General features: G+C 40.9%; 1 protein-coding gene and 2 long non-coding RNA genes across 12 annotated transcripts; 2 read left to right on the top strand and 1 right to left on the bottom strand.

Moving 5' to 3' along the window:
* Window positions 1-36,550: 36,550 nt before the first annotated feature.
* On the top strand, window positions 36,551-40,245 carry Gm36628. Of its 3 annotated transcripts, none has more exons than XR_380910.2 (4): window positions 36,551-36,583; window positions 37,652-37,795; window positions 38,227-38,391; window positions 38,894-40,245. It is a non-coding gene; the product is annotated as a predicted gene, 36628 (long non-coding RNA). The 3 variants fall into 3 exon arrangements; XR_380909.2 differs by lacking the exon at window positions 38,894-40,245 and adding an exon at window positions 38,742-38,869; XR_001779701.1 differs by lacking the exon at window positions 38,894-40,245 and having other exon boundaries at window positions 38,227-38,869.
* An 8,364-nt stretch (window positions 40,246-48,609) lies between these two features.
* On the bottom strand, window positions 48,610-66,266 carry Gm4129. Of its 2 annotated transcripts, none has more exons than XR_003949043.1 (3): window positions 49,343-51,123; window positions 49,067-49,169; window positions 48,610-48,982 (listed from the first exon to the last, which is right to left on the bottom strand). It is a non-coding gene; the product is annotated as a predicted gene 4129 (long non-coding RNA). The 2 variants fall into 2 exon arrangements; XR_003949042.1 differs by lacking the exon at window positions 49,343-51,123 and adding an exon at window positions 51,185-66,266 and having other exon boundaries at window positions 48,631-48,982.
* Window positions 50,914-143,189, top strand: Usp15 (ubiquitin specific peptidase 15). Of its 7 annotated transcripts, NM_027604.4 has the most exons (22): window positions 51,176-51,368; window positions 66,395-66,522; window positions 72,222-72,352; window positions 76,969-77,095; window positions 79,823-79,968; window positions 84,541-84,602; window positions 95,068-95,154; window positions 101,257-101,401; window positions 115,066-115,239; window positions 116,785-116,943; window positions 117,030-117,254; window positions 119,963-120,046; window positions 120,137-120,231; window positions 120,326-120,517; window positions 122,268-122,383; window positions 122,510-122,782; window positions 123,161-123,231; window positions 123,566-123,681; window positions 124,110-124,259; window positions 126,520-126,623; window positions 128,998-129,086; window positions 134,508-143,189. In NM_027604.4, exons 1-22 carry the CDS (start codon window positions 51,280-51,282, stop codon window positions 134,688-134,690), a joined length of 2,946 nt encoding a protein of 981 aa, NP_081880.2. In that variant the 5' UTR covers window positions 51,176-51,279; the 3' UTR covers window positions 134,691-143,189. The 7 variants fall into 7 exon arrangements, 6 of the variants coding, with proteins under 6 accessions (XP_006513291.1, NP_081880.2, NP_001288557.1 ...); NM_001301628.1 differs by lacking the exon at window positions 95,068-95,154; XM_006513227.4 differs by lacking the exons at window positions 51,176-51,368; window positions 66,395-66,522; window positions 72,222-72,352; ... (2 more) ...; window positions 84,541-84,602; window positions 95,068-95,154 and adding an exon at window positions 97,070-97,233 and having other exon boundaries at window positions 134,508-135,481.
* Window positions 143,190-144,179: the final 990 nt, after the last annotated feature.

The following is a 144,179-nucleotide window of genomic DNA, read 5'->3' as shown; positions in this document are numbered from 1 at the left end:
AGTGTTTTAAGGGAACAGAGTAATATGGGGAAAGGTTAGAGAATATTTACATACAGCAGTCACAAATTTTTAAATCTAATCTATTTAGAGGAAATCAGCATGAACTTGAACTTCTGCCCGCCAAGGGCAGGGAGCTATCCTGTCATGCTCAAGGGTAATTTCCATAGTAAAGTTCCGAGGACTGTTGAGGTGGCGCTCTCAGGCACTCTCAGGTCACGCATTTGTTTTCGGAGGTATTTCCTAAAGGAAATGTTGTTCATCCGAGACCGGAAGTAAATATTTGAATCTGTTCAATGAACTTAAAATGATTCAATGAAACTATAACCTAATTGGTTTTGATTCCAGATAATGTACCCATCACCCAAACGGTGCCCTTGTTTAGCACAGCATCTGCAACTTCGTTGCATAGGTTAGCGCAATAAACAGACCTTTAAAGCATGACTGGGAATCGTCCTCTTCTATGGGGAGGGCTTTCACAGGGTAAGCTACAGGCCTGGGATCTGCTTTAAGTCCAGTGGCCACTGGATGAGACACAGTGTGATATGAAACTGAAAGTATTTAGGAAGTTTTGCAAAGAGAAAAATCTAGGGCAGAATTATTGTATAGTTGTTAACCAGATAAACTGTTGGGATATTACCAATATTACCAAAAAGAAAATCATTTCCTAGAATTCTTTTACTGAAGGGAAGCTCTGAGGAGTCAGAAATGGTTGGTGGGCCAGAATAGAACCTAGAGACCTGAACAAGAAGGAAGTCATGCAACACAAATAATGAACTTACAGCAAGAATAAGTGCAAACTAACACTTTGAAAGTAAATGTGCAGAGGAGAGGTGGCCGCCTGGGAGGGCTCTGACCACCACAGCAGGTGAGAGAGCCATCCTATGTCCCAGGTCCCTCTGAGACCAGTCTGTGCAGGTGAGCAAGTGGACTGCAGAAGTGACACCGCTTCTGGGAAAGGCAGAAGTGACACAGCTTCTAGGACAGACCCCATTTCGGGCTCAGTTATTAAAAACAATGAATTTATGAAATTCTTGGGCAAATGGATATATCTGGAGGATATCATCTTGAGTGAGGTAACCCAATCACAAAAGAAGTCACTTGATATGCACTCACTGATAAGTGGATATTAGCCCAGAAACTTAGAACACCCAAGATACAATTTGTAAAACAAAAGAAAATCAAGAAGAAGGAAGACCAGCATGTGGATACTTCATTCCTCCTAAGAATAGGGAACAAAATACCTATGGAAGGAGTTATAGAGACAAAGTTTGGAGCTAAGATGAAAGGATGGACCATCCAGAGACTGCCCCACCGGGGATCCATCCCATAATCATCCACCAAACCCAGACACTATTGCATATGCCAGCAAGATTTCGCTGAAAGGACCCTGATATAGCTGTCTTGTGTGAAGCTATGCCAGTGCCTGGCAAATACAGAAGTGGATGCTCACAGCCGTCTATTAGATGGAACACAGGGCCCCCAATGGAGGAGCTAGAAAATGTACCCAAGGAGCTGAAGGGTTCTGCAACCCAATAGGTGGAACAACAATATGAACTAACCAGTACCCCCAGAGCTCATATCTCTAGCTGCATATGTAGCAGAAGATGGTCTAGTCAGCCATCATTGGGAAGAGAGGCCCCTTGGTCTTGCAAACTTTATATGCCCCAGTACAAGGGAACTCCGGGGCCAAGAAGTGGGAGTGGGTGGGTAGGGGAGCAGGGCAGGGGGAGGGTACAGGGAACTTTCAGGATAGCATTTGAAATGTAAATGAAGAAAATATCTAATAAACAAAAAAGTAAATTTGAAAAATTAAGCCAACTTATTGACAAAAACACTAAAATAATATAACAGATGAAATAGAAAAATGAAGATAAAGTACTTTTGGAAATTTTTTCATTAAAATAATGAATAACAAACCTGACAACAGGCAACATCAAATTTTGCTAAAAACAGAGAATGCAGTGAGCTCTCAGACATTACTAGTGACCGTGTAAAATGGTACAGCCATTTTGGGAGCTTAAAACTTTCCTACAAAGTGAATACTCTCTTATGGTACAACTCGGCAGCAATAGCCCTGGGCATTCACCAAAATAACTTGGAAATTTGTGTTAACATGAAAACCTGCACACAAAGGTTTATAATAGCTTTTACTCAAAATTGCCAAAACTTGAAAGCAGCCAAGATATCCTTCAGTAGGTCACTGGATAAACTGTTACATACACATAATGGAATATGGTTTCACACAAATACAAAATATAAGGTTTCAGGCTACAAAGATATGGAAGAAACCAGAGAGCAACTTGCTGAGTGACCAGATGTCATCAATGTGGGATGTATAATTCTAATTCTGTAACATTCTAGGGAAGGCATGAGAACAGGCACAGTACAAAGATCAGCAATGGTTAGACACTAGGGAAAGGGGAAGACAAGTAAGTAGGAAGGACACAGGAAACAACTTGGGTAATACTATAGTAATGGACACACACTGTACTGGCTGGTTTTGCGTCAACTAGTCACAAGCCAGAGTCATCAGAGAGGAATGAGCCTCAGTTGAGGAAATGCCTCCTTGAGATCCAGGTGTAGGGATTTTCTCAACTAGTGATTGATGGGGGAGAGCCCAGCCCTTTGTGGGTGGGGCCATCCCTAGGCTGGTGGTCCTAGATTCTATAAAAAAGCAGTCTGAGCAAGCCATGAGGAATAGCCCAGCAAGGAGCACCCTTCCATGGCCTCTGCATCAGCTCCTGCCTCCAGGTTCCTGCTCTGTGAAGTGTTGTTGAAGTGCAAGCCAAATAAAAACTTTTCTCTCCCCAACTTGCTTTTTGATCATGGTGTTTCATCTCAGCAATAGAAACCCTAACTAAGACATACATAGGGATAACTCTATCAAAACTCATCGACATAAAACACCAAAAGTGAGCCCCACTGTGCATGATGGGATTTTTATTGCTATATATCAATGTAGGCTCATAGATTGTAACAAACCTACACATGGTGAAGGAAGATGCTGCCAAAGAGAGAGACTACCCCTGTATGGGGCGGTAGAAACATGCTGACACTGTATGCTTTCCACTCAATCTTGCTATTTACCTAAAGCTACGTAAAGAAAGCAAAGGAAGGTAGCCTGTGCCTGAAATCACAGCTACACCGGAAGCTAAGACAGGAAGATCGTTTGGGGCAAAGAATTTTAAGAGCAGCTTGTGTAAGAGCAATACTCGGTCTCAAGAGCGAAGAAAAAGAACGAGGGCTGAGAAAGTGGTTCCGTCCATAAAATGTTTGCTATGCAAGCATGAAGGCCTGAGTTTGAGTCGCAGTGGGTAGATGTCCAACCACAGCGGTACGCAACCGTAATTCCAGCACTGGGGAGGTTGAGACAGGAGAATCCCTAGCAGTAGCTCTCAACCTTCCTAAGACAGTTCCTCATGATGTGGTGACCCCCCCCCCCAACCATAAAATCATTCCATGGCTACTTCATAACTGTAATTTTGCTACTGTTACAGATCGTAATAGAAATAGCTGATATTTGACTCCCGGTGGGGTCGCGACCCACAGATTGAGAACCACTGCCTAGGGTTTCCTGGCCAGCCAATTCAACCAAATTGACAAGTTTCAAGTTCATACCCAAAATAATGTGAAGTGCTACCAAGGAGCTATGCAACACCAACTTCTGGCATTCATGTGCACCCATACCTACACACACACACACACACACACACACACACACACACACACACACAGAGAGAGAGAGAGAAAAATGAAAATACTACCCAATATATTTTACTAGGCATCTAATTAACAAATACCAAATTCTATTATTATTGAGATGTGATCATATAGTCTGGTACTAAGGCATTGTGACAGGGGTCTGTAATGTCCCCAACAGGCTTGTGATTTGGCCAGTTTGTGACTCTATTTTGGGAGGCTCCAGACACTGAGCAGTGACAGCTGGTAGGAATATTTAGGTAGCTGGGGGTAACCATTACCCCTCCCTGTCAGTTTTTAATACTTTTCTGCTTCCTAGCCTGCCCTTGTGTGTACTGAATTGCAAATAAATCCCTCCTACATTTTAGTTGTTCCTGCAAGTTGGTTGTTTTGGTTGGTTGGTTGGTTGGTTGGTTGGTTGGTTGGTTGGTTGTTTTGGTTGGTTGGTTGATTGGTTGTTTTGGTTGGTTGGTTGATTGTTTGTTTTGGTTGGTTGGTTGATTGGTTGTTTTGGTTGGTTGGTTGATTGGTTGTTTTGGTTGGTTGGTTGGTTGGTTGTTTTGGTTGGTTGGTTGATTGGTTGTTTTGGTTGGTTGGTTGGTTGGTTTTGTTTGTCTCAGTGATATGAAAATAACCAACCCAGAAAATCCATACAAGTGAACTGGGTAGGTTTTCTGACTAAAATTGTCAATGCGATTCTTAGGCCCTTGACACTGGTTCAAAGGAGGAATTTGGAGCTAGGCTAGAGAAATGTCATCATGCTGTAAGCAGACCTTAATAGGCCACCCTGGGGCTCTCTCAGAAGACCAGAGCACTGATACAAAGGCAGACAGCTAAAGACTGTGCTCATGGGATTTCAGGTAGCAACAGGATTCAATTAGGAACTGGACTAGAGGCCCTTTACGTCCCATTTTAACAAAGAATCATCTACCATGGGGCCATGTGCTGAAAATTTGAAAGAGATTGGATTCAAAAGCAATAGACTGTTTAATTCAGTACATAAACTTCATAGCATAGAATTCCAACTATGACATAGTCATTGCTGGCTGCTTGTAGTTATATTTACGGTGAGACTCAGAAGCAAAATGTAAGACACAAAGTCTCGAAAATGTGCTATTTGGGACAAACAAGGAACAATTTTAAGGTTATAAACAGAGTTCATAGTTATTAAAGATATTAGTGACATTAAAGAAGTCAGGCACACTGCACTGAAAAATATGAAGCCAGGCAGTGGTGACACACACCTTTAATCCCAGGACTCAGGAAGGAGAGGCAGGCAGATCTCTTAGTTCAAGGCCAACCTGGCCTACAAAGTGAGTTCCAGGATAGCCAGGGCCACAGAGAAATTCTGTCGTCGAAAAAAAAGACAAAAATACAGAAAGACAGACAGAAAGACATAGAGAAAGAAACAAAAAACAAAGACAGACAGAGAGAGAGACAGAGACAGAGACAGAGAGAAGGAAGGAACGAAGGAAGGAAGGAAGGAAAGGGAAGGAGGGAGGGAGGAAGGAAAGAGAGAGAGAGAGAGAGAGAGAGAAAGACAATAAGAAGAATGTATTAGAGGCATTTCTTTTTATTTATTTATTTTAATTAGATATTTTCTTTATTTACATTTCAAATGTTATCCCCTCTCCTGGCTTCCCCTCTGAAAATCCCCTGTCCTCTCCCCACTCCCCTTGCTCACCAACCCACCCACACCTGCTTCCTGGTCCTGGCATTCCCCTACAATGGGCATCAAGCCTTCACAGGACCAAGGGCCTCTCCTCCCATGATGACCAACTAGGCCATCCTCTGCTACATATGCAGCTGGAGCCATGAGTCCCACAGAGCTCCCAGGGACTAAACCACCAACCAAAATCTATCGGAGGCATTTCAGCAAATAAAGATATCCTAAACCATCACACTCTAGGGTAACGGTAAAACTAAAAATATAATTTTCTATGATGAGATCGTACCTCCAGGGCAACAGACACCCAGGCACTCGGAAGCTGCTGCTGCTGCTGCTGCTGCTATCAAGACCACCATGACAGCAGGACTTCTGAACCACCTAGTGCTGGCTTTGCAGATGCAACACATATGGGATCAAGGTGACGTTCACTGACACTCCAAGCAAAAGCCCCTAAGGTAGGACAATGTTCATTACGGTCATATTCCCAGTACAGAATGTGAATATGTGAGGCTGAAACCTAAGCTGCAGCCGGAGTCCCCAGGATGCTTAACATGCCAGGACATGGAAACACATAAGGAAGCGGTAAGAAACGAGGATAGAAGAGCTAAGCAAGAAGCCGTGCATGCTGCAAACAACCAGGACTCACACCACTGCATTACATACCCCAGGTGCCAGACAAGGAACTACAGTATATAAAGTTTGCTCTGCCCGATTTCAGCCTCTCTTTGATGTTGTCTCTCTTGTCTGTGGCACTAGGCATCATTCTTTGGACTTTGAATATTTTAATGTTATGGTTAAATAAACCCTTCCTGGCTTTCCAGGCATGATAGATGTAAGAGTAAAGGGGTCCTGGAGGCTTGTACTGGTGATCTAGAAGGCTGTTGAGGCCATGTAATGTGAGGTAGGATTAGAGTCCCTACAGGGAAGTCCTGAGAAGCTACTATGTGAAGCTGTGAAGGTGTAACATAAATCACAGTGGAAACCCAAGGATGTTAGAGATGCCAGGATCATAAGACATCCAGTGAGGAGGACAATAGGCACTGATATGGACCTGGCCCAAGAGGGCACTGTGTATCCTATAAACAGCAGTGATGGAGTAACAAGCCTTTCGGGACATGATTGTATCCAAAGCCCCAGGTAGCCAATACAGAATTGCACCATTTTCTCTGATTTCTCAGAATTGCACAAGTTTCACTCTTGATTTTACCTGATAGTCTTTTGCTAATCTCTCATTCCTCTCTTTGAGAGAGGGGAAGTTCACTCTGTGCCAATGTCTTTTGGAAGTAGGGAACTTGCTTCTTATTGGTTGGGGCTCACAGCTAAAAGATTGTCTGAGTCTCAGAAGACAATCTGCATTAAAACTCTTGAGCAGTGTGGTCATTGTTAAAGACTTTTGAAGCTGGAGAAGGAGTGTAAGATAATGGGTTAAAAGTAATATGTTTGAGTATCAGGTCGACAAGGGATGGACTAGTAATGGCTAATACAGTTAATAAGCCAGAATCTATAGCAATCCATTTGACGAAGATCTGGGGATATCTGTGGTGTGAAATTATTTAATTGTTACAGAGAATCGGTTTCTCTGTAACATAGAAGTAGTGGTTGCCCAACAATGTGAGTGTTCTTTATGCCACTGTAGTTAAAGTAGTATATTTTGTGTAATGTGTATTTAATCACAATTTCAAAACATAAATTTTTTAAATATGAACCAGCAAGATGACTCAGTGGGTAAGGGACCTGCTGTTTAACCTGACAACCTGACTTTGATCCCAGAAACCTACGTGATGGAAGGAGAGACCTTTGAGAAACCACCCACCCACCTACACCAAAATAGAATAGGCAGAATCTACAACTCTCACAACAAATGTTGGAGATGATGTGGGGGAAGAGTGATGTCACTGGTGGGAGCGCAAGTTAATGAAAACCATTTGAAATTTTCCTTAAAAAATAAAAATAAAAAATAGACACAACGGAATGTTACTCCTCTGTAAGAGCAACTCTTATCTGACTACAGGTTATGTCACCTTGAGGGGACAATGTTTCACCCATCCACTTAAAAATACAAGACAAGCCTTGGGAGATGGCTTAGCAGTTAAGAGCACATGTTTTTACACATACTGTTCCTGACTTCTGTTCCCAACACTCACGTAAGTTAGCTTACAACTGCCTCTAACTCCAGCTACAAGAGATCTGGTACCCCTTTCTGGCCTCTGTGGACACTGAATTCAGGTGCACAAGCCTATACATACACACACACACACACACACACACACACACACACACATACATACACACACACACACATACACACACACACACACACATACACACACACACACACACACACACACACACATGAACACACACAATTACAAACAAAAGTTAGCCCTTCTGTACTAACTTCCCCATCCAGAGAAACTCCCACTCCTTCTGCAGGGTCTAGCTCATGAGTATTCGTTCTTTCCTTCCTTCCCATGTCTTCTTCCCAATCCATCATATGCAGCCCGGGTTCCATATCCAGTTCCCACTGAGTTTGACGTCCCCTGACTATACTGGAACCAATTTCTAGGCCTCTGCCAGGGCCCTCCTTACCAGTCCTAAAAACCACAGCCCCCTCCCTTGCCAAATCTAACCTTCCCACCCAACCAGATCTACCTCCACTCTTCCGGCTTGGACCTGAAGGCACCTGCCCACTGACCCATCTTACCCTCCTGCCCAGTCCCCTCTTTCCACCTGACTTCATTCTACACAAGCCATCCCCAGTCTCTAGACACAATCTACATGTGCATCCTCTCTCTGACTTCGCCTACTTTGCCCATATCACACTTAAAACTAACCAAAGAAGTCCACAAGCCAAAATCTTATCAGAAAAATAATATCACTATGAAAGATCAAGCCAGTATCTTCTCTCCAAAACCTACCAATCCTATAGAAATATTTTCCAGTGAGAAATACCTAGATGAACTCCCAAGAACATAGAATTTAAAAGAACAATTGTAGACTTCATCAAAGAATTCAAAGAGTTTAAGGAAGACTTGTAAAAAAAAAAAAAAAACACCTCAGTGAAGTTATGAAGAAAGAACTTAAGGATCAGGAATGTGTGATGCCCCAGAGAATAAAATCATTAAGCTGGTGGAATCGATGAAGACAATCTAGGACTTGAGAATAGAATTCAATAAAAAGAGAGACACATTGAAGAGGACTCAGGTAAAATGAAGATGGAACTGAAAACCCAAAAACTCAACAAGAAAACTGAAGGGAAACCTTACAAGTAGAATAAATCAAGCAGAAGGTAGAATTTCGGGATTCAAAGATAAAGTAGAGAATACATAATTTTTTAAGAGAAATATTAAAAAAGACTTTGAACACAGGAAAGAAACATAAAGAAAATGTGGGACACTATGAGAATAAGAAACCTTGGAATTATAGGTATAGTTGAGAAAGGAGAATCCCAAATTAATTGCAAAAGCCAGATCTTCAACAGGATCACAGAAGAAAACTTCCTAGTACAGACTCAGACCAATACAAGAATCACACAGAACACCAAATAGACAAGACCAGAAAAGGAGCGCTCCACTTTTGTCTTCATCACATCCCTCCGCTCAGAGCACAGGGAACTATGCAGAAGAGGAGACAGATTGTAAGTGCCAGAAGAGATAGAGATCACCAAGGAGCCAGTGTCTTCCAGACACAACAGGAATGACACACGTATGAACTCAAAGAGACTGTGGCAGCATGCACAGGGCCTGCACAGGTCCACACCTGATGGAATCCAAACGCTGATAGAGAAGAATAAAGTGCTCCCGTGCCTAACCAAGAAGCTAGCTCAAGTTTATAACCCACTTGCAGAGGAAAGAAATGGTTTCTCCAATGGAGTCTCACTGTGTATATACAGCAGACTTAAGAGTAGGCCCCATGCCCTTAGTAGACATACACACACACACACACACACACACACACACACACACACACACACACACAAGCTCAGTGATATTGGGGGGATTTTTTTGTCTCATATTGCTTTATTTTAATTTTTTACCTTATTGGTCTTCTATAGTTTCTGATTTGGGGGGGGGGGGGTGTTGCTTTTTGTTTGTTTTTGTTTTTCTACATTTTTTGTTTTATTTACCTTTTTGTTTTCTGAAAGAGAGAGAGAGAAAGAGAGAGAGAGAGAGAGAGAGAGAGAGAGAGAGAGAGAATGGAACTGGTTGGGTGCTATGGTGGTTTGTGTAGGAATAGCCCCCATAGGCTCATAGATCTGAATACTTGGTCACCAGAGAGTAGCACTACTAGAAGGTGTGGCTTTATTGGAGTAGGTGTGGCCTTGTTGGAGAAAGTCACTCGGGATACTGTTGACCTGCGTTCAATCCTAGCAACCCACATAGTGGAAAAGAGAGAACCCACATAGTGGAAAGGTAAAAGCTACAAGCTATCCTCTGACCTCTACACCTGCACCATTGTGTCTTTGCCCCCTCCTCTAACAATAAATACCACTGTAAAAAGAAAAAAATCCTTTAAAAAGATATGCACACAGCAAAGAAAATAGTATTGAAAAGTACAAGAAAAAAAAACACAGATCACATATAAAAGAACAATCATTAGAATAATAGGTGATTTCTCAATGGAAACAGGCAGAACTGCAAGGAATATCTTCCAAGACTATGGCTAGACTAACATACCCAGAAAAACTATTGTCTTAGTCAGGGTTTCTATTCCTGCACAAACATCATGACCAAGAAGCAGTTGAGAAGGAAATGATCTATTCAGCTTAGACCTCCACACTGCTGTTCATCACCAAAGGAAGTCAGGACTGGAATTCCATTTCAGGTAAGGAAACAGGAGCTGATACAGAGGCCATGAAGGAATGTTACTTACTGGCTTGTTACACCTGGCTTGCTCAGCCTGCTTTCTTATAGAACCCAAGACTACCAGCCCAGGGATGGTCTCACCCACAAGGGGCCCTTCCCCGTTGATCACTAATTGAGAAAATGCCCCACAGCTGGATCTCATGGAGGCATTTCCCCAACTGAAGCTCCTTTCTCTGTGATAACTCCAGCTTGTGTCAAGTTGACACACAAAACCAGCCAGTACAACTACCCACCATAATTGAAGATGAAAGAAAAAATTTCCATGATACCAGCAGTCTGAAACAAATTATATCCAACCACCAAGCCAAAAGAATATGTAGGAAGCAGTATTTCAGGTTGAAGAAAGGAATGAGCATAGCAAAAAGATTTGGAAAGAAAATAACACGATTACTAAAACACAGAATAACAATAAGAACACAAACAAATCAACATCATAATGACCACAAATATCACATACATTTCAATAATTTGTCAGTGGCTTCAATTATCCAAGTAAATGACACAGGCTCACTGACTGGATCAAGAAACAAAGTCCATGTAACTGTTGCCCCCAAGAATGAAGTCATATCTTTAAACAGATGTACTGCCTTAGCACAGAAAGATGGACAATTAATCAAATAGGACCAGGAAACAAATGAGCATCACTACCCAAATAGCTGACAAAACAGACTTCAAGCTACAAGTAATCAGAACACATAAAAAGGGATACTTCAGTGTAACCAAAGGACATTTAACCAAGAAGATATTACTATCCTAAACGTATATGCACCAAACTTTGAGACACCCAACTTCATTTTTTAAAAAAAAAGTCACTACTGAAATTAAGATACAGACTAAGAACAATCCATTAATAGTAGTTGATTTCAATATTCCACTTTCTCCAATAGATAAGTCATCTGGACAGAAGATATGCAGTCGCACTAGAATTCATTGGCACCATATATCAAATGAACGTGACAGATATCTACAGAACATTCCACCAAACACCAAAGAATGTGCATTCTGCTCAGCAGCATGTGGAAGCTTCTCTAAAATAGAGCAATCCTGGGACACAAAACAAACCTTTACAAACCTGAAAAGGTTGAAATAACTCTTTGTATCCTATCTGGCTACAGTGCATTAAAGCTTAATATTGCCAGCAAAGAAATATACACTAACTCATGAAACTTGAACAACTCATGACTGAATGGTGAAGGGATCAAAGATAAAATCAAGGAAGAAATAAAAACTTTCCTGGAACTAGCTGAAAATGAAAACACAACAAAACTCCCTGGAGACATTATAGAAGAAATGCAGGGCTCCAAGGGCCAACATTAAAACACTGGTCAGAGAGTAAATCAGTGATACAATGGTGTAACTAAAACCTTCTGGAAAAACAAGGACAAACGGATCCAGATTCCTCTGGTAGCAAGAATAACAATAACCAAAGCAGAAGTAATTGAAGTAGAAGCAAAGAACACAAAGTTGTAAGCATCGACCAATCTAAGAGCTGGATCTGAGAAGGTAAACAAGACTGGCAGACCCTGAGTCCAACTAACAGAAGCAAAAGGGGGAAGCAGGGAGGAGGGAGAGGAGAAGGATGAGAAGAGAGAAGGAAGGAAGAGAGGGATGGAGGGACAGAGGGAAGGAGGGAATGAACAGGGAACCATTATAACAGACGCCAAAGAAATTTAGGATATTATAGGCGAATATTTTTTTAAACTGTACTTTATTTAAGCAAGAAAACCTAAAAGAAATGAATGAACTTCTAAATTCAGCCAAACCACCTAAATGAAGGCAAAAAGTTAAGAACCTAATTAGACCTATAACAAGAAGAGAAGTTTAAGTAGAAATAGCAACACGGATTTTGTTCCTTGATCCATTGAGTGAGCCCATGTCATTTGGTTGGATGATTGAAACCACTGATATTTAAAGATATTATTGAAATGTATATGTTGTTTAAAGGGTCAGGACCCAGAGAGTGAGTAGCACAGAGATCTATGATAGAACCAAATACAAATGGGGAAAAAAAGGCAATGAAATAACTTTTAATGGTATTCTGCTAAACTTGTAGATTGATGTATAGCTCAACTGCCATCAGAGAGGTCATTTCCATTAACTGATGGAAACAGATGCAGAGAACCACAGCCAAACATTACGTGGAGCTTCAGAAATCCTGCTGAGTAGGAGGGGGAAGGATTGTAGGAGCCAGAGGGGTCAAGAATACCACAAGAAAACCCACAGAATCAATTAATCTCAGGCCATAAAGGTGGGGCAGTGAACCGTGCCACCAGACAGAAAACCTGGTAAGGTTCAGCAGGTTCAGGAACCCTGGCAATTCTCATAATTGAGAATGGTGAGCATTTAAATCTACTTTCAACCAGGTTTCTGTCCTGGACCATGTGACCATGACACCCCATTGAGAGGACTGTGACAAGCAGTCAAGTAGGGACAACACCTGAGGTCTTTCCTCATGCAGATGAGGCATTCCTAACATCTCAGACCAAGCCAATAGAAAGAAACCAGCTGACTTTAGATACCAATGCACCCCCAAATGTTTATAAGGTCCTGTCCACAAGGAATAAAGTGTACGAGGTATTTCACCAAGGATCATCTGAGAGTGCCTGTCTTATTGAGCTGTAACACTCCAGGGGAGACTTTTCTCTCCCAAAGCTTTCATCCCTGGATCTCAAAACAGCCCAAGACCCAGCCAGCCAGGTGCACAGCAGTCACTTCCTGCTTAGTGGCCCATAACTTGGTCCCTAACTGTCCGCTGTGCCTCACCACCTGCCACCAGCTCCAGGAGAGCAGTGGTCATGGAGGAGGCCCTGCGGTCTGCCTTATTCTGGCTTTCCCTTGGAGAGCTGCAATTCTTTGTTCCCTTTGACTGGGCCAGAGCCCTACAGACAGCACCCTGTATGCAGATAAGGACATAAGTCTCACAGAGACTGAATCGCCAAGTAGGGAGCTACATGGAACTAACTAGGTCTTCCATACATATGTTACATCCCGGTCTCCTAACATTGAGAGCAGGAGCTGTCTCTGATTCTCTTGCCTGCCTTTGGAACCCTCTCCCCTCCTGGGTTGCCTCACCCAGCCTCAATAGAAGAGGAGGTGCCTAGTCTTGCTGCAGCTTGACACGCCAAAGCTAATTGATATCCATGGAAGAAGGCCTGTCCATTTCTGAAGAGAAATAAAGGAGTGGGTGAAGGTGGGGGAAGAAAAGATGTGGTGAGGGGGGACTTTAGGGAGAGAAGGAGGGAATATAAAAATAAATTCATAAATAAATAGCCTCCCAGATAGAGGGAAAAAGTTCATGGCCAGATGGATCCATAGCTGAATTCTACCAGAAATATAAAGAAGACCTACAACCAATTCTTCTAAAAGTGTTCAAAAAATAGAAACAGAAAGAGCATTCCAAATGCAGTCTGCAAAGCCAGTGACTCTACAGGATGAACATAGACACAAAAATGCTCAGTAAAATTCTTGAAAAGAGAATAGACAAGCTTCAAAAAGATTATTCACCATGGGCCAAGTTGGCCTTATCCCTAAAATGCAAGGATGGTTCAGCATACACAGTTACTAGGCATATGAATGATCTTAAAGACAAAAAAAATCACAGGATCATCTCAGTAGACGCCAAGAAAGCCTTTGACAAAATCCAACATGCCTTCATGATAAAAGTCACAGAGAATGTAGACATAGAGGGGAAATGATGTCACTGTAATCTCAAAAATAAAAGAAATAATCAAAAATAAATACATAAAACACATCCAAGGAACAGAGGATCTCCACAGCCAGGCCTTTTCCCTGGGGCCCAGAGTGCCCACCTGGTCTTATGAGATACACCTTGAAGATCTCTGTGGGTCTCTTCCTGTCTTCTTCCCTCAGCTGAGTAGATCCCGGCTCGCCAGCCTTGTCTTGTTTCCTGGCTGACTTCTATAAATCATCCCTGAGTTCCACTCTGAGTTTGTAAATGTTCATCAAGACAAAAACCTACGACTAAGACAACTCAGAAGAAATGAGCTAGAATGTCCAGATATGGTTCCAACATAATGAGAAGGTTGAAGTTTCAAGTTACTAGACAAAAATAAGCTGTTTAATAAGTAGCCTTTAGCACCTAACCCTCGAGAGGCCCCAGGGAGGGAGGGCAGTTTGGGGCGGGGACCTCCTCTTGGAGACAGGGGAGGAGGAATGGGATGAGGAACTGTCAGAGGGTGGATCAACAGGGGAATAATGACTAGACTGTAAAATAAGATATAATAATTATTATTATTTTAAATTTTAAAAAGTTTTATTATTTCAGAAAAATAATAAAATTGGGCACACTTACTTCCTACCTTAAAACAATTCAAGATTTATCAAAAAGCCACATATAAATAAATTAGAAGAAGTTGTATATGAATAATTTTATAACCTCCAGAGAAGAAAAGCCTTTATTTCCAAAAAAGGAAACATTGCCTAAATCTGGCTATACTTATGCTGTTTAAAATCATTTAAAAAAATTTTTAAATGGAGGGCTGGAGAGACCGTGCACTATGTAAGAGCATTTGTTCTGAAAACACGGGGGTCTGAGTTTGAGTCTCAAGGGTCACATAAAAATCCAGGCATGGATGTGCATGCCGGAAATTTCTCCATGGTGGAGCCCAAGCAGATCCCAAGAGCTCACTGACTCACCGTGACAGTGAAAAACTTCTGGGTCAGCAAGCCAGAAGATAATAAAGAAAAGCACCAGGTATCCTGGTCTGGACCCTGTAGTGTATATGAGTGCTCGCACACACACAAACACACACACACACACACATCAGTGTACATGAAAACACCCACCACACTGTTTTTTAAAATAGAACAAAGTTTTATAACTTAAAAATGGCTCATCTGCTTAGGGATGAAAAGAAAAATGGAAGATCTACAGACATTTCATCAAACATGACACTCAAACAGCATTTAGTCATAAAAGAATACATAAACTTGTTATAGGAAAGGCATACATAGAAAGATCCACCAAAACCTATCTGTCAGCTTGTCTAATATCAGGACGGCTAGCTACATAGTAGTTCATAAGCTGTGGACAGTAATTTTCCACTCTTCATCAAACTACCCATGGTGCAGTCATGTCTCGTGGCTTATCTTACAGATGATGTCATATAGCATGGACTCTGTGATGACAGGCATTGACTCAATGTGACTGACAGAATCCAGAATGGCCCTGGAGAAGGGCCTCTGGGTATGACTGTAGGGAATTATCATGATTGTGTTAATGGCTGAAAAGACTTCCTGGGTGGGATCCTCAAGTATATGTTTGTACAAAGTCATCTTAGTGAGAAACATGCATCCATTGCTTTCTGCTTCTTAAGTATGGGTACAGTGTGACCAGGTACCCCAAGATACTGTCTCTCTCTGTCTCTGTCTCTCTCTATCTGTCTGTGTGTGTGTGTGTCTGTGTGTCTATATCTGTGCCTGTGTCTGTCTGTGTCTGTGTCTCTCTGTCTCTTTGTGTGACTCTGACTCTCCCGCTCCTATGTTTTTGAGACAATATCTCTTCTATGTAGCCTTGGCTGTCCTGGAACTCACTCTGTAGACCAGGCTGGCCTGAAACTCACAGAGAACTGCCTGCCTCTGCCCCTGGAGATCTGGGATTAAAGGTGTGTGCCACCATGCCCAGCCAACCTTTTCTCTCTAAAGTTGCTTTTGCTAGAGTACTTATCACAGCAACAGGAAAAGACACTAAGACATACTCCGTTCCCCCAAAGTATTTAGGTCTACTCTCCCCAATAATATATTGCCTTGAAGAAGTTTACTGCAGGCATGTTCTAGGCCACGTGCTATCTCAGCTTTTTCTTGTAAATATTCTCTCCTCACTTGTAAAGTTTTGTCAGCAGCCACCGCCGTGTGAACTGGATGGAGCTCTTGTCTCTGACAGTTCTGCTGTTGCCTTCTGCTTTAGGTGACTTTTAGGAAAAGGACAATGCTCGTTACTTGGGTGAGCATCTTCAAGTTCTCCTGACTCCTTGGATTCTCTGGTTTCTTAGCTTCTGAAACGCAGCCCCTCCCTGCTTCCTCTTCTCCCATATGCCTGTTCTCTCTCCCTCCCATTCTGTGCTTATCCCTCAAATGCTGTCGCAGGCTGGAGAAGTGACTCAGAAGTTAAGAGTGCTGCCTGCTCTTCCAGAAGACCCACGTGATCGTTCACAACTATCTATACGTCCAGTTTCAGGGAATATGTTAGATAGAATACAAGGACTCCAGGCATACCTGTGGTATGTAGACATACATTCAGGCAAACACCCATAGAAATAATTAAAAATACTGTTGCATCTTAGGACTCCAATATTGTTTTGCTTATCACAGATTTTAATATTTTTTTAATTTTCTTTATTTTATGTGTCTGGATGTTTGGCTCACATGTATGTATGTGCACCACCTATGTGCCTGGTGCCCATAATGTTCAGAAAAGGGCAACAGATACCCCTTGGAATAGCATGGATTATGGTGGTTGTGAGCCACCATGTGGGTGCTGGGAACCGAACCTGGGTCCTCTGCAAGATCAGCCAGTGCTCTTAACCACTCGGCTACTTCTCCAGCCTCTTCAATATCCTTTTAATTGAAATGGGATATATAATTTCCCCGTCTTTCTGCCTTATAGCCCCTCCCAACTACTCTTTCTAAAATTCTTCTCATGTTCCCCCAAGTACATAGCCTTTTTTATTATTTTTTGCTGTATGTATGTATGTATGTATGTATGTATGTATGTATGCATGTATTATGTGTATGCACACACACAAACCCTGCTGAACCCATTTTTGTTGTTTGTGGATATATGGTTTCAGGGCAAAGGGGTAGAGGTTGGTTCCTTTTTTCTCCAGTTTCCAAGACCAATTTGGTCAGAGCCTCCTTTAGAGTTCTATTTATTCTTTCTCCCTGAGCTGAGCTCTGTGGTCTGTAGTAACAAAGTAACCTCCAATTGATATTTAATACCTTTGTCAGATTTGGAGACACTTTGGCCATGAAGCCGGAACCATTGTTGGACACCCAAAGCTAGGGGCAGTCCAAACCTTGGAATTATTTCCTGAAGAGGTTTCTTTGTAACTCTTGGGGCAGTCTTTGCTGGGATCAGTAGGCTCCTACCCATCCTGCGAAAGTATCTACAAACACTAGCAAATATTTATAACATTAACAGTAATATATATAAACAGTAGTCCCGATTTCATTAAAGTCCGGCTCCCAATGTTCCCAGGCTTGTTTTCTTGAGCCCAGGCCCTTTGTGGGATCCTCCTTCCTTCTTTGGGGTACCTGAGTACAGGTGGCACACCTAAAAGTTATGTCTTTAATTGGGCTTTCCAAGTTAGGAATTACCACCCGGCTCTGAGGAGCTCAGCAGCTTTGTGGCTTCTGAAGGGGGACAGCAAGTTGTCTTCCCAGATCCCCAGCATTCTGAATTCATTCTGTTCTTACTCCCTCACTCGGTCTCGCCCCAGAGTGCATTCCTGGTGGTCAGGACAGGTCTAGTAAGTGGGTCTCCAGCAGGGATACGAAGACTTGGAGAGATCCCACAAGTACTAGGACCACTTCCTGGGTGGCCACATCAGCCATTCTGTTGTCTCTGGCTTCTGGGGAATCCCCTCTCGGGTGTCCTTTGCTCTAGACAGTGGTTTCCCTCTTGGGTACTAGATTGCTTCCAATAGGGCTAATATTTCTTCTCTATTTTTCTTCCTCTTTTCCTGATGAGGTTAGTAATCCTCCTTCTCTGTACAGAGTCCCAAGGATATGGGCTCCGCCAAAGCAAGTCTGCTCTCACTGTATATGGTCTTTCCCGAGCAGAGTGCGTGAATCAGAGCAGAAAGCTCAGCTGAGGTTCCTCTGCTTGGAGATTTTGGCCTTATCTTGAGTCGCCACTTCTGCCCCTGCACATCTGATACCATCTTGAACTAAACTGCCCGCCTTCTGGGAACAATATCACTTTTGGGATTACCAATGGGCATCAGTCAGGTTGGGCCTGCAGACTGGATCAGGTCACCTCAAGACAGTCACGCAGGGGACCCTGCTGAGAATTCATCAATGGGCCCAGGAGCCATCAGCTTAGAGCCCAGGCTACTTGATATGACACTAGGCCTCCATAATCCTTTCCCCTTTCCTTACCTTCACCCAACTTTTCCTCATTCCATAATCTGAATTTTCTTCTCTGCCACTACAGACTTTCTGTTTTTCCCATCATACACCACGATGTTTCTTATGCTCTGAACTTATTATTTCTGCCTTTTCGCTTTTGTGGTAAATCTTATCTTTCAAGACACAACTCATTTGTCATACTCTCCAAAGATGCCTGTTCAAAATGGGAGAGATGGCCCATCCTACCCTATGTAGCCATACCGTCTGTGTGCTAGATGATAGGACCAGCTGGGACAACCTACTCTCTGGCAGAGTGATCATCATTTTATAAATGTAACAAAGGTGCCTAAGTATAACTGAATTAATCAGATCATATATCCAGTGTAATAACCAACCTATTAATGTTTAATTCGTAGGAATATCGTGACAAGAGCACCAAGTTTTTACCTTGCACTGATCCAACATGTGGACTGGTTAAGACCTGTTGTCAAGTCCCCAATGGAGGAGTTAGAGAAAGGACTGAAGGAGCTGAAGAGTTTGCAACCCCATAGGAAGAACAACAATATCAACCAACCAGACTCCCCAGAGCTCCCAGGGACTAAACCACCAACCAAAGAGAACACATGGAGAGACTCATGGCTCCAGCTGCATATGTAGCAAAGGGTGGCCTTGTCGGGCATCAATGGGAGGAGAAGCCCTTGGTCCTGTGAAGACTCGGTTTCCCAGTGTAGTGGAATGCCAGGGCAGGGAAGCAGGGAGTGTGTGGGTGGATGGGGGAACATCCTCACTGAAGCAGGGGGAAGGGGGATGGGACAGGAGGTTTCCAGAGGGGAAACCAGGAAAAGGGACAACAAGTGAAAGGTAAATATATAAAATATCCAATAATAAATAAACAAATAAATAAATACCCCATTGTCTGCGACCTCATGGAATCCTGTGCATTTTCAAAACTTTGTATTTACCATTTTATTCATATTCCATAACCACTACTCAATTTGTGAACTTTCCATGTGTCCAAGCACTAAATTGAACGTATTACTCATATGTTCTCACTTACTCTTCCCAACAGCTCTCTGATATAGAAACTAATTTGCCCATGGCTGGATATTTTGAGTCCACAATCCAAACCCTTAAGCCCGAAACATTTTCATTGGAACATACAATTTTTAGATCTGGCCATTTCGCTAAATTCATAGCAATAATTTATTTTATTCTTCATCATAACCCTGACAACTGATGTCTAAAATATTTTATGTACTTCTTAAGTGACTGTCAAACTAAACCTAATCTATGCTGAGCTGTATTTGGAAGTTGTCAGTGAACTGTAGGATGCTGTAGTAATGATGTTATATTTGGATATTGTATGGTATAGGTATCTATGTAGGAGTATTTGTTATGAATGTGACTAAATAATATTGATGCTCTTCAAGCTTCCTTTAAGATAACTAGAATGTGTCGCTGTAACCTCTCAAAACCCCAATCTCAGTGGCAACAATAAATAATAGAGCAAAAAAAGCAAATCTTCTCAGTTCTTAGAAGACCTTGGGTATTTTCTATTTTTTTCTAATTGCTGTTTTGGCTATTATTATTATTATTATTATTAATTGTGTTTTTTATTCATGTGCACACATGCTCATGTGGAGGTGTTGTATGACCCTCACCCCATTTAGAGAACTGAAGACAGACCAAAGTACAGATACCACCAAAGTTCAACTTAGTGAGTTTTACCAGAGCTACTTACAGGAATATGGGCGAGAGGTAACTTACGGGAGTAGAAGTGACTCAGAGTCAGATGCTTCACCAAAAGCCAACCGCACCGCGGTGATAAATCACAAAATCTAACTGCTTGGAGCACACAGTGCACAGCCTGCAGGCAGCTCTGCTCTCTAGGCTGTTTGGCTGGTCTCTGCTTCTTTTCAGCTGCTTGGCTGCCTTGTGCTTCTTCCAAGAAACTCAGTGTATCTTCTCTGTCTTGTCTGAGAAGGACTCTTGGATACCCTCGGGGATTGACAGACCCAGAGAATCTGCCCATTCTCTGGAACTTCCTGAAGTCCTAGAGTTCCAAGATTACATAACCTGTTTTTTTTTTTTTATGGGATGTGGGTGTTTCACCTTCCCTTAGACCACTGGCTCTAAACCTTCCTAATGCTGCAACTCCTTAATTCAGTTGTTCATATGATGGTGACCCGTCACCCCGACCATAAGATTATTTCTGTTGCTACTCCATACCTGTAACTATGCTGTTATGAAGAATAATGTAAACATCTGTGTTTTCAAATGGTCTTAAGCAACCCCTGTGAAAGGGTTGATCAACTCCCAGAGGGGTCTCGACCCACAGGTTGAGATCCATCACCCTGGAGCATCCTGCTGTTTGACCTCCTTATAAACTTCCTGTTCTAAAATATCCTGCCGTTTCACTTTTCTTTACATCCTGTGCGTTAAGGAGCTTCCATCAAGACCAAGAGTCCCAGTGAAGGCCCCAGGAAACATCTGGCATTAGCTATCTGATACGTAAGGATGTCTTTATGTGACACCTTCAGTGTGTCACCTGAGGTACTCCTCCTGATGCCACTTGGAGCAAAAATAAACAGTCCTTACTGGGCACACTCAAGGTACAGATTTGTGGATAAAATATATTATCGCTATTGCTTGAAGTTATTGAATTTGGGGTGAGTTGTTACATAGAAAAGATGGCTGAAGCACCTATACAATGAATGATGGCCGTTCTTGGATATATTTAGAATCAACTAAAATGAAACTGGCCAGGCACACCTGTGAGGTATTTTTCTTAATTAAATTATTTGAAGTGGGAAGATCCATTTTTATTTTGGATCTTTTGAGGTGAGATGCTCTATCTTTATCTGGGCCACACCAGGTGCCAGCCTATATAGAGGACATGGAGGAAAGAAATGTTTGCTCTTTGCCTGCTTGCTCTCCATCTTGCTGGCAGGTCCATTCCTTCACTGGCATTAAAGCCTGCTTCTTCAGGATGCTGAAGACTGGCTGAGCCATCCAGCTTCTTAATAATCACTGTCTCCTTGGACTTTCTGTGAGTAGACAGCCATTGCTGAACTAGCAACTAGTCACCAGTTGTACTACAGCCTGTAAGCCACTCTGATAAGACCCCTTCTAGCCATAAGAGGTTTATTGGGAGAGAGAGGGACATGGTGGCAGCAGAAAAAGAAGGGAGAGAGAGAGAGAGAGAGACAGAGAGAGAGAGAGAGACCACGGGCCTTTCTTTATATATATGGGTAATGATGTAACACAGGTAAAGGTGGGAGGTGAGCCAAGTGGATTCTGGGAATATGGTGGCTGTTGCCTTGGCAATGGATCTGTGGGTCCCACATATGTAATGTCACAAGTTTTAGAGGTTGATGCCAACAACTGGCATAGGTGAAGATAGCAGAAGGACTGATGCTAAGCAGTGGGACATTTTTCCTCTCTTTCTCCATTCAGCTTCAGAAAAAAAAAATCAGAGAGATCTAAAAGATGCCCAAAAGTAGTAAGAGAAGCTCAAAGATTACAGTAACGCTCAAGGCAGAGAATGTATCGGTTCATATAGGTAGCCTTCCTGTAGACATACTATGTTAGTATGTAGTGCTTTAAATGAGAATTCTCCCATATGCTCATAGATTTGGATGCTTGTTTGGCAGTTATAAAAACTCTTTGGGAAGGATTAAGAGGTGTGGCCTTGTGGGAGGAGGTGTGTTTAAAGTTTGAAAAGCCCACACCATTTCCAGTTAATTCTCTGCCTCATGATTGTTGTCTCAATATGTACATTCCTGCCTTCTGCTCTAGGACCATGCCTCTCTGTCTGCTACCAAGCTTCCCACCATGATGGCCATGGACTCAACTTGCCCTCTGAAACGATAAGCAAGCCTGAAATCAAATGTTTCCTTCTATAAGTGGCCATGATCATGGGTCTCTTCATGTTCATAGAAGAGTAACTAAGACAGAAGTTGGTGTCAGGAGTGGGGTGTTGCTGTGTTTTTATTTGACCTAGAACAGGCCTCGTCATGCTAGTGTTTTTATTTGTTGATTTATTGTGTTTATGTCTACTTTTATTTTGTTTTTGAGGTATGTAGAAAATGTTGGAACTTTTGATAAGAGAAGGATTAGATGCTGTCAGAGAGGCTTAATGAGCCATCCTAGTAGGAGCTTGGAAGATAATAGTTCTGAGAGCAATGTAGACTATGGAGGTCGTCCAGAAGAGGTTTCAGAAGAGAACTGGGTTAGAAACCATTCTTGTGATTCAGCAAAGAATGTGACTACTTTTTGTTCTTGTCCTAAGAATCTGCCTGAAGCTAAACTGAAGAGTTTAGTACTAATTTCTTTACAGAGGCTATTTCAAGACAGTCTAATGTTGACTCTGTTGCATGGTTACAAGTGATCACTCTTATTTAGATCTACAATAAGATAGAGCAAGCAGGGCAAAAGAAATTAATATACATACACACAGAGATAGATAGATAGATAGATAGATAGATAGATAGATAGATAGATAGATAGATAGATAGATAGATATTCAGTTTGAGGGGACAAGAACATTGGAAAATTTAATGTTGAAGCCTTGGTTAGTGTAATGCCTTCAGTGTGAGATCCACACCCCCTCCAGTTAATTCCACAATCTGTGAAAAGAAAAGGCCTAAGGAATTATCTGTTCCCAAAGAGCATCAAGGAGTCAAAACTTATGCAAATGTTATTCAAGGAAAGGGCAAGATTCCATCCCAAGCAGAGCAGACATCTGAATTAGGCATCAGCAAAGTGGTTCTGGTTTTACAACAATGATTCCCAACCTTCCTAAAGCTCTGACCTTTTAATTCAGTTCCCTGTATTGTGGTGACCCCCAACCATAAAATTATTTCATTGATGCTTCATAACTTTACTTTTACTACTGTTTTGAGGAATAATGTAAATATCTGATATGGAGGATTTCAGATATGTGACGCCTATGGAAGGGTCATTTAACCCATAAAGAGATCATGACCCACAGGTTGAAAACCACTGCTTTAGAGTTATGAAGTAGTAAAGGGAGGCATTGTGGAATTTTCCTCTGTGGTTAAGAAAAGCCAGCAAGGTCAGGTATGTAACAGGGGAGTCACTATATAGAGGCAAAGATAAACCATTGCATGAAGCTGTGAAGGTGAAACCTGAATTGCATTGGAGACCCCAAGATATTGGAGATAGCAGAGCTGTGGAATGTCTGCCAGTGAGTACTACATACAGGCAGTTAAGCCAGCTCAAGAGAGAGAAGTCTATAGCAGTCATCAAAGCTGGAAGATGGAGTCATCTAAGTCCCTTGATGCCCTACTGGGCTTTGCTCTTTCCTTGGTCCAGTATTTCCTCGCTGTGTCTCTATTCCTCCTTTTTGGAACGGTAATGTATATTTTGTGCCATTATATGGTGAAAGTAGGTAACTGGCTTTTTGGCTTCATAGAAGGCTACAGTTAAGATTGTCTTGAGACTCAGAAGAGACTTGGACTTGGACTTGAACTTGTATTGAGACCGTGAAAGACCATGGGGACTTTTGAAGTTGGACAGAATAAATTTCTGAATTATGTTATGACCATAAGCTTATGGAGGCTAGAGAATGGAATGTGATAGTTTGAAAAAGAATGGCCCCCATAAACTCATATATCGGCATGCTTAGTCCCAATTGGTAGAACACTTCGGACAGGATTAGGTGTGGCCTTGTTGAAGAAGATATGTCACTGTGAGTTGTCTTTGAGATTTCAAAAGCCCACCCCATTACCAGTTTTCAACTTTGTGGATCTTGTCTCAGTATGTAAACTCTTGTCTATTACTGAAGCACCATGTCTGTTGCCATGCTCCCTGCCACGAGGGTCATGGGCTCAAACCCTCTGAAACCGTAAGGAATCCCAAAATTAAATGCTTTCTTCTATAAGTTGCCGAGGTAATGGTGTCTCTTCACAGAAACCAAAAAGAAAATGAGACACAGTATCAGTGTTTCCATGAGAAAAAAGAAGAAGAAGAACTAATAAATTAACTTCGGTTTAAGTCAAATAACAAATTACATTGAGTTATAGTTTATGGAAGTTTGGAAGCCATGAGATAATTTTAACCAATTTTAAAAATATCATAATGAATAAAATGCTAAGACCCAACAATGGTTGACTTAAAATTAATAAGTAAGAAATAAAATCATGCATGTACTGTGTAACTCAGTATTTCAACTTCCAGATACAAACTAGAGAAACTCCCACATTATATGAGAAGGCAGATCGCTAGCTTTGGTATTGTTTGTAGGAGCAAAATATTGGCCAAAAATGTCCATCAAAAGAAGAGTAAATATATAAATAAATTTTGATATGTTTAAATGATAAAATATTATATAGCAGATGGAAGTAATACACTAGTACTATATACATATAAATGTATATATGTGTGTGTGCATATGTGATGTGTGTGTAAAATCAATATATAAAATCAACTGTATAGATTGACTTGTAGAGCAGGAGAAGCAGTTACAAGACCACTTGTACAGACTGAACGACCACAGTGAGTAATGTTAATGAAATAACCGGTTCTTTTCCTATTTCTCACTCAGTTTTGTTTGTAATTGTATTCAGTGGCCACTGAGTATTGAAGAGGAGCCCAGACTTCAAAGGCTTCTTCTTACCAAACAGATCTAGAGTCTGGCCCTCACTCGGGCGGAGTTGCGAGGAGGCACACAGGATGTGTGCTAACACGAAGCTCATCTTAGGAAGGAGAAGACTTTTCCAGGGATCTGGATGTGAGTTCTCTTCTCCCATACTTTGGGCATGTTCAGATACGGTACATGTGATTGTCTACAATGTGGACATGGTGCTCAGACTGAATCCAGCCAGCCTGACACCCCATCTGCTTTTCATCCTACAAATGGAACTATGTGATAACTTGATCGCTGGATGATGGCAGCTGTGAGCGTGTGGTTATCAGCACCGAGCCCTTCACTTTTTTTTTTTCCAAATAATCAGAAAAACTGCCAGAACAAGAAGCTATCAGAAATTTGGGGGTTCAGTCTTGTGACAGTAATACTATTAATTTTGTCTGGATATATGTTTATATATCCAAGAAATACATTTTGAGTAGGAGTCGGAAGGATACGCATTAAATTTATAGGTGGGGAGGAAAACGGAATTGAGTATATAAAGACCCTGGGTTATTCTGGTTATTTCATTTTCCATATTAGAGATAAATATAACCAAATCGTAACTGTCAAGAACTCTTGATGGCTATTATATGGGTGTGTGTTTTGTAACACCATGTGGTTTCATGTTCTTAACATGGATTTTCAGAGTTTGTTTCAAGTCCACCCGGTTTTGTGCATCCATCCAGTCTGTGTATATAGGATTAAAAAGTGAAGCTTCTTAGACTGAGAATATTCTGTATTTTGTAGTAAAATGAATACAGATTGAATTGTATGTACTGATGTGAATACAATTTATAAGTAACGAGGAAGTAATCATAAGATTGCCAATAGAAACTCTTTTAAGGGTCTGGGCAGATGGCTCAGCAGTTAAGAACCTGGTGCACAAACAGAAGTATTGGAGTTTGGGTCCCCATGACCTGTGTAAGTGCCAGGTGGGTATGGTGACCCTCCTATAATCCCAACCTTGGCAAGTGGAGGTAGAGGACGCCTGGAACAGTATGGCTAGTGGGATGTGATCTGGCCAAGAGACTTTGCCTCGAAAGAGTAAGGTAGACAAGGAACTGAGGAAGATTTTCAGCATCCCCCATGGCCCTGCACACATGCACACACACCCTTGTGAGCACGCATGCACACCACAGACATACAGGTGAAAGGAGGAAGAAAGAACCTTAACAAAATACCGCCTTTGTTCTTAAAATCCAGATTCGCATAAGCCCCGTGAATGATCCAATGGCCTGAGCCATCAGCAATAGCCATTAGCAATGCCTAACACAGTCCTGCTGAAACTGTGGGGGAAACCATCAGCTGTGCGTTAGGGTTTTTAAGTATTAGCAAAAGTAAGATACTAATGAAAATTCCTTTAATCCTGAAAGCATCTGGAGGTCATTTAGCGCTAGAAAAGTATGATAGAAAAAATGTTATACAGTGTAGCTGATGGACCCAAAACATAACTCTGGCATTTTCTGACTCTAAAAGCTTCCTAAGTACATATTTGTAAATGCATATCGTGTATCTTGTAGGGTAGAAAGAAGCCCTATAGCAGTTTCAGTTTATCGAATAAATGAAGTAATTTCTGAAAAGCGCTACACAGTTAATTAAACCAAGCAGCAACATAAACTCATAGTTATTGTAAAGGCTACACTTACAGACTAATTTTCTGTTTTATTGTGTGCTTAAACGCCAGGGACTTGAACCAGCAAAAATAAGCACACTGTGTAAACACAGAACGCTAAGATGACAGCCTTGAAGAAACCTTCTCTAATTATTACAGCTATTATTCATCAATCATTACACAGAGGCAGCATCCTAATCCCTTCCCAATGGATTTACAGTTAGCATCAAAAATAAGATATTAACATCTCTGAGCCATTAGAGTATCTGCTTTTTATTACACTTTCAAAGTCCCCACCATTCTTTCTGCTTGTTTGTTTTCCTTTTATTAGTAATGTTCTTTAGGAAAACTAACAAAAGCAAAGAAAACTCTAGAAAACAGAAAAGAAATATCAATAGTATGTCACTCAAACTCATCTCTGAAAGGATTCTCCTGACCCTATGGGTAAATTATATTTGGGTGATGGAGATAAAAATACAGACAGATGTATAATCATACAGCATAGTGTGTGTGTGTGTGTGTGTGTGTGTGTGTGCCAGTGTGTGCATGTGTGTGTATATGTGTGTGCATCTGTGTGTGCATGTGTGTATGTGCATCTGAGTGTGCGTGTGTGCATAGTGTGTGCCTGTATGTGTGTGTGTGCATATGTACATGTGTGTGTGTGTGTGTACATTTTGAGTACTTCCTATTCAAATTGTTACTAGAACTAAGCCTAGGTCTGGAAGTGTCAACAGACCAGGTCAGGCCATCTGTCCCAAATGTCTGTGGTAGTAAAGGGTCTGACGGAGATTACATTGCATAGGCAGACTGCTATGGGAATACAAACAATTTTTTTTTTACCATATTGATTACGCCATTCTATGACCATGAAGTATTTTCACCCTCTAGCATCCCCTTCAAGGCCAACATTCAGTTTCAAGTCTAGGTTTTACACATGAGCTAAAATGAAGAGTATTTGAATTTCAGAGCCTGGCTCTTTTTGCTTGTTGGATTGTGTAACAGAATGACTTCCCGGCTCTCACCAGTTACCTGCAAATGTCATCACTTCACCTTTCTTTATGTCTGCACAAAACTCCCCTGTGTATATGCACGAAATTTCTTCACTCATCTATCTACTGATGGCAGGCTCTGTTTCCTGGCTATTGTGAGCAGTGCAGCATCCAACGCAGATGAGCGTGTATCTCTGGGGAGTCTCGATGCAGAATACTTTAGGTGTCACCCAAAAGTGACATAGCTGTGTCTATTTTCAGATTTTGAGGACTGACTTCCACAGTGTCTGCACAAGTTTAACTTCTGACCAACAGCAAATAAATGTTCCTCTTTCTCTACATCCTTACCAGAATTTGTTGACGTTCCCTTTCTGGTTTTTTTTTGGGGGGGGGGGGTTGTTTGTTTGTTTGTTTGTTTTTGCTTTGTTTTAATGGCAACCATTCTGACTGGAGTGAGATGGAATCTCAAAGCAGTTTTCACTTGCATGCCCTCGGTTGCTAAAAATGTTGAAAACATTTTCCAGTATTTACTAGTCATTTATATTTGTTTAACAACTGTTACTCAGCTCATTGACCCATTTATTGATTGCATGCTTTAGAGAAGTTGGTGCTTAATATATCGGAATCATTAGCCGTCTGTCTGATGTGAAGTTGGCAATGATGGTTTTCCAGTGGCATAGGCCGTCTCTTCCCTTGAGTAACTGTTTCTTTTACTTGGCCAAAGCTTAACTTCACATAATCCTCTTAGTCAACTCTGGAAATTATTTGCTATACAAATAAAGTGCATTCAAAATTTTTTGCCTGTATGTATATCTTTAAGGCTTTTAGATTTTCCTTTCACGGTTTCCAAGTTTTGGGCTTTGCATTGGGGTTCTTTGATACATTTTTACTTTTTTTTTTTTTTTTTTTTTTTTTGAGCAGAGTTAGATTTATGGATGTAGTTTCAGCTCTCTAAATGTAGAAATCCAATTTTCCCAGTAGCCTTTGTCAAAGATTTTTTTCATTTCTCAAATTTATGTCTACTTTCCACAACTTTGTCAAAATTCACGTTGTAGTAAGTGTGTGGATTTATTTCTGGGTCTTTCTGCTACTCAATTGGTCTTTGTTTCTGTCTTGTGGCAGTAACATGTTTTTTGTTGCTGCTATATAGTATTACATTCTAAGAACGGGTATATGATACCTTTGGCATTTTTTTTCAGCTTATGATTGCCTTGGTTATTTGAGATCTTTTCTGCTTCCATATGAATTTTGGAATCATTTTCTCTATTTCCAAAAGATAGTCATTGGAGTTTGACAGGGGGGTACAATGCATAGATCGATTGCATTGCATAGATAGATTGTGTTTGGTAATATAGTCATTTTACCATCTTGATTCAGTCAGTCTGGGTATGGAGCCTTTCTATTGTTTAGTGTTGCTCAATGTCTTTCTTAAATGTCTTAAATATGGCATCGTATAACCCTTCCAACTTCTTGATTGGCTTATTTCCAGATATTTTCTCTCTTTCTTTTCCTTAAAAAAAAAAAACAAAAAAACAAAAAACAAAAACAAAAAAAAAAAAACAAAAAAAAAACTCTTGTCAGTAGTTTTTCTTTTCTGGAGATTTCTGTCTCAGCAAGTCACTTATTGGCATATAAGAAAACTACTGATTTTTTGTATGTTGGTTTGTTTCCTACTACTTTACCGAATACATTGATCTGTTCTTAGAGGTTGGAGTGGAGTCTGTATTATCTTTTATATATAGGATCAAGTTGTCTATGGGTAGGAAATTTTTCTAAAATCTCTCCTCTTTGTCTCTCCTTTACTTTTTTCTCTTGTCTTGTTGCTCTTGCTAAGACTTCGGATAATGTATCAAATAACATAGACTAAGCACCCTGTTTTGTTACAGATTTGAGGAGTGTTTCCTCGATTGTTAGGTATGTTGTATATATCCTTACTATATGGAGGTAAGTTCTCTTTTCCTCTAATTTCTCTGAGGTTTTTCCTCACAAATAGATGTTAAGCTTAGTTGAAAGTTTATCTTCCCTGATTGAGATGATCATATGATTTCTGTCCCTTAAGTCTATTTATGTGCTGAGTGACACTTGTTGTGATGGATTGAATATGGTTGGGCAAGAGAATAGCACTTTTAGGAGGTGTGGCCTTGTTGGAGTAGATGTGGCCTTGTTGCAGAAAGTACGTCATTGTGGGCATGGGTTTTTAAAACTCTAATCCTAGCTCCCTGGGAGCCAGTCTTCTCCTGTTGGCCTTCAGATGAAGATGTAGAACTCTCAGCTCCTCCTGCACCATGCCTGCCTGGATGCTGCCATGCTCCTACCTTGATGATAATATACTGAACCTCTGAACCTGTAAGCTAGCCCCAATTAAATGTCATCCTTATAAGAATTGCCTTGATGGGAATGTGTGAGTGGGTGGAGGAGCACCTTCATAGAAGCAAAGGGGAATGGGGAGAGAGGGATGGGATGAAGGGTTTGTGGAGGGGTAACCAGGAAGGAGGATATGATTTGAAATGTAAACAAATAAAATGATTTAAAAAAAAAAAAAAAGAGTTGCCATGGTCATGGTGTCTGTTCACAGCAGTAAAACCCTAAGACACTTGTGTATGCTGAACAAACTTGCATGCTTGAGGTGAAGTCAATTTGAACATGCTGTTTGCTCTTAATATGTTCTTCAATTCAGTTTGACAGAATTTTAAAAAGAATCCTTGCATATGTATTCATCTAGAATCTATAGTTGTTGTTGTTGCTGCTGCTGTATCCTTATCCAATTTTGGTGGTAAGATGACACAGACTTCATAGATGAGTATGGTAGTATTGCTTCCTTTCTGTTTGTGTAAGCGTATGAATTTATGTGTTTGTATGTGCACGTGTGGGTGCATACACATATATTCATGTGAAAGGAGAGAGAATAGGTTGACCCTGGGTTTCTTGCTCCACTACTTTCTAATTTAATTTTTGAAAGAATATCTCACTAAACCTACACTTCATCTGCCAGGTAGACTAGGTGGACATTGAACCCTAGGAATCAGCCCATCTCCACTTCTCTGGTCTAGGAGGCATGTGGGTGCTTGTTCTCACAGGTAAGCACTAGGGCAGGCAGGAATGTTAAACACACAGGGTTGTCTCTTCAAAGAGAGAGACATGTAACCTGTCTTCTGTCCAGAGTGGATGCAGTGAAGAAGAGGCTGATGATCTTTGCGTTAGCTGTGTGTCCAAGCTACACTGGTTCCTCCCCCACTTATCACGAGCTTATTTATCTTAAGCCTGTTTTCTCAGTTAATCTGTAGAACCTGTTTTATAGCTGATGTCACTTTTATATTACAAAGAGTTTCAAGGTAACCGTGTCATAAGCTTTGTTGTGCACATAGGATTGAGTTCATTATCACCGGGAAAGGTTTGTCCAAATAGTGCTGTGCTTATATGTACCTAAAATAAACTACTCAAGGTCAGAGCCTCAAAGTTTGAACCAATGCGGGCTACTGAGTCACATTGAACAGAACTACCTTGCTAGCTCTTGCAGATCCTGACTCTGCTGGCCCTGGTGGTTGGGGAGAGCCTCCCACTCCGTGGTGGGTCTCTCCATGGCACACACCTGGCTTTCTAACATGAGCACTAGGGATCAAAATCCAGTCCCCATACTTGGACAGCATGAACTTGACCAGCTGAGCCATCTTCCCAGTCTTCCTCTTTCTATTTTTATGAGCACTCGATGAGAATTTACGGGGGCTCTTCTTCAAGGGTTTGGTAGAATGTGGTCCTTGATTCTTTTAACCACAGTTGTTTTGGGAAGATGTAAAGTTCACAGATGTGCCTTCACACAATGTAGAACTAGCTCTTCCAACCATTTCCCCCACATCAGGAACTTTTTCTGTATGGTGCTATAAAAAGATAATATCCAAAAAAAATTGAGTCAGCACAGTAGTCAAGAGGTAGCACTGTGCACAACTGTACTTCTCATTCATTTTCACCTAAGAGACATGATTGTGACAGAATATTGTAAAATAGACATCGATATTTGCCTTTGTTGCATCTCATAGAAAATTTCATTGGGTTCTCCTATATTATTGCGCACTAGAAATCAAGTGTCAGGGTTGTATCATTCCAATTTTAGTATATGTGCCGCCGAAGTGAGCACAAGTGTCATAAGGTATGAAACCACATTTGTCCTCCTTTGGGGATAAAATAAACAGGGGATTTTCAGTCATACCTTTGACTATAATATGGTAATTTAAAAGGAAATTCTAACATAGTCATTATGTTGGATGTGATTCAACACTAATGTTATAAGTTCAAATAGTTTTATGAAAGAACCCATAAAACCCATGCCTTCTAAGAACCAAGATAACATTTTGGATGCATCCCCAGGTACTCTGATCAAGCAAAGAGCACCGTCATTTTAAGTTTGATACTCAACGATGAGCCATGTTTGCAAGTCTCTTCCATGACTCTTTTTTGTATGCTAGAATTTGAGGGCTGGGGATGACAGCATCTTACCAAATAAAATCATTGCCCTTTCAGCATTTGCAAAGTGTAACCAACTTTCAGTAGTAGTGTTTTCTGTTGTAGTGGTCCTTACATCCAATGTGATCATTAACACGGATTGTCAACTTGACACAATTTAAATCACCTAGGAGACAAGCTGCGAAGTATGTGTCATGGTTTGAATATGCTTGGTCCAGGGAGTGACACTATTTGGAGGTGTGGACCTGTTGGAATAAGTGTGTCACTGTGGGTGTGGACTCTAAGACCTTTATCCTAGCTGCCTGGAAGTCAGTCTTCCACTTGCAGCCTTCAGATGAAGATGTAGAACACTCAGCTCCTCCTGCACCATGCCTGCCAGGATGCTGCTATGCTCTTGCCTTGATGATAATAGACTGAACCTCTAAACAAGTAAGCCAGCCCCGATTAAATGTTGTCCTTAAAAGACTTGCCTTGGTCATGGTGTCTGCTCACAGCAGTAAAACCCTAACTAAGACAAAATGGCTGTGAGGGGGTGTCTAGATCAAGGCTCATTAAGGGGACAAGGCCCTCCTTAAATGTGAGCAGCATCATTCCACAGAAGGGTAAAAACCAGCCGAGCATCCTGAGACCTTGTTCTTTCTACCTCCTGACTGTGGGAGCGATGTGACCAGCTGGCCCACATGCCTGCCACTGTGACCTGCCCGTCATTGTTAGCATTCTGCCTAAACTCCTCCCCACAGTTACCTGGCAACTGTCATGCATGCTCCTCCCCACAGTTACCTGGCAACAGCCAGGTAGACCTGACCCACTATAAAAGGGGCTGCTTGCCCCCTCCTCCCCTCTTGCTTCTTGTTCTCTTGTTCTCCTACTCCTCTCTTGCCTTCTTGGGCTCTTCCCTTTCCCAGTCCCTTCCCCCTCTCTCCATATGTTCATGGCCGGCATCTACTTCTCTACTCTCTCCCTCTCTCTGCCTTTCTCTGCCTCTCCTACCCTCTGAACTCCCCTCCCCATGCCCTGAATAAACTCTATTCTATACTATACCGTCATGTGGCTGGTCCCTCAGGGGGAAGGGGTGCCTCAGGATGGGCCCTCTGAGACACCCCTTCCCCCACACCTCACCACATACCCATAGAACATATCTTATATATCTCCTTATCTTTTTATAAACAGACCAGTCATGATGGTCCATACCCTTGAATTATGAAACACAGTGAAGCTTGGCATCCTTCTTTCAGCTGCTTTTATCTAGTAATTCTCCTCACCTAAGTATAAAGTAATCACCTATAGCAACTGTCCTGGTTATTTTCTTTTATTAAAAACTTGACACAATATAGAGTCTCTTGAGAAGAGGGAGCCTTAACTAAGGAACTGCCTAGATCCGTTGGCCTGGGGTCATGTCTGTGAGGGATTGTCTTGATCTGTGATTGACGTAGGAGGACTCAGTCCCACTGCGGACAACACCATCCATGGACAGTTGGGTATTGGTATATAAAGAAACTAGTTAAATGAGCTAGAGTAGGATCCAGCAAACAGAATTCCTCCATGGTTTCTGCTTGAAATGTCTGCCTTGAGTTCTAGCCTTGACTTCATTCAGTGATGAATTGTGACCAGGAAGTAAAATAAATTCTTTCTTCTCCACATTGCCTTAGGTCAGAATGTTTTAGCATAGCAACAGAAAGCAAAATAAGATAGTAAATAGGCCTATGATCCTAAAAGGCTTTCGTACTTACAAGATTTTGCAATCTGTGACATATTTACATCAAAGGCAGATTAAAGTAGATACTATACAAGTATCTTATTCTTCCCATATGAATATTACCCATTGTTATAGATTACTGTGTGTTTCATCTGACATGAGTCCAGGGATTGATCTAACTGAGGCAGTTAGGGAATGGAGAAAGGACAGACACATGGACACAGACAACCTGGGGTGGGGGTGGACTGGGCTCTTAAAGGGCAAACTGCACATCCAGCTGTACATATGTTTCTTATGTTCATATGTTTACTATGTACAGTTGAGCAGGGTGGCTGGGTTGTTGCACACATCTGAACAAGGATGCAGTCATTCGTTATATACAACTAAACAAAGATGCGGGTGTAGCTAGCGTCAGTAGGAGCAGTCTCTGTAGAGGACCAGTCTTCGGGCTGTAAACATCTGGAGGGAGAAAACTGTGATGGACATTTCTGCACACACTGTCACTATTCACTATCAGACTAGCAAGGCTCACCTAAGAGGAAGGTTTTGCCATGTCAATGAGGATGAGGTACTGGGGTCTTTGACATGGCTGTGTCCATACAACAATGTGCATTCACTCAGGAGTTCACTAGCTCCCTATACTTGTGTGCTATACAAAATTCTTTGCATATCTTTGTGTAACATTCATATTTAGTTATTATTAGCAAGCTCTAAATTAGATATTTTATACAAAATACATCCCTTTCAACAAAATATTACCTTCACACATCGTTTACTAAAAAAATATTTACCATCACACAATTCTTAGCAATTAACTGTGTCTCAACACAAATAGCTACTGGTGCTGGACAGATGGCTCAGGGGGTAAAGTTGGCAAAGTGCCTACTGTGGAAACATGGAGACCCCAGGACTCACATAAAGACCAGGGATAATAGTATGTACCTGTAATCCCAACACTGGGGGCAGAGAAAGGCTGGTTTCCAGCGTTTGGTGGACAAGCAGTCTAGCCAATCAGTGAGCTCCAGGTTCAGTGAGTGACCCAGTCTCAACAAGTAAGATTAGTGTACAATAGAGGAAGACACTCAGCATCAATGTCTGGCCTCTTCACACAAACATACAGTTGAAGAGACAGAGACAGAGACAGACAGAGACTGAGTTACAAAGAAAAGTTACTAGAAGGATGTTTAGCATGGATTTGTTTTTTCTTCCAAGTAGCAGGAATGAGGACCTAGTTGAGGAGACCAAGGGTTGCTGGTGTAGATAATGCTAGCCCATCAGGAACGGCTGTTTAGAAGAGATGCTTTCTTGGAACCAATGAAGCACAGGTGTCCAGTATTAAAGGAGCTTGCAGTAGTGTTCAGATGAGCTTGTTTTGGGTGTTTCTCACCTGCTCCCAGAGTCAGTGTCATTGGCTCCGCATTACCACACCTCCAACCCCCAAGGGCAGGTAGGGTAGGTCAGTGAGTAGACCAGGCACAGGCAGCACCTCCAGACATGACATGATTGTCCAGTTGTCATCTCGAAATAGACACAACCATAGCCTGGTAACAACAATGATCGCTATGTACGTGTAAATGTAACGGAGCATGAGGGCGGAGAGAGAGGGTCAGTGGTTAAAGGTGCACACAGTTCTTGCAGAAGACCTGAGCTTATTTCCCAGAATCCTTGTAGGGTATTTCACAACCACCTTTAATTCTGGCTCCAAGGAATCTCATGGTTTCTTCTGTGGGCACCTGAACAAATGAACCCCACCCACCCACAGATACACACATATACAAAACTAAGAATAAAGTGAATACTTTTTAAGGTGACAAAGATGTTAATACTCCATAGTGGAAGGGGTAGGAGAGGGTTACTGAGCTCTCATTTGGAATTCCAACTCTTATGTCTTCCTACCTTACCTACTTGCCAGCTGCACATGATTTGTGGATATGTTGAGGAGACAGGAAGTAGAAGTTTATCTAAAAGCTGGACTCCAGGATGTAGCTTCTATGTCATCATTTACTAGGGGATAGGACTTTGTAATCATGTAGCTATTTGGGGGTAGGGGGGTCATGTTATATGGACTGACCTAAGTTGTATTATACTTAGAAATATAAAATGGAGCCATGAATTTGAGGTGGGTGGTATAATTATTTTCTAATTTAAAAGGTTTTAATATAATAACAATATAGAGGAGGAGGGGGAGGAGGAGGAAGAAGAAGACGACGAAGAAGGAGGAGGAGGAGAAGGAGGAGGAGGAGAAGAAGACGAAGACGAAGGAGGAGGGGGGGGAAGAAGGAGGGGGAGAGGAGGGGGAGGGGAAAGGGGAAGGAGAAGGAGAAGAATTGTTTTCACTTCTTAGGTGCCTTTCTTCCTGATCTAAGGACTTTTGTTTTTCTCTTGAGGGACTCCAAAGTTTAGTTTGTATCCAGGTATATTCGTCAATAGAGACACCATTTTTATAACCTTTAAAAGAAACACCTACACAGTCACTTGATTTTTACTTCATATAAATTTTCTTTTACATCATGATAATAAATATGTAATAAAAGCCTCGTTAGTGAAGGTTTGCTGTCTAAAAACTTGTAAGTTCCCTTAAATGAATCTTTCTGTGCTTTAAGCTTATATACTTTCTTAAACAGAGTTCTGCTGCTCTCTTCATAATCTCCAAAACTTGGAGTCATCCAAGACATCTCTCAACAGAAGAGTGGATAAAGAAAATGTGGTACATTTATACAACGGAGCATTATCCAGCCATTTTACAGTGGAGCATTATCCAGCTGTTAAAAAAAATAAATTGTGAAATCCTCAGCTAGATGGATGGAACTAGGGAAAATTTATCCTGAGTGAGGTATACCAGAAAGACAAATACGGTATGTGTTCACGTACACATAGATATTGGCTGGAAAGTCAATGATAACCAAGTTACAATTCACAGATCCACAGAGGTTCTATATAGAGTATGAAGGTGGAGGGGGGGTGCAGATCTTATTAGAAAAAGGAAACAGAATAGTTATGGATGGATATGGGGGGGTTAAGTGAAGAGGTGGAGGGAAGAGGGGAATGAGGAATGGAACATGGGGAGAAACGCTAAAATTAAATCTAATTAAATTGAAGGGAAGTATAAAAACCTAACAGTAGAAACTTCCTAAAATATATACACAGGGGTGATCTAATTGAAATTATCAAATAATGGGAGAAACAGAGCCCCCAACTGCCCATCTCTTGTCATCAAATGAAGCTTCTAGTCCCAGAATTGAGTTGCTTGCCTAGTGGGTCCCCTAGGAATCCCCAAATAACCCAAGCTATTGCCAAGACTATAGGTTGCTCTCCACAAACTGTCAGCAAGGCCCCGTTGCGGAAAACAACGGCCATAAAACTCACTGAAAACAGCGGGGTCAAGCTGGTGCCTACACAAAGCCTTTACCTTTCTGTTCTAGAGTCTTTGGTACAGGAAGGTACACTACCAAAAGAGATGTGTAAACCATAAAACCCAGCCACAGAGCCTTTGCTCTCCAGTGCTCTCCTGCCTGAAAGAGATTCCAGAGCATTGGTGGCACAAAGCTCGTGGGAGCGACCAACCAATACCTGATCTGACTTAAAGTTCATCATGGAGATGGAACCCATGCCTGTCACCGTTTGGGTGATCCAGAGCCTGAGACTAAGTAGCCCAGGGAGCTAGGATAAAACCAAAGACTACCTATTCTTAGAAACAAAAACAAATAAGATCTTAGAAACAAAAACAAATAAAAGGTGGCTATAAAATGACTCTTAATGACGTCCTGCTGTTCTGGTAGATCGGTGCCTTTCTTAGCCACCACCATCAGACACGCTTCCCATGGGAACAAGTACGGAGACCCACAGCCAGACGTTAGGCAAAGTATGAGAGACGTTAGAAAACTCAGCCCTAAAACAGTGTCTTATCAAATTCCCCTCTTCAGAGCACAGTGCAGAAGACGATGTGGAAGGAGTGTAAAAGCCCAAGGCGGTGGAGGACACCAAGGAATCCAGGCCCTCTAAACCAACAGGATCAAAGCTCTCAGGAGCGCTCAGAGACTGGAGCATCGTGCACAGGGCTTGCGCTGGTCTGTACCCGGGTCCTCTGTGTAACTGTTGTGGCTTTCCGTTTACTGTTTGTATGGGATTCCTGAGTGTGAGGATAAACTAGTCTTTGTTTCTCGTGCCTTCTCTCAGGCTCTTTTCCTTTGGTTTGTCTTGTCCAATCCCAGTGTGTTAATTTGTATTATATTATACTATTATATTATTATTTTAGTCCCCTCGGATCCTACTTGTTTTCTAACGAGAGACAGATAAGATCCAGGCAGGAGGCTAGATGGGAGGAACTGGGGGAGAAGAAGAGGGACTGGTCGTCAGGCTACATGATGTGAGGAGATGGGACGATTTTCAATAAAAAGAAAAACTAAACAAAAGAGTGTTAAACTTTTTTCAAACCTGAAAGGCAAATGTGTTTTTATTTACTGATTTTACTGTATCTGTGTCTGCACCCGTTCACCAGAGCCCAGCTCCACACTTATGCAGAGAGTTGCATCAGAAGCCACCTGAGGCTTCTGACTCCTCGAGGAAGAGAACTATGGAAGACTCTCCCAGCTCCAGCCTCCAGGACTCCCCGGAAGCAGCAGGCAGGGGGACTCCTTCCCACTGCACTGCCAAGCCCCTCCAGGTACTCCAAAGCCTGCTCAGGGCTATAAAGCTCACAACTTCTCTTGGTTGGCGCTCTATTACCACAGAAGGGCTCCGAGTTTCTGTTTCCCCTTTTGAATTTGTACTCCCTTGAAGCAAAGTTCCCTCCTTTCGCTGTCTGCCCACTCTGTGTTTGAAAGGCGGGTGAGAAAAAAAAAAAACGCTGGGTGGGAACACTGATATTTTGAAACGGACTCTCACTACAGACCCTTGCAGGCCAGCCTGGAATTCCCTATGAAGACTTCTAAAGAGGGCCTCAACCTTGTGCTGCTCTGCCTCCCTGGAGCAGAGCTTACAAGCCACCAAGTCCAATTCTTGTTTCTTTTTCAGAACTTTTAACAACTGGAAATTAGTGTTTTCAAGCCGCGAACCATGTTAACAGTAGAAAATTTGTGAGGTGTCTATTTTTGATCTCTCTCTTTTTTTCTCTCTCTTATTGAATATTTTCTTTATTTACATTTCAAATGTTATTCCCTTTCCAGGTTCCCCCCTCCCTCCTGCATCTATAAGGGTGTTCCCCCAGCCACCCACCCACTCCTGCCTTCCTGCCCTGGCATTCCCATACACTGGAGCATCGAACCCCAACAGGACCAAGGGCAGCTCCTCCCGCTGATGTCCAACAAGGCCATCCTCTGCCACATGTGTGGCTGGCCGGAGCCAAGAGTCCCTCCATGTGTACTCTTTGGTTGGTGGCTTAGTCCCTGGGAGCTTGGGGGAGCGGGAGGGAGAGGAGGTCTGGCCGGTTGACACTTCTCTTAACTGTCTAAAGTTTGCACTTCGATTGTCTTCATGAAAAAAACTTAGCGGCTTTTTTTTTCTCGCCAAGGACTTAGGGAAGCTCATTGTACTGCGCCACTTAGAGGAGGCATTCAAAAGCAGGGAGAACGCTACATACAACACTACGCTCCAAACCAGAGTTTCTCAACCTATGGGTCGATCGACCCTTTCACGGAGATTGCATATCAAATAGTCTGCATATCGGGCATTTGCATTACAATTCATAACAGTAGCCAGCGCAGTTATGAAGTGGCGATGAAAATAATTTTATGGCTGGGGGTGAGCACAACATGAGGAACTGAATTAAAGGGTCGCAGCGTTAAGAAAGTTGAGAACCACTCATCTAAAGGGTGTTATTATTACCCCATCATTGCTTTGGTTAAAACACAGGGATTTGGGTGTTGCTCTTTTTTCTTCCGTTGTACAGCAATTTCCTCCGAACCAAAATCTTTCCTCCTGGAGGAAGCTCATTACAACTCAAGAAGTTGTACAAGATTCAGGAAGTAAACAACCTCAAAGTCTCAAGAGCTTGCTGAAACTTACCAAGATACCCAAGGTCTTTCCTCCGCCAAGGTTTTATGAACAGTGCGGACTCTTGAGGTGAGGGTGCGCCCCACCTTGTAGAGTTGCCTGCGTGCTGTGCAGAGAGCTCCAGGGTCTCAGCTTTCGCACACTGTCAGCCATGCCAGATTGCGCCTATGCTGGTGCAGCTGCCTCCGAGCCACCCATGTTCCTATGAGCAACCTCTCACCCCTGCTCCGTAAGTCCCGTTCAGTTATTTGTTCCCTGACCTGGTCTTTGGTGGTATTGTGACTTGGCTATGCTGTTAGCTCCCTATCTAGAGATGGTCTTTGTGTCAGACAACACTTTGGTCTGATTCTCCTTTCCAATCACCTCGTTAAGTAGTCAGTAGACCTAGAGTTAACTTCCCTGCCGAGTCACTCAATCAAGGGCTCACCAAGGAGCCATATACACTCACCACTGTCCTTATACAATTGTTATCAAACGCCTTTAGAGATAGAAAGGATTGAAGAGAGGAACAAAGGGGAGAGGAAGAGAGGACAAAATAATACTGTTGGTGGGGTGGGGGATGGGGGAGGAGGTAGGGGTGGGGAGCAGTCTGGGGGGTAGAGCGAGAAAGGGATGAAGACTGGACTGCAAAAACGGATTAAAGAATTTTTAAAAACTGAAAAAAAATGTACATCGATTTCTTGCCTCCTTTTTCTTTTTTTTTTTAATTGGGTATTTATTTCATTTACATTTCCAATGCTATCCCAAAAGTCTCCCACACGCTCCCCCACCCACTCCCCCACCCACCCATTCCCACTTCTTGGCCCTGTCGTTCCTCTGTACTGTTGCCTCCTTTTTCTACGTGGCGGTGATATCCTGGTCTATGCGTATTTATGGATTCTGCTCTCATAAGTCACCTGACTCGGTTTTCTCAGACTGTAATGCATGACTCTGATGGTCAACTCAAGGGCTAATTGACTGCACTGTAGATGGCAGGTGAGGTATGTCTTTGCAGATGCTCCGAGGATAGATTAGCATTTGAATCTATAGGCCAAGTAAAACAAAATTACACTCACTGATGAAGGCAGACACCACCCAAAACTCTAAGGGATGGACAAGAACAGAAAGGTGGAGGAGGTGCTAAGCCCCTCTGCTTGAATAGGCTGTCAGTCTTCTGTTGCCTTCCAGGATTAGTTCTTCAAGTACTTGAGCCTTCAGATTGAAACTGGGAGTTAACATTACTAGTTTCTACAGCTCTCGGGGCTGCGAACTTGAAAAGAACTTGCACTTTTCTCATTTCCAGTTTAGGGATGGTAGAATACAGACTTAATTTTTTGTTTGTTTGTTTGTTTGTTTCTCTGTGTAGCCTTGGCTGTCCTGGAACTCACTCTGTAGACCAGGCTGGCCTCAGACCCAGAGATCCACCTGCCTTTGCCTCCCGAGTGCTGGGATTAAAGGCGTGCGCCACCACGGAATACAGACTTAGTCACCAATCTTTCCTAATAAATGCTTTTCTCTACATCTCTATATTGTCCGTGCCTATGACCTGTTGACTCTTTTTGCCTGGAGAACCCTAATATGGTTCAGGAGGCAACTGTCCTAACTTCCTTGAACTGCTTCCGAGGGTCTACTGGAAGTCTTTGTAGAATTTCTTGTGCGTGGTGCATCACCGATTGTTCTGTGGAAGCTTGTCTAGAATCTCTTTGGTTATCAACCATTACTTATTCTTGGCTTCTGCAGACCAGCTGAAATGCAATCAGCATGATTTATAAGCTCTAGGTGTTCCTTGTTAAGTGTCACTTACTAATATTTGATGTTAGGAATTTGATGGTTTTGCTTCTGAAAGTTAAAATAATCCCATAATCACCAAAGTCTTGCCTGTGCCTGTAACTCTGCACATGGTCCTTTCAGAGCTCATTGCTCACCAGATATGCCTTCTACTTTTTTTTCCAACCTGTAACCCAGAGAATATCAATCCAATTTCTTCTTATTTTTAATCTATGATAAGTCACATTTCTTTTTAGTAAGTGGATACAATGACTAATTCCAGGCCTGACTAGTTTTTGCTTTGTTTTGGCTTTCTTAGAGGTACTCTGTTCTACAATTTGTCTATCAGTTTTCTACTGCTGTATAATGACCTACCAGCCACCTTGTGACTAGAGAGAGTGGCAGAGCATTGTCACATGGCTTAGGCTTCTGATGCAAATCTAATGAAGCGAAACTCACAGTGTTGGTGACACTATGCTCCTTGCTGCTGAATTTAGAAGGGAGCTCATATTTCCTGGCCTTGCCCAGCTTCCAAAAGGCATCCACGCCACTACTAGCTCGTGGCTCTTTATCCCGTCTTCTAAGCTCGGTCCCCGTAGTCTTCTCACCTTATAAACACAGGAAAAACATTTCTTTTACTTTTGTGGTTAGCTTGGACTCGCTTAAATAATTCCTCATTTCAAGGTCTGTAACCTTAACCTCATCTACGAAGTCCCTTTAAGCCATGACTATAACACATTCACTGATTCGGAGATTAGAACATGGCGATCACTATCCAGAGTCACTATTCTGCCTTCCCGGCTATCAATCCATAGGTAAAATCATGTCTTTTATCTGTAATGCTATGATGTAATTGGAGAATATTCATAAACATATAGTATATGCCTTATCATCTTTTCTACTATCTGCTTCTAAGTGCATTGTTTTATCCATAAGAATTCTTCATACAGATTTAACATTGTGGCTCAGGCTTTAATCCCAACACTCAATAAGTGGAAGGCAGATCAACAGGCCAGGTTAGACTAGGCTACATGGGTGCATTCCAGCCATGCTGGCCTGATACCAAGACCATGTCTCATAATCTCATAAAAGCAAAAACAAGGCAAAGCAAGAAAAATTCTTCACCAAAAAAAAAAAAAAAAAAATGAGTAAAGTTATACTTACTATTCATTTTAACACTTTCAGTATTTGGATGTCCTTTTTTTTTTTTTTTTTTTTTTTTTTTTTTTTGGTTTTACAAGACAGGATTTCTCTGTGTAGCCCTGGCTGTCCTGGAACTCTCTCTGTAGACCAGGCTGGCCTCGAACTCAGAAATCTGCCTGCCTCTGCTTCCCAAGTGCTGGGATTAAAGGCGTGCGCCACCACCGCCCGGCAGTTGGATGTCTTTGATATGATCCATTACTTTTCTCCTCGATTTTAACTAAACCGTTTGCTATGACATAACAATTTTGTGGTCTTAATGAATATAAATTTGTCTAAACATTCACATTAGTAACCGTCCAACCGCGTATTCTGAGGCCCTCAAGTAGCCTCATATTCAGGATTGAATTCAGTTTTTGAACAAGTATGAAGTTATCTTCACTTAAAAGAAATGAAGCCAAATCTTCCAGTATCAGAGAACTAGTACATAGAAGGGGGGATGTATATGATTAAGGAAGTTGGATTTTCTATGGAAGTATACAATTATTTCTTGCCCTTCTCATGAATCTCTCTGTAGTTCGGTCCAGTAGCAGACTGTGGCAGTCTTGGACCATCACAAGTTTATAAAAACATAATTAACATAATCCAAGAGTTCCTGTGCAGAAGCATACTGGCTAGCATAGGAAACAATGAGAAATGTTTTTATAACATCACCAAGCTTGCTTTTCTTCACCACTGGCGTCTTCTAACTTTACCCAAGCCTGCTGCATGTTCAGTAGTGTCTGTTACAGGATATGATATCATACTGTGACCCCCCAAGATTGTGTTGTTTACTGAGAAAACCTGTTTCCTGTTGTGGTGTGGCTTAGTCCTTAGAACACAACTTTATTCCCAAACAATGAAGATAAAGTTAACTTATAGAAGGAAGTGCCGATGTTTGACAGTGATGTCTGAGTGGCAGACAAAGTGGCAAATGAGAGAAAGATTTGACAGAATAGGATATGCCCAGCTCTCACAAGAAGAGAGGGGAAAGGGGAGCAACTTAAGGGTCTGGGCAGAGAGGGGGAAGGAGACGTTTTATTGCAACAGTTATAGAGACGGGTTGCAGAAAGAGCGAACAAGCTAGACACAGGTGAAGACAGAACAAGCCAGAGAATGAGAAGGAGTCAGATTAGGACAGATTGCCAGAGTTAGTCTGTGACCAAGCAGAGCAATTCTGAAGCTGAGAGAGAGAAGCCAGGTTGAATCACTCAGCTCAGAGAGGAGTTTGAGCCAGATCAGCTGGGTTGACCAGCCAGCTAGAGCTCAGAAAGAACTAGAAAGGGTGAGCTTATCCAGCAGTAAGCCTTAGAGGCTGAAAACATTCTAGGCCTAGGTAAGACTGTATGGAGGCCAGAAGCTTCCAGGACTAGACCTAGGTGAACTGACTGAGGCAGTGACCCTCAGAGACGACAGTTATACCAGCTGAATAAAGTCACTTTTACAAGTGCCCTGCTGCTGACAGATAACAGGAGGGCAGTATTGTGAAGAGTGCCTTCTCTATGTTCCATAGGTATTGGAGCACGTATATTCTTTAACGATTACGGCTATATTCGGTCTAAAGCCCTTTGTAAGCAGTTTACATCTCTTCGATCCTCCGGCCAAATGAAGAGAAGGACTGTCCAAACAGAAAAGCTGAATAATTCCGTCTCTTCTCGGGAGGAGACAATGCTGATCTCCCTGGAATCTGAACGTTTGGTGAATCAGTGCACCATGAGCGTCTCTACTTCGCTTTGGTAGTCTGGGTTTCACAGTCCCACCGGCACAGAGATGTTGCGAGACTCTTGGAGGAAGTGATAGAAGTACAGATGATGAAATGCATAGTGTAAAAGCATGTGAGAGCTCAAGGTGAGCATCCTCTAAATCACTCAGCTCTCTGTGTCCTGTCTGCTGCGAGTGAGTGAGGCTTGGGAGAGGACCCAGAGGCTGCTGCTTAAACTGTTTGTTAGTTTAGTATTTTGTTTGTTAGTATTCGTTCTTAAGTGATTCTTAACAACGTTAAAGTCTATCCATTAAGTTAAGCAGCAAATAAAATATATAAAATAGAGGTTGGAGAGGTGGTTCAGTACTTAAGAGCACCTGCTGCTCAGGTCCCAGCATCCACATGGTAACTCACATGGCCATTCATAACTTCGGTGCCAAAGGTTCTGACACCCACCCACTCTCTTCTGACCCTCGCAGGGACCAGGCATGTATATGGTGCACATACGTATACATACACAGAGACAGAACACTCACACATAAAATAAATACTTTTTTTTTAATTAAAAGGTTTCTTTTTGCCGGGCGTGGTGGTACACACCTTTAATCCCAGCACTTGGGAGGCAGAGGCAGAGGCAGGCAGATTTCTGAGTTCGAGGCCAGCCTGGTCTACGAAGTGAGTTCTAGGACAACCAGGGCTACACAGAGAAACCCTATCTCAAAAAACAAACAAACAAAAAACAAAAAAACAAACAAAAATTTTTCTTTTTCTAATACTAGCTTTAGTTTTGTTTACTTCACTCTTGGTTAGATAGTTTAAGTTATTTCTTTTTTTTTTTTTTGGAAAAGTTTCCCACCATATGCAAATATTTCACCTAAAATTTATAGAACCCAGAGGCGATAATCTCAATCAAAATTCTTTTGCTATTGATTTAAACCTGTTAGACTAGGTCTAATTTATTGATTGAAATCAGCCTGATTTTCTCATCATTTAGCAAGACGTATAGGACATCTGCTGCCTACCTTTAGGTAAAGTATAACCTTTCAAAGTGTGTTTTGGGAAAAGCAGATACAAGCAACAGCCAACACTAATCTGTAGGACTTACCCTCATGTCAAAATTAAACTTCTCAGATCTTATAGAGCAGGAGATATTTATTTGTTCTGGTTCTATTTAATACCTTTAGCTGGGGCGCATAGCTCAGTGGAGTCCCCACATTCCGTACTTCTTCAAAGTGAAGTTGTCTCACCCATTCACCCATTGACATTAGGAGTATCTGAACTCTGCAAGCACTTGTGTCTAAGCCGATGCTTTTAATCACCTTCTGGTATAACGAGAAAAATGAATGCTCACAGAGATTAAATAACTTGGCAAAAAAAATATTTGGTATGTTAGTGGCAGCAAGCCAGCGTCAAAAGCCAAGTAGCCTGGCGTGGGGTACTGTGTTCATGTCACTACCTTTTCATTCTTTTTATCAGAGCCTAACATTCGACGGAGGAGCAAGGATATTTCTTAAGCTTTAAAAGCTGCGTCGTGGTGCTTACAGTTTTTATTCACACTCCCAGTTTCAAAATATCATTAGCAGATTAAGCATCTTACTTACTACACGCTATTTCTGTGTTTGCGCTACTCCCCCGCCTTCTCGGCGTCTCCTGGCTGTTCGGGGAGCTGGTGAGAAGAGGGGAAGTTACAAGATTATATAACAGGGGATAGGGGTTTACAAGATGAATGAGAATGCGTGGGTGCCGGGGTTACAAGAGGGAACAGCTCATGGAAGAAGCGAGAAGAGAAACGCGTGACTTCAGGTAGATGTTCTCTTGGGTTCTTCGAGCCAGTGCTACAAAACTGTAAAACCGGCATAGCTAATCTTAGCATTTGTTCTTTTTTTCTTTATTATTATTATTATTATTATTATTAAATCAATCTTTTTTTACGTCTAGTCATTATCCCCCTCCCAGTCCGCCCTCAGTCTGTTCCGCATCCCGTTCATTCCTTCCCAAGTCTTCAAGAGGATGTCCTTACTCCCCCTACTCCCACCCCTGCTCCCCACTCCCTGGGTCTTAAGTTTCTCCAGGGTTAGGTGTGGTTTTTTTCTCACTGAGGCCAGAACAGGCTGTACGTGTGTCAGGGGCCTCATATCAGCTAGTGTATGCTGTCTGGTTGGTTAGCACTTGTTCTTACTTCCATTCAGTTTCATTAGTAAACACGACATTGATTTTACACTCTTTCTCCGTTCACAATTCCATAGGGATACGTGGATAACACTTTCTAAAAGGTTATGAAATGAAAATTCCAGGACTAGGTGTAGAACACCTCCCTATACAGTCTGGTCAGAGAGCCCCAGAAGTCACCACAACACTACAGGTTGATGCCAGGGCCCTTGGTTTGAATGACGCTATTGCTGAAGACCACACACTTGGGTTACTGGACACTGAGAAATCACACTGGACCGGTGCTGCAGTTTCTCACTGATGGGTAGCTATCATGGTGCTTGGGGATGGTAGTCAGTCACCAATGTTCCTACCCAGCTATGGACCCCAGGAACCACAATAATTACTTATCTGGCAAGACGCAGCTACTGCTGCAATAATAACATGATAACTGTAGGAGTGTTAGGGTTTTACTGCTGTGACCAGACACCGTGACCCTTACAAGGACAACGTTTAATTGGAGCTGGCCCACAAGCTGAGAGGTTCGGGCAAGCACTATCAAGGCAGGAGCATGGCAGCATCCAGGCTGGTATGGTGCTGGAGGAGCTGAGAGTTACACGACCCCATTTGAAGGCTGCTAGCAGAATACCTGCTTCCAGGCAGCTAGGATGAGGGTCTCAAAGCTTAGGCCCACAGTGGCACACCTACTCCAACAAGGCCACACCTACTCCAACAAGGCCACACCCACTCCAACAAGGCCACACCCACCCCAACAAGGCCACACCCACCCCAACAAGGCCACACCCACCCCAACAAGACCACCCCTTCAAATAGTGCCACTCCCTGGGCTAAGCTAAACCAGGGAGTAACTAAGCACTTTCTTATTAGATTTGACATCTGCTCCACAGCATTTAACTCATTCCTAGTACGATAAAATTGGCTAAGAACCTGTGGTAGAGAAGGTCATAGGTTCTGGAGAACCTGCCTCTCTTGTTTTGCTAAACCGACACCTTGTTTTAAGCCTTATTCTCTTCTGGAGCACTTATACATGAAGCTTTGTCTCTCAATTGTTCAGTACAGTAATCTGTCAAGGTTGAACAAGGGACTGTTCAAATCCGAGTGGAAGAAAGAGCGATTACAAGATAAGAAGAAAAAAAATCCTCCCTAGAAGAGCTCTAATTTCAAAACTGGCACATTTTCCATGTGGTCCGCTCTACTCACGGTAAATCCTTCTTCTTAAGCACCCGACTCTCTGTACTCCTCTCCCTGCCCATATCCCTAGGGTTCTTAATGAACAAGAACGGTACAGAAAGTCTAAGAGAGTACCAAGACGGGGTGCTTGCTGTGCGGACCTGAGGACCACAGTGCAGCCAGCACATGCCTGTTCCATCCCAGCATGCCTGCTCCAAGGGGTGCAGGGACAGGAGGGTGAGTGAGACTCGATGGCTTCCAGCGTACCCAAGAAAATGCACGTCTCAAGTTCAGGGAGAGATAAGTAAATGGGTGGAGAATGCTAGAAGATCCCGATACTCTCTGCTGGCTTCTGTGTGCACACACGCACTCACACAGACAGGCGCGCACACACTGAAATAAAAAGAGAAGATAGCGACAACTAACTGAAGATCCCAATGGAGAAGGTCGACTTGGGGAAGCAACGTGAAGACAGTGATTGTGAATAAGCAGTAGTAATCCCTCATTCACGGTCACATCTCTGTGGCTGGGTGTGATGCAGGTGCTGGCTGCTTAGTCTAGCTGAAACAAGGTACATTCTAGATTCAGAGAGACACCTTGTCTCGAAGGAATGGGGCAGAGAGCAGTAGGGAACACCTGGTATTTGAGTGCCTGGTAAATGAAACACTGTGTGTAACCACTTTATTGACTGTGATACAAACTAGCGAGGTCTCCCCGGGAGAGACGATCTCATCAGCCTGACGTATAACGTGAACTGACTCCTCTTGAACACAGTGTAGCTGAAGATGACTGTGGGTTTTTTGTTTGTTTGTTTGTTTTTCTGCGCGGACTTTGGCAGTTCTGTGTGGTGGGAAACTAGAAGAGAGGGCAGTGGCCTTATTACTTCATGGATCTGTTATGCTTATAAAATAACAAATGACACAGTTTTACCTTTAAAGTCCTGAATGCTTTGTTAAGAATAGCTTTATTGAGATATAACACACATACTATACAATTTATCCTGATATCAGTCCAATTCTTCCTACTAACATTTGTTGATTGGCTATTAAGTTCCAGGCAACAAACTCATATTGTTTCATTTAATCTTCATTTTTTTTTTTTTAGAAAAAAAAATCCTTAATGGGGTCTAGAGATAGGACTCAGGCAGAAGAGTGCTTACATAGCAAGCACGAAACCCTGGGCTTGATGCCCAGTGCTGCAGAAACATCCCAGAACTGGGGAGGCGGAAGCAGACAGATCAGATAAGTTCAAAGTCATCTTCTGTTGCACTGACAACCTGGGACGCATGGGATCCTTTCTGAAAAATAAGATAAAGTAAAGTTCAAAAACTGTTAAAAGGCTAGGTTGGCAATTTGGCTCAGCAGGCATAATTGTGACTTACCCAAGTCTGATCCCCTGAGACCCTCATAGTAGAGAGAGCTGACGCCTGCAACGTTGACTTGTGATCTCCACAGTAGGCTGTCACAGGCACACACTCAACTCATCTAGAAAATAAATGCACTGCATGCTTTTAAAATCCTTTAAGATAAATATTATACTATTTAAATTTGTAAATAGACTACAGATTAAGTGTTGGCAGCTAGAGATCCGAAGCCATGTATGTATGAGGATACAGCATATTCTTTGCATACCAAGTTGTCTCTCTTTGAAAACTTACTTTGCTTTCCTTCACAGAGTGGTAGAAGATGGGGATGGGGGGTGTGGATATATAACAACTGAGAATGTCCATAGTTAGGAAAACTCGGTTTTATAATCAGGAGTGGTCAAATAACATAAGAAATAGCCGTAAATGGAAATGACTTTTAGACTCATTGAGGCTGAAGTAATACAAAGAGAGTACTGCGCAGAAACAAGCAGTCACATACTGACTCACTCAAGTATGACGCCAATACACACCGGTTGTGCTAGTTGTTTTCTATTGCTGCAACAAAGCATTCTGACCAAAGGCAACTTAGGAAAGAAAGGGTCTGGGTGGCTTACGCTAGGGGAAGGTCACAGCCAGAGCTCAACAGGAACCCAGAGCAGAGTACGTGGACGGACACTGCTTTTTATGGCTTGCTCAGCTTGTTTTCTTACACAACTCAGGACCACCTGCCCACAGTGGGTTTACCACACCGATCGTTAAACAAGAAAATGCTCCACTGACTCATCACAGGCTACTCTAAGGGAGGCAATCCCATAATTAAGGTTCCCCTCTTTCCAAGTGACTTTAGTTTCTGTCAAGCTGACAAACCCTAACCAGGGAAACACTGCTTTCTCTTGGATGGGCCAGCAGTCCTCACTAATGCAGGCACCCCCTTCCTTACTGAGTTTCCCACCAAAACTAGGAGGCTTAAAAAATGGAGAGACCATTGCCCATCCTTTAACTTGTCACCTACTGTTCTACTGAGGTAGCCGTCTTCATTCTTAGAAACAGCAGTTTTGCCTTAGTTAATTTTGAAACGTTTGCCTCAAATGGTGTAGAATGGTACTAGACCATTAAACCGCAGTGCACACACACACACACACACACACACACACACACACACACGCACACACACGCACACACACGCACACTCACACGCCAAATTATAAAGAGAACTTAGTTGCAGCTTTTACGGAGTTTGTATCTTAATTCAGCCTTTCATGGAGGTACTGAGTACTGGGGATTTGAAATCTGTGCGATAACCTTGCACTTCCAGTTGCCGTGTGACCTTGGCATTTGATTTTTAAGAGGCTCAATTTCCCCGTTTGTAATTGTTGCCTTCAAATGCAGCTTGTATTATCGAGTCTAACTTTAGGCATATACAACCATGAAATTTAATCTAGGGGAATGCTAATTTGACGCCCATGAGGTTTCTCCCACGTTTCTAACCCCCTTCAGTACCTGGCCTTATTCAATACATCTTTAACTGCTTGTTCACCTAGAAACTGGGACATGTTTTGCACTGCAGCTAACGTGTGTGTGTGTGTGTGTGTGTGTGTGTGTGTGTGTGTGTGTGTCCACGCGCGCTAGGAGGCGTCACAAAGAGCTTATGAAAGGTAGAAGTCCCTACAGACAGCAAGCATGGGAGAGCTGGGAAGAACCTAGGAAGGGCACTGCGCCCAAACCTTTGGTTTCAGAGCCCTCTTTGTGCCAATATTCAGTGGGCTTGGGCTCTGCGGCTGGAAAGGAAAAGCCCCAAGTCACGGAACTGCGCGCTTTCTGCCATGTCCCAGCCGGCCCCGCCCTCCAGTAGGAGTGAACCCGCAAAAACATGGGTTTGGAGGCGGCTGCGGCAAGAAAAGGGCCAGCATGGCAAGGAGAGTCCGAGCAGGGCAGGGCAAAGGCAGGGAGAGAAAGCGCGGCACCCGGTGAGAACCGTGCAAACTCAGAGGTCTGGGGCGGCGGCGGCGACCACGCCGTGCTGCGGGGCGTGCGGGGACCCGAGGGGGCAGCAGGGCGCAGGCGCGCACCCGCCGCGCTCCCCGCCGAGCCACGCCCCCAGACCCCCGCCCTCGCGCCCCATTTGGTACAGACCTGCCGGCGGGGCGGGGCCGGGGACGCCATTCCCACAATGCTCCGGGGCGTGCCGCCGCCGTCGCCGCCGCCTCCGCTACGGCTAGTGGAAGAAGATGGCGGAAGGCGGAGCGGCGGACCTGGACACCCAGCGTTCTGACATCGCGACGCTGCTCAAAACCTCGCTCCGGAAAGGGGACACCTGGTAGGGAACGGGGTCGCGGGGCCCGCGGGGGCCCGAGGCTGGCGGAGAGCTGGGCGGGAGCGGTGGGCTGGTGTCGCCGGCTGGTGACAGGTGCGGACAGGTCCGGCGGCGGCCGCTCAGGCAGCAGATTTTGGGGGCAAAGGTTGGACCGGCGCAGAGGGCCGGGGCTCGCGGTGGGCGGTGCGCGCCCGGGGCTGCGCGGAAGCGGCGGCCGGGGCTCGCGGGGCTCCGGGTCCTCCTCCCTCCGGCAGTGCCGCTCCCACTTGGGGCCTTGGCGGAGCCCGGGTGCAGTGGCTCGGCGTGAGCCTGCCTGCCGCTGGTTTTTTTTTTTTTTTTTTTTTTTTTTTTTTTTTTTTTGACAGATCCCGGTCGCGCCGCTCCTCCTCGCTCGCCCGCCGCGCTTCTCTGGTCACTCCTTCCCCGGCGTCGTCCGCACCCAAGTTCCCCATTATTCCGATCCTTGTAGTCTTCCGGGAGCCGGGCTTCAGGATGTTTGCGGCGGGGACCACACAGGTGGTGTGTGTCAGGGCTCCGCTGAAAAGGAAACCCCTAATTTCCACTTCCTTGTCAAAAAGGAGGGAGCGGTGTAGGGACCTTGTTTTTTTAATTTTTTTTTCTTGAGAGAGAGAGAGAGAGAGAGAGAGAGAGAGAGAGAGAGAGAGAGAGAGAGAGAGGCACCACGTGGTCCTGTGCTTTGCTCCTGGCTCGATAGGAGCCGGCAGCGCTTCTGTTTGGAAGTGCAGCCCTTCCCTCCGGTTTGAAGGATAACGTAGGCCTGCAGAAAGTAGATAAGTCCACTTGAAGCTTAAAGGCTTGCTCATATTCAAACTTGTAAAATGCCAAAATAAGAGGGTACTGTACCTAAATAACTAGAGGAAGCATGTACAAAATTTAACACTCGTCAGCCAAAGCAGTTAACTTACAGAATTATTTAAATAAAGGGAAAGTTCTGTTTTAGGGGAAGGGCAGTGTGCCTGTGTGTTCTTTCGTTCTTTCTTTCTTTCTTTCTTTCTTCCTAAGTTACTTTTCCTTCCTTCTGTCTCCGTACTAGTGGTTTATAGCGTCTCAAGTGCCTGTTAGGTACTCCAGTGTGGCTAGTGGAAAGAGACTTAAGACCTGATTTATTCACAGTTCTCAAGTGCTTGTTAGGCACTCCAGTGTGGCGCGGTGGAAAGAGACTTAGACCTGATTTATTCACAGGTCCACCTCATACTTTGCAGTGTGACTTGGAAGCAAATTCATCCAAGCCATTGAGCCTCCGCATCTCCATCTGTTCAAAGAGCAATAACGATGTTATTGTGTTTGCTCTATATTAATTCAGCTAAATATTCTGAACTATCTGGTATTCATGAAATACTAAGTTTTAGTGATCTTTTTTATTTCTGCCATTAATTCCAGACAAGTGCTGTGGGGTTGGAATCATTTTCGAGTTAGCTAATAGGCGACAGCTGGGGGACCTGAATTGAAGTTCTTGGATCCTTAGTTTGTAAGACGGCAAACACTTTGTGTAATTAAGAACCTTGATGATGGAAAACACACTTGTTGCATTACAGCCTTGCAGAGGCTTAAGTCATTATTGCTTATAGTCTGCTTTTGTTTTTCTTACGGAGTTTATTGCTGAGAAGAAATCGGGCATTCCCTAGAACACCTATGCTCCCCTTGGCCTGTGCGATCTTAACAGATAAATTCAAGCTTCTTCTCTCTGGTATATTGAAGAACATTTTTTAAAAACCAATTCACTCATTTATTGTATCATACAAATATAAATATGACTACCGATAAAATAGAAATATTTTTTAGAATGTGGATAGTTTTCTCACTAATGTTTTTCTGTTGAGTAATATCACGTATAATTGGTGTTCATGGTAATATATGATTTAAGAAATACCTGTATTGTGGATATTAAACTACTTTTAAAGTTGGTTATTTTTAAGCGAGTATATTTTTCTTGACAGTTACCGTAAACCACGTCAAAATGTACAAGTTAAGTCTATACTTGGGTTGTTACAATGCCTTAATTTCAAGAAAGAACTTAAGTCCAGTTTTTAGGCAGCAGCTAAATATGCAAGTTTTACCTCCTTGTTAATTTTCTATTTTGTGTAAATCAGTGGTTCTCAACATTCCTAATGATGCTGCCTTTTAATACAGTTCTTCATGCTGATTCTGCTACTAAGAAAAAAAGAGATAGGCTTACCATAATCTGGAAATCTTCGTACAGAGTTTTGAAATTATAGTGAGGTGCGTTAAATTTCACCACATTAGCTCCTGAGCACTTTGCAAACTAACTCAACTACCTAGGCAGATATTTGTATTTGATTTGGGTCTTCATGAATACCCATCTCTGTTTATTTGTTTATGGGTGGTGATTTGAGTACACAAGTTGTGCTGAGATAAAGAGAGCATTCTGTACGACTGGCACTGGACGTGCAGTAAGAAGTAGGTAAACAGTGGTACAAGAGTTCTCCCTATGACAGGTGAGCTAGCAAGGTGACACTCATTGACAAGGAATAAATCGGTAGTCTCACAATGCTAGTTGTTTGTCTGTTTCCGTTCTGACAAGACAGTGAGGAAACCATAAGCAAAGTTAAATTAGAATTTAGAAAATTTAGGAAAAGACTTGAGAAACTCAAGTTTAGCTTAGGATGAATAAAGACACTTTAGGATGCACGTGGCGATGGGTTTCCTGACCCTGGTAAGATTAAACCCCATGTGCTCAGTCACTTGTGGGCTCTTTAGGAACCTAAGGAGTGAAGTGAATGAAGTGCAGGGAAAGCTGTGGGAGGTAAAGGGTTCCAAATCGGTCTGCACTGAGTAGCTGTGCACATCATCACCACAATATTTCTTTCAAGTTTTACTAAATTATGTCTGCTAATCATCTTCAGTCATTTTTGTGTTATGTTTAATAATAATTTGTTTTTAACCAAAATAGCTGCGATGTTTGTTGTATTTATATAGCCCCTAGTAAGTGCAGTACCTTTAAGGTAATTTGAGAGAGTAGCCTTACTTTTATGTAGCATGTCAATATTTTTGTTTCAATACATTTCCAAAGAATCTGATCACTGATGTTTGGACAGGAGATATTGATTTCAATGTTTAGAGATTTCCTCCATCCCTTCTGTCTTACCTAGAAACCTTTGAGTCTTTAATTGATTGTTTAGGTTTACGGAATTTTGACTCTAACAAGATAATCTGAGAGAAAATGTGCTCAGTTACTAAAGACACCATTGACATAAATTCCAAAGTACATACTTACAAAAGAAGTTATGTGTTTCCCATCAAAGTAGGGCATATATTATATCACAGAAAATGAAAATAGGAAGCAAAACTTTTGAAATACTAGCATATTAGCAAAACTTAAAATAGAAAGTCACATTAAAGCCTTTTTTAATATTTTTATTAGGTATTTTCCTCATTTACATTTCCAATGCTATCCCAAAAGTCCCCCCCCCCCACTCCCCTACCCACCCACTCCCACTTTTTGGCCCTGGCGTTTCCCTGTACTGGGGCATATAAAGTTTGCGTGTCCAATGGGCCTCTCTTTCCAGTGATGGCCGACTAGGCTATCTTCCTGTTCTTGCTTGTGTATTAAGATGACATTAGCTTTCCAAGCAAGCCTGTAGCGTATAGATTTACATTTCAAAGCATTTACGTGCCCAGGAGCTATTACATGTATGTGTTGACTAAACGACTCATTGTTAAAATTCAGGAAACCGCTGCTGTTGCTCACATTTGACAAAATAGGAAGCCTAGACCCAGAGACCTTCATACAGCAGTTGCAATTTCACCATAACTAGTATGGATCTTAGGTTTATGCCCTTAAGTCACTGTTCTAAACTGCCTCTTGTTTTTCAAGATTTATTTAAAATAGTTATACTTTAAGGAGAAAAAAATACCTCTTTTCCTCTTTAAAGAAAGCCCATTTTATATTTAGCAACGGAATTCTCGCGTTTTTATCCCACACTTGTCTCTTGTGGCTGTTTGTTTAGATGTGATAGAGTATGTAGAATATCTTAGCATCTTGCTTCCGAAAAATAAATAATAGTTAATGATTGACAGGCAAATAACTGAATATATGGGACAGTTGTCATTTTGTTCGAATGCTCTTGACCAAATTATCCGTGATCATTACTGATAACAGACTTTTGAATTTTAATTATCAGTAATCATAAAATTATATTATAGGTGATAAGGCCCATTCTTACTATTTTGTAGAACTATCACAACAAACATGGTAGTAAGGTCTTGTGAAGTATTTTGTTTTAGTAGTCTGTCTGTATCTTAAAAGCATTTGCTTATTGCCACTACACAAAAAACATATAGTTTATGGTTCATAATTACCAACTGAAAAGTTTTAGTACTGTTTTAATGAACTTGTAAAGTCAAAAATCATTTTGCAGAAAATGGAAGGCATAGCCATGGTGCCACATCAGGAGTGTCCTGAGGATCTGACAGGCCTCAGGGCTCCATGGCTGCCGAGCAATCTGTGGGGCTGTCTCATCACTGGGTGCGTCTCTTTCACTATGAGCATAAAATTATATTTTCCTCACCTGAGGATCACTTTATTATTTTCCATCTTATTGTTGGAAGGTTAAGTCTAAACTGTTGGGCATGTGGACTGACAAGTAAAAGGGACTTTGTGAAAACAATCGATGCAGGCTGAATGCAAGCATCTTAGTCCATCCTTAAAATCGGCCCCAAAATGTTGTTGTGAGTCTTTCTTGTAGGCGAGGAGTTTGAGAGGAGTGGATCACAGGATAACGGCCAGTGCCAGCCGCTGTTTTCAATGTTTTCAACGTGTATGCCTGAAAGCGCATGCATAGCCTTCTATTCTGTTGGTGTCTGAGTTTGTTTAAATACACAGTTGTAATTCTAAAGTCATAGGTGCTATCATTTCCCCCCTAGTAATAATTTGATGCTATTACTTACTACTAAACGTAATCCAGACAGTAGCCGTTCTGTTTTCTTCTTAGTTCTCACACAGAGTGTTTCCAATTGCTAGGGTTTTGGCTTCTGGTTTTGATTCTTCGGTAGTGTCATTCCAGCTTGTGCTTTCTGTTTCCATTCTCTGGGTTATCATCTAATTCATAGTCAGCCTTCGTTTATTATTCCCCTCAGGTCTCTTCTTTAGGTTTTCTTATCTAGTCTTTAGGTGGGGAGATGACTACATCCTTACATTTTATCATCTAGTTCAGACAGACAGACAGACAGACAGACAAAGACCGCTACTAACAAACCCCAGAGAAGACTAGCAACTAGATGGCCTCGGTTTTTAGTATACATTATAGTATGTAAGGAAGACATAAAGAAATGCTGTTTGGAAATAAATTCAGATTGTGAAATCAGGTAGGAATTTGTAATGTGTATTTGACTTCGTGTGTAATGGCTTCCTTCTTCAGGAACTAAGGTTTACATGGATTTGTTATTTTCCGTCCACGAGAGTGAATGTGGTCTTGTGAATGCTTTGGGTGCACATGAGGTGGGAGAACAGCCATGGGAGTTGGTCCTCGCCTTCCACCTTAACATGGGCTGTTCATCTCTGTGAAGGCCAGGCTGGCCAGCGCAGGCTTCCAGGGAGTCTTGTGTCTGCCGCCTCCTCCAGGACAGCTCTGGTAGTGAGGACACTGTTCCTCAGGCCTACAAAGGTCTTTACCCAAAGAGACTAAATATCTCCTCAGTCCCCACATGGTTTCTCCCCAGCTTTCCAAACTCTTTAGCAGGAGGGCTAAAAATAGTGACTGCCCCGTCTACTCTCTGGTAGTTTGACAGGCCCAGGTTCTAGGGTGAATTCTCTGCTGTTACTGGAAATTGTTTAGCAGAAGTATCCACAAAAAAGCTCCCTTTGTAAAAAACAAAATCCCCAAAGGCTGTCGTAGACAACCCAGAGTCTTTAAGGCTGGATGGACTGTTGTTACAGAGATGGTTATATCAAAGCCTGGGGATATTCAAGACAAAGAGGAACAGGGTCCTTTATTTTGGCAAAAGATAATTTATTTGATAATTTGGGTTTGTTTTTCTATTCTGTTTTTACATATTGACAAAGTAACAGATAAGTCAAGAGGTTTATCATTGATAGATTTAGAAAAATAATGTTCATATTGAAATTTAATGTTGAACTTTGTGATTCTAAGAAGATACATAAATCTGTGGTGTGGTTTACAGAAATATCACTAGTGTATGAACAGTGTTCTTACATGTCTGAAATAAGTAGTGTTGTTTCTATAGGTAGAGAACTGAAGCGTTATATGGACACAGTCTTGTGGTGGATTAGTGAGAGAGGAAGGATTCTGACCTAGGCAGTCTATCCCCCAGAAGACTCTAGCTAGATCATCTTCCCATGAGTGACTGGAGCCATACTCAGATTAACTCTCTAAGAGTAGATAATTAAAAAGCATTGAAATCAAGAGGTGCCAACTTAGTCATACTAGTTAAGCATCGTTTCATCTGTACATAGAGGGCACCTGTGGAGTCTTCTGTCCTCACAGTCTGTCTTCTATCTTCTGACTTGATGCATGTGGGGTTTGCCCTTTCCTGTGGGTTATTTACTGCCTCCTGTGTCATCCTGTGTTACTGTACTTTGTGTTACACTGACTTCAAATACATCTTCCTGATTCTTTTCTAAAAATTCCATCACACGTGTTTATTGTGTAAGTGTGTGGGCGGTATGTGTCAGGGTGAGGATCAGGACAGCTCCCTGGAGTCTGCTCATCTGGGTCCCAGAGACCAAGCTCAGGGCATGAGGCTTGGCAGCAAGCACCTGTAGCTGGTGGGCCATCGTAATCAATATAGATGTGTAACCCCTCCACACTTTGATGTATCAAAACAGAAAAACGACTGTATTTCGATATAATTTATGTACTACATAATATTCCCACTAAAAGTGGACAGCCCTCTGGATAGCAGAGTATATGTCATAATCAAGTTTAGAATAGTTTTCATCATCCCTAAAGACATTCCATATAGTTAGCAGTCACCTCCCGTTTCGGCCCAGACTCTTCCAGCAACTCTATTTTAGTTGTTTTGGCTTTCCCGCGTCAGTATGCTATATTGAAATTATGTAGTATTTTAAGTATATATAAGTATTTCACTACACATTATTAGTAAGCAGATTATCTCCTCCCCTGTATTTCTTGGCGATAATTGACAGTATTTACCCAGTGAATATTGTGTATGATAGCTGACAGTATTATTCACACTGTAAATGTTGTACATCTTTTTACCCAGACATCGCTCTCCTGACTTTTTACCGTATATGACCTAAAGATGTAAACACTACTTACTGTGTGAGTAGCCTATATAAGGGCCAGGTAGGTGCCTGAACAGGTAAAGGACTTTGCAGCCAAGCTCAGTGACATCTGTGTCTCAGGATGCTCATGGTGGAGAGAGCCAGCTCCGTCGTTGTCCTCCTCTCACCACATACACTGTAGCGTGTGTGTAGCCTCACACTCTCACTGGCAGTGAGGAGACATAGAGGGATGCATGGAGAGATGATAGGTAGGTGGGTAGGTAGGTAGATGGATGAATAGATAGATAGATAGATAGATAGATAGATAGATAGATAGATAGATAGATAGATGGGTACATGGGTAGATGGATAGATAGGTAGATGGATAGATACATAGATAAATAGGTGGGTGGATGGATAGAGGTGATAAAATTTAAAGGAAAAGGAAGACAGGGCTGCTGACTATCAAAACAACATCAAATGGTTTTCATTGTTTCTATCTGATAAGGTAGAAGGACACCGTAACACCCTCAGCAACGGGAAATCATGTGGCATCTTGCATGGGTGCTTCACCCACATGAACTCCTCTAGTGGAAAAGCAGTCACTCACACTTGAACTTTGAAAACATTAAGTAGTCTATATATTGGGTTTTAAATACACTTATGTTTTTAAAACCTGAACATTTGTGCAATAATAAATGCTAACTTCAGGTAAGAGTGAGCAAAGAGGGATCCAGAAGGGCTGTGTGCGGTGCTTTTGTTCACGTGTTTCAGTAGTATGTGCATGGATGATTCCTGGCGTCTGGACTCTGATGTGTGCCTGCAATGAAGTCGTTGTTAAAGAGACGCTGGTTGTAGGACTTTGGTTCAGAGGCTGTCCTGCATGTCCTGGTATGTTTCCTATGTTCATCCCGTCCCTTCCCTCCGTACCGTCCTCTGTCCTTCCTTCCTTCCTTCCTTCCTTCTTCCCGGAGAAAGAGAAGTTAGAGAGAGATGAGGGAACTGATGCAGTAAGCGTCTCCCATTACTAACATTGGTTCTTTCTTGCTTCTCCTAACTCACATGTCAGAGCTGTGGGGTCATCTCATTGTGGCCTCTCCATTTCCAGGTATCAGTGAGTGTGCCTTTGCTTTCTGGATGAACAGTTTAAGAACAATCATACTTGACCTCCTTCTTGTATTCCTTTTTGTGTTAGCTTAGGCTTAAAAATGGGTCATACAAATTAGTTCTTTCTAAGTGATGGAGTTAAGGTGCAGAGCAGAAAATAGGTTAGAAATGCCTGAAATCTGAGGGATGAAGAGCAGTGAACCAGGCCACGGACTACCTGGGAACTACTTTACAGTTGTCTTTGCTTTTACTAAAGTACTGGAAGTCTCTGTTCTAGTGGTATTTTTCTTTTTTAAAATCTTGCAATGGGTCCAGTAAGGTGACTGAACAAGTAAAGGTGCCTACCACACATGACAACCTGAGTGTTATTCCTGGGACCCACATGATAGAAAGAGAACAGCAACTCTCACAGGTGTTTTCTGCCTTCCGCATATGCTCAGTCGTTCCCACCACAGCCACCCTCGGGACAAGGTAAAAACTTGTAATAAATAGTAATTCTAGCTGCAGAATGGAGAGCAGAGTTAAGTAAGAACAATCAGAAGCAGAGAGAAACTGAGCAGCGTTTACAGTAATTTCTGCCACTAAAAGTGAGGGAGTGGGAGGCCACAGATAAGGAGCTTTAGACAGTAAACAGGAGAGCTACAAGTGGTTCAGTTGTCCTACACATGCTGGCTACTGTTACATAGGATCAGCTAGCTCAGGAAATTAAATCACGGGGGAAATAATTTATTTGAATGATAATAAAAATTAGTAAAGATGGAGGTGAGGAAGATTGGGGTTGAAGTTTCTATGGAAAAATCTAGTTGTATGGCCTATTAACTGGGTCCCAGGGGGGGCTGCAGCAACGGGCTTTACAGAATCGCTTTTCTGACACTGCCACTCAAGTGGGAACAGGCTAAAATCCAGCATTTGTCCCTCCAACCCCGCAAAAATCAGCATGACAAGTTTTACAGGGTGAGCAGGTTTGTCAAATTGTAACAGCCTTCGTTTGGTTGTCTGTTGACTGTGTGTGCAGCTGGTGTTGGCATAGGAAGACCAGCCTCCATACTAGGTTGGAGGGAAAGAGGAAACTGTGGAAACTGAAGGCTGATGGTAAAGCCCTGTCAGAAAAGTGAGAATGAGGCAGGCGGGAAGTGGATGAGTTGGGAAGTGAACCTTCCGTACGTATGCTGGCTGTTAAACAGTGGGGAGGAATAGAGAAGAAGCTGTCTGCTGGGAAAACCTCCACAGAGACAGGAGTGTGTTAGAGCCAAAGCTCAGCAGCCAGATAGGTGGTCTGGGATTTAAAGAGTTACACTGTCCACTAACAGGAAGAATGACGTTGGGACAGATGTCACACTTCTAGCTTTTCTGCACAGTAGAGAGGGAAGCAGTCTACTGTCCTCATGACATCAGACAGAATTGTCAGAAGGAATATAAGCACCTTGTAGGCCTCTTCTACTGTTTCCCTAATCCTCCTTCCTCCCGCTTGCTCAGTCGGCCACCATTCTGAAGAGGCTGTCACTGTCTTCCCAGCCTCTCAGGAATATTCTCATCCAACTGTAATTTTTATGCCAGCTCTGCTGTAACACACTTGTAATCTGTAAACCACCGTGCTATGCAAAAGATGACAGGGATGGGGCTGGAGAAGCAGTGCAACAGGGAAGAACTATTCTTCCAGAGGACCAAGGTTTGGTTCTCAGGAACCACACGACACTCATGACTCTCCAGGACTCCAGCCCCAGTGGATCCAGTGTGCGCCTCAGGCGCTGAGTGCATAGAGCACGGACGGAAACGCGTGCAGAATGCCCACGCGCATAAAGTAGAAGATGGTTTCAAGTTACTAGACACATTGGGTTTAGGGTACAACACTCAAGCACAGAACATCCATAATATTGGGCTTAGGGTTCAAACACACTTATCTTTATTTACTTTAAAGGTCTTTCTTTAAAAGCCTTATAAAGTTATGACAGTTTTAATGTTAAATGGTTAAGAAATACACAATTGCCACAATAAATATGAAATTTTATTGTGGAAGATGAGATTTGCTCATAGTTGGGACTGAGAAGTATTATGGTTTGTGTGTCACTGTGAGTTGTGTGTCACTGTGAGTTGTGTGTCACTGTGAGTTGTGTGTCACTGTGAGTTGTGTGTCACTGAGTTGTGTGTCACTGAGTTGTGTGTCACTGAGTTGTGTGTCACTGTGAGTTGGCGCAAAGTGGAAGATTCAGATCAACACCTATTGGATGCTGAGCTTCAGGAAGATCCTGATGAGGAAGTCCAACATCTGTTAAAAAAAAAAAAAAAAAAAGATTCAGATCAGGTGAGAAGTGCACGGCTGCAGCCCATGGTAAAGTAAGTTGGTGCCTGAGCTGTGCGCACTTGTCCACTCCTTAGGCTGAGTCCAGCAGGCCGTTTTCAGATTCAGTTGTCTCTTACAAGCAGTTAGGTTAGGGCGTGGCCTCTAGAGCACCAGAGGTAAGTGCCTTTCATTTCCCAGTTCCACAGGCATGCCACTTGCTTCCCCCCACTTCTGCCCAATTGTATATAAAATACTATTCAAGTGTACAACGCAGTTTGCATTGGATTCAAATTGGATTCATCATTATCACTTTTATATCGTGCTAAGAACTTTTAAAAGGCATTTTCTTACAGTTATCACTGACTTGGGGGTGGTATGTGGGCAACGCACAGCACTCATGTGGAAGTCAGAGGACAAGTTAAAGGATTAATTTTCTTCTTGCACTATGTGTATATCAAGGATCGAGGTCCGGCAGTCAGGCATGGTCGTGTATGTCTACCCACTTAACTGTCTCCTGGCCTAGAGATAAGAACTCTTGACATAAGATCTACCCTACGATAAATACAGTCTTGTTACCTTTAAGCACTGAACAGCAAGTTATGTCTCCTCTCATGTCTCCTGACACCTACCATCTACTCTCCAGTTCTGTGAATATTTTATATACTTCATGTAAATAAATCCTGGAACATTTGTCTTTATAACCAGTATTTCATTTAGCATAATGCCCTCCAGGCTTATCTGTTAGTACATATAACAGGATTTTTTTCCTGTAACAAGCTGCGTATTGCATCGTGTGTCTATTCCACATTTTCTTTAATAGCTATCTATATGTAGATATTTAGGTTTTTGTGTCTTAATGCTTCAGTGAACATGGAAATGTATATATGTCTTCAGCTCTTGATAGTATATATCATAGGAAGTGGGTTGCTGGATCATATATACTCTGCTTTTTTATTATTATTATTTTTGCGGAACCTCCATGCTGTTTTTCACAAGGAATGCTCCATTTTTCATTTCTCCCAAAGCTCAAGAGCTCTACTTTGTCCTCCTCTCCTCCACATCCTCTCCAGCTCCTGAACTAACAACACCTGTCCTAGTAGATAGAAGATGGTACTCATTGTTGTTAGGAGTCACCTAACATAATAATTGCATCTAGCATGTTAATGTTTCCAAAACATTCCCACATAATTCTGTCAATAAGATATAGAAGCCTACAGTAGAAATGTAATCTTTAGAAACTAGTGTTGAAAGAAGTTAAATATCACAGAAAAAGTCTATTATAGTATCAGTATATAGAAAGTTAATACTGCTACATAAATTCTACATTTCTTACATTCTGCACTTTTAATGTAGGACATTTTAAATTATATTAATGGCATTTCAAGTTCATATTTCTGCTTTTTAATGCTATAGGTATTTAAGACAACTAGTTGGGGAATCTGTGTCTCCATTTTAAAGGTAAAAGCCAAAAGTATTTAAGAACAATTAACTAGTCATCAAACAAGTGTAGTCTCCCCAACAGTGATATAAGGACTATCAGATGCCCAGGGACTGACCACCCCCTGCTCGCCAAAGGAGCTTCTCTGACATTTTAGTAGAAGAATAAAGTCATGCTAAATGCAGAAAATTTTCACACAATAGTCATTATAGTATGAAAACTCATTAAATAGAAGGCGGTTTGTCTAACACAATAGCATATTATTTTATCAAATGGTAAAAGTTTAGATAGTCCTATTTAAAAAAAAAAAAACAAAAAACAAAACAGATTTTGGCTGGATGTGGTAGCGCAGCAGCGGCAGGCAGGCAGGCAGGCAGGCAGGCAGATCTCTAGAAGTGCTAAGCCAGCCTGGTCTCCATACCTAGTTGCAAAATGACCTTGTCTCAAAAATTAAAGTTTTTCTTCTAGCTTAATGTAGCAGTCCTGGTCAGTGCTTAGATAAGAAGTGAAAATTGAATTAGAAAACTATTTACAGCAACATTACGTGTTTTAGACTCAACAAATCAAGAAGAACCTAATGCATGCTGGCATATCCACTAATCCCAGCACTCCTGGGCTGATGCAGGAGCCTCCGTGGTTTCCAGGTTAGACTGAGCTCTGTGGTTGAGAGAACAGGAAAGTCTCATAGGCATGGCCAACAGAACAGACTCAGGCAGCTGCAGCTCGCTTAAGAAAGCTTGTCTTGTAAACAGCCTCAGTGTCCCATGGCCAGCCAGTGACTGGGTAAAGAAAACACTGTGCAGGTACACAGTAGAATGCTGCTCTTCCCATAAGACAGGGTAAAGCCCTGTAACCAGCAGCAGACATGGTAGTAAATAAAATAAGGAAGGAGTAAAAAACCGCAAACCACTCAAGTGTGGATCTAAAAGTTAATCTCATAGCAGTTAGGAGTTGAGTGTTTAGAGGCTAGGGAGAGTTTGGTCTGTGGACACTGGATTGTTTGGATTAAGTTCTGGTGTTACACTATGGTGTTAGTGATACTAATTATGTAGTGCATATTTCAAAAAGCTAGAAGAAAGCACTTTATAAATACCTGAAGGAATGCTCTTCATGCTGATTTAAACATCGCATTCTGTACGTGAATAAAACAGCACAGGGTACCCTATAAACAGGGTTTCTAGATATCAGTTAAGAATAACAAAACTACCAAGAACTATAAAATATAATTGCAGAGAATAATTTTGGTTTGGTTTGGTTTTGAGCCTGCATGTGTGTGTGTTGCTGGCTTGGATATCCAGGCTGACGTCAGGCTTGCTCTCTTCCTGCTGAGTCTCCTGTGCTGGGAGTGCACGTGGGCCCCGCACCTGCTGACAAGTAAGACACGGCAGGGACTGGGCTGCTCTATGCTTTGGTCAGCTTTTGCTCGATAGACAAGGGTTTTTCATGAATTGTTAACGTGTGGATGTTTTTGTAAAGTGCAAAGGGGATTGTTTTTCCTTCTTGACCCCAAGTATTAACTGCTTATTTAACAATGAAATATTTTGTATGAATGAAGTGTTTTCTTCCAACAAATTAACTTGGATTCTTATGGGAAGAAAATCTTTCTATTAATTTTAGTGCACTCTAATCATAATCTTACGTTTTGGTAGAACCTGATAAAATTCTTTTGAAACTACAACACATAACAGCCAAGGCAACTATAACGGTGAGCTGAAGGAAGTGTTTTATATGGTATCTTGATTAAGGTAATTAAAACACAATAGAATTGGGATAATAATAAATGTAGATGAATGAAATAGGGAAAGTGTCTCTTAGTGTGACATCTTGAGAAAATAAGTCACATGTTTTAGTATCTTAACTAAATTGAAAAGGCAGAAAAATCTAAAATTTACTGTATGATTTCCTTTTCTTTTCTTTTTTTTTTTTTTTTTTGGATGTACTTACTGGTTTTTTAAAAAAGAATTTAGGTGGGGAAGATCATATTTTCATGGGAAAAATATCAAATTATTACATTGTACTGTGATTTTTAAACCAAGTACAGGTTTAGAAATGGATTGTTTTAAGAATTGCTACCTACCTCAGAAAGTTGTCCAGTGTGAGGAGGGCCCTGAGTTGCATAACTGCAGAGGGGCTGGGTAGAGCAGACTTCCTTCTTCAGATCCACTGTGAGGGAGGGAGACTGCTCATGAATATTCTTAAGAATTAGGAGGGTTTGTTGGGTCGGTGCCTTTGCTTTATCTATTTTCAGACATAGCTGTGGGTTTTTCATTTCTCCTGTGCTGTATGTGGTAAGCCCAAAAATGTTAGAATGGTGATCCCCTCAGAGTTGCAGTGCACACCAAGCTTCAAGCATCTTGTTAGCTTTTACCGCTGCTTCGGCCTGCATTTGGACCTGGCTAAATGGTAATGTCCAGAGGGAGGTTGTATAGTGCACTCTAGCAAGTCAGGACAGAGGAGGAGAGTTGAAAACTTGGGTGATAACTATTGATTCTAAGTGTGATTACAATTAACATAGTCAACTTTTAAAACCCTTAGTAACAAGTTTTCCTTTCTTAAAAACACGTTAAACCATATGATTATACATATTGTATTTATAAATCTCTAATAAAGAGCCATTTTTATATCTTATTACATTGTACTTAAATTCTTATTGATTCGTACAATTTTTGTTCAAGTGACAAGGGTTTTCTTGGCTTTATCATTTGAATGCTTTTGTATCATGCTACAGAGATCACTTTCCATTCTTACATCAGCCCATGGCCTCAAGTAGTGAGTACTCGAGAATGATGAAAATGTTTTGTACAACCAAGTCTTTTCCCCCATGTATTAAGTGCAGTGCGGCTGTAACCACACAGTACTCTTGTTCTTAGTCCCTGGAAGGAGGCATTCTCTTTAATGCAGCGCAGACTAACAGAGCAGATTGTCGCTCTCCTTGTACTTGCAGGTATTTTTATTAACCAGCGTCTTGTCTTTTTTAGGTATCTAGTAGATAGTCGGTGGTTCAAACAGTGGAAAAAATATGTTGGCTTTGACAGCTGGGACAAATACCAGATGGGAGATCAAAATGTCTATCCTGGACCCATCGATAACTCTGGACTTCTCAAAGGTATTATTTTCTTCAGTGAAGTTGTAAATGTGTTAAGTGTAATGAATAAGTGTCCATGGGTATACTAATGGAGAAAGTTAATGTAGATAAGCTGGTAGTTAGCAATTCGTTGTAAGTATGGTAGGTAGCACACCTGAATTCCTTGGATAAAACGGGAGAATCCCTACTGTAAGTCTGCCTTGAATACATAATGAGACTCTTTCCAAAAAAAAAAAAAAAAAGCTGGGGTTGGGGAGAAAAAGATAGTTATCTGCAGGTCACTCTGTAATTGTTTGGTATGTATATGACATATTACCCCTTCATATTTATGATGTGATTATGATTTAGAATTGAAGTGTTAAAATGAAGCATGTAAATTAGCAAGCACTATTTTTGGTTTGGGGAAATGTTCTCGCACATGCTGTTTTTCTTAATGGAGATAGGACATTTTCAGAGTTAGTGATCACCAGTATACGTTCACATTCTTGACTTTTGCACTGTCCTTCTTCAACCTTCCCCACTTGCCGGAACTCCTCCAGCTCCTACATTTAAAGAGAGGGAGCCGTCCATCCCAGCATCACACTGTGACCCAGTGGGATCAGGGATGAGACAGACCATAGAGCTGAATAACTGAAGCTCTAACCTCCATCCACCTCCATCCATGATCCACAGTGGGACATCCGCCTGCACCACCATGTGTAACACAGTGATATAGTTTACAATTATGTTTTAAAGGATTATATAACCACGAGATGTCTCCATTTAAGAGAAAGACAATAAAGAATGTGTATTTAACTTCCTAGGTTTGAGTTTGGTTAGCCTCTAAGTTCCATTCGTGGCCAAGTTGCTTAATGTTTCACTTCATGTGGAGCACTGAATGGACCAGGCTAGTTCTGATGTCTAAGAGCTGATCACAGAGGCCAATAGTACCCGGTTGGCTGCTGTAACAGAAGACTCTGAGGTTGAGGCTTTTCTGCCAGGACAGACAGTAAGAAACAAGGCACATTCCAGCATCTTGGCTTGCTGGTGACAGTGGCAGGACTGGTTTCTGTCTAAGCTCCGTATGTAGACACACACTGGTGTGGTTTGCATGCCGAGAAGTGAAGAACAAAGGACAGTGAGGAAGACACTGGCTTTAGTTGCCACAGCCTGTGAATTAGATGTTGCAGAACTGGACGGTTGTTCCCCACAGTCACGGAATAGACTAAGCCTATATCCATGTGCTTACCTGAAGACTAGTTTCTGTTGTGTCACTCAGGGGCTACTGGGGGCAGCTTAGTTTTGACAGGGAAAGATAAAAATAAGAGCTGTGCTACACCTAGCACAGCTCCGCAAGATGAAGGAATGCTCAGACCAGAAAGTTTTCTACAGAAGGAGCAAGAAGAGTAGAGTATGCCTCTGACCTGTGGTTTGTAAGTTGAATATTAAAGAGGAAGAGATTATAGAATCCTGGACAAAATTTAAAATAAGAAATAAACAAGCCCTTGTAGTTGATGATATCCATGCAAAGGACAGAAAAGATACATCCATAGAAAGACTGAAAGATTCTGAGAATCTCTAGCCCGACTAATGGGTACATCTGAAGGACATTTAACTAAGTGGCCCGCATTCTACGTCATAAAACCTGTCTCAGTAGTTAGAAGCATTCACATCAAAGTATATTCACATACAATGAAAGAATAAAACCTGCTTTTAAGAAAACATTGAGCCCAGTGGGAAAAAAAATAGGCAAGAAATTTGAACAAATCTTTACCCTGACTTTTTCAGAAGAGGGGCTGGTCAAGTCGCAGAGGAGTAAGTTGTTAGTGTGTGCAGATGAGGACTTGAGTCTGAGCCTCATGTAAACAGCCAGACATGCTGGTGCACACCCACCATCTCTGTGCTGTAGACCAGGAGACCTGAGCTCGCTGGCCTGCCAGTCTACTCTGCTAAGTCTTAAATGAGTAAGAACATCCTAGTGTAGCCTTCCCTCTATATACATGCACATGCAACTCCACACACATGAATATACCCATACAATTTGTGCATCCACATGGTACCATGCCAAAGAAGAAAATAGTTTTCCAGAAGAGTAGGTATAAGTGTTCACCTTTATTAGTATAAAAGAAATGGGGAGTGTAGAGGCTGAAGACCTGGCTCAGCAGATGACAGTTTGTGCTTCTCTTTCAAAGGACCCAAGTCAGTCTGCAGCACCAGCATTGTCAGCTTACAGCTGCCTCCGACTTGACTTAGCTCAGGGGTATTGGGTGCCTCGCCTTATGGTACAGACACACAAACATATGCATTCATACATACATACCACACTACATATGTATAATTTAATTAAAACTTAAGAGAATCACTGTTGACACTTGCTGACTAGCATGGACAACAAATTTGAAGTGAAACATCTGTCAGCCATAGTACCCAGGCACGGTATGCGAGGTAATTACTAAGAGACCATGAAGAAGTAAAGCAGTTGTCCATAAGGAAAGTTCCACCTGATTGTTCACATAGTGTAATCCATAATAGAAAAACGTGCCAGCAACCCAAATGCCAGTCAATATCTAAATGGATAAGCATATGATAGTATGTTCATATAATGAAACCCTATTAGCACTTAAAAATGAATAAATTGCTGATAAAGTATCTATAGATCTCAAAATATAATAGTATAAGTGAAGCCAAACAAAAAGAGAATGTATTGTTTTATGTACATTTATAGGTGATGTAGATTTGTTTACAGTAACAAAAGACAGGTAATATTTTCATAAAATTCTAGGAAGTACAAATTAATCCATTGTAAAACATAAATAATGATTACTGTAACCATAGAATCTTGACAGGCAGAGAGGAGGTTCCAGAGCCACAGGGGAACTTTTGGAGTGGTAGATGAGTTGTCATTTCACACTTGTGTAGCTAGGACAGAGCTTACCTCTGCTTTGCCCATAGGCTTGTGGCAGGAGACACAGGTTCCTTTGCCCCTGCACCATGGGACGACCCTGCAAGCAAGTGCAATAAAAGAGAACAGGAGCTGTAGAGAAAAATACCAGGATCTGAGATGTAGAGAACTAGCAGAAGAGTAAGATGGTCTGAGAAGGTCCTGGCAGCTGGAACACGTAGACACTGTGTTACACTTGTATTGCACAAGCAGGATCATACCCTAGGAAATTGTCTCTCTTACACAGTACAGAAGAACCAGGAAGTGGAATTTTCTGGCTATACTACAACCGATCCTTGAGAACAAAATTCATTTGCACATTCAGACCAGAGGTGCTTTTTTGACTGTGGAGCCATGTTTGAAAGGCCTGAGTGAGCTCGTTAATATCATCTAGCCCATGCTTGACACGTGAGAGGCCAGCATACGGGACTGTGAAGGTGAAACGTGAGCCTCCATTCTGGTTCATCATGCAAGGGACAGTAGGGCTGTCTTCATAGATATGTACAACCGAGACTTAAGAATTTGTGATTCCAGTGTGTGCTGTCCTGTAGAAGGATGTGGCTCTAACTGTTAGCTCATTACAGCCACTGGAACCTCTGCAAGTGTAACCTAATAAATTTTCTCCTCTGTTAAAAAATTTACCAATTGTGTAATTTAGGTAAATATAGTTTATTTTCAACAGTTACATCTCATTAGACACAGAAGTGATAAACGGTAATCCCTTCTCTTTAATTTGAAAGGTGTTCTCTACACACACATACACACACACACACACACACACACACAAAGTAGTTATTTCATTCTGTCTACTCAGTATATTATTGTGTGAATTCTGTCACATAGACTGTTTACCTAAACTTAGATATATAGAAAATAACACATGAGTCTTGAGTTTTAAATTCTTCCAAAGTTTTCTTCAGGTTATATTGTACTATATGACAAAGCACATGGAATTAGAATGTATGCATTCATGTTTGAATTCAGTCTCTGCAAATGTGTGTTTATTGAAGCTTGGGTAACTTATCTCTTGGTCTACTTGCTAGTGAAAATGGAACTATCTAATTCTTACTGTTACTCTGAAAAAATAAACGTTGAATAAAATCCAAGGATTTTACCCCTCCTCTTTTTTCCTTCCTTCCAAGCTCAGTTGGCCTTTGAACAGAATATACTATGTAGCCAATGGCCTTCGTCTCCACCTTCCAAGTGCTGGGGAGTTAAGGTGTGCACCACCACCATGCCCAGCTAATAGCAAGGTTTTCTAGACTGTAATGCTCCATCCATTGCTCTTGACTTTGTATGATTACCCTAGGCAAGTTACAGTCAAGACACCCATCCTGCAAGGCTGTTTAGAGAATTCACAATAGTGTGTCTGTCATAGTTACCTGCTGTGCGAAGTCTCATGGTATGGCTTGCTTACTTAGCATATGTCATTTTCTTTGATCCTCAGAGTTTCTAACAATGCATTCCAAATTGTATTTGCTGACAATTTAAAAATTACAATCACAGTTAAAGAGGCTATGTTTAAAATTCATACTCAGGGCTGGTCAAACAGCTTAGATAGTAAAGGCACCAAGACTGAGGACATGAATTCAGCCATTAGGGTCCATGTGGTTGAAGCAGAGTGCCAACTCCCACAAGTTGTCCTGTGACCTCCCTCCACATGTGTGCCATAACACATATGTGTATGTGCTACATGACATACATACGTGTATGGCATACATACGTGTATGTGCTACGCATACACAATAAGTGTAATCATTTTTAACTAGTGCTTGTTTTACTTCTATTGAAGAAAATGTAAAATTCAGACATTGCCAGCTTTTGTTTCTATATAAATAAAACATATCTTTCCCAAACTTCAGAAATCCACAGATGAATTCTAAAAGAATAATATTCTATTACTCTCTTGAGCTTTTTTTTCTGTAGTAGTAATGTATTGAAAACAGTGTTCCTTCCTTTGATGATTAAAATCAACTCGGGGCAAGAAAATTACCTTTAGGTTAGTTGAGCTAGTTTTCTTTCAGTACTTTGGAACCTCAAATGACCAATTAATAAATGAGTCCCAGAATGGGACAGTGACATTGTTCTGACTCAGGAAATTATTCCTAAGTTTCTGCCCTGAATTATACAAAAGTTGTGAATTTAGCTTAGACATTTTAAAGCATCTCAGAACTAAAGTCACTTCTGTGCTGCTACCACTGCTTAGCTTCAGGGACGGCTCCAGATGGTGGGTCTCCTGGAATCATGTAGATGCTTTGCAGAATAACGTTTTAAAGACCTTTATCACGGTTTCCAAGGTCCCATATATTAGAGTCATTTACTATGTTGTTAATTTGATATCAGCTTGTAGCAAGTCTGTACTAAATCTTGGGAGATTGAGGCAGGAGGATTACAAATTCTTGTCTAGCCTGGACCTCATCACAGACCCTGTCCTAAACAAAAGAAGTTACTGACTTACTCAGGAACTTCCTACACTTAATTATCTAACGTAAGAAGGGCTCCCTCTGGATCACGGATACTCACATATTTGAGGAACCTCTTCTGTTGGTATCTTAGCTAGTATTAATGTGTTAGCATTTTAGGAATCTAAGAAAATCCTTTGTAAGTTTTCAGGCAACAGTTTATATTGAAATATGTTGATTTGAACCTTCTTGGAGATTTTTTCAGAGTTCATTATTGTAAATACCTCAGACTGTGTTCACAAGTCTCAGTATTTATGTCGTGTGCAGCCATGCATGTGGGCTGAGAGCTGAGTGCTGTGCTGTCCTGCTCTGTGCTGAGTTTATTTCTCCCCCTGTAGATGGCGACGCGCAGTCACTTAAGGAGCACCTTATTGATGAGTTGGATTACATACTCTTGCCAACTGAGGGCTGGAATAAACTTGTCAGCTGGTACACACTGATGGAGGGCCAGGAGCCAATAGCAAGAAAGGTATGTTTGAGAAGTACCTGAGTATAAATGTATTTCTGTTGAGTAGCTCATATCAGTAATTCAATGAATTCTCAACCCTTCTTAACTTACACTGGGAGAAAAGCCAGAAAATCTTTCCTATACACTGGATTCTTATAACAGCTGACCACAAACACAGGAACTCACCTGCATTTTCACCATTCTAAGGATGTAACAATGCATGTGATTAGCTGATAAACACAGCATTAATGTCATCTTTATTGTGCAGTTGAGGACATAAGAACAAAATACATACACTGCTTTTTTTTCCTAAGACAATTAAAAAAAATAAACTAAAAGTTGAAGTTGTTTTGGAACATAAAATATTTTTTAAAATGAAAATGTAATCTCTTTCAGTGTTTTTTGATGTTTTACAATTATAATTTAGAGAAATGAACATTTTTTTTGGAATAAAATGGGTATTACTCCTGTAAAATGCAAAATTTCAAGCTAAATGAGGTAACCATATATATCTATTGAATAATTTATTCTGGTTTATATAATATAGGTCTTTTTTTTCTTTTGTCAATTTTGGAGAATTGAATGCTCTGACCTGTTGAAAGACAGCCTATACCCATGAAATGGCGCTGGAAGAAAACTTCATTTAAAAAAATTTTTTTAACAATTTCCTATATAATATGTTGTGAGTATCTTTACCCTGCTGTCCTCTCTCTCGTCCCCCGGAACTCACTTGTTACAGGAAATACATTGGTTACATTTCCTTACCAGCACATTCCAGTATCTTTGTAGCACATTGGATGCTGCAGACTTCAGTGTGAGGCTAGACCTACCAAGCAACTTGTTGACATGTAAACATCCTTAGTCTTTCTAAAAAGATGGACTGAAGTGTGGTTTTTGAAAACTATGGAAATGAAAGAGCAAGGAAAAAGAATCAAACGTTCACACAGAGCGAAGAAAAGTTTGAGAAGTCTGTCATACATTTGTTCTTAATAAAGTGAAATTTGTTTTGAAAAATGCAAATTTTCAACATGTAAATTTGAAGTGTTAATATACATGAAGTTGTTTGGATGCATCTTGGTTAGAGATGTGTCATTCCTCCACATTAAATGAGTAGGTCTCAGGACGTCCTGCATCTTTACCCATCCAGAGAGAAGTTGCTTTAAGAAATATACACTAACTTCTTAGAGTCCGATGTCAAGCTCTGAATTTTATCAGTCTGGTTACATTAACAAATCTATGATACATAAACAAAGTAATTACGTATTGGGGACTCAGTCTTCGAAGTATTTCAACTTCATTGTCAGGCGCTCGGCCTTAAAAACAGACTGCCCAGAAAGCAGGGTAATAATGAGAGAGGCAGTGTGGCCAAACTAGAAAAGTAACAGTAGAGAGGGGCTCCTTTGGAGTCCAGCTAACTGTGATGTTAGACGTAGTAACAATTGAAAAGTTGTACAAGACTATTCAACAAGACCCCAACACTTGTGAAACTAATAAGCAATGTACTGCACTTTACATTTCAGTGTCGTGCTAACCAGTGAAAAGTGAATCTTGAAACCAGTTGGTGTCAGTAGAAAATATACAATGTAGAATTTACAGCAAAGACCTTTAAAGTCTTTAAAATTCACAGTTGTACTTGGTGTGGCGACTAAGTCTAATGTGCATCCGCGTCACTGAAATCTCAGGGAGAGGAGTGGAGCAGATAGAGGACTGCCTGACGGACGGGGGCAGAGAGAGAGAGAGAGAGAGAGAGAGAGAGAGAGAGAGAGAGAGAGAGAGAGAGAGAGAGAGAGAGAGACCACAGCTAGTCTGTTTCAGGCTGCCTCAGACTGAAGAAATATAAACACATCAAAAGTTCACAAGACAGCAAGTTACTCCTCAGTAGGGCTAGGATACATTGTCCTCAAAAAAACATAAATCAAAGAAATGGTTTCCCAGCAGGGACAGCGGAAGCCAGGAAACAGTGTACTACCCTCAGTAGACAACAGGACAAGAACTGTGGCCCAAGGAAAGGAGAGGAAGAGAAAAAGACCTTAAATTCTTTATCCTCCTCTCTGTTTTCCTGATGCTAATTCCCTGGTTTTAGGATACCTGGCCTGTTCTACTCCTGCTGTGATATATTTTAAGATTAGCTTACACACAACCCTGCAGGTTAAATCTTGGGTGTATTTTTTTTTTTCTCCCTTCCCCACTCTGTGCTGTGCATAGCAAGGATATGCAGATACTCTAGGAAGAAGCCTACCGGGACAGAAGTGTGGATATCAGTTCTAAATGAGTCTTGAGATGATGGAAGCCACAGCCCAGGGCTTGATAGGAACTTCATGAGAATTCTCACCCCAGACGAGCATAGCTTAAATCTACAGGTTTTTACCCTCAGAAATGATGTGGGGTGCTATCATGTAGTGCTAGGTGGCTCATACTAGTTAAGTTTTCTGGGTACTGTAATATTAACATAGCAAGAACTATGGCTTTGGCTACACAGTGAGCAGAAGGTATAAAACATGAGTATCAATAAAAACCTAAGCGGCCTTAAGCAGACTGAGGAGAATTTGGGGTTGAGGAGAATACTTAAAGGAAAAGTAGGGAAGCCTTGGAAACTAGAGGGATATAACCTTTGCAAATGTCTCTACTGTAAACTGAAAGATTAAAAACACTGTGTCATGAATTTAGTGATTTGCCAAAGTAGTGTTCAACATCTACTTGTATTGCCTAGAGTCCTTGTATAAGGATAATAAGCTAAAGATGGAATCTTAACTATAACAGAGCAATAATTTACTAGCTGTTAAAACCAAAGTGTGGCCTGTAACCTTACCATGGGAAAGTCAGAGATATGTCTCACAGAAACATTTGACAAAGTCCATTAGACATTAGGATGCCATACTTAATGACAGTCACTGAGACACTGGTAAAATATCCGGGGTCATCAAACTCCCAAAATAACAAAAGAAATTATCCAGTGTATTTCCAAGTCCCTAGTTAGGATTAAGCTAGAAATTTATAATGAAGAGATATTTGATAACCCCCAACTACCAGCGGAGAGACAAAAATCATGATTTAAACTAAATGATAATAAAAATACAATTTAAGAAATGGTTAAAAAGCCCAGTCTGCCTCCCAAGTACTGAACATTGAAATCTGTGGTGGAGTGGGGCTGGCTTCAGCTCCTTGCTGACACTCTGTCCATTCCTACAAAGGGAAAGAAAAGCAGTGCACACTCACTGTGGGGGTGTTTACAGGTAAATACAGATGTCGAGAGGAAGGAAACGGCAGCAGTCTTTTTCGACTTAAGAAGTGGAAATTTAATTTTAGTAGAGCAATATTGTAATGTAGACATCAGTAAAGTAAAATGTAAGTACAGTCGTGTAGTCCTGCTCAGCTGTGGAGGCCCAGGCCCACATTTGTTGGTAGCAGTAATGTTTGGTACCTAGTTTTTTTTTTTTTTTTTTTTTTTTTTTTTTTGGTTTTTCAAGACAGGATTTCTTTGTATAGCCCTGGCTGTCCTGGCACTCACTTTGTAGACCAGGCTGGCCTTGAACTCAGAAATCCACCTGCCTCTGCCTCCCGAGTGCTGGGATTAAAGGCGAGCGCCACCACGCCCGGCTGGTACCTAGTTTTTTAATTATTAATTAGCTACAAGAAAGTTATAAAAATTCCATATATTGTTGTATCCTTTAAACTCAGCATCATTCTGTGTAAGAGATTTAAAGTATCTTAGTTGTGTCAAAATTTAAGTTTTACACTATGAATTAAGCCTATTAAAATATGAGATAGGTAGTCTGTTAGACTGTTTTAAAGATTTGTAACATAATTAAGAGAACATATCCAAGGAATTAAATTCATGTTGGATTATACAGAAAACTTCAGATAAACTCTTTTATAACCGTGAGTTGAAACAGTTTTTCCTGAACGTGAAAGAGGAGTTTGTAATTCCTGTGTCGAGTTTGATATGAGGCTGCTAGTCTGCGTAAGTCATTGGAGCCTCCCTTTGCCATATCTGTCTAATGTATCATGTATCAGGCCAATTACTATTTTCAGAAACAGTGTTCATGACTGAAATCCTACAGTTAACCTTTAGAAGAGCAAAAGGAAATACCCGTCTTTACAAGGTGAAACTAAGATGAAGTGTTTTATCATTGTCTGCTTTACTTACTCGCATGCTTGCCTACTCCTTTACTTGCGTGTGTGTTGTCGTAGACTTACTAAGTACACATCTGAAGGTCAGACAGAGCCAGCTTAGAATGACATGGATGGATCTACTACAGGGCCAGGGCTGTCATTTTAAAAGCCGTTTTAACAGAAATAGTAGTAACAGACCTCGTAGATACAGTTACATAAAGCACAAAAGTACTTACAGATACATGTACGTTTTCTATCTCAGCATTGTACATGAATTGTATCGAGAAAGCTTGTGTACAGTCATTTTGATTAAACGAGTAAGTTTATTGTGACATACCAAAATATTAACAGATTAGTAGAATGCCTTTCTAAACTGTTAATGTTCTAAATTATGATTATACTTGCTAACTTTATTTCCTTGGCTATCTGTAGTTTTTTCTTAAGCTTTGTTAAAGAGATGTGTTACTATGAGAATGCATTATATTGATGGAATTCATACTAATTTGTTTCTTTTTTTTTTTAAGGTGGTAGAACAGGGTATGTTTGTAAAGCACTGCAAAGTAGAAGTCTACCTCACAGAACTGAAGCTCTGTGAGAACGGGAACATGAACAATGTTGTAACTCGGAGGTTTAGCAAAGCTGACACAATAGGTAATGGAGGCTCCCGTCCCAGATGACCACTGCCTTAGATGTTCAGTTGTGATTCTTGGTCGTAGGCTACTGTGGTGTTAACGTTTTGAGAGGCTATTCATAAGCATGGTAGCATCTCAGCTTCCTTGTATACGTGTCTTAGCTTACTAGCTTGTTTCTCACTATGTTTATTAAATGAACTTAATGTTTGTGCCACTTTTAATTTAAGAAAACCAAATACATTTTAAAATTAGCATTTGAAAAGTTGCATGCCATATTTATAACAACAAAATATAAATTTTAATCAAAACTTGGTAAAGTATGGAGAAGGAAAAGCCAGGTGATATTTCCTTCACTGCAGGTAAGTAGCTGAGGCCGCAGGCTTGGTGTTATTATATCATATTGAGGGTTTGTCTGTGAATAAGTTGAAAAACAGTCAAGCTCTCAGTAGACCTACTTCTCTGTAGCCATTAAAAAAATGTACAAATACTGACAGTGAATTTAAAAAATTAAACTTTGTAATTGCACATGTTAATTTGTATGCTAATAACTGTGAAAAGTTCATATGTATATGTGATATAAATAGATTTTATTTGTCCCCATTAGCCTGTCTTCTCCTATTACCTTTATAATGCACAGTGCTAACAAATAAGAACACATTGATCTTCAAATAAAGTATTTATTGTATTTATTAAAAAAATAGTAATAACAGTGATCTCATTGGAAAATACAAGCCAGTAAGAGACTGTACTCACAGTTATAAGAAGAAATACTCTAAGGCAACTGGACCAGTTTAGCAAAGTAGTAATAGTAAATTGCCATGAACTTGTGTGACGTCCAGCCCCAGGTGCTCGTTCAGGTGTGGCGTCCCCAGCATGAGCTGTCTGCTGAGTTAGCCCTCGCTCCAGTCACACAGCCGCTGGGGACCTGCAGGGTGTTCTGGCCACTGTGGCACTCAGAGGCATGTCACTGGCTGGGTCAGGCTGCTGGAAACTTTGTCCCCAGCACCTGCCTACCACCTCTTGGCTCTGGGAAAGCCAGCTAGAGATCAATAGCCAAGTGGAATATAGGTAAGCTACATTTTAAGTAATCATAAAATCTATAGCAATTTATAAATCTTTATTTTAACAAAAATGTTATAGAAAATCTGAGTCCATCAGAAACTTTTGTTTAGGCGATTATTTTACTTACAAACTCCAGAAATCAACTGATTTTAATTTCTACATTGAAAACAACCATTAGGAAATTTTTACTTGACATACTAAATAAAATTTACAGAGGATAATTTTGTAAATATCAGAGAGCTTGATCTGACACAGCTTTTAACTCAAATACTTTAGATATCGTAACGCTATTTAAGGGTACAGACATTGAATAGGTGTCATAAAATTATAAATGAACTGAGTTTTTGTATAACTTGAAATTTCTTACTCTATTAAATGGATGCTTTCCAAATTGCTTAGAATTAGAATAATATGGAAAACATGGATATATATACTTTCCCCTGTGGTCTTTTTAAAAACTTGATTGAAACTGATGTTTTAAAAGCTTTACTAAATTGTCTACCCAAAATTAGAAAATTAAATTTCCATTTTTGTGTTGCTGCTAAATTAATAAAGCACTCTGCTCTCAGCTTGTACTGCCCATATGACTTATAGTAAAATAACAACAAAAGACTAAAATAGTTTGACATCTTGGGCTGAAATCCTTGTCCTTGATGGTTACCTTCTGAGTTGTTGTGTTGGCCCTGAGGTGTCCACTTGGAGGGAAAACTCAACATTATATACTTGAGGCCAACGGCTAAGGACATAATTTGTTGTAAGGTTTCCTAAAAATTCTTTATTAATAAAAATTAATAATTTATCTAATTTCCTGGCTTAAAATATTTTACTACTGTTCTACCCAACACTTTTACTTATGTTTGCTAACAGTCTTAATCATATGTAAAGTTAAGCTTTGTTCCCCTGCCGGCAAGTCTTCTATTTGATGATCTTCCCTGCCTCGGTAATTAACTACCTTCTCCTGCGGTCACCCAAGTAAAAACCTCGGGTGCACTGGGCCAGCGATGTGGCTCGCAGGGAAAGTTGTGCTTGCAGCCACACTGACAGGCTCTGCTCATCCCCAGAGCTTCCAGGGTAGAAGGAGAGAACCAACCGAGTCAAGTTGTGTTCTGCCCACAGTGCCCGTGCATGCCCATGCCCCCGCACACGCAAATAAGGAAACACACATAAGTGTATCAGTTGTCTTCCTGTCTAAAAAGAAATCTTTAAGGAAAAAAAATGTGATATTTGGATGTATTTTTACCATCTCACACATAACCTCAGCAGAAAGTGTTTATTTCAGTGTGAGATAGTCTTCAGTTGATTTCATTGTGAATACGAACATTTTTCTATTGTTGGTATTTCCTTCCCATAGTTTAGTTTCTAACTCCTCCATAGTCTTAGAAATACATTGATTTTATATTGTGTTAAAAGTTTACCCTGTGGAACAAATTATAATTTAGTGTTAGACAATTTAATTCTTCCCTCTTACAATCTTAAAATTCCTCAAATAATCATGTCAGTGTTAAAATGATCATTCCCCCTAACAGCACATAGAAATGCTTAAGACAAAGCTTTTAAAATGTTTTCTTACATATTTATCTGTTTTTTGCTATTTTAATCCTTATTTTAATAAATTTATAATGTTTAGTCTTGTAAGAGTTTAGCTCTGTACTGTACTTACATATCTTCCCTCCTTAAATCTCAGATACGATTGAGAAGGAAATAAGAAAAATCTTCAATATTCCAGATGAGAAGGAGGCCAGACTGTGGAACAAGTATATGAGCAACACATTTGAACCACTGAATAAGCCAGACAGCACCATCCAGGATGCCGGCCTATACCAAGGACAGGTATTCATTCATTAGCAATCATGTTTTTAAGATTTATTTTGTTTTATGTGTATGTGTGAGTACCTGCATGTATGTCTGTACCACATACATGCCTGGTGCCCATGGAGACCTGAAGGCAGCGTTGGATTCCTTGGACCTGGAGTCACCCATGGATGTAAGCCAACTGGGTGCTGGGAACTGAACTTAGGTGCTCTGCAAGAACAGCAAGTGTTCCTAAAAGCTGAGCCATCTCTCCATCAGTGATGCTTATTTTAGATGCAACTTTTTGCAGTGAAAGCCTTTGTGGGTGTCGTGTAGTGTATGGTCGGTTCTGTCTCACGCTAGCTCTTTCTAACTCTTCTCCAGCCTCCTTGGTCAATAACAGCAATTGCTAATTTCCTTCTGGCACTTGGAAGCACTCTATTTCTTAAGAGTGTTTTCAGTAACAACAGCTAGTGTTGTAAGATCAGCAGATTTCCTATAAAGGATCAAATAGTGGTTTTCTCTCTACTGGGCATACATGATAAGGTCTCTGTTGCAGTTGTAACTCTCCCATACTAACAGTATAAAAGTAGCCGTCTGTGATGCATACACCCGCATTACAGTTACCTAACGGAGCTGTAGGCTATGTGAACCTAGTTTGCCCATCCCTCTTGGCTCTATCAGCTCCCAATTTCTTCATCTTCCCTTATGATATAATTTTTAAAAATCACTATATTGAGAATGTAGGGTATTTAATGACAGTGAGGAACTGGTCCTACCTTATAGCGATCTCTTTATTTCTGTTCCCGTCCCAGCACTTACCTTTCAGGCTCAGCATATCAGCTACCTCTAGTTTCTTCCATAGTCCAGAGTCCTCCTTTACCAGAACTGATTCTGAAATACAAATCCAGTTATTTGCCTTTCAGAGGTCGTTTCTGCGTCCTGAGGGATTCTGAAGTGCAGACCCCTTAGCCAGCATGCGGGTCCTAGTTGAGCTTCTTGTCTGCTGTCCATCTGTAGATTATTCTTGTCTTTTGGTTACCATAGGGTTCCTACAGTATGCTTTTAAATGCATTATCATCTGCCTGGTGTACCATTCTTCCCACTTCCCTGCATCTATCCAGGAAAATGTGTGAACCATTCCAATGGTCATGGTAGCCATCTCATCCCATTCTGTAGGTGCATAAAATCACGTTAATTTACCCTTCAGAGTCTAACCCAGGGGTCATAGTGCCTCTTCAGCTGTCCCTCTTTTTCTCAATATCCATTGATCTTACTTTAAAGAATTTTTCCCTTAATTTCTCTATTACTAGTATTTTTAAAAATATACTTAGACTATAAGGTTCATGCTTTGATTAGTTTGTTTTTTTTAGTAGCTAGTACCTAACAGAGTGACTGGTGATTTAGTGTGTAGATGGCTTTCTTTACCGGCTTATTTGAAAATTATTATCAACATCAGTAATGTGATAGAGTTATAAAAAAAAACTCAGAGAAAGTAAGATAAATTAACTGTTAGTAAATGCCTGCTATATGTCAAGTTCTACTAAGCTAGCAAGGAGCGAGTCCAGTGTGCCAGGTGTTTGCTATGCAAGCGTAAGGACCTGAGTTTGATCCCTAGCACTGGAGCGATGGAGACAAGCAAAGTCCAGGTTCCAGTGAGACCCCACGTCCAAAAACAAGATGAATCACTCCTGAAGAGTGACACCTGGCATTGCCCTCTGGCCACACATGCATGTACACACATACGAGCACACCTGAACGCATACAATTAAAATCTTTCAAAGAATGAAAGAAATGGTGCTATTAGCCATATACCTCTCTCCAGAATCGCAAAAACTTCAAAGCAACGATTTTCAAACTCATTTCAGCCATTATATTCTTAAGTGAAATTACAAAATTCAGTACACACAGTAGGAAAGTTCCTGATGGAAGATCAAATCAGACCTAGTCCATCTCCTCACTGCTAAGTTCCCTTCATCCCCACCAGACACAAACCCATGCTCTGATTACCTACCATCTGTTGGTACTTGAAGGAAGCATGCTGTTTGAAATGATGCAGAACTCATTCACTCAATGTTTTAATAGCCTTATCTAATGGATGTTATTTTCCCAGACATAGAGAAAATGTGCTCTTAGAAAGTGAAAGAATTTGATGTTCTTCATAAATAAACATTTGTCAAATTGAAGACTAGACTTGATGAGAGAATTAAGCTAGTTTAATGAGATTAAATATTTGTGGCAACTTCTGTTCATTTGGGAGGAGGTATGATTCAAAGAATATACCCTAAAGTTTTCAGAATAAAAGTATTGTGCATGTAATGTGAATACAGAGACCAGAGAAGAATATCAGTGTCATCTTCTCTATGTTCACCTCATTCTCTTGAACCAGGAGCTCAGTATTTTGAGTTCCCAAAATATACTTTTCTCATCCCAATACCCAGCTCCTTGTGCTGGGGTCTAGGCACATACAGTCCTGCCCAGTCTTATTTTGTGCATGCCGAGCATTTGAAATCAGAGCACACAAGCACTCCTACTCACTGAGCTGTCTCCTAACCCACACTGTATTCTGCCCACTCCACTCTTACTGTAGGTAAAGCACCTTCATAAAAAGACAGACAGAATGGGATTTGAGAAATGGCTCAGTGCTGCGGAGCGCACACTGTTCTTGCAGAAGGACCTGAGCTTGGTTCTCAGGACCCACATTGGTGACTCACAGCCATCTGTAATTCCAGGTTCAAAGGATTCCAAGCCTCTTTGGGCCTCTTCAGGTTCCCGGACTCATGTGTACATATCAGTACATATACACAAAAATGTACATTACTTAAAAATAAACAGGTAAAAGAAAGTAAGAGAGAAAGAATATTGATTTTTTTTCCCCTGTCTCCCTTTAAGTTTTGGATTTTTCAAAAATTTTAACTAAGCAAAAGTACTCAAAAACTGATACATTTATATAAAGGAGTGAATTTAATTATTTCTTGTGGCTTATTAATACTATATGACTATAAAATATGGAGTTTAAGTAAAAGTGCTGTTAGATATTGAAATGTTGCTAAACAATAGTAAATGCTAACTGGGAGTTTCTAATGGCTGAAATTCTTTTGTTTTATACCTGATTTAACTCCTCTAAATGATCATAATATTTATGTATATACAGATATAGTTGATAATATGTCACTGTAGTTGCAAGTTGTAGTAAAGATAATCTTAAGCTGTGAGTTACTCAAATCCTACTTAATAAGCCTTGTAAAGCGCACGCTTGCACGCTGAGATGAGAGTTAGAGAGTTCAGACTGTGCGTAATTGGTAGGCAGAAGAGGAGAGAGATCAGGGGTCGGTGCCTGGGGCACTTACTCTTTGAGAGCCACACACACCGCAGAAAGCTTTGCGAGTATGAAATGCGTTAGTTAAAGACAACTTTAGAATTTATACATCTATACCCGTTTCATTTTATCTGTTGTGTTTTATGACTAGCGTCAACAAGCCCATTTATAAATGGTTTTGAAGCACACAGTCACCAATGAATATTGCTGTAGTATGCACAGTACTTTGTGAACTGTAACTATAAGAAAAAGTTAATGAACTAAATATGTAGGATATGTCCGAGTTTGTAGTTAACGACATTTCAGTTTATGTTTATTGGTTTGCATTATAGTTTTAGATTTTTAGTTCCTTGCTAGTAATATCACAAACTTCTTTTAAGTATTTTTAAATGTTTTCTTCCTTACCTAGACTGACCCTTCAGGAACTACAGAAGGGCTTCTTTATTCATCTAGAATGTAAAAGGAAAGAGCTGGGGATGGTTTAAAGTAGCTGTGTTTGGCATAGATTCTATATTGACGGAGATGTTTTTTGTCTACCTGACACACGCTGCAGCAGGGAACTTGAGTGCTCATAATTTTATTATGAGATTCTTAATGTGCCTATCAGTTGTATAGTAAAAGATTTCATAATGTAAGGCTGGCAAGATGGCTCAGTGGGTAAAGGCTCTTGCTGCCAAGTCTGACTCTTTGAGGTTCATGTACACTAATGGAGGGAGAGAAATGACTCCTGCAAATTGTCCTCTCATCTTCTTCAAGGCACATGTATGCCCATATATCATGGGTGCCTAAACACATTGGCATCTATGCACACTACAGATAAATACATAAATGTAATAAAAACAGTTCCAAAACAAGATTTCAGAATTCATATAAATAATATAAGTGAACACTAACTTCAAAGCCCAAAATAAATTATAAGTAATGTATAGTTCAGAATTATTTTTGCCACAGTTTCTCAGTATTTGCATGATAATAATTAAATTATCATATAGCCAGTGATAGGGCATTGTTTAATTGTATATTATATTTTACAAGTATAAGTACAATTTAAAAGAATACACTTCAAACTGAAACAACGTTTATTCTATTATTTGGCTTATACTTTCTTAAAGTTATAGAACCAGTGATATTTTCCCCTTTTTTCTTCTTCACTATCAATGCTGACTTATTTCGGAGCATTTTGTCTTGTGTCCTTTAAATAATCGGTTGCTGTAGTCCTTACCCACTTGTCTCCTGAAGCTGTTCTGCCTTCATAGCTGTGCCAAACACCCTTTGTTGTGTCGTGTTTGCAGGTGTTAGTGATAGAGCAAAAAAATGAAGATGGAACGTGGCCCAGGGGTCCCTCTACTCCTAAGTAAGTGCTCCTCCTTGTGGTTTATTGCATGATGTTGGGTCTCATTCAGATGCTGAAGTCCAAATTATAGCAAAACCTAACTGAATTGCAACAATACATACATTCTTCATCTTTTATAGTTCACTCTTGGAGACATCTTCTAAGTTTATACTTACACTTAGATTAATATGTTACAGATTTCAAGCCTTCAAGGTCAAATAGCTTTTAGACTAAGTTACAGTGTAAATCAATGTTGCGTGGTCTAATGTAGTCAGACCCTTAAGCACTCTGTAACGTTATCTTGGGTATTTTTGTGATGTATACCTGTTTTTTAAATGCTTCTTTATGAAAGGCAGTCTGGGGCGAGAGTAGTGTTTTTATTATTCAAATGTTTTAGAGTTTAAATAAATGAAGATAATATCTAGAATATTAAGAGTGCTCTTGATGGTAAACAAAAGAAGAGTTGAAAATGTTAAGATATGCATTATCAAAAACCCTTGATCCTGTCTGTATTTCAGTACATAAACTTCAGCTCTCCGAGAGGTCACCCATGCCTCTGTAGTTGTGATATCTCTGTAGTGTAAAGGGCGTGTACACTTACACGATGGCTCTTCTGCAGACACTGTGCTCAGTGAGAGGAGTGAGAGCTGTGGACAGCTAGCTTCATAGCCGTTCAGCCTTAGCTTACTGTCAGGCAACTGGAGGACATTTAATTGTCCATAACTCTGAATTTCAGGTTCTCTGATGAGGGATTGGAGATCTGAATTTTGAAAGACTTTGAAATAATGATTTGTAATTAAATGAGTAATTTATTATGTGCTGATAATAGCAAATCTGTAAGAGAGAATGGACTTGCTACTTGACTGCAAATTTTCTTCTAAAGAAAATGGCACCTTCAGGAAGAGGTTCTATCTTTTTTATCTTAGGTGAAGTTTTGTTGTTGTTATTGTTGTTCAGATATCTTGTGAGTTGCTTCCTAAATATATTAACTACTTAGAGATATATATTGCTCAGTACTCTGCTTAGTTGAACATAATAAAGGATATAATTTAGAATAAAACTAGAAGTTTTAATAGGAAGAGTTAAAAGCATGTGAGTTGAATCATGGATATCTTAAGAGATAGAAAATCGGAAGTTACACACTTATAAATATTCATTTTAGTGCTTAATCAAAATCATATTTATTTTTCTCAATTAGGTTTATATTGTCATATTTTTACTGAATCTTTAAACAATTTTAAAGTAATAAAATTGTCTGATATTCAGATATCATGAGCTCTAAGGCTTGAAAAACCTTTTCTGTATAAATTTACTGAGTTCTCCTGGCTGTTTTCCTCTTATCATTTCCTCTTTTTAAAATCAAGAGATTGCCTATGCTGACCTTGAACTCAGGAGCTCACGTAATTCTCTTATGTCAGTTTCCAAATTAGGTGGGGGCTACACTCTAAAGACCACATTCAGTCCAGATCAGTTTTCCATAATTATCATCATCTGTTCATATAACTAAAGTATTTGTATTATGTCAGAGTAGAAAACAGTTTCTCAGTACCTAATATACCATACTCATGTAATAAATCCTAATATACCATACTCATGTAATAAATCCTGATGGATGAAGATGTAATAATGGAGAGGCAGGGAAGTACAGTAGAGTATCTGTTAGTTCAGTAAGGATGCTAACAAAAATTTGAGTACTGCTTAATGTAAGAAATAATGCTTCACTGTAATGTATTGTCAAATGATATTGGTCAGAATATAAAATGCTTAATATTGCACTTGTGTATGAAAGGATTCTTAGAAAGCTAACAAAGGAAAATTCTCCTAGCTTAAGAAACCTTATGTAGCCAAAATCAGTAGTAGTACACAGTATATTTCCTTGTGAAATATGAACACATTTCAATTAAGACAAAAGATAGATAAATTCACTATTGGCACATACTGTGAAAGGGCCTTGTAACACTAGTGACCAAATATCTCGATAGAAAGAGCACACCAATGGTCGTTCAATGCCAGAGGATCACCAATGGTTGATCAGTGCCAAAAAATCAGCCCTGAAAACATATATACAAGTAACATATGAGCTGTTTGCATATACATATATATACACATAATAATTAATGATGAAGCTGTGACTCTGAAGGAAGATAGGGGGTACATGACAAGGTTGAAGGAGAAAAGAGAAGGGAGAAATGTTGTAATTACATGATAATCCAAGGGAAGATAAATAAATCATCTAGATGTGCAGCCTGCTGAGAGCTGGAGAAACTGAGCACATTGGCATATTATAAGTCAGTAGGCCTTTTCTGTGCCCGGGCCAGCGGTCTTTTCTTGGTAGGATAACTGATTGAGATTTTCAGTTTTATGGATCATATGATCTGCAACTTTGCTGATGGGGCATGCAAGCACCCTTAGCATTGTTACCACAAAGTTGTATTTGTATTACAGTAATTTTTTATTTATATATAAACAAAAGGCTAGAATTTATTTTATGATCCATACTAATACTAAACCATGTAGAAAATAGATTAACAAAAATGGTTAAGGATGCAAAAATGTATCTGGTAGATAACTGAATTAGTACAAAAGTAAGTAAAAGACCTCTAATGCCACACCACCCAGAAAACGGGGGTGGAGGGGGACAGAGGAGCCATAAAGCAAAAAAGGCAACTGGCCTGGAAGAAATGGGTGAGCTCGGAAAGACCATTTTAAGTCAGGGCAGTCGGTGGTTTAAAACATGAGGATATTATTCTTCCTAGAGTGTGCTGGGGTCTGGTTTTGTTTTATACTCTGTGTGCTGTTTAGAGGCAGGGCTTAGGGTTTCTACTGGTAAAGTACCATCACCTGAAGCAGCAGAGGAGGAGCTCAGAAAGGAGGCGGGGCCAGGAGCTGGAGAGATGCCATGGTTCACTGATGCTCGAGGCTCGCTCAGCCTTCCTGCTTAGACTGTCTTGTGACCGCCTGCCCTAGTCCACATCAGTCCTGAGTCAAAGCAATGTAACACAGTTTGACTATAGGCAGGCTCTACCAGGCCCATTTTGATCATTATTGAAATGGTTCGCATTTGTGTTAAATCATTTATTTTTAAGTGGCACTTGAAGAGAAGAAATGTTAAATAATATAAATATTAAGGAGAAAACATCATTTTGCTTAAAACAGCTAAAATATGCATTTTAGTTAGCATGAAAAGCAACCCAAAAATGTTAGAAATCTAAAAATGTAAGAACCCCTCAAATGTGATTTAAAATTTCATTCTAAATATCAACATACAATTTGATGTTTTAATGTGTATGTGTGTGTGTGTATACATATGTATAATAAATTTAAAATGTTCCATGTTTATTAGTTGCTTTAGAACTTAGATGTATAATCCATGTTTTGAGTATACACTGTCTTATACTTCACAAAAACCAGTCTTTTCCAGTTTTACCTGTAAAAGTTTCCTCCCAAATTTCTACTGTGTTGATTGTGTCTGCTTTTCAAAGACCCTAGTGTTAGAGAAGGAGCTGTTGTAAGTGCACGGGTGGTTAAGCTGTGTTTCAAATAAGAAACTGTAAGGTAAGATAACTGTGGGAGCCCTGCGGTTCCTAAAAGGAAAAGCACAGCAGTGCAACCAAGCTAGAAAGCACTCTTCCTGAGCTGTGGCTTCGAGGGTGCAAGCACATGTGACTATATTTGCCATTATAATTGTTTCTGTATTGCTTCATTTAGGTAAAACTATTTCAAAATGCCTTCAGTCATTATTAAAATTTATATAGCAGAGAAACCTAGATTGTTTTTCTGAACTAGTAAAAATTCTTCTTTGTGAAAATAACATCATAATTTAATACATTCATTTTTATTATTAAAAATCCTGACAAAAACGTGAGAAGGTATTTAGAGGGAAGAAGTTGGAATGTGATGGTTCTGTGCCTCACGGATAAATAAACATCAGAGGGGGTCATCAACAAACCGTGTGTGACTGAAAGGTAAACTGTGCCATAACTCTTTTGTTTTACATTGTGAGTGATTTGCTGCATGCTTGTATGTGTGTCACATGGGTGCCTGGTACATGCAGAGGTCAGAAGAGGGCATTGCACAGAATGCCCTTGGGACAGAAGTTAAGCAAGGTTGTGAAGCCCTCTACACGACTGAGTGCTCTCAGCTGCTGAGCCCGCCTTCCGTGACAGTAGCTCTTACCACTGCGTTGTCTCTCTGTTCCTTATGGTGTTCTGATGAACAGAATTCTGAAACTACAGCATAGACTTAATCTAACATTGCAGTGTTTTCATATTTCTGCTAGGAAAGAAGAGACACTCGAGGTAACACAAGTGCTTATCTCCTTGTTGGAATACTTAATAAGCCTGGAGGTGACTAGTAATTGTCTCTGCTTCTCTGCCACTGTATAAAGTACTTCCTTGAACATTTAAGACAAGAAGCCGCATTGTATAACCAGAAGGATAAAAGAACATAGAAGTACATAGAAGTAACTGGGCTAAAGTCTTTTGAAGTGCATGCTGGGAAACTCAGCCCACAAAGTGCGTGCTTGACTCTATCAGTCACTGTGCTGAGACCTCTGCATGGTTGCCTTTTCCTTCTTCCCATTGCTCAGACTTGTAACGTGTAAGACAAGGGAACAGCCAACCCAAAACCTGGTTGGATATAAATTCACAAAGGAAGCCGAGCTTGAGTATAAGAACTGTGGATCTGGATAATAAATTGTCTCAAGTCTTGTAGGTGATACACAGCAAAAGGAAGGTAGAAGCAATCACAAAGTAAATATATTTAATACTTGAAGAAATTTAAATTTTCCTTTAAGTACTTGTTTTAGAAGAATCGGTAGAAATAATAAGTTTGTCTTATTTTTGGTTTTTCTAGCTTTGTCATTAGATTTCATAAAGTTAGAATGATTGTTTTACTCTGTCAGAACAATTACCTCCATTTTAGCTGCTCATTAGTGTGGTGTTAGTTTTTAATATATGTTAAATATTTAGTTAATTTAACAAGAACAAGTTGACAAGTTGTGTTTTCCTTTTGAAGTAAGAATGTAGGCTTAGTATTGAATTGCATTCATTTAATTAGAACACCATATTGGGCCTAAAATCCAGATACTACAGACATGGGACTGTTGAGGTTTAGTTTCCTCTGAAATTGGCATCTGACCTTTCTGACTTTTAAAGAGATAAATACACTGTCTTATATTACATGTAGCCTACACTGGCCAGAATTAGTTTACTGCTAGGCAAATGGCTTGTCCCTATGTAGTATTCCAAACATTTCCTTTGTTCTCTGTAGAAAAACCATTGGGACATGGACAGGGTAATTTTCAGATTAGGTCATAGTGAAAGCCACGTGACACTGATCACCTCAGAAGACTGACTGACTTATAAATAACATGGCATTAACTCAAAAGTCGAGCTAGAAAGGGCTGTGTTCAAGGCCAGCCTGGTCTACAAAGTGAGTTCCAGGACAGCCAGGGCTACACAGAGAAACCCTGTCTCGAAAAAAACAGAGAGAGAGAGAGAGAGAGAGAGAGAGAGAGAGAGAGAGAGAGAGAGAGAGAGAGAGAGAGAGAGGGAGGGAGAAGAAGAGAAGAGAGGAGAGGAGAGAAAGAAAGAAGAGAAAGAAAAGAAAAGGCTATGTGAAATCTGGTTTAGAAGTCTAAATCAATGCATGAGCTGTGTTCATTTATCAATAGTTCTTTAACAGCAAACTTCAACTTTATCTGTAGCCAACATCTGTCCTTTTTGCTGTAATTTCCTTGATCTTTATTTAAGGACAACCTTTACCTGTGTTTTGTATCAGTGCGTCCTAGACTTTGCTGCTTCTCTTACTGATTGATCTTGCCTATGCGTATAGTGCCTGTCACACTGTCCATGTAGGAGGCCCTAGTTTATCTCTGCTCCTTCTCTAGTGTCACTTTCTTACAAATACAGAAAACCCCACCACATTAGGAAACAAGGCATCAGTTTCTCCCAAGTCCCTTTTGGGCTTTTGTTTTGGTGGTCTACCATCACTCCTTGCCTGTCTTCTAGACATGTAGCTGTTTCCAAAGCTATCCTTAACTACCATTCACGACTTAATAAAATCCTGTTTCTCTTTTGGGGAAATCATTCACATTGAGTCTCTGAGACCCTTCCTGGCTTCACCGAGTCTCTGCAGTGCGCTCCTTGTATCTCTGCACGTCTTAGTAATCCTCAGACTTATGTGACGTTCTTGTTTCATTCATAGTAGGCGCTCAGAGACAAGATGGTTCAGTGCCGAGCCTTTCTATAAAGGAAGGAAAGCAAGCTGATACCGTCAGTAGTAGTAGGACTTACAGCATCACCAACATCCCTGGTTTTCCTGCTGTCATGCAGGACACTACATCTACTTGAATCAGATAGTTTGTTCTCTGTTTTGCATGCCTAAATCTCTATGCTCCCTGCACCAGGCGGGCACCGTCAGGCTTCTGATTCCTCAGCTTTGCTTACCTAAGTCGCCCATCTCCCTGACTCCACCCGGGAATGGTGAGTGCTAAGCATTGCTGCTGTGTCCTATTGTTTCTAGCCACCCAAGAGTTTCTTTTATGTGAATGTTATGAGTTTGTCGTAATTAAAATTAAGTGTAAAATATTTATGAATATCAATATTGAACAATTATATTTTAACATCAGAACATATTCATAAAGTTAACTATTTTAAAATGAAGACACTCAGAGTAGCATTAAAACACTTTTGCAAAACTTTTTATTTGTATTCTTTTTTCATATAGTATATTCTGATTACACCTTCCCTCCTCTAATCCCCCGACCCTCCTCCCCACCTCCCCATACACTCAGTGCCCTCCCTTCCTTTCCTTATAAAACAAGTAGACAAGCAAACAAAAGAAAAATGTGTAAGAACCACACAAGACACTTATATTGGAAACCATAATATGCAAACAAAAGATTAATAAGACAAAAAAAATGTCAAAACAGCAGTATGAGACAAAGAGTTACAAAAACACCATTACGTTCATCTTGTGTTAGCCATCTGCTACTGGGCATGGTGCCCACCCTGGGGGAGGCATCCTTAATATTCTCAGTGAGAATGTTAAGTATCATAAGTGTCAGACAGCTGACTTGTCAGAGTTCTGTGTGCAGTTACTGACACACTGTCTGGCAGAGTCCATGCAGACAGGTAGTAGGAAAGGGAAGCACTTTGCAGGTAAAACAGACTTAACACAAGATTCATTGCGATATGGAAATCTGAAGGATAATCAATGACTCGTAATCTGACACTAAGATCTATATTTAACTATGCTTTTGATCATTTGAAAAATATTCACTAACTTATACAAGCCTTCAGAACACTGGTGTTTTATAATACAATGCTCTTGTGAACTCACACTTTAAAAAATTAGTTTTATGGGAGAAGTTTGAAATTACCAACATTATGGTTGGGAAGTCAGCATTATTAGGTATCTTGCTTGAACGTTCAGACTTTGTCACTACTAGTTAGTATTTTCGTTTATTTTCTTTGGAGTACTAAGCCGCTTCTGCCTGTTTTTGAGAGAATGTCCTGTAGGTACACTTGTCTGAGGAACCACAGGCAGTCATTGATGCAGAAGTAGAATGGGTGAGGCCTACTAACTAGTTCACACTTGGGTTCACACCCGCTGTGCAGCCTCAGCATGCAGCACATCTGCTTTATGCTTTATGCTTCCAGTTTGTCAGACAGTATTTAAAGGAAGTGCTGTGGGCGGAGAGAAGGCTCAGTAGTACATACTGTTCTTCCAGAGGGCCTGAGTTAGAGTCCGTCCCAGCACCCGCTTCAGGCAACCCTCAGTTGATTAGAATCCATTTCCAAGGGATCAATAGCTCTGGCTTCTGCTACTTCAGGGACCTGCACTTGGGTGCACACATATCCAAATACCTACACCCCAGTAAAGGTCATTTTCAAGTGCTTTTTTGGTATTTTTAATGGGGTCAAGGAAGATAAACTTGTCAAACTGTGTTTTTTCTTTTTAACATACTGACATATTTCCACAGGTTTCCAAGATCAAATCTCCCAAGCCTTCAGTCTGTACCCATGGCCCCGAGTCATCTCTCTTTTCATAGTACCAGTCGAACTATTTCTTCATTGAATCTCATCCCTTTCCCACTCAGGATTGTCCCAATCTTTGTCACACCCACTCCCATCTTCCAGATCTTTTCTCATGCGTGCCACAATGTCTGTTGTGAAGTGTTAGGAACAAGGTTCAGAGTGTAAAGACTGCAGTATGGTGGTGTGTTCTAACTCTTCCCATGTGCCAGGAGTTTGATCAACATTGACTTTGAATATCAATCCAGAAAAAGCTATCAAATAACATTCTGTTGTCTCACGTCATATGCCACACCAGTATGTTGGGTCTTCATGCACACTGCTCTGAGAACTCCCTCTGAGACACAAGCGTGTTGTCCTTGCGTGCTCCACTTTGTTAACCCCACCCTTTATTGAGTCCCCTCTGCTGCCTTGATGGTTTCCTGTTCTATACTCTGTTCACCACTGTGTTTCTCTCTCCGCCTCGTAAGTAATCTGACTAGAATGCAAATCTGATTACATTGATGGTCCTCATTAAAATTTGTAATGGTCCACCAGTTAGGTGACATTTTGATCCCTTCATAGGGCGTAAAAGGCTCCTTATTATCATCCCTGTCTTAGCTCCTCCTCTTCTTACCACCATATACCTATGTCAGCCAGGGACAATTTACTATTAGTTCTCTAAACAAAATTGTGTCTACAATCCCACACATTTACATATGCTGTTTTCTTCCTACTTTGAATACTCCTAATTCCTGCATCATTTTTCCAGTTGCTTCCTGTACACCTACAGAAATTCTCATTAGAAGTTATTAAAGCACCTAGTGGTCTACATCTATTTTACTAGATCACAAGCTTGAGGTCAGGGGTTCTATCTTATATTCTCAGATGCACTAAAAACAAAGCATACAGTAGTCATTTGATTAGTGTTATGCGTTCAACTACTCATCAAGAGGAAAATCTCTGAACAGGCAAGAAATGTCTACATATGTCTCCACTCAAATGGAGACCATAAAATAGAAGGGAATTTTGGAACATAGTACTGAACTAAGTTTTGAAAATTAATATATTCAATTCATTGCTGCAACTCATACTCTAATCCCATTAGATTTTTTTCCCTACATAAAAATGTTTAACAAGTGGCCAGTATAGTGGTATGCACCCTCAGTCCCTGGCTTGGGGCAGCAGACAGGTGGATTCTGAGATCGAGGCCAGCCAGGTCAAGGCTACATACTGAAACCCTATCTCAGAAAGCAAACAAACAAAAGACTTTATCAAAGGCAAAGATTTCTGTTTATTAATATTGGAAAAGCACTAGCTAAAATGTTAATGGCATTAAAGCTTTAAAATGTTTTCTCTACTGTATTTTCTCTTAAAACTCAGCAGACAGTATATTCTATTTTAGCTTAGCACAGTAAAATATTATTCTGTGAAGGGTCTCCTGTTGGAAAGGCACCTAACATAATCCATCAATAGGCGATTTTCAGTGAGAAGAATCTTCTTCACAAAGAAAGGCAATTTTTACTAGTATTTTTTTAATGTTTGCACTTTAATTTTTTTCTTATATTTAAGAAATTTCATTGCCTGCCATTTATTTCATGTAATATATGTTTGTAGAAAGACTAAATATAAATTTTGTAGATTATATTGTCCTGCCTATTTGGCACCCGAGTGGAGGAGATTCAGAGTCTGTCTGTTCCTTTGGGCCTTGTTTAGGACAGTCACCAGCTAGATTTACATAGCAAATAGGAATAGTTTACAGAACTCAAGGAAAACTGAGTCCTCAGACACCTTTATGTATTTTAGTTATCTGTTTGAAATACATTTATTGATTTTTTTCTGTCTTTAAATTACACTTCCTATCTGAAGGCCATTCATGTTAGAGATTAACACCCTCACCACAGGAGGTTTCTGAATTAATGAAGTGTCATGTATCATGTATCATGTAATCAAGTAGATAGATGTTCTTGAGTTTTTCTGGAGACAGTTTTGCCCAAACACTGTTTCTTGGGATTATGTTTGGAGTTCTCCGTTGCTCTTTCCAAGTGACCTCGGGATTTATGAGTCAGTGACATTGTCTGAGGCTTGGCTGGGTCAGCATTGTGTGTATCTACAGTACCCTGGTACCCACAAAGGAAGTAAATAGCCTCACCCCTGTACCTGCACAGATGCTAGCTGTAAAGTGCTAGGAACTGTTACCCTGAGAAGTGGTATGTTGAGTTAGTAGATTTATAAGAGTAGCAGCAAGTTTTATAATTTCATTTGAAAAAGTTCCCTTTATAGCATTATATTTCAAAGGAAAAATACATTAAAAATTAAAAACCAAATGATACTATAATTAGTTTGACCATAAAATCTGTTTTCCAGTATTCATTTACTATAAACATTGTCATCTGTTTCTTTTCTTTATTTCATAATTTCATAAATTTTCATTTTTTATCTAATTTGACATTTTCATATTTTTAAAGGTCCCCAGGTGCATCCAATTTTTCAACTTTACCAAAGATCTCTCCTTCATCTCTATCAAATAATTATAACAACATCAACAACAGAAAGTAAGCGCTGAATCTTAACCCTCTTTGTTTAATTGGTTGGCAAGACAATCTCTCTTATCCAAAGTTAGGGGAAAAGTCCTGGGGAATCAAAATTTGCTTTCCTTTAAATTGCTGATAGTTCTTTCAAGAGTCACTTTACAAGAAATAAAACACTTTTCAAAAACTACTTGACTTAATAAAGAATAATACAATAGCTGACTGAAAAAAAAATGAATTTTCATTTTAGAAATTTTCATTTTAAATTTTAGAATCTTGTATTCTAAAATTTAGATTTTAACTGTTGAAATTTCTATAGGATTTTCTTACTGCTCAAAGACAAATACAGCTCTCCTGTGTCGCCTTAGTCCAGTCAGTCACCCATAATAAAGGGTGTGACACTGAGGCTTACCCGGAGAGCAGACCATGGGGAAGCACTTTTTAAATATTAAAAAGGTTTTTTCCATGTTAAGTGATACTTAGAATTATGCAGTTTGTGAAAATATGTGGTTGGCTTCATTGTATTTTAAAAGGTTGAAAGTCACGTGGACCTTCCCGTACCATGTGAACTGTATGTACCATGTGAACTGTATGTACCATGTGAACTGTATGTACACTGAACTCAGGTTCTCAGGCTTGCTTGTATGCTAAACAGTTGACATGCTGAGCCATTTTACTGGCAAAAACATGGCATTTTCATTTTACTGGGAAAAAGAAAAAAAATTTTAATTGTGATTTGCCCAACCCAGTGTGAGAACTTCTGTCCAAAAAGTCCACCCGTCTTTATTAGTGGGTGTGATGTATGCCCTGTGGTCACATGTTACTTTAACACTTCAGATGGCTTAACTCGTTAGTACACTTCTCAAATGGCATCACATTTATAAATTTGAAAACACTAAAGCAGTTTGTGAAGTACTCATAAATGAAGCAGTAATTCTGCTTGCCATCCTAACCTCCCTGTTAACATTCTTAGGTTTTTTAGGAACTTGGTAAGTAAGGTGCTTCTGACATGTCTGGGTTTCAAGTAGATGATAGTAGCTAAGATGGCTTTAACGGGGAGACTACTGAGGAGGGTTAGATGGGACATAGTAGAAACTCAGCCATGTGAACAGCACAGTCCTCCAAAGTGCGCATGCAGGCCAGTGGCTCAGCGACCCAGAGCCCCTGGAAAGGAGCTCCAGACTGCAGTCTTCTGCATGGCTTCTCTGTAGAACTTCCAATCCAAGATTAATCAAGCATTTAAAGAAGGGAAAGAAATAAAAACAGAAAATCTTTTTTTTTTATGGATAAACATCACATTTGTAAAGGTAAGACATTTTCTGAATCAGAAAACTAAATAATATAAATGGGTAATAAAAGGAATTGAGTGTAAGTATTTTACATTGTCAAACTTCCCACTAATTAATGTTGTAAACTAAAACCATAAAAATGAAACTATAAAATCTGTTCCTGTAAGGCTTTTTCTGAGTGGCTGGAGTATTGACACACCTTTTTAGTGATGTTTCCCAACTCAAGCAATCTTAAAACATAACTTCATTTCATAATTCACAAAAAAAAAATTCACTATTAGCATTGCACTGCCATGCAGTAGAGAAGCATGGGCAGTGTGTCTCTTCAGGTGCTGTGTTGATTTCCCTCCATGTAAACATTCAGACCAGCACAAACGACTGTCCAACCCGGCTTAGGTTTTCTTTGGATTTTAATTCATCAAAATTACTTTCTGTAGGGGATAAAATTTTGTTTATACCAGTTGCAGATGGTTTCCACGTTTACTATAAAATAAGTAAATTTCAGGTGTCCTGTGCCCTTATACTTGTTTTAGCAGGATACAGTGGTATTTACTAACAGACTGTATATTGGCTAGAGTCATTGTGTGGGTGTATGTGGTCTCTTGTTTTTCTGCTTTTGTCTTAATTTTTTTTCCTTCATAAAATAAAAGTATCCTAGTGTACTCTAGTCTCAGAACCTCGGAAAGAAGAAACTCCTGAGGGAACTGGAGGACCTGTGACAGAGGCTACTTCCTGAGCCTCTGGGGACCTTTGTGAGCTGAAAAGGAAGTGGGGTGCATCATTTACCTTTCTGAGTGACAAACAGAATTTAGAGGTGTGTGTGTGTGTGTGTGTGTGTCTGTGTGTTGTAATTTGAATTAATATACTTAGTGACTATTTTACATAAGGCTATCTCTTGATTTTCATTTGAGTTGAAATAAGTAGGAGCCAAAGACTTTGAGATAGAAATGGTGCAGTTTCAGTAAGAGTAGGGTGACAAGATAGTGACCGCTCTAGGTTATGTCCAGTTTTACAACTTGATATATGTGTCTACAGATTTAAATTGTATGTTAGAATCTATAGTTAAACTGCAGATATGTTATATAGGAAGAACAGCAGATAAGATTGTATAAAACATTTACAAGTCCAGAAATAAAACTGCTATTGTAAATGTGATAAAGAACACATGCACTTATTTAATTTTTAAAATCTTTTTTATGTAAAATATTGTGAAGCATCTGTTTTTAGAGTGCACTTCACTTACCCTATACAGCAGTGTCACCTCTTAGACGATAAAATATCTCTACCTTTATTTTAACTTATAAATGATTTTTAAATCTGCCAATTTTTTAAACTGTTAGATGGTTTTATTACCTTATTTTTCTACACTACTGTATTTGATATATTGCTAACATTGTTACTCAAGGTATTTTAATGATCTACTGTTTAGACTTTAACACTCCGTGTCAAAGTAGGTGTTTTGTTAATTTTATTCAATCTCCTTTGAAATGAAATGATGCCCTGTATGAGATTACGTCATAGCAGTAATTGTAGATTTTATAGACATCTAGGACTTGTCATCTGTTTTTGCTAAATATCCTGGTTGAACACATTTTCATTAATTGCAGAGTAAGCTTGGTCATATGTTTACAATGTCAAACAGTAATACTGATTGAAAATTCAATCTGAAAGTTATATTAAGAAGTCAGATTCCATTTAAAACTTTGCATTTTCATGTATTAAAGAGAGTTTACAATACAGAGTTATTTAACACAGTTTACTTGTTTTTTTGTTTTTTTGTTTGTTTGTTTTGTTTTGTTCTTGAGACAGGGTTTCTTTGTGTAGCCCTGGCTGTCCTGGAACTTGCTCTGTAGTCCAGGCTGGCCTCAAACTCAGAGATCTTTCTGACCCTGCCTCCTGAATGCTGGGATTAGAGACATGCGCCAACACTGCCCAGCCTAACACAATATACTTTTAAAACTCCTATTAATATTTTTGTAAATTGAATTTTCCAAAGTAGCATATGCTTCAGAGATGATGAGTCGCTTCTCAGCATGAGCAAAGAGAAAGAAAGCGCGCGGCTCGGAGGACAGAGCTTTTTAAGTCCCTGTATGGCAGCTGTTAGCTTCTGTACTTTCCCTGACAAGCTTTAATGTGGAATATAAATCAGAAGAGGGTACAAGCTAAGTGTTTGGAATTCATTGGCTTTCAGTATCATCTTTGATCAGATAGACTGTCTTCATCTTTGAATATTTAAGCCAAAGAAAGTATAGACACTGCTTAAAAGATTCTGATTTTTAAAACAATGAGAAAACTACTTTGCTCATAAGTTTTTCCCATTTCTGAGTAAGTAAAAATTTTAGCCCATCAAAATAGTCTGTTTTACTTTTAGCATAGACTGTTATCATTCTAATGAATAAAAAGTCCCCAGCACCTGTGACCTGTAAGGAAAGACTGCGCTCGCTCCCCCCCCCCCCCTTCCTTCTAGGATAAGCTTGTAAGTGCGCTTTCATTGCTGTGGCTACTTAAACTTCACTATTGTTTCACAGCCAGGGCGTATCTGTTTTTCTTTCTCTGTCATGTGTAGAAATGTGCACAAATACTGGCCTTTTAAAAACTGTAGAGAAGATCTTGATTTTAATTAAATTCTGGTGATGATACATTAAATTGCCAACATGTACCTAGCAAGCTTTTAGTTACTAGGACTAGAAAGCAGGAATAATAAGGCAAGCAATGTTACAAAGAAGAAACTTGAAGGCAGGCTCTGTGTCTGCTTTATAATTAAGTTTGAAACAAACAGCTACAAGTCCTGCACTGTGAATTTGATTTCATCAAGCTTGCATTTCTCTGGACCTTAATATTTTCATTTAATCTTTGAGTTAGATCCCTTTTAGGAAGACTGGAAGCTGACATTTATTCATTTATTTATTTATTTATTTATTTATTTATTTATAAGGGGGTGTGATTTTTAACTGAAAGAATCAGCATAGACTCATTAAAAACTGGCTCAGCAGGATGATCTTACTGGATTGTATTAGAGGAAACTTACAGGGTAAACAGGCTGAAACCAACCCTCACCGTCAGCTGGGAGGATGGGAGTGAGGAATGGGCCAGAGAAAGCAGCAGAAGAGAGGCAAGTCCTTTACAGAAGGCCTGAGACAGTCCTGACTGGCAGGGCAAGCATGCTGAGGAGTGAGGATTGTATCAGGAGAGGAGCGAGAGAAGGGAGGGGAAGACCTGAACAGAGAGAAAGAGAAAGAGGTCAGGGTCTCTTAGGCTTGACATTGAAGATTTGTAAGCAACTACATCAAATCTCTTAGGACAGGGAAGGGCAGTGGTATGTTTTTGTAACCTTGTAACCTTAAGGGAAGTTTAGAATGGCATGTTTCCACTCTGGACCAGAGATGAAGCTCAGATCCAGTTCTGTTGACTAAAGAGCTGACAAAGAAGATTTAAAAGTAATGAAAGAAAGCTAATGGAATAAATACAGAGTAGCCATGCTTTGCTGGGAGAGCGCATTCCTAGAAAGTGCCTCAGCCAAGCTCGGAATGATTGATGTTCCAGTCCTAGAGACAGGAATTGGGGTCATGTCCTGTCTTAAACTTAGTGTGGTAGGGTGGCAGTGCTGCAGCACCTGAGGACAGGAGTTAAAGGGTCTGTGCTTGATGGTGCCCAGCTGCAGGTTGGCTGGCTGGCACACTGCCTGTCACTTGTCTACTCTTAGGCTGACTTGTTCTGACTTTTGTATTACCTGTTTGGTATGGTGTGTGTATGTTTACTAAAACCTTTTTAGAATAAGCAGTAATATAGTTCATGGAAATCATTATAATACCCTAATGAGAGTATAATTATGGAACAATAAAATGAAATATTTTATTTTGAAATGAGCTATCAAAAATAAACTATAACCAGTCAGTATTACTAGTTATTGGTTTATTATACTTGTAAAACTGCATTTTACTTACATCAACATTTACTTTTAGCCCCTGACTTTGATTTGCGTTCAAGTTCGGCCTAAGAAATAAAAGAATCTTAAAAGTCTGATATTTTAAAACAGCTCTAAAGAATCTCTTATAAATATTCTTATAAAACAGTCAGTCCCTAAAAAAATTAAGAATTTACCTTTTCACAGAATTATTATATGTAAAAATAAGATTTAGCCTATTGACTTAATTCTTTCTAAAACTATTTTGACTTGCTAAATTTTCGATTACAGAGAGATTTAAAACAGCTTTTGAGTAGATAAAGTGAAAGTGTGGTACTGCAGCAGCGGGGAGAAAGGGCAGCCAGCAGCACTGGCTCTCCTGGCACACAGTCCCTTCAGGGCTCCTCATCAGGAATGTTCTCTGCATCAGTGCTGAGTGTGCTAGCGGAGCACAGAAGCTATAAATAGAACTTTCAGTGCGTCTCAACAGTGACGTCACAGTGGCCTTGGGCTTCTCAGTGCTCATCTGTAACTAAAGCCCAACTCTTCCTGCCCCTGCAGTCCTCACCCTTACACTAGCAGACTCCTTCCCAAGGGACATCAATGACATGATTGATTGCTGCAGGTGGTGTCTAAACTCTGACTGTTTTAATTTTGATGGAGCGATGCAGACTGGAGCAAGCCGTGATGCTACTCCCATTACCGCCGGGTAGAACGATGTAATGGGGGTTACTGAGTAGTTAATGTGCTAGGATAAAGAATGCCATAGCTAAGGAGGTTTCTTTGAAAGTGCTACCTTAAAAAGTAATAGTTGAGTGTTCAGGAAAAGACATTTAATGATTATCCACATATCTGATGAATAGATTTAAAGTACTCTTTATTGTAACTATATTGTGATGTAATTGGCCACATTTTTATAATTTTTTCTTCCAGTGTGAAAAACTCAAATTATTGTCTCCCGTCATATACTGCTTATAAGAACTATGATTATTCAGAACCTGGAAGAAACAATGAACAGCCAGGCCTGTGTGGCTTAAGTAACTTGGGAAATACGTGTTTCATGAACTCAGCCATTCAGGTAGGTCTTTCCAAGCAGAGGGAAACTTGTGTTCATGGAGTCACTGCTACTAAAAGAACAGAGTTATTTTGTCTTTATCTTTTCATGTTAGTTCCAGAACATTACGTGTTTTGACAGTTTGTAATTTGTGGGATATTTAGGCATGTGCATCTGCTGGGATTAGGATGTTATTCTGCCACTCAGGTAGTGTGGTTTATTGCTGTATTCAGACTGGTTGTTACTTCATGCAAAACGTCACTTCAAGCAGGAACTGTAATTCCCAAAGTAGAAGCAATGACACTTCTCCTTTTTTCAGTAGAGCTCTGTTGCTTTAAAACCTTAACTAGGGCTTGATATTTAAGAATGAGACATGTTACAACCACTTTCTCTTCTAGAGCTTTTTTTGGGTGTACAAGAAAGATTACTGCTTTCTTCCCATGTCTCCTGTGGAGCTTTTCATTGTGTTGTGTTCTGTGTGGCCTTCCATATTTGTTAGCTATTTATGTCTCTTAATTCTGAGGTAATGAAAGAAATGTATATTGAGGTTGCTATCCTATATATAAATTGGAGCAGGTTGCTCCATTTCCTATTATAGATAAAATTTTGTGTTTTTAAAAGCCCGAAGGAAGGCTAGACTCAGGTACAGAGCATGGCTGGTGGATTACCACAAACGGCGTGGCTTTGTCATCTAGACATTGTCATCAGTCAGCTGAGTCCTAACTTAATTAACCCTTCTCTTCGCACCTTCTCAGCCAATTAAAGTGTAGCTGATGTATCTAGGCCGGGAGTTGACAATAAACTAGAGGGGACAGGGACACAGGTAGTTTCTTAGTGGGACCACACAGGAAATACTGAGTGTCAGGCAGAGACTGCATAAATTAAACTGTTTGGGAATGAGCAGTTCAAGGACTCTTAGTGTCTGGACATTATTTAATAAGACAGTACCCTCATAGTTGCTTAGGAAGCAGTAAAATAATGGGCACTGAGCTCCCAGAGAAGAGCAGAGGAAAAGCAAGCTGGCTCCCTCTGAAGGTTGTGTGCTGGAGGCGAGTTCTAATACTCGAGTGTAGAAGACTTACCTTGTGTTTATCTCACAAAGACCTAGTGTCTGAAGAAGATAGAGTTGACATGCGTTACAGCTGCTGTTTCTATTATGTATTCTTTAGAGAAACAAGCTCATCATATTGTAGAACAACAGTAACAGAACAACGCTGACAGCAGCGTTCCTTTGCCTTATTCCATAGCTTTAGATATGATTGGTCTTGAGGACCTCTTTTTCGTTGTTGTGATGATACAAATCTCAAAGGCCCACTTTAACATGGAACGTTGTAATTTTGGTTAGTTACTGATTTTTGCATTGTAGTAGGAACTGACCCAGTACTTCACACACAGTAGGCCAGTGCTTTGCCACCGCTGGCCTTGGCCCTCTTAGGTTTTGAGAGAAGATCCAGGTTGGCCTTAACCTCGCTCAAATTGCCAGGTAGCTGGGATTTATTACAGGCCTGCATCACCAGGCCTTTTCCAACTTGATATTTTAAAATAATTATTCTGCCCATCAAAGAAAGAAAGAAAAATTGTCATTCCTGAGACATAAGAAACCTGAAAACAATAGTTTCAGATCTTTTAAGAAAATAATTATTTCTGACAACCTAAGAATTCAGTTACTCAGGTCCTTCTACAAAAACTTGGAAAACAACTGTTATCAGAACCACCTGTAAGACAGTCCACACAGTCAGAGCCTTTCTCAGTCAGGCAATCACTGTGCAAATGTGTGCAGGGGTGTGGCCACTTTGTCCTCTCTGGATTCCGGCTTTACAGACATGTTGAGGAAGGAGAGCCTGTGAACCACACAGGTGGTTTAGGAAACACTGTATCTGTAGTATACTCTTGTGAGAATTTAGTACTCAACTGTAGAGAAGAAAGTGTGCCTCTAAAACAACATCCTGCAGTTGTGTGGCTTCAACAATGCTGGTTTCTTGTCCTGAAAATAAGTCTTTGTTTCAGCTGAGGAGAAAGAATGTAACTTCTCGGTCCTATCCTGTTGCCCAGCACATTTCTCTAGAACCAGTGTTTGTATTAAATGTTTTTCTGTATCATGAGAGTGACACACTGTTATAGATCATAGTAGAAACAATATTCCAAAGAATGATAAATAAGTTCATCAGATTGTAAAATACCGACTGTGCATACCCTGGCTGACATGGTCAGCAGTGATTTCAAAATGTAGTCAACCTCCTGGATCTGTGGGTTCTGGGTCCACAGACTCAGCCAACTACAGGCAAAAGCTATTTCTAACTTGCATATGAAGTTGGCATTATTTTTGTCTTTATCCCTGGAACAGACCGTGCAGCCGCTGAGCAGCCTGGCACTGTGCTGCCGAGTTAAGTGATAGAAGGACGGAAACTCACGGAGGCTGCAGGAGAAGGAATAAGTTACATGCAGAATACTGTCTCATGTGAAGAACTTGAGCAGCCCCAGGTTTTAGCATCCCTGGATATTTAAGAGCTGACTTACTGAGGAGTCGGAATGGTCACATCTGTGAGCAGCACTTCTCACGATCAGTAGGCTGAAGCAGCCTGATTTTTTTTTAAGTTATTTTAATGTAGGAAAATTTTGCCTCTAAATTTTTTCACATTAATTTATTTATATATATGTTTGTGTGCACATGTGCATGCATAAGAGAACAACTTGAGAGTCAGCTCTCTCCTTCTGCCATGTGGATCCAAGGGATTGAACTAAAGTCCCCAAGCTTGGTGGCAGGTGCTCTCACTTGCTATGCCATCTCACCAGCCCCCATTGTATGATCTGTGTGGGGAGTTAGAGAACAATGAAATTTTACTTATTTCTGTAATATAAAAATGTTATTTAAACTAACCACCTTTACCAAATAAATGCTTTTCAGCATCAACTCATTTTTAGGGAAGGTTTTAAATTTCAGACTTAGATTCCTTTTTTCTTTTAAAAGTTAAACATAGTTGCCTCATTTTTCCCTTTTCCTCCTTCCAGTCCCTCTCACAACAACCCCCCACTCCCTCGTAAATCATAGCCTCCTTTTCTGTGTTAGTGTTACCGAAACATCACGCATACATGTAAACAAGTCGTATGTGTCTGTATGATTCCAGGGCCGGCTGCTCGGCAGTGATGACCAGTTAGAGGTCAGCCGTGAACGAGACTGTCTTCCCACTCTCTACCCTCCTTCGGTGCTCCGAGCTCTTTGTGTAGATCTGAGGGTCTGTGAAGTTTCTTCCTGCCATATTAGCATTGCCTTTTGTTCACGTGAGGCTTAGGCAGCCATGTCAACAAGGTGTCTTGGATGACGCTTCCCTGTCCTTTCTAGGAGACACAAACTGAGCAGCTCCCCCAGGTTCTCTGCTCTCAGTCTTTTCTCCCCCTCTCCTGCAGTCAGCCCTGTAGTCTATAGTAATTTAATCTACCTTAGTATCATCAGATAATCACTCTAAAGTGTGATAGATCACATTGGTAAACTCTTGGAAGAATGAGAAGTGTACTGAGCCCATCATCGTCCTGTCTTTTGCTGATTCCCTTTAACTGGCGCTATTTCAGCTCTAATTGGTTCGGCATTGCTTGAGGACAATTTTTAAGCCCTTACTTCTCTCCCCTCCCACCCTCACCCCACCCCCACACACACTTTGTTCTTGACCCTGTCTTCTTTCTCTTTTTTAATATCAAAAAGCAGTTTGTGGTTGTGCATTTTACACAAAGTCAGCTCTGTGTAAAGTTCAGTATTCTTTGCAGTTTATGTACAAACCGTATACTAAATAATATCAACCACTGTTTTACAGTGGCTTAAAAAACCTATAGTTTGGAGCAAGAAAAGGGTTAATGAATTGTTTACTAGAACCACAGTTCAGGACTATCTTCAAATGAATTACAAGCTCTCAAATTAAGCCATAGAGAGACAGTGCCAGTCCAAGGTTGAATTGGGTCATCAACTAATAGTGCCAGGTGTGGTCTGTATGCTACAAGGTATTGTCCATGCCATTTTCATGTCCTAGCTTCCTCTCCAGACAGGTCAGTCAGTTAGGTCTAAGTAGCCCTGTGTGACTACTAAGGAAACAGACAAGAGGAGTTTGCATGACTGAGATAAATAAGTGAGTTGTTATATAGAATATTCTGAGATAACATCGTCTTTCAAAATTATGCTAATCCGAGGCTAAAAAATTGGCCAACCCGTTAAGTGTACTTGCCAGGTTTGGCTCCCATGACCCACATGGAGACTCACAACCATCCTTATGTCCAGTTCAGGGAATCCAACACTCCCTGCGAGGTCTGCAGGCAAAGTAAAATAAAATTTCATTCACAGAAAATAAAAAATAAATATTTTTTAAATGATGCTAATCAGCTAACAAATTTTCATTTTGTTATGGTAAACTATACATAACAAAATTGACTATTTTAACTATAAAATTAAAGGTATTCACATTCTTTTTGGGATTTTTTGGGGGTTTTTTTGTTGGGGTTTTTTTTTTTTTTATTTTTGAGACAGGGTTTCTCTCTATAGCCCTGGCTGTCCTGGAGCTCACTTTGTAGACCAGGCTGGCCTCGAACTCAGAAATCCATCTGCCTCTGCCTCCCGAATGCTGGGATTAAAGGTGTGCACCACCACTCCCGGCAGGTATTCACATTCTTGTGTAACCATTACAAACATATTTGTAACACATGAATGGGCCATAAAATTCATAGTAATTTCATAATATAGCATAATATAGTTTTAAGTCATCAGAGCAGTTTCCTTAAAAGTTATATGCGCACATAATGGTTTGATCAGAAGCGTGGTCGAAATAGTTCACACATACCCTTGGGATTTCATTCTTCTTATATCATTGCTATTTTTATTCCATTTATGATAAATATCTTAGATTTATATAATCACACGTATGAAGTCCTAGTTGTCATTTGGTTTAAAATAGTTTGTGAATATATCTGTTTATGTTTGTCAGGTATATAATTAAAATCAATTTTCCTATGATTTTTCAAAAAACAAAAGTTATTCTGATCATTATGTTCAGAATATTATGTTACCAAATGTAGTTTTCAGGTAAGCTACATTTGTGATGTCATTTGTTAATTTACTCTGCGTATATTTAAGTCCTACTGAGCATCTTTCACTCTGAGAGGTACTAATTATACTGTGGGAATGCAGTTTGTTTCTGTCAGGTTTAGAGTGTACAGTAAGGGGACACGTGGGGGGGGGGGTGGAATGTGGTTGTAACAAGAGTCCAGATAGCTCTAATTGATTCTGAGGGCCATGCCTCAGAATCATTGATTCTCAGGCATTCACATTTGAGCTATGTCCAAGCAACGGGAGTGACATAGGCATATGTGAGTTCAAGTTAGATGCAGTAAAAACATGTCTCAAGCCCCTGAAGTTGATGAGGTGTGGGGAGGACATGGGAGCACTGAGGAGTAATAAGTGAGGTTTGTGAGGACAGAATGAGCTGAACAAAAGATACAAAGCCAGGTCACCAGAACTTTCCTGTGAATGTGTTATGGAGCTACTGAGAGTTTCAGGCTGCCACGTCTCATTTCTTCGCTGCTTTCATTGTTTCTACCCTCAGTCCTGTCTGTAAAGAAAGCAGAGTTCCTCTCAAGCCTAGGGAAACTTCCCTGCTACTCTGACCTGTAACAGTGCCTTGTCAGCTTGCCAAGCTCCGGGCACTAGGAAGGATGTTTATTGGGTAAAGTACTTGCCATGCAAGTTTGAGGGCTTGAGTTTGAATTCCCAGGCACCCAAGGGTAAAGCCAAGCAAGCAGTACCAGTGTGGAAAAGGAAGTAGAAGAGGGTCCAGGGGTTTTCTGTCTCAAAGATAAGATGGAAAGCAACTGAGGAATACACCAGACCTGCCCCTCAGGCCTCCACAAATGTGTCTGAATGTGTGTGCATGTGCACATACATTCACACAACATTGCCCATCCTCAGAACAGTGCAGAGTCCTATATTATCTAAGCTGATGCATTATAGCCCACCATTTTATGAGTCTACTTTATCAGAAATGACTCATTGTGTGTTTCCGTCTCTGTGTCTATGATAATCTTTCTCTGAGTGTCTGCATCTTTACCCTTTAACTTTGGTAGGTCTGTAGTAGCTGAAGGCACTACCTGTAGAAAAGCATACTGCTTTTCTGCATTGTGACAAGCTGATGTGCTCATTTGTATTTGAGGGGGCTTTGTTCCTCTCTCATCCTGCTCCTAGCTCACCCACACATACAGCATAAATAAAAAAGGGTAGGTTTTTTTAATGCAGCTATTTTTAGTTACCACTATATCCCTATTACCTGGAATAACATCACACATATATCGCAGTCTTATTTATAATAGCCAGAAGCTGGAAAGAACTCAGATGTCCTTCAACAGAGGAATTGGATACAAAAAATTTACGCAATAGAGTACTTCTTAGCTATTAAAAACAATGAATTCATGAAATTCTTAGGCAAATGGATTGAGTTAAAAAATATCATCCTGAATGAGGTAACCCAATCACAAAAGAACACACATGGTATGCACTCACTGATAAGTGGATATTAGCCCAAAAGCTCGGAACACTCCAGATACAATTCACAGACCATATAAAGCTCAAGAAGAAGGAAGACCAAAGTATGGATGCTTCAGTCCTTCTTAGAAGGGGGAAAAATACTTAAGGGAACAAATATGGAGACAAGTGTGGAGCAGAGACTGAAGGAAAGGCCATCCAGCATCCAGAGACTACCCCACCTGGGGATCCATCCCATATACAGATGCCAAACCCAGACACTACTGACGGTGCTAACAAGGTACTTGCTGACAGGAGCCTCATATAGCTGTCTCCTGAGAGGCTCTGCCAGAGCTGACAGATGCTTGCAGGCAACCACTGGACTGAACATGGGGTCCCCAATGGAGGAGTTGGAGAAGGGCCTGAAGGGTCTGAGGCTTACAATCCATAGGAAGAACAACAATATCAACCAACCAGAGCTTCCAGGGACTAAACCACCAACCAAAGAGTATGCATGGAGGGAACCATGGCTCCAGCAGCATATGTAGCAGAGGATGGCCTTGTTGGACATCAGTGGGAGGAGACACCCTTGGTCCTGTGAAGGCTCAATGCCCCAGTGCAGAGGAATGCCAGGGCGGGGAGACAGGAGTGGGGGAACACCCTCATAGAAGCAGGGAGAGGGAGGATGGGATAGGGAGATTCCGGGGAGGCGGGAGGGCAGAGAAAGGGCATGACATTTGAAATGTAAATAAATAAAATATCTAAATAAAAAAACCACACATATATAGAAAACTCTAAGGATGAAAGGAGTCTTAAGTGTCTGTAGTTTGTCTTGTGTACTATAGTACTGAATATTAACATTGTTGAGTTCATAGTGGAAAAGAGGGCAACATTTGAGTGAGGGAAGATTATGAATTATAGATGTTTCTTTCATGGTGCTTTATGAAACATACAAATAAATTATAAGTAGCCAGATATTCTTGTTTGGGAGTATAGGTCAAAAACCTTGATAGAGGAAGGAAAATGTGTGTAGATAGGAAGCTATTGTATCTAAAGAGATCATCTTTAAAAGCCCTACAGTATTTGTACAGAGGACAGACACTTTTGTTTGGTAGGAGAACAAAAAGAATTGTGAATGCAAATATTTTCTAGGTTTTGTAATGAGTTCTTTTATCTCTGAAAAACAACATTCAATCATTTGCAGAGAACTAGAAGATTGGGGGCTTGGTCGAGATGAGGCAGCACTGACTTGAAGTAGAATTCATTGCTCGCTTGAAGTTTTCCCCCCAGAATTTAGTTATATGGTACATGAAACAATTGACTAAATGAATCTAGAAAAAAAAATGAGCAAAGTTCAACTGAAGGTGAAGCAACTAAGAAAAATAAACTAATTGTTTTTGTTATTTATCTGCTCAAAAAATATCTATTCCAGACGTTACTAATACAGAATTCAAAGGCACTGCCTGTCTCTAGTAGTTCATGGTCTGGTGAATGTATGGTCTTATGAATACCTAAGATATATTAGAATATATGATGTGCATAATGTTTTGAGAAAGAAGAAAAGAAAGCCATCAGAAAATAAGTGTCACCAGGAAGTGGGTATTTTGTTGCTTTTTTAAATACTTTATTACTGCCATGCATTGTTAGGCGCATGTTCCAGCACACTTCAGCAGATGTTGCCTTTTGAATTAATTTTCATTTTATTTGGTAGAGAAAAGTGCATCTTGATTCAGGTTATCCATAGTATGATACTATAGCAGAGAATTACCAGACTTACAGACTATATGTTATATTTCATGTCTTATTTCCATTTTTTTCTCCATAGAGATCTCTGTGACAGAATCCTATATCACCACAGCGAAAGCATACCACTCATACACTTAATACTTGTATTAAAACCCTCCATGCTAATGATGCTTTGTTACACTTAATAATTGCATTGGAACCCTCCATGCTAATGATACTTTGTTACACTTAATAATTGCATTGGAACCCTCCATGCTAATGATACTTTGTTGCACTAGATAATTACCTTAGAGCCCGCCCATATTAATGATACTTTGTTACGCTTAATAAGTGCATGTTAGAACCCTCCATACTAGTGATACTTTTTACATGTTAGAATGCTCTTTTAACAAAAACAAAAAAAAAAAGTAGCATAAAATATTTAGAGTACTTACAATGCTTATTTGTAGTGCTTTGGTTGTATGCCAGATTTTGTGTATACCAGATTGGACTGCCTCAGTTATACTGACATTTTATTATTAGGGCTAAGAATAAATTGCATAGAGTTTTTCTAAATATTATATAATTTTATCAGAAGAATTCAGTTTTTGTTTTTCCAAAAAACCAAAACAAAACAAAAAACATTATTACTTCATAGGAAAAGTCTTATGAGAGAAATGAAATGTAATTCCAGCTTTTTACACTTACAGTACTATCACTGACCACTAAAGATAGTAACATGTAAGTTGCCATGATTATCCCACCACCTTCCTGGAATCGCCATGCTTTGGCAGGCTCTGTTTGCATCCCCTGCATTTTAGCTTCATCTCCTCTCTGTTCGTTTCCGCTCATGTACAGTTCTCCCCTGTTTTCTAAATGGAGCATGTGGGTAGGATGACCCATCTCCTTGAAAGGAGTAGTCTGTCCTTCCTCCTGTTTTCTCATCACTGTTTCAGTCAGCTAAGCAGCATGTTGGGCCAACACATGGATGTCAACCACACTGCCTAATTCAAACTGGAGCTCTTCCGCTTTTAACCTGTATCACCTTGAGTAAAGAAACTTGGTAGTTTCTTCATCTGTAAAGATAAGGAGCTTTAAGATGTGTTGGACACGCTGTGGGCTGTCTGCCAGCTAAGGCCATTCAGTGCATTCTCAGATGTCTATCTATGTACTGACATATCTCAGATCTATCGCTTTCAACTTTAACATACAATGTAAAGTGCGTATTTGTGCCAAGAGAGCTTAAATGACTGAGACTTCACATGTCTGCCAAAGCTGATCCTGATCTGGACTGTTTGGTGGTTGTGGGTCCCTGTCTGCCCCTGTACTGGAACTGTCTGTGTAGAAGCAGTTAGACTGCCGGGAGAGTCTTAACTTTAGACTTTTAGTCCATATTCTATCAACCAAAGATCTTTGTGGCTGAAAGGATAATTTCGTGCTTTAAATGTGAAGAAATGTGCACATATGTATATTTAAGGAGGGACTTGTTCTTTAGAGCACCGTGTTTAATAGCAGCAGTCTAAGCAGATGTTTCAGTCATCAAAGACTTTTATGAGTTTAAGATAGGCTCATATAAAAACTTAAAATGATGGGTTCTGTGTAATAATTTCAGATCAAACAGCAACACAACAAGAATTTAAGAACCTGGTTTCTTCTTTTCTCCCAGAAGGTGCTGTTGAATGTGGATAGAGGAGCTCCTACGGCATGGGGGCATTGGATGCTTGGCCTTTACTCTGGCTGTGCCCTGACGCTTGTACGTCAGTTCTAGTAACCAGTCCTGACACGCTGTAAAGAACAGAACTTCTGATGGACCAGTATTTTCAAAATTCAGAGAATTTTCTGATATCACTTTAGTTATTAAGTTATTGTGATTTGCATTGGTTCAACAATAGCTATTGGGTTTCTATATTCATATGCTCTCACAAATAATCCGAAAAACCCAACTTGAAAGTTTTCTAACACATTATATTCAGCAAGTGGAATGTGTAAATTCAAACATTGGCTAGGGCATTTCCATGGGTAATACAGGCCCTACTTGTTAAAAGTATTTGTATTTCATTATTTAATTTGGCAGTACTGAATTATAATGAGTTCAAACTGGCATATGTCCCTGTGAAAATACATGCTAGCCTAGAAAAATCGAAAGAGTCTGACTGTAAAACCAACAGAAAAGAAAGTCAGACGTAGCCCTTTGCTTCATCCCTGGGCTTTGAGGTACTTTTGGTACTTTTGATACCATTTGTAATAAGCAAATATATATTTACCACGTGTGCAAAGATTTCGTTTGACAAAAATCAATTGAGTATTGTGTGCTAAGATTGAGAGGAAAATAAAGGCTGAGAGAATAAAGGCATTAGTAAATCCTGGCAGAAGGTTGTTAATAAACATGTATCCGTATTATGCATGGACTAAGTGATAAGCTCAATGCTAAGAGTACAGATACATAGACTGTCTTGGAGGTCACAGCCCACAGGACATAGACCAACAATAACATCACGATGCGAGCTGGGCTCCGGGGGAAGGAACACTAGGCAGCACGGGTGCAGCAGGAAACGCCTGCTCTCAGTCAGGAAGGCAGGAGGCTGCGTGTCCAGCAGAGGAGCATTGCAGTCCAGCAGCTGGCGACGGGCAGCACAAGGGGATTGGCAAGGGGCAAGGGTGAATAAAGAGGCTCGTCTAAGGGCTGAGCCAGTATGAATGCAGGGCTTTATTAAAGGCTTTATAGCAAGGCATTTACATGGTTACAAGCATATTTAAAAGATCACTGGGTATGAATAGAGAGTTAATTTTTCTTCAGTTATATTTGGAAGGTCTTACAAGTCAAGGACTTATAGCACATGAATAATTAAGCAAAAGTGAAGTTCAGAATTTTTTCATGTTTGTAACACTTGGGTTTTTTTAGCTATTTGTAAAGCCATAAATTTGGTGGTTTGTACATGTGTAGTAATAGACTTTAGTGGGATAAATTTGGTGGTTTGTATATGTGTAGTAATAGACTTTAGTGGGATAAATTTGGTGGTTTGTACGTGTGTAGTAATAGACTTTAGTGGGATAAATTTGGTGGTTTGTACGTGTGTAGTAATAGACTTTAGTGGGATAAATTTGGTGGTTTGTACGTGTGTAGTAATAGACTTTAGTGGGATAAATTTGGTGGTTTGTATGTGTGTAGTAATAGACTTTAGTGGGATAAATTTGGTGGTTTGTACATGTGTAGTAATAGACTTTAGTGGGATAAATTTGGTAGTTTGTACGTGTGTAGTAATAGACTTTAGTGGGATAAATTTGGTGGTTTGTATATGTGTAGTAATAGACTTTAGTGGGATGCTGCATTAATATAACCCTGACCACACCACAGAATGAGGATTTGCAAACTAAGTGCTAACTGTCAGACACTACTGTGACTGGCCCCTTTGCCCAATGTCTTCTTACCGTTGATCCTGCTTGTGGCAGATCAGCATACTTCTGCTAAGCAATGGCAGCTGTGATGTGGTGTATCCATGTGGCCTGTCCTCCTCTAGTGCTGGGATTGTAGTAAAAGTGAAGTGCAATACACAAGGAGAGAATGAGACTCAGGTGGGACATGAGGACCTGGGGAGAAGCATAGGAAGTGTCCTTCCCTTAATCACCATCCCCGTTATCTCCCCACTGCCCGATGCGTAGCTTTTCACACAAAGACAGAGTCTATAGTGGAAGCAAATGTAAACGACTCGGAAGCTCTGCAGCGCGCAGCCTGAGTCATAGAGTATCTGTGAGACCTCATGCCACGGCCCTGTAAAGCCAGCTGCTCTAGGGACTGAGGAAAGGAAAGTAAAAGTTCATGCGCTGTTTGTGATGCAGAGTGAGCTCAAGGCCAGCCTGGGCAACTTAAAATCTTGTCTCAGAATCAGAAGTACAGTAAGAGGTTGGGAGCGGGGATGTTGGGAACTCAGAGTGACTGGTTCCTCTCTGCCAGCCGAGGGCACCTCAGGCGAGCATTGGAGAGTCAGAACAGTACATTCCGTGATACAAGTTCCACGTTCATCCTGAGGGATGGGGTGCAACTCAATTTAGACAACATCCAAACTGTGGCGGTATTAGGACGAGTCAGTAAACATACGAGTCAGTAAATATATAATTGAGGCCAAAAAAATGAGTAGCATAAGATACTTGAAAGAAGTAAATAAAAGTAAAATATGCTTGTTTTGGCCAGACTATGTAATATAGTCATAATTTACATTACCTGTATAAACACCCAGCAAGCTGGGCTTTACATAGCTATGAAGCCTATTTAACTTCATGCAACATGGTGGCATGCCAGCTCTCAAAAACTTTGATTTCCATGAATATTAATTGAGACTCAACAAAATGGATCTTTAAAACTTTACGTACAGGCAACTGATTTCTCATACAGCACTTTTTCACTGTCTCCAAGGCATTATTTATATTGGCTGTTGATGTGACTTACCTGAGTGTACACGTGTGTGAGGCATTGCATATCTGAAACCTCGTTCGTAAAGCAGCATGGTCTCCCTCTAGGGAATCATAAGGCAGCATCGACCTCACCTTATCCAAATCATTTTGAAATAAAATATTGTGGAAAAATATATTTCTACCATCTTTGAAATTTTTTATTAGGAATTTATTCAAAAAGGATTGGATTAAAACTTTGCAGTTTTTCATAAATGAAAATTAAATTGTTATTGTATTAAGAGTTTTGAAAGAACATATCCAGAGTTTGCCTAAAGTTGGTTTTGGTAGGCTTTCCTGGTCAGTTCTATGCTTTCTAATCACCACTACCAGCTGAATGACAGGCTTAAAAACCGCACCTTTATGATAAGGCGCTGGCTGCAGAAGTAGTAAGTACTGTCGTCGTGATGGTATCCGTGAGCTGTTGGTATCGAAATCCACAAGCGCCGTATATTAGGAGGCTTATGGTCATCACGTAAGTCATCTTTAGATTGCTTATAATACCTTTATGTTGTCCTGACTGAAGTACAATGACCAAAAAACATTTTGTTCAGTATGAATGCATTTTTTTTCCAAATTATTTTTCTATCTGCAATTGATTTGAGTCCATGGATACCATAAACCATCTGTACCTCTTTTAAGTTGTTTTGTTTTGTTTTTTCCTTGCACACCATCTCGGTTTTTACCTACCCAGGCTACTTTACAGTGCCTGGGGTGCTTAGACAGTCCATAGTTTCTGCCCATCAAGTCAAGGAAACGCTGAGCTTCACCCCCAGTTAACAGGTAGTTTGTTGTGATTAAAATTATGCAGATTTTGCAGCAACAAGTATTGGTGGCTTTGTTTGTTGTAGTGACTGACTGGAAGTTTGGGAAGTGAGTGCTCAGAAAGCCTGACTGGCATGTTAACTGTTACTCGGCACAAGGAACCGTTTCTACTGCTCTGTGTGAATTGACTTGCTTCTCTCGTCATTTTAACAGTTTAAGTGTGCATATTTTACTTCAAAATATTTTTTGTTCCTTTCAGTGTTTGAGCAACACACCTCCACTTACTGAATATTTCCTCAATGATAAGTACCAAGAAGAGCTGAATTTTGACAATCCCTTAGGAATGAGAGGTGAAATAGCTAAATCATACGCTGAACTCATCAAGCAGATGTGGTCTGGAAAGTTTAGCTACGTCACTCCAAGAGCATTCAAGGTTAGTGTGGTAAACTTATTCTCAGCTAGTGTGCTTTTGTCTCCAGAGGATCAACACAACAACAGACTCCTCAGTTGAGAGCTGAGAGTCCCATCGCATTGTCTCCTGGCCTCACAAAGACAGAGACATGGCATTCAGCAAATTTTGCAGCAACAAGTATTGGTGGCTTTGTTTGTTAGTAGTAACTGACTGAAAGTTTGGGAAGTGAGTGACCTGAAAGCCTCGCTTAAGTGTTAACTGTTACTCAGCACAAGGAACCATTTATATTTCTCCTGATTAGGGGTTTTTATTTGGTTTTTGTTTTCTTAATGTCTAGAAATGGGTTGGAGAGGAATGGCTTAGAGTTAAGAGCAATTGCTACACTCCCAGAGGACTAACATGAGGTGGCTCAGAAATGCCTGTGTAACTCACACTGGAGAAGGTCTGACCCCATGGTGTTTGCATTCACGTGTGCGCACATGCTCAGACACGCACAGTTACACTGATGAGGTTCAGAAGGGTCAAGGCTATCTCTGGAAACACTACATGAATGTTTTAAGCTTCACTGGGACATGCCATTAAGTTTATCCTGTGGTTATTGTAGACTGTAAAAAAAAACAAAATCAGAATGAAACGAATTTACAAAACAACTGTCAAATAGTCACTGATTGTATTTTCGATCTGGTTTTTACGCTTGGGTGTTTGTATGTATGAGGGAGTTACTTAGGTCTTAGCCTTAGGGAGAAGTTATTATAAGCCATGGTCTTCACAGGTAAGTGGCATTCCTAGATCATCTGCTAAGGAATATTTTGTTAATCATCTAGCTGTTCCTAAAAAATGAATCAGCGCTGAAGAGATGGCTGTGCTAAGGTTAAGAGCGCTGGCTACTTTTCCAGGGGAGCCGGGCTCAGTTCCCAGCATTTGCATGGTAGCTACCTACCTACCTATGTCTGTAACTCCAGTTCAAGTGGACACCGTATGCAAATGCTGCAAAGACACTGCAGGCAGAACACCAGTTTTCATTCTTCCTAAGTTATTTCCATAAAGGGAAATGAACAGATGAACAAATACAGAAGCACATTCTAGGGAAGGGCAAGATTCGAGTCCCTCGAGCCTTGTCACATTGTCATCAGTCACTGACTCGGGGTTTAGTGTATGGGTAACATGCTAATCCTGACTTCACAACCAACCCTATATATAACTCACTGCTTAACAAGATGCATCTAATTGTATTTTCCCTGTAAAGTACATGACTACCCCTGTGTTTATGAATTCTAGATGACACCTTAGCGCTCTGCGTGAGAACGGTTTCAAGCACTAGCTAGCCTGGCAGGAAACCACCCACGTATAAAGAAGAAAACACTAAGAAAATGACAAAACGATGCTGAAACTTCAAGGCAGTATAGCTCGCTCACGTTCTTCCCAGAGGGTTTACTGGAACACTTTGAGATGGTTTCAGTGTATCACAGCTTGGGGGCATAGAAGTAATTTATAGTAAACTGAGAGCAAGCATGTGCTTTTTCAGGAGCCTGTCTCTAGCCGGTTGTGTGACTTTGTGTCTTACAGACACAGGTAGGGCGCTTCGCACCTCAGTTCTCTGGATATCAACAGCAGGACTGCCAAGAACTACTGGCTTTCCTGTTGGATGGACTGCACGAGGACCTGAATAGAATTAGGAAAAAACCCTATATCCAGTTAAAAGATGCTGATGGCAGGCCAGACAAGGTAAATGAATGAGCGTTCTGGCGTTAGTGTCTTCATCGTTACAGTCTTCTGACACCTCGTAGTAACTCTGTTCCTTTCCTCTGTAGGTGGTTGCTGAAGAAGCCTGGGAGAACCATTTAAAGCGAAATGATTCCATCATAGTAGACATATTCCATGGCCTTTTCAAGTCTACGTTAGTGTGTCCTGAGTGTGCTAAGATCTCGGTGACCTTTGACCCTTTCTGTTACTTGACTCTTCCATTGCCTATGAAAAAAGAACGTAGCTTGGAAGTTTATTTAGTTAGAATGGATCCACTTGCTAAACCTATGCAAGTAAGTAATGACTCCTTTCTTTACATTTGGTATTGTAACTTCTTGATGGGACGATTTTAACATTTATTGGTTTCTCCAGCACTAATAAAATGTATTAGATAATAGATTTTATAAGCTAAATACTCTGGAAGTTGCACCTGTTTAGAATTTGAGAAGTTAAAGGATATCATAGAAAAATAAATTTAATCAAATTTCTTTGTCACATCAAAGACAGCTAAGATATTTGTTTTATAATTTGGGATGGATAGCCGCTTTAAAAAAAATAGTAGTATTATTGTCTATATTTTTTTCTATCAATAAATTTTAAGTGTATTTATTTTATATGTTATGGGTATTTTGCCTGTATATTGCTCTGTACCATGAGTACCATGAGTTTTTGGATCCCCTGGGCCTGGAGTATTAGATGGCTGTGTGCTCCCACGTGCGTGCTGAGAGTGGCTCCTGGCTCTTGAGGAGGAGCGGCCAGTGCTCGTAACCACTGAATCGTCTTCTAGTCCTCCCCTAGTCAAATTCTTTATGCTGTAGGTTTTTTCCTGGTCACTTTCAAAAGTAAAGCTACTGTTGTATTTTGCTTATGTGTTTATTGTTGTCTATGTATGTGTCTGTTATGTATTTATTATCTATTATATTTATTGTAAGTCATGATATGATCATACAGAAGTGGAAATAACCTTCAGGCATTCCAAAATTTTGATGAGAAATAAAAAATTGGTATAAAAATACTTGGTTCAGGACCGGCAGGATTCCTCAGTGAGGTAAAGGCAGTCGCTGCCAAACCTGACAGGCTTGAGCTCAGTCGCTCACTCACGGGCGGTAGGAGAGAACCTGCTCCCACAGTTCCACTCTGACTCCCGCACTTGTGGCGTCGCATGCACGTAGGCACGGTTAGCAAACCTTACGAGTGAGCGCTTGTTCGGTGGTTGTTCTGGCCTTTAGTATTAGGCTTTGCTTATTCTGTGCAAGGTCCCTGTGCTGCACGTTAATGTCAGCTGATGCCTGATGCCTTTGCCGTGTGCTGTCACTGGCTTCCTCAGTGTTTTGTGAGAAAAAAGCTACATTTTCTGTTTCTAAATCAGTTATTCCTTCACATGTGACCCCTTCTAGTGACAGCGCCTCCTTTGCTCCGCTAAACTCTGTTACAGCACCTCAAAGATTTTCGTTTCGCCTTATCTTTCTTTCTCAACTACCCAGGGCTCTTTTCAGGCAGGGAGCTTGTATGCCTCATGCTATGACTTGTCAATATTAGTGCAAAAATGCATCCAGATCTGTGTTACCCAGTGCTTTAGGGTCTGGCCAGATATCTCAGATTGTAGATACATAGTAGAAGTGAAAAATACCCTGTGAACAAAACTACCTTTACTCCTCGTAGTAAGAACAGTGTCTGTGAGGTCAAACAGCTCCTCCTTTGAAGGTAAGGAAAAGCTCCAGGCAGGCCTGAGCCTGGGTTCAGTGTCACAGCTGTTGGGAGCCATGGGGAAATACTCAGCAGGGCTGGAGTTAGACTGAGCAGTGGGTGGGCTCTAGGAGATAAGGGCACTGTTAGGGGGGTGCAGTAAAGGACTGTTGTGTTCTGGGGTTTGGGATTATTTGTTGTGTTTTTAAACTGGTGTGTATTTCAGCACTTATACCAAGTTAAGGTAGATAAAGAAGGGGTAATTGCTGGGTTTGGGCATCAAAGGAAGGAGAAGACAGAATTCAGGCTCAGGTGCTAGGGTCAGGTATGCACAGACACAAAGAAGTATCTCCTCACAGGCTCAGAGAGGAGCAACCACCTCTGGGTTCAAACTGGACTTCCCTAATCAAAGCAGCTTCCGTTTCCTAAGTGAAGTGGGTGTTCTGCAGCTAGTGAGACAGGAAGCTAAAGAATGGTGTGGATTTCAAATGTTTTCTGTAGGGTGAACAAGTGAGCGACACAGAGTGTTCACTGGGCAGTAGGAGAAGTGTCAAATTAGACTGTCATTTGCAGCTCACCACCACTGAAAGTGGGACATTTCCTTCAGCATACACGAACAGCTAGGAGAAAGTTCATGTCTTAGTGAGAGTTCTATTGCTGTGTAGAGACACCATGACCACGGCAGCTCAGTTAAAGTTTCCGAGGTTTAGTCCATTGTTATCCTGGTGGAGAACATGGTATCAAGCAGGCAGACATGACGCAAGACAAGTACCTAGGAGTTCTAGATCTGAATCCACAGGCAGCAGGAAAAGAGAGCTCCTGGGCCTGGCGTGGAGTTTTAAGCATGGAGCTTAAAACTTCAAAGCCCATCCCTAGTGCTACAAGTCCTTCAACAAGGCCCCACCTCCTAATCCTTTCAAATAGTGCCACTCCCTGACGACTAAGCATTCAAACATGGGCCTATGGGGACCACAGTTCAGTAAAAAATAGAACCGAGTTTTGTAGCAGGGAAGTTGACAGCATAACAATGTAGGGTTATGGTGAAATGTCATCAAGAAAGTAGAGAGAATCCATCCTAGAGAAACCTCTATACTGCCCAAGAGTGGGCAAGTAACCTGTAGGCTGTGAGTCAGTGAGCCAAGGGAGAGCCCAGCCAGCAAAGCTGTCCTGGGGGACGTTGTCACGCAGGTGCTCACTCCGAGGCTCAGAGAGATGCTCTGAGCCTCCTGACTGCGGCAGCCCAGGCTCAGCTACTCACTGTTTTTCCAATGTAATAAATTCATTACACATTTTTGTTTGTTTGTTTGTTTTTTAGTACAAAGTTATTGTGCCCAAAATTGGAAATATACTAGATCTTTGTACAGCGCTGTCTGCTTTGTCGGGAGTACCTGCAGATAAGGTGAGGTGTTTCTGATATTAAAGTGTGTAAATTAGTCTTTAGTTTCTCAGTATTGTAAAACCAGCTTAATAGACATTTATTTCCTTCTAGATGATAGTCACTGACATATACAATCATAGATTTCACAGGATATTTGCCGTGGATGAAAACCTGAGTAGTATTATGGAGCGGGATGATATTTACGTGTGAGTAGAGTATCCATTCACAGTGTGTTGTTGAGGGAAAGTCTACAGAACTAACACAAAACTTAAGAGTTTATGGTCATTGTCGCCCGCGTAGGTTTGAAATTAACATCAACAGGGCAGAAGACACAGAGCATGTAGTTATCCCTGTCTGCCTAAGAGAAAAATTCAGACACTCAAGTTACACTCACCACACTGGCTCTTCACTGTTCGGCCAGCCTTTTCTTATGGCTATACCACGAAACAATACTGAAGATAAACTCTATAATCTTCTACTCTTGAGAATGTGGTAAGTACCAAATAAGTATAGTTATACAAAATAAGCATGGCAATATAAAATATCTAAAGAAAGTCATCGTGTGGGGTGCTACCAGAATGTTAAACAAGCCTCTAGTCAGCTTTTTTCTAGACAGATAGTGAACCAGATAGAAACCAGATTACAGCCAGAGAAGGTGGTGATGTACATCTGTAATCTCAGCCTTAGGTGTGACCCACTGCGTGAACAGGACTTAGGGTACATACCTGTAACCCCAGCACTTCTGACACAGAACTGGGACAACCAGGGATTCTTATTCTACCTTTTGGTTTTCTGAGACAGGGTTTCTCTGTGCAGCCCTGGCTGTCCTGGAACTCAGAAATCCGCCTGCCTCTGCTTCTGCCTCCTGAGTGCTGGGATTAAAGGCATGCGCCACCACACCTGGCTTCTATTTTTTTTTTTTTTAATTTATTTATTATATGTAAGTACACTGTAGCTGTCTTCAGGCACTCCAGAAGAGGGCATCAGATTTCATTACGGATGGTTGTGAGCCACCATGTGGTTGCTGGGATTTGAACTCGGGACCTTCGGAAGAGCAGTCGGCGCTCTTAACCACTGAGCCATCTCGCCAGCCCCCTACTTTTTTTACATAGCAAACTTGAGGACAACCTGGGCTACAAAAAGAGTACCAAAGTAAATAATAAAGTAAAAGTAAAATTACATTCTAATCCATTGACCTGGTCACATAAAATTCATTACTGATATTTCAAATTTGTGAACCCAATCCTTAGCTGTTTTACACCAGTGGGAAGGCAGTTCTGGTTGGCCAATGACTAATATTAGTTCAGAGCAGAAATCCTAGTAAATCTCAGATGGCAGCTGGTTCAAAACGTCACAGCAGTATTAACAGGTGACATGGTGAGACAGTACCCCCCCACACACACACATACACACACACACACTGCTTTTTATAAACCTTAATGTGAATAAGGTAATGGCAAATACCATTAGACGTCTTCTCTTATCCTTTATACCTGACATATTTTATATTTCCTATATACCAAAGCATGGTAATTTCATGACCCATGTATAAAGATAACAATACACACATGTGAGGGCCGCTTATGAAGTTCTTGTTTTAAGTTGAGAAATGATCCACTGTGCTACATCTTTAATATATAAAATATGGGAAATCCCAAGATGAAGAGACAATTCAGTAGGTAAGATAAGGCTGCTTGCCACCAGGCTAGCAATCCACATTCAGTCCCTGAGGCCAATGTGGTAGAAGGGGAGAACCAGTGACTACAGGTGTCCTTGGGCCTCCATCTCCACACACCTGATGTACATGCATACACACACACACACACACACACACACACACACACACACACACAAATGTAATTAAACGTAATTAAATTAAAGCAGACCGTGCAGCGAGGTGTGGGGGCAAATACCTTTAATCCCAGAACTGAGATGGCAGAGCTGAGAGAGGTAGGAGTTCAATGCTAGCCTAGTCTACATAGAGTTCACGCCAGCCTCAGAGAGACAATGAGACCTGTCTCAGAAACAAACAAACAAGCCTACAGGTATAAGGGGGGAAAACCCTAGAAGTAAACAGTCCCCTTTTGTATTAAAACCACACAGATACAGATGATGACTCAGCTTTACTTCAGTGTGAGGTCTTGAGGTTAAGTTAACGTAGCTGGTTTTCTTAAGTCAAATGCAAAGTTAATTTTCTAGCAGGCTCATTTATTACCTGATTTTTAAAAATTTCTTTTTGTAGCCGGTATGTCAAAATGTCTACTGAAACTGAGGAAACAGATGGACACCTACGTTGCTGTGAGGACCAGAATATTAATGGGAATGGGCCAAATGGCCTACATGAAGAGGGTTCACCAAGTAAGACTTGTTCTAAGTCCTCCTTCCCCCACCCAGAGCACACGAGTCGCTGTAGGAGAGCAGTGCCAGTGACTCGGAAGTGCACTGCAGGGTTATTTAAAGGCCTCCCTTCTTCCTTACACTAAGGTGAGATGGAAACCGACGAGCCAGATGACGAGTCCAGCCAGGATCAAGAGCTTCCCTCAGAGAACGAGAACAGTCAGTCTGAAGATTCAGTCGGAGGAGATAACGATTCTGAAAATGGATTGTGCACTGAAGAAACATGCAAAGGTCAACTTACGGGACACAAAAAGCGCTTGTTTACATTCCAGTTCAACAACTTAGGCAACAATGACATCAACTACATCAAAGACGACACCAGTCACATCCGATTCGATGACAGGCAGCTTCGGCTGGACGGTGAGTATCTGAGAATGGCGTGGACACTGAACTTGAGCAGAGCAAATTATTGTTTAGGTCAGAGACCATGAAATTTAGACCTGTCTTGAACAAAAGGACGTTTGCTTATCTATAAGTAATAATTAAAAGCCTTAATGAATGCCTTCAACAGTGGCAGTGTTTATCAAAGTCTGTGTGTTTAAGCTTTGTATCACTTCACCGCTCAGATTATTTATGTCAGCGGCATGGGTGCAGCTCTCAGGCTTGCCCTGACCGCCTAGTGCAAGTAGAAACATGCTGGGGTTCCTCTTCTATGGTGTATGTGTTGGCACGAAGATACGCTTATTTTAACATTTAAATCTTACAACATTTTTAATGAAAAAAATTTTTTCACCTCAGAAAGATCTTTTCTCGCTTTGGACTGGGACCCTGACTTGAAGAAGAGATACTTTGATGAGAATGCTGCAGAGGTAAGGCCTTGTCGTCTTCTGCTCTCTCTCACTCTCTCTCTGTAACTAGGAGTTAATGATACTCTTCCTTCTACCTTTGCTTCTACGGATACGTTGATTTTAGCAGAAAACAAGGTTAAGCTACTTAGTCGTTAAGGTGTAGTTGGTCTTGAACATGCTTTCCCTGAGGTTAGTCAGCCAGAGGCTCACTCAGAAGGGGCCGCGTGACCTGTCAGTGGGCGTAAGCTCTGGGATGCTTCTGAAAGTTGGCATTGTTGATAAGACATAGTTCACCTATGACTAAGAGTAGTTTCATTTCACTTGTTCTCATAACTCAAGAAATACATCTCTTTAGGATTTTGAAAAACATGAAAGTGTGGAATACAAACCTCCAAAAAGGCCCTTTGTGAAGTTAAAAGACTGCATTGAGCTCTTCACCACCAAGGAGAAGCTGGGTGCTGAGGACCCCTGGTAAGAGCCGGACACGCGCTGTCTGCGTCCTCCCTGGAGGGCGTGTGCTGGGCGGGCGGGCGGGCCGGCCAAGACTGGCTTTCCTTGGCATTTGAGTGCGGTGTCTTTATATAATAAGCTCTGGTCTAAAGAAGGATGCTGATGGCTCTGTGAAGTATCAGAGTGGAACCTTCATTCTCAGGACTGTATTGTCTTCTCCCTAATAAACCACTTTCATCCTTCCTCTGAGTATTTCTTTATAAAGCTCATGTGAAAATGTAGAGGATTAATGTCGTGAGGAATTGCTTGCATGTTCATTTCTGTTAGGTTTACAATAATTACTCACTGCTAAGATGGAGAACCTGCCCATGCGGTGACTTTGGTTCATAGTTTTCAGTAATGCAGGCATGGTTCTGCCTCTGTCAAGCGCTATGATTTCTTCTTGATAGGTATTGTCCAAATTGTAAAGAGCATCAGCAAGCCACAAAGAAATTAGATCTGTGGTCCCTGCCTCCAGTTCTTGTGGTGCATCTCAAGAGATTCTCCTATAGTCGCTACATGAGAGACAAGCTAGATACATTAGTCGATTTTCCCATCAGGTAAGTTCAACTACTCAGTAAACAAGAGGCCTTCTTTTTTTACTAATTTATGTGATGATTTCCTTATTTTGCATTAGGAAACATCAGGTATAATTAAACCAGTTTAAACATTGAAGTTTTGAGTAGTTATAATAATTTATTAGAATTAGTATTTCACAATATTTTTTCATAAGAGATTTTATTTTTCATGGACCAAAGGAAATGTTTTTTTGTCTGTGTTTTTTTTAAAGATACGTTGTAACTCAGTCTGTACTGAATTACCTTACGTTACAGTACCATTTATAAGATACTTTGTTGGCTTAGTGGCTCTATGTTTTCCTAATAATTATTTTATTATCCATCAGTCACTCCTAAATATGCTTTTCTAGAAAAAAACTAAAATGATACAAAAGTATCAGGGAAGGCTTAGACTGCACCATCAGATGCTATCTTTGGCATCCTTCTCAGATGGTGATGCGTGAAGAGAGGACAGTCTGAGGGCACAACAGAGTTAATTCTCAAAACTCTGAGGCCAGCCAGCGTGTCTGGGGTTTTGTTGGTTGGTTGGTTTTTACTACACAAAATTGGAAATTGAGAAGGTGAACAGTTAGCATTATTTGCCTCCCACACTAACTTATTATTATTATTAGAGCAGGACACTATGGTGTGTGTAAGAGGACATGACAGTGTCTTTCACCCTGTGTAAAGTAGTAGGCATGCCAATGGCATGTATATTAGCAAAGACAGTCGGAAGGATAGCGGGAATGCGAATGGGAAGAGAGTTAACGGACTCAGTATTTTACTGATATTTATTGATTGAAAACATTTTGCAATCATTGAGGGCGAAAGGGCTAGGGCTGAGTGGGTAAGTGTGCACCTCTACACCATCCTTGAAGCACTGGGTCACGAATGTGTTCAAGACCATGCTGTCTAGAAACTCAAATAAGGCATTTTTATCTTAAAATACTGAGCCATAATGTTTCAAGAGTATATCATTTTAACAGTGTGAGTATTGGAAAGCTAGATTCAATAGCAGTATATTTAAAATTGAGAAACATTATTACCTTTTAATGATGCAAGCATAAGAATGATTCCCAGAAGCCGGGCGGTGGTGGCGCCCACCTTTAATCCCAGCACTCGGGAGGCAGAGACAGGCGGATTTCTGAGTTCGAGGGCAGCCAGGGATACACAGAGAAACCCTGTCTTGGAAAAAAAAAAAAAGAGTGATGCCCAGAAACAAGGTGGTTTTGTTCTTGACTTAATACACAATAGATAATGAACAGTATGTTGCATTCAAAAGATGCTGCCCATTTCTAGTGTATGAGTCATGCAGACTACGAAGCATAGGATAAAAACCCTACATTTTAATATTTTTACTAATACTTTGAAAATGTAACACAATGTATTTGATCACTTCAAGACTCTTCCCAACTCCTGCAGTCTACCCTCTCCTGTACACATCACCCCCTTCCTGTCCTCTTTTTTTCTTGAGATTTAGTTTTACTTTGTAGATGGTTTGCATCCTAGGCCTGTGTGCCACATGTGTGCAGTGACTGCAGAGGCCAGAGCTGCCGTGTGGGGACTGGGAATTGAACCTGGACCCTGTGAAAGAGCAGCTGATGGTCTCTCATGCTGATCCATTTCCCCAGCACTACCACCCCTGTCGTTGTCGTTATAAGACACAATCTCTTACAGTCTTTCCCTCCCCTGCCATGATCTTCCTGAGATTTAAGTGGAGGGCTGGATTGTAAATGCACTAAGTGGAAACAAGTACCCCACGGTTGGCCCGTTGGTCTCTGTGTCTAACCAGTTGTGACTGGATGGAGCCACCTCGTCTGTGAGTCTGTGAGCAGGGAGCACTGTGCAGTTAGAGGGTATACTGGGTTACAGAAGCAGCTGCAGGGGGTTCTCTCAAAGTTTTTAATTTATGGGTATTACTAAGAAAGTTGATTTTTACTTTTCATTTTAATTTTTTTCTCTGGAACACTGAAAATTAATGTGGAATCATGAAAACATCAATCAGAATAACATTCAGTGTTGAATTATTAACCCCTAAACACTAAAATTTCAAGGGTACATGTCCAATTCATTTGGTAAATTATCTCTGGGTAATTTCTTCTATGAGGTATGTGTGTTTGTTGCTGATGTTGTTGTATTAATGCACATGCATGAATACATATAGGAGAGTCAGTATTAGCAGAAGACACTATTTATTGCTTTAGAAGAGAAATATTTCATCACTTTTAAAGTGTGCCTTAACCTCTGATTTCCTTTTTAACAGTGACTTGGATATGTCAGAATTCCTAATTAACCCAAATGCAGGTCCTTGCCGCTATAATTTGATTGCTGTTTCCAACCACTATGGAGGGATGGGAGGAGGACATTGTAAGTTGACATTTTACATTTTAACCTTTTCATGTACTTTTTCCTGTAACATAGTCAGTACTTTTAAGTAAATAAAATGTCAAATGAATCTTGCTTATAATCATTGTTCAATAGTCTTAGGTGAATGAATCACCTGTATAGCTTGTATTTTAAAAGCCAGTTCTATATAGGAATAGTTAATGCCCTTCAGCTGAAGGCCAGGAAGGCACATGCTGTCTGTCTAAGGTCCTGTCCCTCCCACCCATCAGCCTCGCTCCTTTTCAGGTATCTGCAGCTGTGCTCTTCTGCAACTCTTTTCTTTTTTAAGATTTATTTACTATGTACACAGTGTTCTGTATGCCTGTAGGCCTGCAGGCCAGAAGAGGGCACCAGATCTCACTGTAGATGTTTGTGAGCTACCATGTGGTTGCTGGGAATTGAACTCTGGACCTTTGAAAAAGCAGCCAGTGCTCTTAACTATTGAGCCATCTCTGCAGCCCTGCGTACTTTGAAACCATGTATATTTATTTGTTAAGCAATAGGTACTGTTGATCTCAATAACTTCCTCTTGTTATTTAATCTTTTGCTTTTTATGATTACAATTATGGCATTTATCTTTCCACTCCAAATTACACTTAACGCTCTACTACTGTAAGACTGAAAACGAGTCAGTATTTATGGTCTGTTATCCAAGGATGCCTCTGAGCTGTCCATAGTGCCGCTTCCTCACACAGTGAGCGTGCGTGCCGAGCGGATGGGAGTTGAGGCTGCCTGTGCCAGCTCACACTGCACTGGGCAGACGACTGCCATTCCCGTGGTCATCGTTTTATCCTTCTCAGTGCCCGCTTGATTGCATTAACTGAGTAGAGTTCTTAACGATTTCAGTCATAAGTGAAATAGTCTTTTTTATATATATTACTTCACTTTGAAATCAAATCTATCGTCCCAAAACAAGCTACATTGCTTTTGTTTTTCTTTCTGAAATCACCAGAACAATATGGACAGTAACTATCCCAACAAGTCTACTAGAATATATCCCTACATCTGGGCCTGACCCGTGGGTTTTCTGTCTCGTGTCATTATGGACTGTCAGTCTTCTCTTGTTGTTGTTGTTGTTGCTGCCTACATCTGGACATTGTTACCTCTGTGAAAGGCTACCCTCTGCACCCCACTCCGGCTTACCTAGGACTGGCTCTTCATAGTTGCTGTTGGGCTGTGTGTTGGCTTTATCATTCTTGTCTCACTGTTGCTTTATAATCACCCTCTCCACGGGTCTAGCTTGCTAAGATTTTCAAAGAGGGTTACGAAATTCTTTATTTAGTCTATCTCACAGTTTTCTCATTTTCTTTAAGACTGAGAATATTCCTTCTGTGGGTGCGCTGTCTACTCTGCAGTTCTCTTGAGTTCAGACTGACAAGCTCAGCACATGCATTAGGCCTCACGCCGCTGAGCAGATTTAAGAAGGGATACAGAACGAAAGACGTGAGGCTGTTGCATGCAGGATCCTAGAGGGAACACAGACAGAAGATGTTCACGGCTGGTTACTGTGAATCTGTGTGGTTGCAAGGAGGGAAAATGGCTGAAGGCTCCCCAGGGGAAGCTGTCATGCCACCCTGTTCCTCAGCACCTCGGAATGTTGATGGTTAATGTGTATGTGTACAGCTATGGTCGGAGCGTGTTCTGGTAGCACATGGGGGTTTGAGCATCCTTTATACGAAGCATGGAGTAAAAAGTACCACTTGTCATCTTTCCCTGTTCTGTACTCTATTAAAGGCAGGGAAATCCTAGTGTGTAAGAGCCACAGGTGACTGAGCAAGGTTGTCAGAAAGGAAAATGTCATAGGAACTTAAGGAATAAAGATGCTGGACTTAGGCATCAGACCCAGCCTGAGTAACAGCTCCACTGCCTGGAGCAAACTGTCCTCTGGAAGCCTAAGGTTCCTAGTTCTCCAGTGAGAATCGGGGTGGTGCCTGAATGTGGATGCAGTGCACAGTATTGCACCTGCTTACATAACCACTACATAAATGGAACTATCTCTAATTACCACTGGTATATTTTTATGTGAATTTTTTTTTAAAAATTATTTATATTATTATTTTACCATAGTTTTTCTTCCTCTGAAAAATGTCACACGTTTCAACTTAGAAAAAAAAAGTATTTAAATTTGCTAGAAATGATTCTCAAAGGCTTTGTCAAATCACTTGAATGTGTTCTAGTTTTATATAGATACTTCTCATCACATGAGTGTGTTCTACCCTCGTGAAGATACTTACCATCAGGTTAATGTACACTACCTCTTACAGATGTTTATCATGCCTCTAGTAAATATTTCTTAGGCATGCGATCACAGAGTTGTGAGGGTTCCAGTCAAGAAGTAACTGTATTCTTTCATTAGATACTGCTTTTGCAAAAAACAAAGATGATGGGAAGTGGTACTATTTCGATGACAGTAGCGTCTCCACTGCATCTGAAGACCAAATCGTGGTAAGTATGTCTTCAGTTTCTGAAGTCATGGGGTCAGCCTCTTAGGAAGACATGTAAGTAAACAGAAGGGAAGACTGGGGCTGGAATGTGCTCATGTACCAGGGCCAGGCATGGTAGCGCATGCCTGTTGAGGCCAGCCTGATCCACACAGTGAGTTCCAGGACAGCCCAGGCTACACGGAGGAACCCTGTCTCCGAAAATAAGAGGAAGGGGGTCATCAGAACACTGTGTCCCATACTCTAGCAGCTTGTTGCAAACGGTGTTCATTTTGACTTCAAGACACAGAAAATTGCTTGTTTGGAAATTAATCTTGAGAATTTTCTCAGCACAAAGTCACACTGTGAACAACTTTCTTAGGGGAGTCGTTTTCCTCGGGAGAAAGGGGAGTAGCCCTGAGCTCTCAGACATTGGCTACTGTGGTTGGGGTGCTAGAGCCTGTGAGTTTTAGTCAGGAGTCTTTTAAGCTTGACAGCACGTGACAGCTCATGAGTGAGTAAAAGAATTTACAGATTCTCTGGTCATGTGTCACTCTACGAGGTTAGCCCTGATCCACTGTCACTTTCGCATTCTCAGTAGAGAAACTGGTCAGCTGTTCTCTCTCTGCACTGGTGTTTGTTTTATGTAACAACAACACATTTTTATTGACAGAATTGATTGATAGAAGCTGACTATGGTGTGTTTTAAAAAGAAAACAGTTATTCCATAGAGGTTTGTCCTTCCCTGAATTTTAGTTATTACAATATTATAAAGAGTAAGAAATGTAACAAGGCTGAAGAGATGGCTCAGAGGTGAACGCTGACCGCTCTTCAGAGGACCCGGGCACCTTTCCCAGAACCCACGGTGTAGCCTGGTATTCTAATTCCAAATCTGCTGTCCTCTTGGCCTCCACAGCATCAGACTTGCACAGGGTACACAGCAGACAGAATAGCTATACATGTAACAAAAAACCTAGACATGTAAATTTTTGAATGTTTGGGGTTTTTTTCCTTACTTAGAAAGAGAGGTAGTAACATTTCCTTGTGGTGTTTCCAATACAGGTGTCCATGATACTAGAAATGCTAACTGACGCCTGTGTTTCCAGATTAAATACTAAAGAGTAGACAGTAGTGTTTATAATATTTCAAGGATTCACGTTCTTAAAGCAAATTAATAAGATTCTGAACCCATCTACTGGCACAGATTTACTCTGTGAAACAAACAGGTCAAAAATAACTTGTCTCTCTTCCCTCCTGTTCACCCAGCGTGTATTTGTGACTGCTCTACAGTCTCATAGCTTGTAGTGTTCTGAAACAATGATGCCATTGTACCGAATGTCCTTACACAAGCCTACGTGGTAACACCTTCCTACATACCTAGGCAATAAGTTGAATGCTATACTAGCTTTTAAAAATAGGTAAATGGCCGCTTTAGCACCTCCCATCTGTGTACGAATCCCACACTTCAGTTCTGTTTCTCTGATCCTTCCGCCCAACATCTGAAAATGAACTGTCCTAATCCTGCCTTTCACATCAAAATGTATCTTGTTCAGGTTTGGCTGATAGAGGCCATTCGTTTCCACACCGCATAAGCCAGACTTAGTGCTACACTCCTTAGTCCCGGAACCCAGGCAGTGAGGCAGCCGCACATCAGGAATTCAAGGATGAAGTTAATGTTGTTGTTGCTTTCACATGAGTCTTCATTTAGTCAAGGAACACTTGAGTATGTGTGTCCGGCACAGCCTAGTTCCATTCTGAACAGCCATGCATTTCACTGTCTCTACCCCTTAACAACCCGGACACAGACAAATTAACATCATCATATGACAGAGACAGAAAGGGGTTGACTGTGCTGGAGGAAGTAAGGAAGTACGGAAAATTTCAGTCTAAACACAATGCTTGGCCTTCCCCTGCTCCTACGAATATGTAAGTTAAGTAAGCGTCACCAAGCACAAGCTCACCTGAAACCTGAGAAGCCCAGGAGGCCTGGCAAGGGTGCCATTGCCAGTGTGAGGCATGAGAGATCAGGATGTGGGGACGGGATTAGCCTGCAGGTCAGATTAGCGCTTGGGAAAGAACGTGGTATCGTAACTGCTCTCACCTTCAACTTGAGCGGCTCTCGGGTGCTTGCTTGGCAGATAGTGTAATAGCACCGTGTGTTCTATCTTCATAGCTCGCTGGTATCATGAGAGCAAGGGAGACTGAAGGTACTGAGTCGGCAGAAAGGCTACACGAGGCTGACAGCGTGATTTACGGACTTAAATTACTCTGCTCAAAAGAGAAGGAGCGTGTGAAATATTTGAATAGAATTAGTAAAACCTGACTGGAGTTCCTTATTAAGATAGAAATGCAATGATTTATCAAAGTTGGAAGGAAGTTTGCCAGTGACATTCGAAGTGTATGATAACCTAGTTGTAGAACTAAATTCAGTTCAGGGTAAGAACTGGATTATTTTTACCAACCATGGGCTCACTGTGTAGTCCAGGCTAACCTCAACTTGCTAAGTGCTAGGGCATGACCTGTTATTCTTAGCTAGCAGTTGAAGCCACAGGCTCTTTTGAAATGCCAAGTGAGGGACACAAGCTGAGACAGAGCAGGGCGTCTTTAAAGGATTTAGTGAGACCACAGAAGAATGCCCTAGGAACTGGAAGAAAGATGTAGGGAGAGGCAGTGTCACTGAAGACAGAAGTTACTGGAGAGAAGGCTGTGAAATATCAAGTACGACTGAATGATGGACTACTTTAAAGACAGCCAGTTGACTCTGACACTGCTGGCCCTCCTGAAAGCCATTTGGTTACAGTGGTTTGGACAAGTTAGGTGACATTGAATTGGAGCTGATTATGAGGCGCTGGGTAGACTCTGGCAGCCCAGTGGAGCAGAGGAGAGGTTGTAAGATTGGAATGGAAGTTCTTTCCATGGTAAGGATTTTTGATGCAGAATAAAACAAGTCATTTTTAAACCAGCAAGACGTGTCTGGTACAGTACGTAGTGCACATGTACATAATCCACATGGAGCTCACACTGTGGCACGCGTCTGCTATTTTAGCATTGGAGACTCAGGCTGGGAGGTCACAAGTCCTAGACCATCTTGTACTACATGGCAAATCCCAGGTCAGCATGAACTATGTTGTTAGTTTACAGAGTATTAGATCTCATTATGACATTCCCCTGCCCTTCATACCCCTGAGCCCCATAGGTGCCATGTGTGCCATCCCGTTTGCTCAAAACCTCTTGTCCCTTTCTTGTGGCTGCCATATGGTTTCACGGCCTGTATCCATTCTCACACACACTTAAATATGAACATACATACATACATACCAACTTTAAACAGTTAGGATCTGCTTATGAGGAAATGTGGGTTTTTGTCTTTTTGAGTCCATGTTATCTCACTTAATATACTTTTCCAGATCAATTTATCTTCATGAAAATTTATTATTTCCTTTTTCTTGACTGCTGAATAAAATCTGATTGTGTGCATATACCTCATTCGCACTATGCGGTCGGTCATGTGTTGATGAGCATCTGGACTGGTCTGGTTCACTGTAGTGTGGAGGTAGCAGCAGTAGACATAGATGTGCAGTGTCCCTGGTAAGGTATGTGGTGGGTCCTTGCAGATGGCCCAGCAGTGGCTCAGCTGGGTCTATGCTGCTTCTCATCTTAGTGTCTGCCAAGCCTCCGTACTGAGTCCACGCTCCCACTGCAGTGAGGGAAGCTTCCACCTTCCCTACTTCCTCACCACACCCGACATCTGTGTCGGGACCTCAGCCATCCTGGCTGGGGAGAGGGACTCAGAGTTTGCACTTTGTTGTTGGCTAAGCATGGCTGATATTTCAAACTCTTTATTATCTATTCGAGGTTCTTCTTTTGAGAACTGTTTATTTCACTGGCCCATTTATTGGTTGACACTTTGGGTGTGGGGTTGAATTTTTGTACTTCTTTATTTAGATTTCAACCCTGTTTGAGATAGAAGTCATAGAAAAGAATTGCTCCCGTTCTGTAAGCTGTCAGCTCACTCTGCTCATCGTTCCCTTTGCTCTGCACAACTCATGTCCTGTAGACTCCAGTGTTCATTCCCACTAGCCTGGGCTACCTCTTCAAACAACACAGGAGCCATGAAGATGGCTCAGGTTAAAAGCACAGGCTGCTCTTGCAGTGAACCCTGGGTTCCATTCCCAGCAGCCACATGGCAGCTCACTACTGTCTCACTCCAATTTCAGGGGATCCAGTGCCCTCTTCTGGCTTCTATAGAAATGGGGTTTCTCATTGATGCTCACACATACATACAGACCAAACACCTATACAAAGTTGAAAAAAAGTAAATATAAAAGATTACAGTGATGATTGCTGAACCATCACCTTTTATTGGACATGAGGGTCAGCCACAGTTGAATTCTTCATGGATAGGAGTGGGGCAGGCAGTCATGCTCAGGTGTGCCAGGCCCTCCACCGTGAGCCCTTGTTAGTGGTAACTGTATTATGGGTCATGACCTCTATGAAAACCTCCAGCAGTGCCTGCCACAGGGGATGAAATCCCACAGCAGTATCTAGGTGGCAGTTCTCCAGGTCTCATCTCCATCAGCTGCTTCCCCTGCAGTGGCTCGGCCATAACATCCTGCAGTCCTGGGCTTGGCAAAACCCAGGTGCCTGCGAGAGCTACTGGGAAAGGAATACGTACCCTGGAAAATAGTCCTTTAAAATGAGTATTTTCAAGTTGGGATGGTAGTACACACTTTAGTCCCAGCACTCAGGAAGCAGAGGCAGGCAGATCTCTGAATACAAGGCCAGCCTGGTCTACAGATGGAGTTCCAGGACAGCCAGGGCTACACAGAAAAGCTTGACTCAGAAAACCAAAGGAAAAACAAATGTCTTTAACATATGTTAGTTATACCAAGAACAGGTTTCTGTATGACATTTTCAGGGATGTGAGTGGTATCCTTCAGTAAGCTTTATTCTCTGTAATTGTCCCCATCCACTCCTGCCCTTTTCTGTTCCCTGATTGTCCCTCTTGTACTTTCTTTAAAAAAAAAAAAAAATCAGTGTTCTTCCAATAAATACCAGAGAAATGTTCAACATTTTTAACCCCCAAGGGAAATGTTATTTAATAGGGAAGGTGCACTAGAGGTCAGGCATAAGCTGAAGCTAATGGTGTTAGATAGAAAGACATTCACCTTCAAGGAAATCAAAAACACGGGTATTTTAAAACAAGTACACTAGTTTGTATTTTGGCTGTATATATTTCTTAGTCCAAATTATATAGAATTAACCTGTTTCATTTTAAATATAGAAATAATTACATTTAGCCAATTTTAGTAGCTTCCATGTGATCATGTGTAGTTTTTTTTTTTTTTTTTATGTCATTAAAATTGGTTACTAGTTAACAATTGATACCGTAGCAGCTGTGATGTTTGTCTGTTGCCACCGCTGACACACCTTGCTTGTTCGACAGTCCAAGGCAGCGTACGTGCTCTTCTACCAGAGACAGGACACTTTCAGTGGGACTGGCTTCTTCCCTCTTGACCGAGAAACTAAAGGTGCTTCAGCTGCCACAGGTATCCCCCTGGAAAGTGACGAAGACAGCAATGATAATGACAATGACCTAGAAAATGAAAACTGTATGCACACTAATTAACGAAAGTGCAAGAAGCCATAGGAGAGACTTTCCTGCTGGTGGTGTCTATGGAGATGAAGTTATCACCACATGAAACAGAAGTCTGAGATGAGGAGTTTCAGATACCCGAATGTAAATCCTTTATCAGATTTTAACTTGTGCAGTACTTGAAGTGAAACACAATGAAAACTTTAACAGAAATTGTCTCTTAATACATTTACAGTCTTGTATTTACAAGCTAAATATATATAGGAAATCACAAATAAATCCCTTTTAAGTTTGCTGCTGTTTTGATGAATTATGTTTTCTTTAATTTTTTGGATGTGACTTAATTGATGACAAATGTTAAATTTGTGGATGTTGGTCATTAATTTTGCTCTAATAATACTGCAAGAAAACCATGGCTGAACTTAGTTCTTGGGTAATCTAGTTCCTGCGCGTTAGGCTGCCTGTCTGCGCCATCCGGGTACTTAGCTGCTGTGTCGGTGTGGCTCAAATACTGCAGTGTCCTTGGTACACCAGATTCTCTGATCTGTCCCTGGTAATCAGTGTGGGTCTGTTCCCACCACGTGAGGAACAGTCTTGAGGAAGTTCCCTTTTGTTGTCTCATTAAAGTGCAGGCCATGACATTGACTTCCCTCGCTGTGGGAACGAACGCCTTCTAGATTTCACATGCCATCAGAATCATTTTCAGCTACATGTATGTATTTTTCACTGCAATTGGAATCTATTTAAATTTTTCAATTTTGTTTTGGTTTAGAATGCTTATCTTCACTCCACTGTTGGTTCAATATTAAAGGTTTTTGCTATTAGTCCCTACTCCATTTTGGTAATTTGGCAACTTTTTAGCTCTCCCAGTTACTGTAGCTTTAAGGCGGGCTGGTTAGTACTCTGTATCTGTAGTAAGAATTGCATCACAGTTAGGCGAGGCTTTCTGTTCACGTACTAGCCTTTAACTCATCGATAACTGGGCTATAGAGGTAGGTCTGTTAACTTTCTCTGTGTGTTCCTGATGGAATTCACCATAGCCTTACAGCTTTTCTCGGAAGGTAACCTGTATAAGAGAAATAGCGTTTGCATGTTCCAGAGTCAGAACCTTGCAGCACATGACGCACACAAACCTTGGGTTTCATTTAGCTTCTCACAGTCAAGGATCCAAGACGCCAAATCTATGTGTGAGCATTTGACACATTCTCATTTGCTGCTTCTCTCTCCCTCTGATCCAGTTGAAGGAATGTATGGGTGACTGGCAGGCAGTGCTGCCTTCAATAGGAAACTAAACGCTGGGGCCCATCTCCCACCCGACTACCTGAGAAACCGCTTTGTGTCCCACTGTTACTAAAGCAGAAAGTATAGTGTTCTTCACTTGAACTAATCAAATACAATAGATTATAAATTGTGTATTGTAAATAAAAGTTCACTCTGTGAGTGCACATTTTGGTAAATTATTTATTTATGTTAACATTATAAAAGAAAGGGAAAAAATGCATTTGGCCAGGATAAGTAAGGTATGTTGGTCATGGCTTTGCTTTATATCTTGATATTAAAGCTGGTTTTTGATCCTGGTCTTTTAAAAGCTGCTTTAGGTATCGATTCTTTTTTTTTTTTTTTTTCTGTTCTTTCTCTTTTTTCTTTTTTTTTTCTTTCTCTCTCTCTCTCTTTTTTTAAATGTAAACTGACCTCCTGCATGACAGAGGTTAATATTTTGTCTGCACTTGGGTTCACTTGAGTTTACATTTGAAATGTGCATGTTTATTTATACAGATTTCAATAAAGCTATTGACGGCCTTATTTAGTCTTTTATTTCTTACTCTGAAACCACTGAAGTAAATCCAGTTTTCTGCATAGACGACTTGACTGTACAGTGACATTATAGTTAGTATTACAAAGGGAATCAAATCCTATTGAGGATGTTTTAAACTTGGGTCGGTGTTGTTTTAACTCACATACTCATTGAGCAGACAGTGCAGTTTTCTGCTTGCCTTTGGAGCATGTATTCGTTCTGCCCTTAAACTTACTTTCATATGTTTAAAGTCCATGTTAACTTCTCATAGACCTAGATTATAGTATCCACCCTGACTCATTTGCTTTCTGTTGTATTTTGTTTGTGTTGTTTACTTCCTAATCCATTTGCTTGGCTATTGAGAGGGTCTTAGGCTGACCTTCACCGCCCCTGAAGCCCAGGCCAGGCTCAAAGTCTTGATCATCCTGCCTAGGCCTCTGAAATGCCGGGACTGCAGATGAGAACCACCATGCCCTGACTCAGACCACATCCTTTCAATGCATGCCATCAAGTCCTTTTCTCACTGAGAAGAAACATTTAGAGAATGCTGTGGATGCCGTTGAGTCTGTCAGACGATCGCTTCATCTGCAAAAATTAACCTTGTAGCATAAAAAAAAAAAGAACTAAAGAGATGTTCATATGGAATACAGGGTCATTAGGAATAGATTTAGATTAGAATTCTACTGGTAACTTTGCCTGTTAGTAATTGTATGATTTTGAACTTACTCTTTCTTAGCCTGTCTCTTGACCTATAAAGTAATGACAACTCCAGTAGCAGCTGTTTATGGAGGGCTTGCTCTAAACCAGTCACTCTATTAAAATGTGTGTGTGTGTGTGTGTGCGCGCGCGCACATTCTCCCATCTCATCCCTCAAGAGCTGTGTGGTAGGGACCAGACCATTCATTATCTTCACCTCCCATACGTTGTGTCCCAAAGTTCTCACAGTTATTGTGTGGTGACGTCCGCATCGTCCCCTCAGACACATACCGCCTCACTGTGTCACAGTGCCTTTCTCACCACACAACTCAAATGAGGTCATCTCGTCTTCCAGCAGGCAGGCTTTTGTGAACAATGTGGCACTTGTTGCTGATTGCTTCTGTCTGCGTGGAAAGTGCTGTTGTTAGAGAATTTAGCTTCCAGTAGGAAGAGTAGCAGCTGGTACACTTAGCCTTTCACCTTTCATTCCACAATGAACTTTATCGACGTATCACACTATTCGCTATTTTGATTGCATGTTAAATATTACGTGGTATATGATTTAAACCATTCCCCTAATTTCAACCTGAATTTCAAGTCTCTTTAATTTTTTTTAACTTCACATGTAATTTCTCTATTATATTTCACTTTATTTGGGAAGGAGAGTGCATGTCATGGCACGTGTGGAGATCAAAGGACAACTTGCAGAACTGTGGTCTCCTCTCCTACCACGTGGGCCCCTTGAGATCGATGGAAGTGCCTTTACCTGCTGAGCCATCTTACCTTAATTGTTTTGTTAGTTCAGGGAAGGGCACAGGTATACTATGGTGAGCACAGGGTGGCTAGAGGATTAGTGGCATCTTTTCTCTCCTTCCAGAGATCGAACTTGGAACATCAGGGTTTCATAGGGAGCGCCTTTACCCACTGAGCCATCTCACAGGCCCTGTGTTTATATTTAAATGACCTCTGACAAAGCTGTAGCCTGGTGCTTTTAAGTAATCCTTGCTTTGGCTTATAATCTGATTTTAGTAATTCTTGTGTTTTTCCTTGCATGGCAGACAACAAGGTATTAAGAACCACACAAAACATTGAGTTCAGCATAAAGAAAACCAACTCGTACCTAAATTAGATGTTGCACAAGGGCAGCGCTTTTTGTGGCTATCTTATTAGAAGAAAGCCACGAGAGATTCTGAGAGAAGGTGAGCGTTGCATACCAAAGGAGAAAGTCAAAGAAGAGCCTGCCTGAAAGGAGGCAGTTCCCACCTGTGGCCATGCTCAGCACTGGTACCCAGCCGATTTTCAGTCAGGCTTTCTGCCTTTCAACTCTACGGGCTGCTGTTTGACGGCTGCCCGCTCCCGGTCCCGCTGTTTGTCCGGGTGCACAGTTGCACAGGTTAGATTCTCTTGCCAGTGTCACTAAGATAGGAATGTGAAGAGACCTTGTGTCCCATTGAGGAGTCGGGTCCTCCAAAAGATTGAATGCCACCTTGTCTGAAGCCAAAGAACAGTAGTAGTCTTCCTAGTTCTTACTCTATAACAGAATTGATTTCTTTTACTGCCTGAAGAATTTTAAAATAGTTTCTTTTAAAAATAATGTTGATGCTTCCAGGTAATTCTTTTGAGTGCTGCTTGACCAGAAGATAAAGAAAAAAACCAAGTGTGTTTATACCCTTGGTGGTGCAGGTGCAGGTGTGTGTTATATATTGTTTCGTGGCCAGATTTTCCTAATGAGAAAAAAATATTTTTCTTAAGCATTCCAGATTTGGGACATTTTGATTCAGTATGTATATGCTTTGTGTATTTAATTCATATTTACTATAAATTACAGAAGAAATTGCTAAATAGTTTAGATGGCATGTTTGTTTAGAGCTAAATATATTAAATTTTTATAAGGGACATGGTTTCCAAAATAGCAGATTTGGGAAAATAAAATATATGTATAGTAAAAATTCAAATACTAAGCAAGCCTTGTTTTCACTATTAGAAAGATCAGGAAATCTTGTCTTTAAAGAAATGGCTAATATAAAACACAGTCCAAAGATTATTTGTGGCGAATACAAGCACTGAGATACATACCTGTATCATACTGTGCTCTCATGATTCCCCAGCTATTTGGGGCTCCTGCAACTAGCCAGAGTAGTTGAAGGGAAAGACCCTAAATTACTATCTGAATTCAAAAGTAGATAAACTACTAAAAAATCAAGTTGTTTTTTGGACAAGAGTTTCAAGAAATAAAGGAAAAAAAAACAAAAAACAGTCAGATGGGTTTCACTATTGGTTTGTTGTTGAGGTCTGGTCCCCTGCCAAATTTTGCAAAGGTGCTAAAAATACAACCATCTCTTTGGGAATGGTATTTTAAATAGTACTGTAAAAATAAAGCTACATTTTTAAATAATTTTTTATATCTCTGTGTGTGTGTGTGTGTGTGTGTGTGTGTGTGTGTGTGTGTGTGTGTGGTGCATGCCACACGTGTGGGGAAATCCATGGAGGCCAGAAGAAGGCATTGGGTGCCCTGGAGCTGGAGTTACAGGTGCTTGCTGGAAACTGAGTATCTGGAAGAGCTGGAAGTGCTCTGTTAACTGCTGAGCCCTCTTTCTAGCCCCAAGACTGCATTTTTAATATGCACAAAATCAAATACTCTGAATGTTTACGTTGTTTTGGCAGCTGACTGTTCTTCAGTAGGAAAGCTTGCCAGGTTTGTGGCTTATTTTGCTAATGTTTTCCCCCCGCATATCAGCAATTTATAGCTTCATCGGTTTAATTGGGTGGGGGGTGGGGGCTAAGTTTCATCTTCTGTGACCTTTCAGATTTGCTTGTGGCTAACATACTTGTCTGACTCCTCACACAGTCAAGAGAGCAGGGAACAGCCTGCCTGCTGTCCCTGTTTATAAGGCCTCGTAATGTAACCTTAGCCATTTCAGCGTAAGGGTTACTGAACGGCAGCCTGTGGCATAAGCTCCATCTTTAGAAAGGTCTGCTCTCTAGGATTGTATCGCTCAGCCCAGTTCCTGCCACCTCGGTGCATTCTCTGTTCTACCAGAGTGCCCTCTATCAAGTTTTGATCTTAACGTTCTCTTTTAACCTCTGTCTTCAGATTCTCCACAGAAACAAGACCAATAGGCTGTACAACTAGAAAGTTTCTGTGACTGAAGCTGACAACTTCTAAGACCCACAGTTATCAAGCCAGACCCAAGAATGCACAGACAACCTAGAAAGCCAGGGACAATCTTCCAGCCTAAAAGCCAGCAAGCTTGAGAACAAGAAGAGCCAGTTCCCTTTTGAATCCAGAGGACAGAGAGGACAGGGGTGCCAGCGCAGGGCAGTCAAGCACAAGGGGAGACATGTCCCTTTCTTTCATGCTGACCTTTATTTAGTTGGGATGAGACTCAACACTGGGAAGGCAAGCATATTCACCGTCCATACTTAATGCTCATCTCGTCCAAGAAGATGCTCGGAAGCAGCCAAAATAGTTGGGTACTCTGTACCCAGGCTAGTAGATATAAACCCCTTCACGTGTAAGTGTGCATTAGACACAGGGCTAGACCACTGGTGGTGTGGGCCTACCACTTGTGTGCACTCATCTCTCTCTCTCTCTTGATTTATAAAGTAGGGCAAGTCCAGAATCTCCTCAAAAAGTACTTAGACCGAGATAGATGTTAATTAGAAGACAGAAATCTGGTCTATGAAAACTGTTTGCTTAGCCAACCAGTGAAATGCCTTCAGATGTCCCGTTCTAATGTTGGGGACCAGTGTGGAAACCACAGTCCCCCGTGCACCAGACTCCGGCCCCAGCACTAATGAACTCCCTTGAGATAGATCCTAAGGCTTGGATTGTCTTAAGCTTTATAAAGGGTGCAACGGGTGTTTTTACTAAGGAAACAGACACAGGGTAATCAATAGTTGCTAGAACCATGTCGTCTGCTACGATCATGCTTGAGGAAAAAGATTAAGAACTACCTCCATCCAACTTCTTACCTTTCCTCAAATGCATTCTTCAGCTTTACCATCCCTATAGGGCTTTCCCATGCATTCTCCTTGCCTGGTCTGTTTGCTCTACTGCCAGACACATCTATCCAAAGGGCAGTCCCCTATCTTTTCAGTCGCTCGCTGCACTGGCTATAAGTCACGAGTCCGTCCTCCCCCACTACACCTGATAGAACATAGTGGGATCGAGTATTTCTGTACATAAACTGTCTTCACACAGACATTTCCTCACAGCGACCCTGTACTCCCATCCCACGAGGCTGGGACAGGAACAGAAGGATCATACATTTAAGGACCTTCTGAGCTACAGACTGAGTTCAAGTCCAGACTTTAAACTTCGGGAAGAACCCGTCTTCAGCATAGAAAATGCAGGCTGGGGGCGTCGCTTAGTGGTAGAGCATTTGCTTCAGCCTCCAGCACACACACAAGCTTTCTCAAGCATCGCTGCCCTTGTGGTTTTATGTTTCTAGCATTAATGAGCACACGCTTTAAGTTTTAAACGTAAATACTCTTTTTGGGTGTGCATTAAAAAATAGTGTAGGGCTAGGAATCCCCTGTGTCCCCAGTATGGGATGGGGGTTGGGAGGTAGATGCTAGGTGAGGTAACATTTTAAATCCAGTACGTTTAGGACATTCGGAATATTCAAACTTGGACGTATATTGATTTTCACTCAGATTAACTTCCCTACAGTCCAAAGCGCTGTGCCTGTCTGTACACTTTCCCGAGATGCTGTTCAGGTTCCCGTTTGCATGTTTATGGATTTACAGCTTAGTACATGGGTTTTTTTTTTTTTTTTTTGGTTTTTTAATAATGCTCTCAGTGTAAGCTTTTATGTTTTTCAGGAAGGTGTATGTTGGACTCAAAGTAAAATAGAGTATGTAGTAAGTAGCTGTTATTAAATGGTTCTTATTTCATGTAGATTTTCTAGGGGACTTTTACTGTAAGGAATTCTTTGTTCTAATAAAGACATGCTGCTATCTTTTGGTCTTATCAGAGATCAACCCAGATTTCCATTTGTGTGGGGCCCTCTTTCCATATGGACAGCCCTGTCTGGAAGCAGCCAAGCATCGCCTTTTTAATCTGAAACATCTCTCCGCTGTGCTCAGATAGTTAACGTGATTCAGCTCCTCTGTGCTCAGATAGTCAGGTGGTTCAGTTTCCTGGTTTTACTTCTGGGGGTTTTCTTGTGACTTGTTTGCCTCAATCATGTACATAGGACGTTAGGAAATGTTTAGATGACAGAAGTGAACTGTCATCTACGACTGTTGAGATGGCTAATGGGTAAGGGCCCTAGCCTGTAAGCCTATGACCCTAGTTCCATCCATGGGGCCCACATGGTGGACGGAGAGAAACAATTTCTGTCAATTTGTATTGATAGTCCTTTAAAAACTTGTCAGTTTGGAATATTCTAGTACTTCTCTGCAAATTCTGGATTTTTTTTAAAAAAAAGTAAATTCTACTTGTGCCCGTGTTTTACATTGAGTTAGACCTGCTGGAGCCGGGGTCCAGAAGGGTGGTCAGCTGGCAGACTTTTAGAAAGTGGAGGGTCTTTCTTTAACAAAAGCTCTGTTCAGTTTTTCTCAAAAGCCACAAAGTGGCATCTTGAAACTGGGGTGAGAACCCAGAGGTGTCACATCAGCTGTGATCATCCTCTCAGTCTTTGTGACCAGTGTCCAAGATTAGAGTCCTCAGAGCCAAGAGTATGTCCTTCCATCTCTTAAACCCACAAGCTTTGTCTCGGGAAGTTTGAACTTGGAAAGTAAGAAAAACAGAATTTTTTTAACTCTAGCACAAAGCTCTTGCTCATGAAATTCACAATCCGGGGACCTTTTCTTTCTTTTCAGGTGCTATGGCTCGAACCCAGGGCCTCACACACGGTAGGCAAACACCCCCCCCCCCTTCAGCTCCATTCTCACTCTCCGGCGCTATCGTATCAAGTGACATGTTTCACAGTATAGATGAATGTACACTATGTAAACAGCCACTGCATTTGCAATGTATGAAATTGCCCTTTGTAATATCAATAAATGTAATAAACATGTTTTGGTCAATCGAATCGCTATATCTGTACATTTAATTTTCTTGCCCCTTCTCCAAACGACTCATCATCCCTTATACTGTTCCTGCTCTCACTCTCAGCCACCTTGCAAGGAAAGACATGGACTGTGCGTGTAGCATGGTAATCATGCAGTGACCCAGTTTTGTTATTGGCTAATTTAAAAGAACAAAGATTTGGGCTGCAGTGTTGCAAGCCTTTACCTTTAATCTCAGCACTTGAGAGTCACAGGCAAAGGCAGGCAGATCCCTCTGAATTTAAAGTCAACCTGGTCTACAAAAGCAAAGTGGGGCACGCCTTTAATCCCAGCACTTGGGAGGCAGAGGCAGGTGGATTTCTGAGTTCGAGGACAGCCTGGTCTACAGAGTGAATTCTAGGACAGCCAAGGCTATACAGAGAAACCCTATACTGAAAAACCAAAAAAAAAAAGTTTCAGACCAGGCAGAACAACACAGTGAAACCCTGTCTTTAAAAAGTGTAATTTTTTTATGTAAATAAAATTTCTGAGCATAGTGATGCATGCCTGTAATCCCAGCTCTTTAGAGTGGAGGCAGAAGAATCAGGAATTTAAGATAATTCTTGGCTATAGAATGAGTTCCAGCCAATCACAGCTGCATGAAATCCTGTCTCAAAAAAAAAAAAAGAAAGAAAAGAAAACTAAAATTAAGAAGAAAATCTTAAAGCCTGCGATCAAACCACTGAGACAAACTGTCTAGATATAGAATAGCATTAACTGGGGGCACTGAGACGTTTGGTTGTGATCCTAACAAACTCCATGCGGTTCAGAGGGCTTACATGTACAGTGCTGGCTCATGATACAGAGTCTCATCATTTGAGGAAGCCCAAGTATCTTTAATAACCAAAGGAGGAATTTTTTAAATGATGATGCCATTGTAGGCAGCTACAATGTCTACTTTCAAACTCCAAGTTCCTGGCTTATTCCTACACTGTACCCAGAGTAGAAACTACAAGGAAAAGAATAGCTGCTAA

Source organism: Mus musculus, chromosome 10 (genome assembly GCF_000001635.26).
Source record: "Mus musculus strain C57BL/6J chromosome 10, GRCm38.p6 C57BL/6J".
NCBI classification, from domain to species: Eukaryota; Metazoa; Chordata; class Mammalia; order Rodentia; family Muridae; genus Mus; species Mus musculus.
Note: the sequence above shows the minus strand (reverse complement) of the source record. Positions and strands in the feature narration are given on the sequence as shown.

Coding starts and splice junctions, on each gene's coding strand:
- Usp15 (NM_027604.4), top strand. CDS start 51,280: ATGGCGGAAGGCGGAGCGGCGGACCTGGACACCCAGCGTTCTGACATC. Junction 101,402..115,065: donor TCATGAACTCAGCCATTCAG/GTAGGTCTTTCC, acceptor TGTTCCTTTCAG/TGTTTGAGCAACACACCTCC. Junction 122,783..123,160: donor CAGGCAGCTTCGGCTGGACG/GTGAGTATCTGA, acceptor TTTTCACCTCAG/AAAGATCTTTTCTCGCTTTG.